We start from the raw sequence: 124,260 nt of genomic DNA on the forward strand, positions 1-124,260 counted from the left end.
TGTGAGATAGACAACCAAAGCATAATACCAGGCTAACTGGAGATAGATATTTTGTTTGACAGATTAGGAATATAATTTATAAAACAGAATCATTTTATATTTATCCAAGTGACATAAGCATTTATTTCAACTTTAATATATTATAAAATTACATAGCAAAATATTACAGTAAATACTGAGGTTAAAAAATACTTGTCCAAACAGCCTGCTTATGAGCTAATAAGACTTCCACAGAGAATTAAAATACTTAGGCAATCTAGTAATTATTTTTGGCTATTTAGTGCCTTGTAATACATTGGAGCTAAAACTGAATACAATCTCCAACAGTGTGCTGAAGTCATCAATATATGACTCAGATAAACATTTTAAATCAGGGCTTTTCCCCCACACTTCTAAATGTGACTGAATTTTAATTACTTGTAGTATATTAAACAAATTTAAATATTTGTCTCAAATACAAAATTATATTCATTTAAAATATATTTTATCTAATACATTCCAATTCATGAAAGAAACTAGTTTTTTGAGTGTACTCAGTAATATTAATATATTAATAAAAAATAAGCCAATTCCTTTTACCATTTCGTTTTTCAAAACTTTCTTTCTAGAAAAAGTGTAGTATTCTGTTGATGACTGTTGATGAAAGTCTTTTGGGCTTGGAGCCATATATTTTTTCCTTATCCATAAGATTAAATTTCCTTGAATTCTGAGATTCCTGCAAAGGTATATGTGCTCAGTGACATGTATTTTTCTCTTTGTAAGGTTATTCTGGTATTTTCTCAGTAATAGTTAAAAAAGAATAACTGGATTTCACACATTATCTAATTACTTTCAGACGTGAATAATGACATCAGGCCTCTGCGTACATTAAGAAGCTCCTCTTCTTGCTATGGTCAAAAAGCAAAATCACACTTAATTAGATTTTACATTATCACTGTAAAACCATCAAATAAAATGAAAAAAAAATTCAAGCTGTTATTAGGGATTCATTTTTAAACAACCCCTTTCATAAAGATATTAAATCAGTGCTCATCTTACTCAACTCCCCAGGTCCAGCTTAAGTACCTAGAGAATTCCATGATCATGACTGACATTTGAGATGATCAGTTGAGAGAAGACGTCCAATATTTTAAATCAAGGCAAATGAAATTTAGATTTAATATAGAAAGTCAAATAAAAATAGTCCAGAAAAACATTTCAATAATGATCAAGCCAGCTGAGTGGGGAGCTTGTTTGCTTCAAACTAAACTAGCTTAGCCACAACATACTGAACTCTACTACTGCAGTAAATTGAGATTCTATTAAAATATAATAACATTAAAACACTCAATACAAAGATCAGTGCTATGTCATACATAAAAATGCCTGCCACCTTTGAGAAAACACCAAAGACGTGTTTAAACAGACCAGAGCTTTTAGACCTTCAGGATATACATTGCCCACCCCGAAAACAGCTGCTGGTCTACAAGGCACCAAATCTAAATAAATGAGCTCTTGTTGTCCAAGTAGACAATAATTCTTCCACTGTACTACAACCTTTCAGGTAGCTCTGTTCTGACACACCTTTTCCTTTAGAAAATAGGCAGGACAGAAGCCCAATACAGTGCAAAGAACTCACTCTTGTTAATTTTAAAATTTGCAAATTCGGTAAGAATGCATTATTAAATCACCCCTATCCTTTTACTATAAATCTGTTCCCATTATTCTAATTAATAAAACTAAGGTCTCTGGGCCAAAAGTGCCTTCCCCACAACCCAAAAAGGAAAGAAGAAAACCCTTTGAAATAATTTCCTTTTTAAAGACATAAAAGTATGATCGTTGTTTGAAAAGCCCAAACTAAATAATCAATTTACCATGTCCCTAAGAAGCCTGTCTTGTAGCCTTTTCATGTTTTCTTTCATCAAGCACATCTGTAAACAAGTAAATATATTTTATCATAAAGCTTTCTTAGTGAAAAAAGAAAAATATGAAGACTGCATATAAAAATATAAAATTTATACCTCAGATGTAAAAATATTTTCTTCATCATCAGTGTTGTGCAAGACAGTTTTATCGAATGAAGTTTTCAAAATATGAAGCCTAACAAGTAAAATGATAGTTACCTTTGTATTGATCAGGAATTTGAATTCAATTGCTATAATACATTATGTATTTCATTGTAAATATACTACTTTTTCAAATAGATTATTCAAATAATTATTAATTTAAATATCTAATTTTATAGATTCTAGTTAGTAGAATATCATACTAACCTCTGCTGTTCACTTTTTTGATAAGCACTGAACTTCTGAAATATCTTTTCCCAAAAGTCCTATTTTTTATGAAAAAAAAAAAAAAACTAGTTAAACTTTAATGTGATTAAATATTAAAACCTGACAGTGGAATTTCTCCAGTTCTATTCTAAATTCCAGTAAGCAACTTGGCTACATGCTAAGAATATTTAATATGCTATATACTCTTTCAGATAAAAAAAATTGAAAGGATAAATTTCTCAGAATCTCTCCCTTATAAATCAAAGATTTTCATCCTACAATTAACGAAAATCTAAAAATGTTTATATAGAGCTGACTGAAAACCTAAGATAAAACTAAATTATTTTCTAAAGAACAAAAAGTTTTAGAGTATGCTCTAAAAACAGAGGATAAATGAGATCGAGTTTTCCTAACTACAGCTCTTTAAAAACTAGATTTTATTTTTAAAAGCACAAACCACAAATTCCTTCTCCAAATTTATTAAAGACTGTGAATCTTTTTCAAAATTCTCCAGTTCTTCTATGAGGCAGAATTGGAATTTATCAAGTTTTTTGATCCTAGTAAAGAAAAAGTAAAATTTATTTTAAAAACTATAGCATTCAGAAGTTTTCAGAAGTGCTTTCTTTAATTACAGACCTATATTCCTGAATTTGATGGTTCAGTGTTTTCATATGTTGTTGAGTTGATTTCCAATTCTCCTTAGTAAAATAATCCATTCTTTTGTGGTGGCTCTGAAAAATATTCATTCCTTAACATGGTAAAACTTTACAGAACAATAATCTAATTAATAATTTAAGAGCAAAGCTTTTTCTATAAATGTAAATGACCAAGAAGAACTTAGAAAAGTGAAAAATTAAAAACTCAGTTATTTAAAATATAATAAGCTAATGCTTATTAACCGGTATTAAGCATCCTCACTAAGGCTTCGAATAAGGTTTGGACTGCTAATTAATTCTTTTCATAAGTACACTATACACTACAGTCTTTACAGAAATTCTCAAGATTATCATAGCATTTTACACACCAGGAAAAGGCAAGCAAGAAATTGGGCTGATAACCTGCACAGAAAAATAGCTTCTATTAACAGGAGGGCTTAAAAGAACTGATTATCCTTCTAAATACTGGCATGTGAGAGAGAGATCGAGAAACCATTTATAATTTAAAATTATTTTAGGAAGTATTTTTACAGAACAAAGTGAAATAGGATTTTCTCAAAGGTTGCTCAATTTTTATATATTATCCTACCTTATTAACAGTAGCATCATGAAATTTAAAATGTCTAAAGAAAGGAGGCATAAAAAAAAAGTACTGCAGAAGAGTTAAAATGCTAAACAAATAGGAATAGGACAAAAAAAGTAGTAGAAAAAGAATATGGATAATGCACATATTTTAGAAGAGGACTCAGCTCATGGAATATTGAAGTTTTTTACCTAATAACCATCCAAATTTTCACCAGTGTATGAGAAAAGCTGGCTTCATGAATGGGTGTTTAATTGCCAACGATCAGATAGGCCCACAGTCCAGTAGAAAGTGTGACAAGTTATCATATCATTGAGTAAAAATCATAATTAAAAAAAAAACTCACCTGAATTTTCCTCTTAAATTCTTTATTAAGTTTCTCACACATCATCCCCACACCTGAACACTGAGTTTCCCAGTGCTCCCCGGGAATATAAAAGTCATTTGTTGAAAATGTAGTTATACTTTCAAACACTAAAAAAAGAAAATCATCTGAAGTTAAAATATGCATTATTACACATCTAAGTTTACTTGTCATGAGGCTGAGAACAAAATCTAATTTTCAGATTCTATGTGTAATTTAAAGATTCTTAAATCAATCATATTTTTAAATTTAAAAATGAAATCATTCTGATTTATAAAGCAACTTTTGGCAAGGCTATTATAAGGACAATTTTTTTTAATGGGAATTGTTTGGATTATTTTTAAGTAGTTCCAGGTTATTATTAACCCAAGTATTTAGTGACAAACTAATATATCAGTACACTCATACTGTCGTAAAACTTATATGCAGCTGATTAGTGATGGTCAGGGAGATCTATAAATATAAAAGACCCTTCTAAAATAGTATTCATTTAAAATAAAGCATCTTTGGTCTTGGACTTATCCAAAGTTGTCTTTTAAAATTTTTGTTTTGTGGATGGGTTCATTCATAATCCAAGAATCCACCTTCTAAATAATTGCATTTTGACATAGGCATTTGATCTACCTACTTTTGTAGGTGTGATAATCTGCATTTTCAATTTTAGATAGTTTTCTTGGAAGCAAGATGGCTCTTCTTTCTTCATCATCTTCTGTTTCTACTTCATCAGAATTACTTAAATTATCTTCTATATACATCCGTTTGCGATTAGGATGCCGAGTTGGACCTTAGGAATGGTTAAAAAAATTAATAATGCTACAGTCTTTTTTAAAAAGAAAATATTAGATCGTTTTAATCAAGTCTTTGTTCCATCTTTGAATAGGAAGTGAGATACGGTAGGTTAGCATAGGCTGCAGTGAAATAGTGACACATCCCAGAGTAATTTGGGCAGATAATAAAAAATTTATTTACAGCCTCCCCCTCCCCAGCCCCGAGGATCTGGGGGAAGGTGTGGATGTGTTGGACATCCTCACCTGGACTGGTGTTGATGCTGTCACAAACATTGGGACTGGCCGTTTGATGTGCTGAGCCCTCGATCATGGGACTTGCCCTTATGAAGCTCATTACCGCAAAGGAGAGTCTAAACTTGCATGTAATTGTGCCTAAGTCTCCCCCTGAGTACCTGTTTGTTGCTCAGATGTGGCCTCTCTCTCTCACTGAGCCATCTCGCCAGGTGAACTCACTGCCCTCCCCCCTACGTGGGACCCAACTCCCAGGGTTGTAAATCTCCCTGGCAATGCAGAATATGACTCCCGGGGATGAATGTGGACCCGGCATCGTGCGACTGAGAGTATCTTCTTGACCAAAAGGGGGATGCAAAATGAGACAAAATAGTTTCAGTGGCTGAGAGATTTTAAATGGAGTCGAGAGGTCACTCTGGTGGACATTCTTATGCACTATACAGATAACACCTCTTAGGTGTTAATGTATTGGAATAGCTAGAAGTAAATACCTGAAACTACCAAACTCCAACCCAGCAGTCTGGACTCCTGAAGACAATTATATGATAATGTAGATTACAAGGGGTGACAGTGTGATTGTGAAGACCTTGTGGATCACACCCCCTTTATCTAGTGTATGGATGAGTAGAGAAATGGGGATAAAAACTAAAGGACAAATGGGGTGGGATGGGGGGATGATTTGGGTGTTCTTTTTTTCACTTTTATTTTTTATTCTTGTTCTGGTTCTTTCTGATGTAAGGAAAATGTTCAGAGATAGATTGTGGTGATGAACGCATAACTAAGTTATCATACTGTGGACAGTGGATTGTATACCATGGATGATCGTATGGTGTGCGAATGTATTTCAATAAAACTGAATTTAATTAAAACAAAAAAGTCTTTGTTCCAATGAATTATTTGTATATTTTAGGCAACTGTATATTAAGTTCTACTTAGTTATTTTCATTTTTGATGTTAACTAAATGGAATGTGATGGTATAACATAAAATGCATAATTCCTTTGGATGAAATTTCACAGTAGCATTTCATAGTAATTTTTTTTAAAAGGACTATGACTACAAACCTGATACATGAGTTGCATCACAGGACATGTTACACCGTATTTTCTCTCTTCCTTCACTAGACATGGATAATGGAGATGCTGAATGGCTTTCCTAAAATGCGTATTAGAAATTAGAAAAAAAATACCATAGACATCTTTGACCAACTTTTTCAAACCCTAAAGCCAGTAAATTGCAAATGTGGTCAATTCCTTTATCAGACTGTCTTGTTTCTATCCCTTCCTTTTCATCTTTAACACTACCAGGTATTAATCTAGATTTCTTAAAATCAACTTGATTCCTAAGTTCTAGCAATAGTTTTGTAGTTGCCTTTTAAAAAATATCCCTGCTAGTCAATTCTTCCTTTTTAGGATTTTCATTCCTTTACTGAATCAAGAAATAACTTCTTTCAAGCCACACCTTAACAAAGCCGCATCTTTCACAGCTAGCCTTATTTTTCACTGTTTCAACACAGATTCCTTCACTCAAATTAGTTTTTTTCCTATTGCATCAAAATATATGTTCACTACTAGTTCCGTTCCTTTACTTAGGTTGCTATTCTTACTCTCCTTAGTCCATATGTACTCACCTATTTACCAAGGTGTAGCTCAAATCCCAGCCCTCTCCAAACTGTAAAATTCTGTTTTGCCCTGCATTTTACAAGTTATTACGTTTTCTTGTTGCTTTATCAGTGGATTTTTATACGGGCATGAAGCTCAACCAAACGGATTTCTATATAATCATGAAACCAAAATGTCCTAATTCTAAACACTGCATTAGTAAGCCAGTGGTTCAACAACTATATCTTCAGTATTTAAGGCCTTACTATACTATTCACTTTTAAAGTTTCAACTTTCCTGCAAAAAACATTTTTTTCCATGATCAAGCCATTCGACATACTTTAGACATGAGATTTTCAGATAATAGTAGGAAAAATATCAAAATATAATTACTATTAAAGGCAGTAATCTGATTCTTAAAAACCATCTTAGTGTAAGGTATTTTTGACAGTTATACCACCATACTTACCTCTCTTTTACTTTGTATCTGATTTTCACTGATATTTGAAGGTTCAATTTCCATAAGCTGTTTTTCTGAACTATAACTGCTTACATCTGAATAGTTGTTGCAGTTTTGTGTCTCTTGTACAAGTACTATAGAATTTATATTTTTTCTATTCTCAACAGTATTATTCTTAGTGACTGGAGTCTGCTTGGGCTATGAATGAACAAAACAAATAGAAACCCAGAGGAAGTTAGAAAATTATTTAAAGCCAAAAGAAAGAAAAATGTTGAATGAGAAACATTAAAACAAAACTACAGAAAAATTTTGACAGAATAATTTGTTCACTGCTAAAATTCAACACCCATCCATAACTAAAAGAAAAAAAAGCCCTTAATAACTAAAACATTAATTTAATAATAGCTATCTACCAAAACTATGGATAAGGATGACTGCTAGTATGGCTTTTACTTAATATTGCATTGGCGGTCACAGTCACCGTAACAAGAAAACAAACAGGAAGTATAAGGATTGGAAAGAAAAATGCAAAAACTATCATGAGTAATAGCTGATATGACTGTCTACATAAAAATCCAAGAGAATCTAGACAGGCAATTATGACAGAATTCATCAAAGTTACTGGAAATATAAAAATCAATAGTTCTATACAAAAGCAAAAAGTTAAAAAAACAATTAAATTTTTTTTTTAAATAGTAAAAAGAAAACCCATAAGATACCTATGAATTAATCAAAAAAAGGCATAATTTGCTTTGTGAAAATTCTGGCACCGCTTTGTTAATGGAGAGAGAGATGATATTTTTGGATGAGAAAGCTTAATATCAATATTGGGAAATGACAATTCTCCCTAAGCTTAGACAAGCTGATTCTAACCTTAACATGAATGAGTAAATGGTTAAGAAAATTTTGAATTAAAAGAATAAGTAGCATGGCAGAGGGAGATTGAAACACCCTATAGCATAAAACCACAGTAATTAAAGCAGTGTGGTATTAGCATCCAGTTAGGTAAACAGACCAGTAAAATAGAATAGTGCCTAATAGCTGACCCATGTGGTTGCTCAGACATGACGAAATTAGCATTACAAATGGTAAGAGAAAAGAGGATTATTCCATGCATGATGCTTCACCAATTTAGTATGTATGTATAAAAGGAAAGCCCAGATGGATTGAAAACCAGATAAGTCGAATCAAAATGACCATTTTTAGAAGAAAGGAACAAATTTTTATGACAGTAGCTTAGGAAAGGATTTCTTGAACAGTACAAAGCTTGGTAAATTTCATTACATATCTTCTGTCATGTGGAATTTTTTTATTTTACTAAGTGAAAAGAATTAATATCCAGAATATATAAAGTACTCCAAAAATGTATAAGAAAAATTCAAACAATGCAATTAAAAAATTAGAAAATGTAAGAAATAGGCAATTAACAGAATAGCCAAAATACATATGGAAGATGCTCATTGATGTTGGTCATCAGGAAAATGCATATTAAGGTGAGAGACAACTTTATACCATTGGACTGGCAAACGTGGAAACATGATCACATCCAGTGCTGGCAGGACTGTGAAGTGGGCACTATCACGCAGGGCTGTTGAGAATGTAAGTTGGTACAACTACTTTATATGAAACAAATTTCCAACACCAAGTTGAGTCAACAATAAATAGGAAAAAGTGTCATCTGTGAGTGTCCAGTGAGTGAACAGTTAAATTAAAATTCCATCTAACAAGCCTAACACATCAAAGAAGGTGGGTGGCAATTACCTAGGTTTGGAGATTTGAAAGGTGGGAAGCTGAAGGGATATAGGGTAAAGGGAAACCAAAGGTGGCAGAGCAATGTTGACAAAGGAACATGGGATAATGGTCTATTGGGAAACTGACTTTCAAATTGTGGCAAATAGAGGTGTCACAGAGGGAGGGATCCTAGGTAGGTTAGGATTTAGACCTCCCATTTCTGCTTTAAACAAAGCAGGTCCCCTGTGATTTGTTTGACATACTGGGGGTTACATATAAGATTTTATTTGAAAAACATTGTGAAGGCTGCTGGTTTAAAAGAATAGGACCAATGATGTCATCAACATGGTGACATAAGATATCCCCTGGGAGAGTCTCCCGTCAGAAACAACAAGTAAAAGGACAAATTCCAATCTCTTTGAACTCTGGAGGACAATAGAGTCTGGAGAAGGACTCCACAAATGCTGAATCGAAGAAAAAGAAAAAACATCAAGAAAGGTAAGAAATGTATGACCCAGGATCAACAAGACCGACAAGCCCTTAGCTAGAATGACAAAGTCAAAAAGAGAGAAGACCCAAATAAACAAAATGATAAATTAGAGAGGAGACATTACTGTGGATCTTGAAGAAATTAAAAAATCCTGAGGATACTATGAACAACTGTATGCCAACAAGCTAGATAATTTAGAGGAAATGGATAATTTCCTGGAAACACATGAATAACCTGGACTGACCAGAGAAGAAACAGAAGACCTCAACAAACTGATCACAAGCAAAGAGATCCAGTCAGTCATCAAAAAGCTTCCCACAAATAAATGCCCAGGGCCAGATGGCTTCACAGGGGAATTCTACCAAACTTTCCAAAAAGAACTGACACTATTCCTACTTAAACTCTTTCAAAAATTTGAAGAAAATGGAACACTACCTAACTCATTTTATGAAGCCAATATCACTTTAACACAAAAACCAGATAAAGATGCTACAAGAAAGGAAAATTACAGACCACTCTTCCTAATGAATATAAATAAAAAATTCTGAACCAAATACTTGCAAATCAAATCGAAAGACACATTAAAAAAATCATACACCATGACCAAGTGGGGTTCATTCCAGGCATGCAAGGATGGTTCAAGATACAAATATCAATCAATGTAATACAACACATTAATGAATCAAAAGGGAAAAATCATCACAACAGATGCTGAAAAAGCATTCAAAAAAATTCAGCACCCTTTTTTGATAAAAACATTTCAAAAGGTAAGAATTGAAGGAAACTTCCTCAATATGATGAAGGGCATATATGAAAAACCCACAGCCAGCATAGTACTCAATGTAAGAGACTGAAAGTCTTCCCTCTAAGATCAAGAATGAGAAAAGGATTATTTAACATTGTGCTAGCAGTTCTAGCCAAAGCAATCTGGCAAGACAAAGAAATAAAAGGCATCCAAATTGGAAAGGAAGAAGTAAAACTGTCATTATTTGCAAATGATATGGTCTCATATTTGGAACACCCTGAGAAAGTGATGACACAGCTACTTGAGCTAATAAACAAATTTAGCAACATGTCAGGATACAAGATTAATGCACAAAAGTCAGTAATGTTCTTATACACTAGAAATGACCTAACTGAAGAGTCACTCAAGAAAAAGATTCCATTCTCAATAGTAACTAAAAAAATCAAGTACCTAGGAATAAACTTAACCAAGGATGTAAAAGACCTCTGCAAAGAAAATTACATAACTTTACTGAAAGAAATAGAAGGGGACCTGAAGAAATGGAAAAATATTCCATGTTCATGGATAGGAAGGCTAAATGTCGTTTGGATGTCAATCCTACCCAAACTGATCTACAGATTCAATGCAATTCGAATCAAAATTCCAACAACCTAATTTGCAGAACTGGAAAAGCTAGTTATCAAATTTATTTGGAAGGGAAAGATGCCTTGAATTGCTAAAAACATTCTCAAAAAGAAAAACAAATTGGAAGGACTTACACTTCTTGACTTTGAAGCTTATTATAAAGCCACAGTAGTCAAAACAGCATAGTATTGGCACAAAGATAAACATATCGATCGATGGAATTGAATTGAGAATTCAGAAATAGATCCCCAGATCTACGGTTGACCAATTTTTGATAAGTCCCCCAAATCCACTGAACTGAGACGTAATAGTCTCTTCAACAAATGGGGCTGGGAGAACTGTATATCCATATACAAAAGAATGAAAGAGGATCTCTACCTCACACCCTACACAAAAATTAAATAAGTGTTAGCATGATATAAGGTATGACACTGCTGCAGAGGGTTAACAACAGAGTGGTGCGGAAAAACTCATTATGTATTTATGTCTATATTTAATAGGAATATCTTACCAACTCTACACTAATACTAGGGATGAATAATTAGCTGCTGATAAGAGCTCTGGGATGTATTATGATAATTGTTTAAAGTTGAGAGCGATGATGACTGTACAAGTGAAGATAATATAAGAAACTGGCCATTTATCTTGGGATAGGATACATATTAAGACAAGTTAGGAACCCACTACTTACTAAATCAAGTCCTTGTCTTGAGACTTGCTCTTGTGAAATTTAGGGTTGTAAAAAGGAGGCTAAGCCCTTCTATAATTATGCTTAAGAGGCACTTCCAGGCAACTTCTTTATTGCTCAGATGTGGCCTTTCTCTAAGCCCAACTCGGCAAATACATTCATTAACACCCCCCACCCCCCCCCAAGGGACATGACTCCCAGGGGAATGAATCTCCCTGGTGACGTGGGAAATGATTCACAGGAATGAGCCTGGCTCTGGCACTGAGGGACTGAAAATGCCTACTTGACCAAAAAGGAGAAAAAGAAAGGTAAAAAGCTGAGGCACAGTGGCTCAGAGATCCCAAATAGAGTCAAGAGGCTATCATGGAGGTTTTTCTTACGCAAGTTCCAGCTAGACATCCCAAACGGCCATGGTAAGCCATGCCCTTACCAAAAGTAGTCCCCAAATACCAAGGTCCCTACCTGATACTCTATAAAAGATGCACTCACTAAGTTTTATCTTTCAGAAACTTAAATCCAGTAGAGTGTTCCTATACCAGACAAGTCCTAAAACCCAGAGAAAACAGCCTCTTTAAGATCAACTATCAGATCGAGCCCCCTTCCCCATACTGTCAACCTCTTTTAATATGAACAAGTTAGAGTAATCACTGCCTAGACACCCCTGAAGATGGAGAAAGAGATTAAGTGAGAAGAAGGGGTAGTAACAAATAAGATTTAACAAAGGTCTATACTGAAACTATATATATATTTAGATGTTGGGGTGTTGGAATAGCTGGAAGGAGGTAAACGACATGGTGGAGCTGTAGCCTATAGCATCCTTCGAGATTTGCTCTATAGCTGCTCGTTGAATTGTGCCTTGAAGGTAAGGTCTTTACCTTTTTGTATATACCTTGTATTGCATAATAAGGAAAGAATTAAAATTGTGGAAATGTAATCCATAAAAAGTTTTGAAATTACCTATATGACTGCTTGTTGAGCTGTATATCAAGAGATGAAACTTTCTGTATGTATGTTATATTTTACAATAATGGAAATGGCTGAAGTTGTGGAACTGTGACCCATGACGTTCTTTGAGATTTGCTCTCTAACTACTTGTGAAATCGTACATTGAAAGTAATCACTGTTTTGTATATATGTTAAAATTCAAAATGAAAAAACAGTCAATTGAAAAATCATTTCAGGGAGGCAGATCTGGGAAAGTTTCCCCTGCCCTCCCGCTGGCATAAATAAACCTTTCTTTTCCTCCTCAGCCAATTCAGTGTGTCTCACATTAAGCTGTGCAGGGCAACAACCCTAGATTTGGGGGAAACCACATCTACATAAGCCAAAAGAAGAACTAGAAAGTTTAAAAAGAAACATAACATAAATTACAGGTATGAAAAGCACAATAATGGAGATTAAAAATAAACTAGTGGCATACAATAGCAAATTTGAACAGGCAGAAGAATTGGGGAACTAGAAGACAGGACAATCAGAATCACACAGTCAGAAGTAGAGATGGAAAAAAAGAATGGAAAAAATTGAGCAGTTTATGGGACTTGAGTGATAGTATGAAGTGTACCAAAATATGCATCATGGGACTCCCAGAAGGAAAAGAGAAAGGAAAAGGGGCAGAAAGAATATTTAAGGAAATAAAATCCAAAAATTTTCTAACTCTTATGAAAGACATAAACATACATGTTCAAGAAGTACAACGTACTCCAAGCAGAATAAACTCTGATAGACCTGCTCTGAGACACATACTAATCAGATGTCACATGCCAAAGATAAAGAGAGGATTCTGAGAGCAGCAAGGGAAAAACGATTCATCACATACAAGGGATCCTCAATAAGACTAGGTGCCGATTTCTCATCAAAAACCAAGCAGTGTATGACATATTTAGTCACTGAAAGAGGAAAAGTCTCAATTGATACAGAAAAGGCATTGACAAACTCCAGCAGCCCTTCTTGATAAAAAAAACATTTAGAAAAACAGGAATAGAAGGAAACTTCATCAACATGATAAAAGGCAGATATGAGAAAACCACCACTAACATCATACTAAATGGTGAAATACTGAAAGCTTTCCCTCTAAGATGAGGAAGAACATGAGGAAGAACACAGCACTGTACTGGAAGTTCTAGCCAAAGCAAACAGGCAAGAGAAAGAAATAAAAGGCACCCAAATTGGACAGGAAGAAGTACAACTTTCCCTATTTGTAGAAGACATGGATATTATATATAGAAAGTCTTTAAAAATCTACAATAAAGCTACTAGAGCTAATACATTCAGTAAAGTGGCAGAATACAAGATAACATGCAAAAATCAGTATTTCTATATACTAGTAATGAGGAATCTGATTAGGAAATGTAAAAAAATCCGTTTACAAAAGCAACTAAAACAATGAAATATCTAGGAATAAATTTAACCAGTGACGTAAAGCACTTACACACAGAAAACTACAAAACTTTGCTAAAAGGAGTCAAATAACTTCTAAATAAATGGAAGGACATTCCATGCTCATAGATTAGGGGACTAAATATTAAGATGTCATGTCAGTTCTACCCAAAGTGATTTACAGACTGCAATCCAATCAGAATTCCAAAAGCCTTCTTTGCAGAAATGGAAAAGCCAATCATCAAATTTATTTAGAAGAGAAAGGGGTCCCACATAGCCAAAAACGTCTTGAAAAAGAAGAACAAAGTGGGAGGATTTACAGTTCCTGACTTTAAAACATATTACAAAGCTACAGTGGTCAAAACAACATTGTAAGTTAGTCCTCTGGAAAAAGTAGCATTTAGCCAAGAACAACTAGTATATAGTTGGGAACAACTGTTGGGGCACATCTGTGGCTAGAAAAACATCATACACCAGCAGTCTGGAATAGGTGGAATGTTTTTGAGATCGCAGCATAAGAACTGTTAAGTAAAGCTCCCTAAACTGCGGAGCTGGTGCCCCTTCCCCCACTGGCATGACAGACTGAGCTGGAAGACTTCCCTGTAGGAAAAAGAAATAGTCTACTAGGAGGAAAGGAAGGTAGCCCAACCAAGCTCCAACTGCAGTTTTCATTAACGAATCTGGACTACTGAATATAAGCTACGAACACAAATAAACCCGGAACAAATAGAAAAGTAACCTGGGGTTTCCTCCCAGCAGAGAGGACATGGGGCTGACTGATGAAAAGTAAATAAACATAGAGCTTTTGGAGATGGCTGAGCTCAGAATACTGGAAAAGGCCTATGTCCCAAGAAAAGAGGCACACAGAGCTAGGCACCAATTCTGGTTCTTGATTGGTAACTGGAAGGCTAGGGACTGGCTATGAAAATGGAATCCTCCCCCCCACCCCGTCAGACTAAGTAGCTCATTAGAGAAAGCCTCAGGCATTTTCAGTAGTCGGTGCTGACCCACGCAAGGGTCGAGTTAAGATAGTCAGAGATTCAAAGGAAGAAAGCAAATGTAGGAAATAAATCCCTAAAGGGCTTATTTATCTTCCCTAAGAAAAGGGGGAGGCAGGGCCCAGTTCAAGTGGTTGCCCTCCTCATAGAACTCAGACCCTAGGGCTTAGGTAAAAAAAACAACAGAAACAGCTTAAGCTTGGCTTCTGACACTCTCAGCCCCTGGCAGGGACAGGGTCTACTGAAAATTAAAGGCAATGGACCTCTTTACACAGGTGGGGAGCTGTGGACTGGCAAGCGCAACCTGTGGGCAGGATAGGAAAAGCACAGAGTCTAGAGGCCTCACAGGAAAGTCTGACAGCCTTCTGGGTCTCATCCTCTGGGAAACCTGATACTGATTACACCCTTCTCATGAGACTTGGGCCCCTCTGGTCTGGGAAAATCTGACTGGGTAATCAAGGAAACCACATGCCTAGACAACAAAAACTTATGAATCATACTAGAAAAAATGAAGATATGGCCCAGTTAAAGGAACAAACTTATGCTTCAAATGATACACAGGAGTTCAGACAACTAATTAATGATCTTCAAAGAAATATCAAATCAATGAGTTGAGGGAAGATATGGCAAAAGACATGAAGGATATAAAGAAGACATTGGGTGAACATAAGGAAGAACTTGAAAGTTTGAAAAAACAATTGGCAGAACTTATGGGAATGAAAGGTACAATAGGAAGGATGAAAAACACATTGGAAACATACAACAGCAGATTTGAAGAGGCAAAAGAAAGATTTATGTACATGAGGAAAGAACAGCTGAAATCCTACACAAAAAAAGAACAGGGAAAAAAATGGAAAAATATGAACAGGGTCTCAGGGAATTGAATGACAACATGAAGTGCCTGAATATACATGTCATGGGTGTTCCAGAAGTAGAAGAGATGGGAAAGCAGGCAGAAAGAATAACAGAGGAAATAATCACTGAAAATTTTCCATCTTTTATGAAAGACATAAAATTGCAGACTCAAGAAGTGCAGCATACTCCAAACAGAACAGATCTGAATAGACCTACTCCAAGACACACAATAATCAGATTATCAAATGTGAAAGACAAAGAGAGAATTCTGAAAGCAGTATGAGAAAAGTGATCCATCACATACAAAGGAAGCTCAATAAGACTATGTGCGGATTTCTCAGTAGAAACACGGAAGTAAGAAGGCAGTGACATAATATATTTAAGATACTGAAAGAGAAAAACTGCCAACCAAGAATTCTATATCTAGCAAAATTGTCCTTCAAAAATGAGGGAGAGTTTTAAGTATTTTCAGACAAACAGACACTGAGTGTTTGTGAATAAGAAATCTGATCTACAAGAAAGACTAAAGGGAGCACTACAGGCAGATAGGAAAAGACAGGAGAGAGAGGTTTGGAGAACAGAGTAGAACTGAAGACTATAAGTAAGAGCAAAAAGAGAGCAAGAGAAAAAAATAAGATATGACATATAAAACCCAAAAGACGAAATGGTAGACAGTAGACATTACATTGAGTGAAATTAGCCAGAAACAAAAGGATGGATACTCTAGGGCCTCACTAATATGAACTAATATTGATGATCGAAATCTGAGAGTTAAAGTTGAGAATACAAGTTGTCAGGAGAAAGAAAAAGTTAGAAAATGGGCATTTGATGCTGAAGGAGTACGTAAGGTTCAACAGGATTGACTGTATAGATCCAGGAATGCATAGCATTAATACTGTGTGATGGTAGCACAATACTGTTGGTACTCTGAACAAAGATGAGTGTGATATGGTTGAAAGTGGAAGGCTAGGGGAATGTATGACACCAGAAGGAAAGAAAGAAGAAAAAGATTTGGATTGTATAACTTAGCAAAACCTAGAGTGGTCAATGATGGTGATTAAATGTACAAATAAAAGAATGCTTTTAAAAGAAGGAGAACAAATGAATGTCAGTATTACAAGGTGTTGAAAATTGGATGGTATAGAGGAAAAATACAATCAATGCAAACTAGACTCTATAGTTAACGGTAACATTGAAGATGCTTCCATTAATTGTAACAAAGGCAATATACGAAAGCCAAATGTCTATAAGGGGGATACAAGGGAGTGATATGGGATTCTTTTTTTTTTTATTATTAAATTCAGTTTTATTGAAATACATTCACACACCATACAATCATCCATGGTATACAATCCACTGTCCACAGTATGATAACATAGTTATACGTTCATCACCACAATCTATCTCTGAACATTTTCCTTACATCAGAAAGAACCAGAACAAGAATAAAAAAATAAAAGTGAAAAAAGAACACCCAAATCATCCCCCCCACCCCACCCCATTTGTCCTTTAGTTTTTATCCCCATTTTTCTACTCACCCATACATTAGATAAAGGGGGTGTGATCCACAAGGTCTTCACAATCACACTGTCACCCCTTGTAATCTACATTATTATATAATTGTCTTCAGGAGTCCAGACTGCTGGGTTGGAGTTTGGTAGTTTCAGGTATTTACTTCTAGCTATTCCAATACATTAACACCTAAGAGGTGTTATCTATATAGTGCATAAGAATGTCCACCAGAGTGACCTCTCGACTCCATTTGAAATCTCTCAGCCACTGAAACTATTTTGTCTCATTTTGCATCCCCCTTTTGGTCAAGAAGATACTCTCAGTCCCACGATGCCGGGTCCACATTCATCCCCGGGAGTCATATCCTGCATTGCCAGGGAGATTTGCAACCCTGGGAGTCAGGTCCCACGTAGGGGGGAGGGCAGCGAGTTCACCTGTCGAGATGGCTCATTTAGAGAGAGAGAGGGCCACATCTGAGCAACAAGGAGGTACTCAGGGGGAGACTCTTAGGCACCGTTACATGCAAGTTTAGACACTCCTCTGTGGTAATGAGCTTCATAAGGGCAAGTCCCATGCTGGAGGGCTCAGCACATCAAACCGCCAGTCCCAATGTTTGTGACAACATCAACACCAGTCCAGGTGAGGCTGTCCAACACATGTGATATGGGATTCTTGATGGTAGTGTTGTTGTCTGATCTTTTCATTTTACTTTATTTTAATTTTTCTTCTATCTTTTATATTTGTATTCATTTTCTTCTCCTTTTCCTCTTTCTTTGAGGAAGAAATGGAAATGTCCTCATATAGGTTGTGTTGGTGAATGAATAATTATGTGATTATACCAGGAATCATTGATTGTTTTCTTAGAATGGATTGTATGGTGTGTGAATAGAACTGATTAAAAATATAGGGATACAATGTAGTGCTGGAGAAAATGTGGAGAGAGGGATGTACCTGTTCACTGTTGTTAGGGAAGTAGAATGGGGAAGCCCATCTGGAGGGAAGTGTGGTGGTTCCACAGGAAGCTAACTATGGGGTTGCCATATGGTCCTGCAACCCAGTTATTGGGTATATACTTGGAAGAATTGAGAACATGGACATGAATGGACATTGCACACTGGTGTTTATGACATCAGTATTCATGGTCTGCAATCACATCTATTCATGAGTTGTAATGGTTACTTCTAAATTCTGGGATGATTAGCTGTTTGTGTATAACCTGGTTGGTCCCTGGAACTTTGGGTATCTTTGTGACACCTGAGACTCAGAGCCAAGAGTTCGATAGCTATGAATGTCAGCATTACCCCATACAGCAGATGTTAAAGAGTCTGAAAAAAGAGATCAGACTTCAGTTAGAGATATTACTGAAATGGACTTGGTTCGGACTAAGGTAAACCAGACTTAAGGGAAAAAGATGATATTGACTGTGTTTTAAAATTTTGACTTCTGCGTGAGACCAAAGGAAGGGATGTTTACTTGGTGGAAAATCCATATTTTCTGTAGCATACTATGTAATGTAACTTGTATGGTCAGTTTACACAAATACCATAATTACATGGAACCTTGAATAGGGGGTGAGATCTGGTTGGTTTGTACAGGTTAGCATGAAGCCCCAACATATTCCAGAGTAATTTGGGCAGAGAATGAAAAGTATTTGCAAAGCCCCCTTGAGGGACTGGGGTAAAATTCGAAATATTAAACTTCCCCATCTGGGGAATTCCTGATATTCTTGCAAGCATTGGGTACTACAATTGTAGTAGGCCAATCCCTGAGTCTTGGGGCTTGCCCTTATGAAGCTCGTTACTGCAAAGGAAAGGTTAAGTCTACTTATAATTGTGTGTAACAGTCACCCCCAGAAAATCTCTTTTGTTGCTCAGATATGGCCTTTCCCTTTAAGTCAACACTGCAGGTAAACCCACTGCCACCCCTGCTATGTGGGACATGACTCTCAGGGGTATAAACTCCCTTGCAACACAGGACATGACTCCTGGGGATGAGCCTGGACCCAGCATCGTGGGATTAAGAAAGGCTTCTTGACCAAAAGGGGGAAGAGAAATGAAACAAAATAAGGTTTCTGTGGCTGAGAAACTTCAAATGGGGTTGAGAGGTCATTCTGGAGGTAATTCTTATACATTTTATAGATATCCCTTTTTAGTTTTTAGTGTATTACAATAGCTAGAAGGAAATACCTGAAACTGCTGAACTGCAACCCAGTAGCCTTGATTCTTGAAGACAATCGTATAACTATATGGCTTATATGGGATTACTGTGTGATTGTGAAAACCTTGTGGCCCACACTCCCTTTATCTGGTTTATGGACAAATGAGTAGGAAAATGGGAGACAAAAAGTAAATGAATAATGGGGGGGGGGTATGAGATATTTTGGGTGTTCCTTTTTATTTTTGTTTTTATTCTTATTTTTATTCCTTGGAGTAATGAAAATGTTCAAAAACTGAGGTGATCAATGCACAACTATATGATGATACTATGAATAACTGATTGTACACTGTGGATGATTTTATGGTATGTGAATGTATCTCAATAAAACTGCATTAAAAAAAAGCATGGTACTGGCATAAGGACAGATATATAGACCAATGGAATTGAATTGAGAATTCAAAAATAGACCCTCGCATCTATGGACAACTGATTTTTGACAACTGATGCCAAGTCCATACAACTGGAAAGAAAAGTCTCTTCAACAAATGATGCCAGGAGAACTGGATATCCATATACAGAAGAATGGAGGGGGACCCCTATTTCACACCATATATAAAAATTAACTCAAAATGGATCCAAGACCTAAATATAAGAACCAGGAGTATAAAACTCTTAGAAGAAAACATAGGGAAGCTGCGGGTAGCTGAGCTTGTGCCTCGACTTACCAGGCCTGGGCCAGGGGACCTGATATCACCCCCTGGGGAGGGTAGTAGGTATGGGCGTGAGTGCCCTCTGCAGCCCCCCCGAGCCTGGGGAGCGAGGTCAAGGTAGCTCCCTTTTCCTCACCCAAAATGTCACGGGCAGGGGAGGCTCGCCGAAGGGAACCGCCTTTCTCCCAACCGCCCTTTCCTCACTTCCTTATCTTACCCACTCACTCCCTGGTGCCAAGGCCACTCCTGCCACCGCCAGCGCGCATGCACCGTGGCCAGAACAACCCCCGCCCGCTGCAATGGCTCCTGCGTCCTCTCAGAACCAATCCTAGCCCCTCTTCCTTCAGTATTGCCATTTAAGGCTGCTTCACCTCCTTTCCAGCCCTGCCCTTCTTACCAGCCTATATAACCTGTGATCACCCCTGAATAAAGCCTCTTTGGCGCATACTCCTACTGGATGAAGAGTGTTTTGTCCTTATCGCCGCCCTCCACACCTTGCACGCCTCTCGCCGAGGACCCGGCCAAGTCCTCCGCCTCGCCCTCGCCTCCGGGAAAGAGCCCCCGCCGCCGGTACCCTTTAAGCAGCCCCGAGAGCTGAGGGCTCAGCTACCGGCCGCCACTCCCCCCAGAAGCAGTAACCCCGACCGCAACTGGTGCCCCGTGTGAGGAGCGTCTCCACACAACAGTTCGGCAGGTCGCCCGCTCGCCCGGACGCCTCTCCAGCTTCCCGTTTCCTCGCCTGCAAGGTAAGGGCCGCCCCTCCTTCGCCGCTTCCGGAGCCGTGGGAGGTTCACCGCTCCGAAGCCGCTCCTCCCTTCCCCCACGCTCTCTTCATCCAGTAGGAACTCCTCCCTTCCCCCACGCTCTCTTCGTCCTCTTGTATGCGCACTTCTATGACCCCCGTTTCTCCTAACGCTCTCCCTCTTCCCCTCCATTACTTTGCTGTGGTTCTTTGTATCTTTCTTTCCTCATTTGGCACCGTGTGCCTCTTTGCAACCGCCCCCCCCCAACTGCTCCCGTTGCCAAAGGGCACTGCTTTCTGCTCTCGCCGTCTCCTTCGGCCTCAAGGCCACAGTTTATCTCATTCTCTCTGCTCGGTAAACAACTCCCCCTCCTCTCCCCTCAGCAATGGGTAATCGTATATCTACATGCCAGGCACCTCAAGTTCGTGCTCTAGCGGGTCTCCTAGACACGCATCGCTGTAAAGTGTCTGTCCGGCAGCTGCAGATATACTGGGATCTCCTGCTGCCCTTTAACCCATGGCTCACCACTTGCCATCTTTGAGACCCTGTTACTTATGATCGTCTTATTGATCGAGTCACCAACGCCATGGAACATGAGAGCAAGCGCTTCCCTCCCGGCTTGCTCCCCACCTTGATAACCATCCGCTCCTGCCTTCAGGGCTCCCTCCCCCCTGATCGAGGCCCCGTTAAATCCAAGGAGGCCCTATCAACCCAGCCAACAGATTCAGATAGCGATACTAATTCAAATCATGACTCGGACACGGAGTCCTTAGTCGAGCAGATTAACAACGCGCTCGAGGTGACTCCCAAAAAGCAAAATAACACTGCGCCACGCCAAGATGGCAAACTTCCTCCTTCTTCTTCCATCGAGGGGAGGAAATGCTCCGGCGATGACGTCAGCCCTAAGCTGGGCCGGAAACCGCATACGCTTTACCCCGCCCTTTCACAGGGCGGAGCTAGTCCGCCATCTTATGCCTTGGGCCCCACCCTTTCACAGGGCGGGGCTGATCCACCATCTTGTGTCTTAGCCACGCCCACCGCGCCGCCATCTTGCGACGCTTGGGGCCTCCCACTTTCGCTTCCCCCTTCGGCGGGCTCCCCCTCGGAGCCGCTACCGGCAGCTCCTCCCACCCTGCCGACTAACAACCCCTGGCTGCCTTCTGCACCTCAAGGCAATCCTTGGGGCAACGCTCCCCCTACCCCCACTCCCACGCCAGGCCCTCTGCAAGCGCGTCCTCCTTTCTCTCGTGCTTTTCGCTGTTTTCCTCTTAACCTTGCCCCCACCCCACAGAGGCCGCATGACTGGTATCCCATGGACTCAGATACTATCAAGCAGCTTCGCAGGGCCGTCAGAGAGGACGGGTTAGGTAGCCCATAAGCTTCCCAAATACTGCAGGATCTCGGCATGGACTATTGCATCCCCCAAGACTGGGCCTCGCTTGCCCGTTCCATTCTTAACCCTGGTCAGTTTGTTGACTGGCGTGCTCACTTCTAGGCAGAAGCAGCTAAGCAAGGTGAGCAAGACGCAGCCATTGGAGTCTATCATCCCCCCCGAAGCCTATTTGGGCACTGGAGCATTTCTAAATGCGTCTGCTTATATTAATGTCCCTGCCACCTTCTGGACTGTCCTCAGAGGCATCGCCTTACGCGCGTTTGCCAATTGCTCTGCCTGTCGGCCTAATAAATTCACCAAGCTCTTCCAGGAGCCGAGTAAGCCTTTCGCCACCTTTGTCTCCAGAGTCGAAGAAACCTGCGCTCAAAAGGTAAGTAATCCCCAGGCCCAATATTACATGTGCCCATCCTCAAATCCTAAAAAATCGTACTGTAATTCCCCCAACGAGTACTACTGTGCATACTGGGGGTGTGAAACATTAGCCACTAATTGGAAGCCTCCTGTTCCTGATCATTACCTTACCCTAAAGTGGGCCCCTACAGGGTGCAAACTCCCTACTGTTAACTGGCTCAGCCAAGAAAGTGAGGGATCCTGCACACATCTTAATCTTACAGTGCAGCTCCCCACTAATCCCTCCTGGTTACTCGGTCAAACTTGGGGCTTCAGAATCTATGAGAAAGGAGCCGACCGAGGATCACTTATTCTAATAAAAAAGGAGGCTGTAAGCCAACCATACCAAAATACTGCTTTAAAAACACCCTCTGGCATAGGTCCCAATAAAGTCATTAACCCCCTTTTTCCACAGCTCTCCAGCCGCACCTTAGTTCCAACTAAACGTACTTCAACTACATCTCAAACACCACCACCCCAGCTTCCTCTGCCCCCTTCTCGCTATTCCTCTCCCCTCCTCAGCCTCATCCAAGCAGCCTTTACCTCAGTAAACTCCTCCAACCCCAATTTTACCTCATCCTGCTGGCTCTGCCTCTCCACCTCTTCCTCACTGTACGAGCCCGTTGCCTCCAACCTCTCCTTTTCAGAAAGCACAGAAGACAGCCCCTTGGAATGCAATTGGAATACCTCTGCCGTCCCCCTGACCTTTCATTCAGTCTCCTATACGGGAAAGTGCGTCCGCCCTCGCTCCAGTAACTCTCCCGACCTCACTGCCTGTGCCAGCTACTCATTTCCCAGCAGCTCGGCAAAATTTCTCATTCCTCATAATTCCTCCCAATGGCTCTGCTCCTCTACAGGACTTACCCCCTGTCTCAGCATGAATATCATCAGTGAATATAAAGAAACTTGCCTCCTAATTGTCCTTATCCCTAGGGTCTTATACCACAGCGAAGAAGACTTCTTCCTCCGTCTGGAAAGAACTGCAGCTCCTGCCCTTCTGCAAAAGCGAGAGCCCATCACCGTCCTCACAATTGCCTCCCTCCTAGGTCTTGCCGGCGCTGGCACCGGAATCGCTGCACTAGCCAGTCAAGACTCCGCCCTAACTCACCTCAGGGCGGCTGTTGACGAGGACATTCGTCACTTACAAAACGCTATTTACCATCTTAAAAATTCTGTCAATTCCCTCTCTGAGGTAGTGCTCCAAAACCGCCGAGGTCTTGACCTTCTCCTCCTCAAAGAAGGAGGCCTCTGCGCCGCCCTAGGAGAAGAGTGCTGTGTATATGCCAATTCCACAGGTCTCGTCGAGGACAGCCTGAAAAGGGTCCGAGAGGGACTGGAAAAGCGTAAAAGAGATCGTGAAGCCACCAATTATTGGTCCAGTTTTTTCACTCCCATCTTCCCATACATCCTTCCTTTTCTTGGCCCCCTATTAATAATTATTCTAGCTCTCATCTTAGGACCCTGCCTCATCCGCAAAATTGTCCAGCTTGTAAGAAAACAAACGGATGCCATTTTTTCCTCGTTCGTGCAAATCCAGTATCAGCGACTCGCCACCTCTGACGCCCCCCACTCCAAGATGACAGCCAACCCTCCGCGACCTCAACGCCACCGGTCAACCCGCCGACCGCGAGGCCCTTCCCAATCACCTGAACATCGCTCTCGCCTCGAGTTCCAGCTTCTCTGAACCCCTGAACTTTAAACCCCTCACCTTCGCCCAACCCGCTGCAGCGAAGCCCTTGTCAAGCGCCCGGGCACCACACCAACACTGAGCTCCAGCCTCGCTGAGCCACCGTCAACCCCTTTTTCCCTTCCCTGACCTCCCCCTCCCTTCACCCTTAGCGGGCCTCTCCGGTAAAGCCTCTTCCTCTAATTAGAAAAGAAAGGGGAATTGCGGGTAGCTGAGCTTGTGCCTCGACTTACCAGGCCTGGGCCAGGAGACCTGATATCACCCCCTGGGGAGGGTAGTAGGTACGGGCGTGAGTGCCCTCTGCAGCCCCCCCGAGCCTGGGGAGCGAGGTCAAGGTAGCTCCCTTTTCCTCACCCAAAATGTCACGGGCAGGGGAGGCTCGCCGAAGGGAACCGCCTTTCTCCCAACCGCCCTTTCCTCACTTCCTTATCTTACCCACTCACTCCCTGGTGCCAAGGCCACTCCTGCCACCGCCAGCGCGCATGCACCGTGGCCAGAACAACCCCTGCCCGCTGCAATGGCTCCTGCGTCCTCTCAGAACCAATCCTAGCCCCTCTTCCTTCAGTATTGCCATTTAAGGCTGCTTCACCTCCTTTCCAGCCCTGCCCTTCTTACCAGCCTATATAACCTGTGATCACCCCTGAATAAAGCCTCTTTGGCGCATACTCCTACTGGATGAAGAGTGTTTTGTCCTTATCGCCGCCCTCCACACCTTGCACGCCTCTCGCCGAGGACCCGGCCAAGTCCTCCGCCTCGCCCTCGCCTCCGGGAAAGAGCCCCCGCCGCCGGTACCCTTTAAGCAGCCCCGAGAGCTGAGGGCTCAGCTACCGGCCGCCACTCCCCCCAGAAGCAGTAACCCCGACCGCAGGAAGCATCTTCAGGATTTGTGTTAGGCCATGGTTTCTTAGACTTTACACCCAAAGCACAATGAAAAAATATATAAATAGGACCACATCAAAATTAAAAATTTTTTTGCAAAGTACTTGATCATGAAGTAAAATGACAACCTACTCAATGGAAGAAAATATTTGGAAACTGCACATCTGATAAAGATTTAATATCCAGAATACAGAAAGAAATCCTACAATTCAACAATAAAAAGACAACCCAACTTAAAAATGGGCAAAAGACTTGAATAGACATTTCTCCAAAGAGGATATACAAATGACTAAAGAGCACATGAAAAGATGCTCAATATCATTAGCTATTAGGGAAATGCAAATCAAAACCACAATGAGATGCCATTTCACAACCACTAGAATGAATGACTATTATTTAAAAAAAAAAAACAAAATTACAAGTATGCAAGAGGATGTGGAAAAATAGGAACACTCATTCACTGCTGCTGGGAATGTAAAATGGTACAGCCACTATGGAAGACAGTTTGATGTTTCCTCAGAAAGTTAAGTATAGAATTACCATATGACCTAGCAATCCCACTTCTAGGTATATACCTCTAAGAATTGAAAGCAGGGACTTGAACAGGTATTTGTACACCAATGTCCATGGCAGCATTATTCACAATAGCCAAAAGATGGAATAACCCAAATGTCCATCAATTGATGAATGGATAAATAAAATGTGGTATATTCATACAATGGAGTATTATTCAACCATAAAAGGGAATGCAACAACATCGATGAACCTTGAAAACAACACATTGAATGAAATAAGCCAGACACAGAAGGACAAATATTGTATGCTCTCACTGACATGTAATAATTGGAATAAACAAACTCATACAGTCAGAATCTAGAGTAAGGTGCCAGGGGCCAGGCTGGGGGTAGGGAATGGGGAATTAATTTTGTGAGTTGTACAGAGTTTCTATTTGGGTTTGTAAAGTTTTAGTAATGAATGGTGGTGATGGTAGCACAACACTTGTGAATATAATTAACAGCACTGAATTATCTATGTAAATGTGGTTAAAAGGGGAAATTTTAGATTGTATATATGCTACCAAAATAAAAATTTTACAGAAAACAACACAGGACTATACAACATAAATAGTGAACCCTATTGTAAATGATGGGCTATAGTTAATAGCACAATTATATAAATGTTCTTTCATGAATTGTAACAAATATACCACACTAATACAACATGATAACAATAGAGGGTTATATGGGAACTCTGTATTCTATGTATTTTATGCATGACTCTTCTGTATATCTCCAACTTCTCTAAAAAAATGAAAAGAAAGACTTTAAAACCTTCTAGAGATATAAAGCAGGCTCAGTTCAAGGTAGTAGAATAGAGGCTGGTTGTATCAGGTTTTAGGTTTCCTGCTCTAGGTGTGTTTAATAGTCATTAATTCCATCTTTGTATATAGAGAATAGTGCATATCTTACAGAAAAGAATATTTGAGTATTTACTGTGTATCGGGTACTATGTTTGCAAAATTAGCTTAATTTTCACAGTTTCATTTTAAAGGTAAGAAAACTGAGGTGCAGAAAGATTAGTTAACTTGTAATATGCTACATGGCTAGAAGATAATGGAACTAGAAAATTATGGAACCAGGATTTAAACCTAATTCTGACTCAAAAATTTTTTTCACCATAGTCAGTAATAGTGAACTATATAAATACCTTGACAATCAGTTCTGGAACTTTATCAGTACTTCAAAATTCTCCAAATTAAGTGATAGATACAATCCAAGCAAAAAACAAGGTGGGGAGGGCTTTGTAAACTGGAACCAAAGCATCCACAACTTAAAAAAAAAAAAAAAAGTGTGCTTGTTTGAATCTATTAGGTACCCCAGAAAAGCCATGTTACTTTAACCCAATGTTGTGGGTACAGACTTATTGTGGGTAGGACCTTTGGACTGGATTGTATCCATGGAGTTGTGACCCCGCCCATTCAAAGTGGATCTTAATTGGTTTACTGGAGTCCTTAAGAGATCTCAGAGCTGACAGAGACCCAGACATTTGGAGATGCTAAGCTAAGAGATGAAGCCCAGAGTTTGCCCTGGAAAGCTAAGTGAGAACACACAGACGCTTAAGGAGAAAGCCACTGGAATCAGAAGCCGAAAGCAATGCAACCCAGGAGCAGTGGACCATCAGATGCCCGCCATATGCCTTCCCAGCTGACAGAGGTGTTCTGGACGCCATCGGCCTTTTCCTTGGAGAAGGTATGTACTTCTTGATGCCTTAATTTGGACATTTTCATGGTCTTAGAACTGTAAATTTGTGGACTAATAAACCCCATTGTAAAAGCCAATCCATTTCTGGTATACTGCATTTCTGGCAGCTTTAGCAAAAAGGAACAAAAAGTAAAACTTCTCAAAATACAAAATTACTCCTCAGAGACATCAAATGTTTTAGCTAACTCCCTCATTTGAACCATAATTCAGCCCTGTGTCTACTGTCTTTCTTTAAAACTTTTTAGCTTAACGATACATTTTATTTAGAAGAAATAGTACCTATAACTTGACACGTGAAAGAGAAAGAATAAAGAATTTCTTTTCAATATATTGTTAATTTGTTAATATTTCTATTCATTACATTTACTAATAGTTTTAAACTTCCTTATAAACATCTAAAGCAAATGTTATAGTCATACTGTTTTTAAATACATTCTTGCCAATTTACTTTGTCAAGTTGTGATTTAAAAACCATAAGCTTATAGACTGAATTATGGCAAATAGGAAAGAAGTCCCTGTGTTGTGGGAATAAGCCTTTCTAAATCTAGAGAAAAAGGATGTAGTTTTGATGTGTATACAAATCTGTACCTCTTTGGAAGTGATCATTCCTATCACAGAACTCTTAGCAGTACTCTATATCCCTCATGTCATGACTTTTGGCTTCCCAAATAGCTACACAATAGTCTGTTAAATTCATTGAGGCTGGGAACTGTATCTTATTTGCCATTCTAACCCACCTCCAAATGAAACCCTAATTTTCAATTAAGTAGCCAAGCAGTGCATATTAGATTATGATTAGAGACAACTGATTTCCCCATCAGATATGTCTGATAAAGGAGAAAAAGAATATATATTCTTACCAAAAACAATGGATGTGGAATCGGTGAGCAACTTTCTCTTGCAAAGACTAAATTTTTCTCACTGGTTTTAGGTGACTGTACTGGGCCTCCACCTCCATATTTACTATTTAAGGATTCGAATGATGAATTTTTTGGATCAGGTGATATGGATTTTGTTATACAGTCATAATCTGGAGTAAAATCCCTTTCTGTTATTTTCTCTATACCTATATCGCCACACAGAACACATAAACAAAAAACAGATGGCACATATTACTGAAGTATTGTTATCTGTTTTAGAAATTACAGGGTTAATTTAAATTCTAAGATTATAATAATTTTTCAAATCCTCAAATCTCATTGGCATTTAAAATGGATAAACTTCCAATAAATCAAGACCAAAATTCAGTTTAAAATATTTTATAATTATTTGAACATATTTAATGGCTAAATGTAAAAATATAACTATAAAAACTTTCAAAACCTTTTCAAACAAAAACACTTATACTATGAACTGGAATATAATGATCAACCTAGGTATTGTCTTGAATTTGTTGACGTCATAGGCAGTACTGTTATATATTAAAGTCAGAATTTTATAGTTGGAAAAGACTTGGTAAATCAATTAGTCTAAATCCCTTGTATATAAATAAGGAAGTCCATTGCTGAAATAAGTCTTAGTATAAATGAATTCTCAGACAGTTTTGAAATCAAATCACGCATGTACATCTGTCCTCTCATTATGTGCTTATCTGAAATGACAGTGTTCCTAAGCACTATGAAAGTAGAGTAGCTTTCTCTAAAGAGCTACTTTAGAGGAAGTATGTGATAAGCCTTTTAAGTATTCAATTTTAACTGAAATGATTAACATTCAGAAATGCTTTAAAATATCCTTAAAAAGAACTGAAAAAGATATAAAAAGTACATACTTATTCTTAAAGTTTCTATACTAAAGAAGTGTATCTAAGCTGGTACTCCAAAACTAATATTTTTTCTTTGCCAATTATTTTTAAATAAAAGCAAAACCTCAATTGTTTATGAAGATAACCCAGGATTGGTCCACAGAATGCATCATGATATTCCTTAAAGACATTTGTCAATAAAATGTCAAGAAGAAAAAAATAGAAATCCTCATGATTATTTTCATGTTATTAAATACATTTTGAGCTGAAAACACATTAAAATTATACATTTATTTGGGCTTTAACATTATAATTTGTGAATATAAATTAAATATTTTCTATATTGAAGCATTTGGTCCTTAACTTTCTAACTGAAAAATTTCAGTGTCCCTGTAAAGTAAGAAGTGACAGTAACATCATTCCCAAGTCTAATTAGCAAAAACTAAGTACTAGCACCAACTAGTCTAAACATGAAATTTTGACTTCCTAGAATTTTAAATACACCTCCTCAAAACTAGTCTGAAATTATATTTTTACACAAAGTTATAGTAGAAATAACTGAATATTCAACTAAAGGAAAAATAAAATGATACTGACATCTCATTACTTCTATAGATGATGGACTCCCAGATAAAGATATAGGGAATAAGTCAAGGTTATTGTCTCTTATACTATCTTTTAGTAGAGATGAGTTTTTCCATTCTTTTGGTATTTCCTTTTGTGTTTCAGCAGGGAAGGCATCCTGTTGTTTCTTTGGCAGCGTCATGGTTTTACTTCTGGAATGGATACTTTCCTCCTAAATGTATTGATAACTTTCTAATTATACTCAAATATAAATATTTATACATGGACACAAAAATTTAATTACACTGAAATATCTATTAAATGTCTTCTGTACAAAACACTGTATTATATTACTACATTCAGGCATAACAAGGGCCTAGACATGAGAAGGGAAAGGCTTCATACTATACAAGAATGTATAAGCCTAATTCACAGGAAAATATAATACATAACAGACAGTGATAAGAATTATGAGATACACAAATAAAATGCTGCAAGGTTCAAAGAAGAAAGCGTATATCCAGTTTAGGGAATCCAGAAAGGGTTCCTAGAATTCTTGGTATCTGAGATGCCCAAGAGTTTGTGAAAGGAGAAGACGGTGAGGGAAGACATCCTGGGGACAAAGAGGGAGTGCTGACAAAGGCAAACGGAGCAGAAAAGCACAGGTCTTGGGAGAATCATTGGTCATTCTATTCGACTATCACAACTCTGAGTATATACTGGGGAAGAGTGGAAATAAGCTAGAAAAGGTATTTTGCTGCTATGAATGTCTGACAAAAGGGAGATTTTTAGGGGTTTCTTTGAAGAGGGATAGGATGAGAGGTGGCTCGGGAAGTCTCTATGTGTAGGGGTAAACTAAAGTAAGAAGTGACAGAAAATATGGGGATAAGTCATGACATCCTTCAAGTCGTCCATGTTTCTAAACAAGGGGAGATGGAGGTTTGATGATTTAAGATCAGCATAGTGTAAGTAGTCAGACATGCCTTTACAGCCAAACCCCCTAGGTTCAATCCTAGTTCTACCACTTCCTGGCTGTGAGAACTTGGGCAAGTTCCTTAATCTCTCTGAACCTCAATTTTCTAATTTGTAAAATGGGGATGATGATACTACTACTGTGATCACCTATAGTACTTATGAGAATTTAAAAAGTTAAATCTATTCATTTTTTTTACTTTGTTAAAAAAGCTTTCAGGCATAGGTGGCTGGAACATGTCAGTAATATTGAGATATAAGGAAGAAGTCAGGGACTGGCACAGATTAGGCAGTATACATGAAGAACTTCAGAACCAATACTTCTGCTTTCGTTCAAGAGAGAGTCACAGCTTCCAAACAGGCTGCACTTACTTGAACCATATTTTTGGAAATACTAAGTACTTCTCTAATTAGAAAGATCCTATACTAAAGTTACAATTTTTTTCAGAGACAGATATCCAATTTGTAATACTAATGGTAACTTATTACAAGATTTAGCTTTATATTACCTAAGCACCAAATTTTAGAATTATTTTATGAGTTTTCTCATATAGAAGTTAAATCTTAGAAAGGCACAAATTTGACATTTTTACAAAAATACATTCTATATTTAGTATTTTAAGAGGGTTTTAGAAATCATTAATGTGAATTGTATTTATTTACCTTTACTAGCAATTTCTCTTTAAATGAATGTGAAAATTCTTGTTCACTCTCTGATTCGGAATTTGAGAGATCTTTGTAATTTTTTTTGGTTATTGCCACTCTTCGTGGAAGTCTGGTTCTCCCATCTGGAACTGTCTCATCTACCTTTTTGGTGATGTTTTTGTTGGGTATCTATAACAGAAAAATCCCTGAATATCTTAGACCACTACTTGAGATACAAAAATGCCAGCTATGTGCCATACAACTGGCACTGACAAGTCATATATAAAATAATAGTAATAATAAAAGTATTCCTGATTAATACCAAAAACATGACTGGATTTTATCTTTTCTATTTCCTTTTTATTCCTACCATTATATTCTCTATCTTAAGTTAAAAAAAGATCAAAATTATCTATCAGAACAGAATAAAACAGACTCAAAAGATCTATAACCAGAGAATAAAGAACTGTTTATTTTTATTCTGAACTGAAATGAAAGCAGATTCCTTTAAAAATAAAAATAAATTTAATTCAATATAAATTTAAAAAGACAGAAGGTAGGAGTAAGTGTGCAAAAGCAAGAACAATTATGGAAAACAAGTAACTGCTAAGGGTAATATACTGAGATGACACGAATTATTCTTATACGATAATAAAAAATAATTTTTAAAGAGATGTTTGAATACAAGCTTCTTGGTTTTACCATTTTAGATCTTGGTTGCTCCCTTTCCAAGGATATTCCTGCAATTCAGGAAAATAAGATTAAAATTTTCAAATAGATAAGAATTGGCATTAAACTTTTTTAGACTATGTCTGCATATATAAATTAAAAAATGATAAAAAAAAAACAAGACTACATCTTTATCAAAAATTTAACTGTCAAGATTTGAGGCTAATCTGACACTGATAACTTTTACTGTATGGTGTTCAGTATGGTATGAATGACTAATCTTCCTTCTCCTTAATTTTATATTATAACTTTTAAAACCTACAAGGAAATATGCATTGTAAGTTATAAAGTTAATATCCATGAATTTACCACTCAATTTAAGAAGCAGATTATGAACAATGTTGAATCAACTTATGTTTACTCAATTATATTGTAAAAATTCACTCATTTAAATGAATTAATTCACTGTGTTCTATGTTCTAACTGCCCCAAATTACTGCATTCCCTGAATACACTACGCTATTTCATACTTCTGTCCTTTTTATTTATAACGATGGTCCTGCTACTTCTTGTCCTCATGCATATGGTAGGCCTTTAATGTGTTTTCAAGATTCATTCTCATTCTTAAACACATGCCAATTCCTAGCTTTCTACTATTTTTACTTCTTTTTAAATCATCACACACACACACACACACACACCCCACTGCATATAAGTCACTATTGGTTATTTTTATCCTGATCTTAAATTCCCTTAAAATAAACATAAATTTAATTAAAAACTCAGTTATCTTAAATCTTCTTTTAAAAATGGAATATATAAAATCTCTGTGCTTTAGCAAACCTGGAAATAGATATTAAGTTATAAAAATAGTAATTACCTCTAGCCAAAGCCCAGGCCTCAAACACTTACCCAACTACTTCAAGAGGTATACTATCATAGGGAAAGTAGAAGCCATATACTGGGAAAACATTCTGTGGAAGACTTAGGCCAAAAAAATTCTGCAAGAAAATTGTTTTCCTTCTGATATATTTTTATTGCATTTATATGAATTCCTAAAAAGTATGTGTGTATTGTTCAAGTATGTTATATGTATATAAATACATATTTTTAAACTTATGTTGGGCTTGACAAGGAGATGGGATGTACATAGCTAGATACAGGTTAGGCCAAGGTCTGAGCTTTGGTTTAGTTTTGGTTAAGGGTCATGGATTCACAAATACTTAATACGTTATTCAAAATAACCATTTAGATAACTAAGTAACAGTGTGCCATGAGTGAACAAGTGATGAGAGTATATCATGAACCAAAAATTTTTGGCCCCTAAGGTCCAGTTAAAAAGAGAGAAAATTTATTGCTTTCATTATAAAAGAAATATAACCAAGTTACCCAAAATAAGAAAACAAAATAACATGACCACAATAGTGTTTTGGTGTATTTGCGTTCACACTTTTGCTTTATGCATGAGGATATATCATTATAAACACTGTCTACAGACAAAAATATACCTTCCAACCAACAAAGCAGATTAAATAGGTGAGGTAAAATAACTTGCAACAGTTCTGTAAAAAGTAATTGCTTACTTGATTTCCCACTTTTTTGTTTCCTCGCATTTTTATTTCTGCTATAGTCTATTAGCTGTGGCTTTGATTTTGGTTCTCTTAACCAGCTAATATCAGTCTTGCTGTCATCACATCTGTATTCTGTGTCAGTATCACTAAATAGATGCTTCTTTTTATTATCTGTTATAATCTATTTTAAAAAAAAGGCAGTTGTAATAGATGAAGAAATATATCTTCTTATATGTCACACAAGGTAAGTTAAGACAAAAACAAAAAACAAAAAACAAAAGAGAGAACTAACTTCTAATTTTCTAACATGCTAATAATCTACATAGTGTTAAGGAGCTATTCAAGAAAGTCACTTGCAATTTCAGATCATAGATTGAGATTTGTATTTTTTGTTGTTAATTAAAAGTGAAATCAAAACCACTTTCATAAGAAACATAACCTATTACCATCAAAGAAAATAACAAAAGTTGTCATGTCTTCTATTACTAGACAATTACAAACAGCTCAAAGACTATAAGAAAAGCCGTAATGTGAACATGGATAACTTCACAGAGGAAAAGAATGATCCAGTTATTTTTGTTTTCCAGGTCCATGATACTTGGCTTTAAAAAAATTATTGAAAGAAATAATCTTTAATAGATGTATTAGGATATTATGACTTACTCTTTTATCTTTTGTTTTGAGAGATGGTTCAAGGTCATCATGATTCCTTAAGCCTACCCTTAAACAAAAATATGTATTAATTTTAAAATGCCCTTTATACTTACTTGAGGTACCATGCACTGGACAATCAGACCCGGATTTTCAGCCTTACTCTTTCACTAATTAGCTATGTAGTTCTTGCCAAGTCATTTATCCTCCTTGACCTCAATTAATTATGAAATTAATCATAGATTAAGGGATGACTAAATCTTTTCAGCTTTAAGATGAAGAACTAATAATTAAATTGCACAGAATCTGCATATTTAGTAATCTTAGCAATGAATGCTAAAGTAACAGACTCATAATGAAATAATCATAAAAGCAGCATTTTTTAGTCACTCTTCTCATAAGTTACAAGCTCTCAGAAAGATATTTCAGGAGGAGATATTTATGAACAAAAGGAACTGTTAAGAGTATTTTATTCTGACCTGATTATAATAAAAACACCTACAATTTTATAGAATTATCCACACAGGCTTCAGTAGATGAGGCTTGAAATTCTTGGACCTATATTGTGAAAAAACATTAAAAAAGGAGTTTTTACTGTCAAAAATAAGATAAACAAAATTTTAAAAGAAACACATAAGTTTCTATGACTTCATAGAATCATAAGATTTCACAATAAAATTAAGCTTGCCAAAATATGCGATAATATTTTCATATTTAAGTAAAAGCTAACAATATGAAATATACTAGAAACAAAGTAAATAAGGGTAATTGTTTTACATTTGTCATATCAACAAGGAAATTATCTTGATATTCTAAGTAAAGAATATTGTAGTCTAAGTAAAGTGTTCCCCCCCAACCCCAATTATTCATTTTTCTCTACCTAATCCCAAGGATTTGAAAGGCAACAAAATGTACCTAGGTGAGTTATCCAAATAAATTATTACACATGAAATTTTAAAGAATATCTAGAATGGATACAAATTTTAAAAATACACACTATTAACTGACCAGTAATTACAAAATAATTGTGAATAACTAAATACAAAATAAATATTGATTTCTAGCTTACTCCAAGTTTTATAATAGGTTCATCAGCTCCATTCAAATTAAAGTTGTAAACATCATTCCTGGGAAAATGAGGAGAAACATTAACTCCATTATGCAATAAATAAATTTAGTTACTTTAAGTATACAGATATCTAAAAGAATTATGAAAAATGACTTACAATGGGCCTTCAGAGGTAACATTAACAAAAGTAGTCTTCAGTTGTCTAAAACTTTTTTTCTGAACCTTTTCCTAAATACAAAATAGGTTTACATAAAACCAAACTTTTGTATTACTACATTTAGCAAACAAACAACATGTGCAATTAAAATTTCATATATTTCCCAGTTGTGCTTCCATTAATACATATGTGGCATTTAAACATTTTCCTTAATGTAAATTTAAAAGTATTAACCAGCCATTTGGAATCTCTCAGCCACTGAAACTATTTCATCTCATTCTGCATCCCCCCCTTCTGGTCAAGAAGATACTCTCAGTCCCACGATGCCGGGTCTACATTCCTCCCCGGGAGTCATATTCCACGTTGCCAGGGAGATTCACTCCCCTGGGTGTCTGATCCCACGTAGTGGGGAGGGCAGCGAGTTCACCTGTCGAGATGGCTCAGTTAGAGAGAGAGAGGACCACATTTGAGCAACAAAGAGGTACTAAGGGGAGACTCTTAGGCACAATTACATGCAAGTTTAGATTCTCCTTTGCGGTAACGAGCTTCATAAGGGCAAGTCCCATGATCGAGGGCTCAGTACATCAAACTGCCAGTCCCAATGTTTGTGACAACATCAACACCAGTCCAGGTGAGGATGTCCAACACATCCGCACCTTCCCCCAGATCCTCGGGGCTGGGGAGGGGGAGTTGTAAATACATTTTTTATTATCTGCCGAAATTACTCTGGGATGTCACTATTTCACTCCAGCCTACACTAACCTACCGTATCTCATTTCCTATTCAAAGTTCCATGCAATTGTAGTGTTTGAACAAATCAACTGTAGAGTTGTACCGTTTAGAAAATTTAGATCATGTACCAAATAGGTATCTCTTCCCTTGGTCTCATATGGAAGTTGAAGTTTTAAAACACAATCAGGTTTTTTTTTTTTTACTCTTTAAGCTGCAGCTGAGTGGCAGCAATGCACAAAACCACCTTTTGGGTATGTTTTAGTTACTCCTCCAGGAAAGTAGGTAGAAAGCCAGGAACTGCGTGGACTGGACACCACAGAGCAATCTGACTTTGGGCATACTTCATACAACACTCATGAAAATGTGGAACTGCTGAGATCAGCGAAATCCGTAAGTTTTTGCGGCCAGGGGACCCGCGCCCCTCCCTGCCAGGCTCAGTCCCGTGGGAGGAGGGGCTGTCAGCTCCGGGAAGGAGAAGGGAGAACTGCAGTGGCAGCCCTTATCGGAAACTCATTCTACTGATCCAAACTCCAACCACAGATAGACTGAGACCAGACACCAGAGAATCTGAGAGCAGCCAGCCCAGCAGACAGGAGACAGACATAGAAAAAAACAGCACGAAAAACTCCAAAATAAAAGCGGAGGATTTTTGGAGTTCTGGTGAACATAGAAAGGGGAAGGGCAGAGCTCAGGCCCTCAGGCTCATATACAAATCCCGAAGAAAAGCTGATCTCTCTGCCTTGTGGACCTTTCCTTAATGGCCCTAATTGCTTTGTCTCTTAGCATTTCAATAACCCATTAGATCTGTGAGGAGGGCCCTTTTTTTTCTTTTTTTTTTAATCCCTTTTTTCTTTTTATAAAACAATTACTCTAAGAAGCCCAATACAGAAAGCTTCAGAGACTTGCAATTTGGGCAGGTCAAGACAAGAGCAGAACTAAGAGAGCTCTGAGACAAAAGGCAATAATCCAGTGGCTGGGAAAATTCACTAAACACCACAACTTCCCAAGAAAAGGGGGGTGTCTGCTCACAGCAATCATCCTGGTGGACAGGAAACACTCCTACCCATCGCCAGCCCCATAGCCCAGAGCTGCCCCAGACAACCCAGTGTGACGGAAGTGCTTCAAATAACAGGCACACTCCACAAAACTGGGCGTGGACATTAGCCTTCCCTGCAACCTCAGCTGATTGTCCCAGAGTTGGGAAGGTGGAGCAGTGTGAATTAACAAAGCCCCATTCAGCCATCATTTCAGCAGACTGGGAGCCTCCCTACACAGCCCAGCAGCCCAGACCGCCCTGGGGGGATGGCACTCACCTGTGAAATAGCACAGTCATCCCTCAACAGAGGACCAGGGGGTGCACGGCCAGGAAAGGGACCCACTTGCAAGTCTCAGGAGCCATACGCCAATACCAAGGACTTGTGGGTCAGTGGCAGAGACAAACTGTGGCAGGACTGAACTGAAGGATTAGACTATTGCAGCAGCTTTAAAACTCCAGGATCACCAGGGAGATTTGATTGTTAGAGCCACCCCCCCTCCCTGACTGCCCAGAAACACGCCCCATATACAGGGCAGGCAACACCAACTACACACGCAAGCTTGGTACACCAATTGGACCCCACAAGACTCACTCCCCCACTCACCAAAAAGGCACAGCAGGGGAGAACTGGCTTGTGGAGAACAGGTGGCTCGTGGACGCCACCTGCTGGTTAGTTAGAGAAAGTGTACTCCACGAAGCTGTAGATCTGATAAATTAGAGATAAGGACTTCAATTGGTCTACACATCCTAAAAGAACCCTATCAAGTTCAGCAAATGCCAAGAGGCCAAAAACAACAGAAAATTATAAAGCATATGAAAAAACCAGACGATATGGATAACCCAAGCCCAAGCACCCAAATCAAAAGATCAGAAGAGACACAGCACCTAGAACACCTACTCAAAGAACTAAAGATGAACAATGAGACCATAGTACAGAATACAAAGGATATCAAGAAGACCCTAGAAGAGCATAAAGAAGACATTGCAAGACTAAATAAAAAAATAGACGATCTTATGGAAATTAAAGAAACTGGTGACCAAATTAAAAAGATTCTGGACACTGATAGTACAAGACTAGAGGAAGTTGAACAATGAATCAGTGACCTGGAAGATGACAGAATGGAAAATGAAAGCATAAAAGAAAGAATGGGGAAAAAAATTGAAAAAATCAAAACGGACCTCAGGGATATGATAGATAATATAAAACATCCTAATATAAGACTCATTGGTGTTCCAGAAGGGGAAGAAAAGGGTAAAGGTCTAGGAAGAGTATTCAAAGAAATTGTTGTGGAAAACTTCCCAAATCTTCTAAACAACATAAATACACAAATCATAAATGCTCAGAGAACTTCAAATAGAATAAATCCAAATAAACCCACTCCGAGACATATTCTGATCATACTGTCAAACATGGAAGAGAAGGAGCAAGTTCTGAAAGCAGCAAGAGAAAAGCAATTCACCACATACAAAAGAAACAGCATAAGACTAAGTAGTGACTACTCAGCAGCCACCATGGAGGCGAGAAGGCAGTGGCACGATATATTTAAAATTCTGAGTGAGAAAAATTTCCAACCAAGAATACTTTATCCAGCAAAGCTCTCCTTCAAATTTGAGGGAGAGCTTAAATTTTTCACAGACAAACAAATGCTGAGAGAATTTTCTAACAAGAGACCTGCCCTACTGGAGATACTAAAGGGAGCCCTACAGACAGAGAAACAAAGAAAGGACAGAGAGACTTGGAGAAAGGTTCAGTACTAAAGAGATTCGGTATGGGTATAATAAAGGATATTAATAGAGAGGGGGGAAAAATATATATGACAAACACAAACCAAAGGATAAGATGGCTGATTCAAGAAATGCCTTCACGGTTATAATGTTGAATGTAAATGGATTAAACTCCCCAATTAAAAGATACAGATTCGCAGAATGGATCAAAAAAAATGAACCATCAATATGTTGCATACAAGAGACTCATCTTAGACACAGGGACACAAAGAAACTGAAAGTGAAAGGATGGAAAAAAATATTTCATGCAAGCTACAGCCAAAAGAAAGCAGGTGTAGCAATATTAATCTCAGATAAAATAGACTTTAAATGCAGGGATGTTTTGAGAGACAAAGAAGGCCACTACATACTAAGAAAAGGGGCAATTCAACAAGAAGAAATAACAATCATAAATGTCTATGCACCCAATCAAGGTGCCACAAAATACATGAGAGAAACACTGGCAAAACTAAAGGAAGCAACTGATGTTTCCACAATAATTGTGGGAGACTTCAACACATCACTCTCTCCTATAGATAGATCAACCAGACAGAAGACCAATAAGGAAATTGAAAACCTAAACAATCTGATAAATGAATTAGATTTAACAGACACATACAGAACATTACATCCCAAATCACCAGGATACACATACTTTTCTAGTGCTCATGGAACTTTCTCCAGAATAGATCATATGCTGGGACATAAAACAAGCCTCAATAAATTTAAAAAGATTGAAATTATTCAAAGCACATTCTCTGACCACAATGGATTACAATTAGAAGTCAATAACCATCAGAGACTTAGAAAATTCACAAATACCTGGAGGTTAAACAACACACTCCTAAACAATCAGTGGGTTAAAGAAGAAATAGCAAGAGAAATTGCTAAATATGTAGAGGCAAATGAAAATGAGAACACAACATACCAAAACCTATGGGATGCAGCAAAAGCAGTGCTGAGGGGGAAATTTATAGCACTAAACGCATATATTAAAAAGGAAGAAAGAGCCAAAATCAAAGAACTAATGGATCAACTGAAGAAGCCAGAAAATGAACAGCAAACCAATCCTAAACCAAGTACAAGAAAAGAAATAACAAGGATTAAAGCAGAAATAAATGACATAGAGAACAAAAAAACAATAGAGAGGATAAATATCACCAAAAGTTGGTTCTTTGAGAAGATCAACAAGATTGACAAGCCCCTAGCTAGACTGACAAAATCAAAAAGAGAGAAGACCCATATAAACAAAATAATGAATGAAAAAGGTGACATAACTGCAGATCCTGAAGAAATTAAAAAAATTATAAGACGATACTATGAACAACTGTATGGCAACAAACTGGATAATATAGAGGAAATGGACAATTTCCTGGAAACATATGAACAACCTAGACTGACCAGAGAAGAAATAGAAGACCTCAATCAACCCATCACAAACAAAGAGATCCAATCAGTCATCAAAAATCTTCCCACAAATAAATGCCCAGGGCCAGATGGCTTCACAGGGGAATTCTACCAAACTTTCCAGAAAGAACTGACACCAATCTTACTCAAACTCTTTCAAAACATTGAAGAAAATGGAACACTACCTAACTCATTTTATGAAGCTAACATCAATTTAATACCAAACCAGGCAAAGATGCTACAAAAAAGGAAAACTACCAGCCAATCTCCCTAATCAATATAGATGCAAAAATCCTCAACAAAATACTTGCAAATCGAATCCAAAGACACATTAAAAAAATCATACACTATGACCAAGTGGGGTTCATTCCAGGCATGCAAGGATGGTTCAACATAAGAAAATCAATCAATGTATTACAACACATTAACAAGTCAAAAGGGAAAAATCAATTGATCATCTCAATAGATGCTGAAAAAGCATTTGACAAAATCCAACATCCCTTTTTGATAAAAACACTTCAAAAGGTAGGAATTGAAGGAAACTTCCTCAACATGATAAAGAGCATATATGAAAAACCCACAGCCAGCATAGTACTCAACAGTGAGAGACTGAAAGCCTTCCCTCTAAGACCAGGAACAAGACAAGGATGCCCGCTGTCACCACAGTTATTCAACATTGTGCTGGAAGTGCTAGCCAGGGCAATCTGGCAAGACAAAGAAATAAAAGGCATCCAAATTGGAAAAGAAGAAGTAAAACTGTCATTGTTTGCAGATGATATGATCTTATATCTAGAAAACCCTGAGAAATCGACGATACAGCTACTAGAGCTAATAAACAAATTTAGCAAAGTAGCGGGATACAAGATTAATGCACGTAAGTCAGTAATGTTTCTATATGCTAGAAATGAACAAACTGAAGAGACACTCAAGAAAAAGATACCGTTTTCAATAGCAACTAAAAAAATCAAGTACCTAGGAATAAACTTAACCAAAGATGTAAAAGACCTATACAAAGAAAACTACATAACTCTACTAAAAGAAATAGAAGGGGACCTTAAAAGATGGAAAAATATTCCATGTTCATGGATAGGAAGGCTAAATGTCATTAAGATGTCAATTCTACCCAAACTCATCTACAGATTCAATGCAATCCCAATCAAAATTCCAACAACCTACTTTGCAGACTTGGAAAAGCTAGTTATCAAATTTATTTGGAAAGGGAAGATGCCTCGAATTGCTAAAGACACTCTAAAAAAGAAAAACGAAGTGGGAGGACTTACACTCCCTGACTTTGAAGCTTATTATAAAGCCACAGTTGTCAAAACAGCATGGTGCTGGCACAAAGATAGACATATAGATCAATGGAATCAAACTGAGAATTCAGAGATAGACCCTCAGATCTATGGCCGACTGATCTTTGATAAGGCCCCCAAAGTCACTGAACTGAGTCATAATGGTCTATTCAACAAATGGGGCTGGGAGAGTTGGATATCCATATCCAAAGGAATGAAAGAGGACCCCTACCTCACACCCTACACAAAAATTAACTCAAAATGGACCAAAGATCTCAATATAAAAGAAAGTACCATAAAACTCCTAGAAGATAATGTAGGAAAACTTCTTCAAGACCTTGTATTAGGCGGCCACTTCCTAGACTTTACACCCAAAGCACAAGCAACAAAAGAAAAAATAGATAAATGGGAACTCCTCAAGCTTAGAAGTTTCTGCACCTCAAAGGAATTTCTCAAAAAGGTAAAGAGGCAGCCAACTCAATGGGAAAAAGTTTTTGGAAACCATGTATCTGACAAAAGACTGATATCTTGCATATATAAAGAAATCCTACAACTCAATGACAATAGTACAGACAGCCCAATTATAAAATGGGCAAAGGATATGAAAAGACAGTTCTCTGAAGAGGAAATACAGATGGCCAAGAAACACATGAAAAAATGTTCAGCTTCACTAGCAATTAGAGAGATGCAAATTAAGACCACAATGAGATACCATCTAACACCAATCAGAGTGGCTGCCATTAAACAAACAGGAAACTACAAATGCTGGAGGGGATGTGGAGAAACTGGAACTCTTATTCATTGTTGGTGGGACTGTATAATGGTTCAGCACTCTGGAAGTCAGTCTGGCAGTTCCTTAGAAAACTAGAAACAGAGTTACCATTCAATCCAGCGACTGCACCTCTTGGTATATACCCGGAAGGTCGGAAAGCAGTGACACGAACAGATATCTGCACGCCAATGTTCATAGCAGCATGATTCACAATTGCCAAGAGATGGAAACAACCCAAATGTCCTTCAACAGATGAGTGGATAAATAAAATGTGGTATATACACATGATGGAATACTACACGGCAGTAAGAAGGAACGACCTCGTGAAACATATGACAACATGGATGAACCTTGAAGACATAATGCTGAGCGAAATAAGCCAGGCACAGAAAGAGAAATATTATATGCTACCACTAATGTGAACTTTGAAAAATGTAAAACGAATGGTTTATAATGTCAAATGTAGGGGACCTAGCAATAGAGAGCAATTGAGGAAGGGGGAACAGTAATCCAAGAAGAACAGATATGCTATTTAACGTTCTGGGGATGCCCAGGAATGACTATGGTCTGTTAATTTCTGATGGATATACTAGGAGCAAGTTCACAGAAATGTTGCTATATTATGTAACTTTCTTGGGGTAAAGTAGGAACAGGCTGGAAGTAAAGCAGTTATCTTAGGTTAGTTGTCTTTTTCTTACTCCCTTGTTACGGTCTCTTTGAAATGTTCTTTTATTGTATGTTTTTTTTTTTTAATTTTTTTTCCATACAGTTGATTTAAAAAAGAAGGGAAAGTTAAAAAAAAAAAAAAAAAAGAAAAAAAGAAAAACAAGGAAAAAAAAAAGATGTAGTGCCCCCTTGAGGAGCCTGTGGAGAATGCAGGGGTATTCGCCTACCCCACCTCCATGGTTGCTAACATGACCTCAGACATAGGGGACTGGTGGTTTGATGGGTTGAGCCCTCTACCACAGGTTTTACCCTTGGGGAGACGGTTGCTGCAAAGGAGAGGCTAGACCTCCCTATGGTTGTGCCTAAGAGCCTCCTCCCGAATGCCTCTTTGTTGCTCAGATGTGGCCCTGTCTCTCTAGCTAAGCCAACTTGAAAGGTGAAATCACTGCCCTCCCCCCTACGTGGGATCAGACACCAGGGGAGTGAATCTCCCTGGCAACGTGGAATATGACTCCCGGGGAGGAATGTAGACCTGGCATCGTGGGATGGAGAACATCTTCTTGACCAAAAGGGGGATGTGAAAGGAAATGAAATAAGCTTCAGTGGCAGAGAGATTCCAAAAGGAGCCGAGAGGTCACTCTGGTGGGCACTCTTATGCACACTTTAGACAACCCTTTTTAGGTTCTAAAGAATTGGGGTAGCTGGTGGTGGATACCCGAAACTATCAAACTACAACCCAGAACCCATGAATCTCGAAGACAGTTGTATAAAAATGTAGCTTATGAGGGGTGACAATGGGATTGGGAAAGCCATAAGGACCACACTCCACTTTATCTAGTTTAGGGATGGATGAGTAGAAAAATAGGGGAAGGAAACAAACAAACAGACAAAGGCACCCAGTGTTCTTTTTTACTTCAATTGCTCTTTTTCACTCTAATTATTATTCTTGTTATTTTTGTGTGTGTGCTAATGAAGGTGTCAGGGATTGATTTGGGTGATGAATGTACCACTATGTAATGGTACTGTAAACAATCGAAAGTACGATTTGTTTTGTATGACTGCGTGGTACGTGAATATATCTCAATAAAATGAAGATTAAAAAAAAAAAAAAAAAAAAGGAAGGGAAGGTTAAAAAAAAAGGAAAAAACAAGGAAAAAAATATGTAGTGCCCCCTTGAGGAGCCTGTGGAGAATGCAGGGGTATTGGCCTACCCCAGCTCAATGGTTGCTAACATGACCACAGACATAGGGAACTGGTGGTTTGATGGGTTGAGCCCTCTACCACAGGTTTTACCCTTGGGAAGACGGTTGCTGCAAAGGAGAGGCTAGGCCTCCCTATGGTTGTGCCTAAGAGCCTCCTCCCGAATGCCTCTTTGTTGCTCAGATGTGGCCCTCTCTCTCTACCTAAGCCAACTTGAAAGGTGAAATCACTGCCCTCCCCCCTACGTGGGATCAGACACCCAGGGGAGTGAATCTCCCTGGCAACGTGGAGTATGACTCCCAGGGAGGAATGTAGACCCGGCATCGTGGGATGGAGAACATCTTCTTGACCAAAAGGGGGATGTGAAAGGAAATGAAATAAGCTTCAGTGGCAGAGAGATTCCAAAAGGAGCCGAGAGGTCACTCTGGTGGGCACTCTTACGCGCAATTTAGACAACCCTTTTTAGGTTCTAAAGAATTGGGGTAGCTGGTGGTAGATACCTGAAACTATCAAACTACAACCCAGAACCCATGAATCTCGAAGACAATTGTATAAAAATGTAGCTTATGAGGGGTGACAATGGGATTGGGAAAGCCATAAGGTCCACACTCCACTTTGTCTAGTTTATGGATGGATGAGTAGAAAAATAGGGGAAGGAAACAAACAAACAGACAAAGGCACCCAGTGTTCTTTTTTACTTTAATTGCTCTTTTTCACTTTAATTATTATTCTTGTTATTTTTGTGTGTGTGCTAATGAAGGTGTCAGGGATTGATTTAGGTGATGAATGTACAACTATGTAATGGTACTATGAACAATCGAATGTACGATTTGTTTTGTATGACTGCGTGGTATGTGAATATATCTCAATAAAAAGAAGATTTAAAAAAACATATTGGAAAGTATTGTAGAATGCTAATATAAAATATAAGATGGCCCTTTATCCTTATAATTTACTGACATTATTATATATTGAAAAATGACCTTCTCACTGGTATTCTACAGGCTGAATTTTAGTGATTCTATAAGCACAAAACAAGCATGCTTCTATTTTTACTTGTTTTTTTTTTTTTTAACTCTCATTTGCTTTAAACTTTCAAATAGAAAAACTTTGTGAGAGGCTAAGGTTTATGTAAAATCTCATGTGAAAGAGCTAAAAAGCTATCAACTAACTTGTAAGGCTAGGAAAAAATATATATATATAAGATTATTCATACAACCTACGACTCAAAATGTATTCAACCAGATCAAAAAATAGGGAGGGCAGATGTGAGTAAAGCTGAAACAGTGGGCTAGGGGCATGAATGACACCTGAGGTAAAGATAGAAGATAAAGACTGGGACTGTTTAACTTAGCAAAAACTGGAGTGGTCAATGATTGTGACTAAATGTACAAATATAAAACTGTTCTTGCATGTGGAAGAACAAATGAATGTCAACCATGCAGAGTGCTGTAAAGGGGATGGTATTGGGGAAAAAATATAATCATAGCAAACTGGAGTCTATGGTCAACAGTAACACTGTAATATGCTTCCATTAAATGTAACAAAGGCAATATACCAAAGCTAAATGTGTATGAGAGGGGGTATAAGGGAGGGATATGGGGTTCTTGGTAGTGGTGGTGTTGTCTGACCCTACTATTATATTGTATTGTACAATATTTTATTCTTCTTTTTATTATCTTTATTTGCTAAAAAACTTTTTTTTCATAGTAATCAATATGTTCAATACGTAATCAATATGTTCAATCAATACGTTCAAGTGCTGACTGTGGTGATAATGTGGTATGATGATACTGTGAACTGATTGTACACTGTGGATAACTATGATATGTGAATACAGCTCTATAAAATTGTATGGAAAAATATAAACAGGGATAAAAGTACTGGAGAAAACATGGAGAGAAGGATGTATGTATTTACTATTGGTTAGGAGGGAGAATGGTGTAACCTTTCTGGAGGACACTGGGGTGGTTCCACATGAAGCTAAGTATGTGGGTGCCATAAGGTCCTACAACCTCATCAGGGGGCATATATACTTGGAGGATCTGAGAGCAGGGAAATGAATGCACATTTGCACACTGGTGTTTAATGGAGACAGTATGCATGATTTACAATAGGTGGAAGTGGCCTAAGGGTACATCGACTGAGGAACAGAATGGTGAACTGTTGTATGTGCATACAGTGGAATACTGAGCAACTGCGAAAGGAAGTGAATCTGTGAGACATGCAACGAGGTGCATGGACCCTGTAGACAGCATTTTGAGTGAACTATGCCTGAAACAAAGGCAAACACTATAATGCCTCACCAATATGGACTAACTTCAATGTGTAAACTCAGAATTGAACCTTGGAGCACAGCTTATCAGTGGAACGCTTATTGTAATGGTCCCTAGATTGTAAGCTCTTACAGTAGCACATCTATTCCTCAATGGTAGAACTGTAATAGCTATCTCCAGATTCCGAGATGCTGATCCCTTTGTGTGTAACTTGACTGATTCCTGAAACTTTGGGTATCTGTGTGACAACTGAAACTCAGAGGTAGAACTCGGCAGATATGAATGCCAGGATTAGCACATATAGCAACTGTTAAAAAAGCTGAAAGAGTCCAGACTTCAACTAGAGATATGAATGAAGCAGATGTGGTTAGGACTAGGGCAAATCGGGTCAAAGGGTAAAGGACATTATTGACTGCACTTTAAAACTTCAAATTCCATGTGAGACCAAGGGAAGAGATGTTTACCTGGTGTAAGATCTGTATTTCCTAAACAATTTAACATGCACAGTTTGTTCAAATACCATAATTACATAGAAGTTTTAATAGGAAGTGAGACCTGGTAGGTTTGCATAGGTTAGTATGAAACAGCAACACATCCCAAAGTAATCTGGACAGAGAATAAAAATATATATGTAGGGCCCCCCTGAGCAGCTGGGGGGAAATGCAGAGGTGATGGGCTTCCTCATGTGGATTGTTGCTGATGTTCTCACAAACATTGAGGACAGGTGGTTTGATGTGCTGAGCCCTCTATCACAGGACTTGCCATTATGAAGCTCGTTACTGCAAAGGAGAGGCTAAACCTGCTTATAATTGTGCCTAAGAGTCTCCCCCTGAGTACCTCTTTGTTGCTCAGATGTGGCCCTCTCTCTAGATAAGCCAACTCCGCAGGTGAACTTGCTGCCCTCCCCCCTACATGGGATCTGACTCTCAGGGGTGTAAATCTCCCTGGCAACATGGGATATGATTCCTGGAGATGAATCCGGACCCAACATCATGGGATTGAGAACATCTTCTTGACCAAAAAGGGGAAGCAAAATGAAACAAAAGAAAGCTTCAGTGGCTGAGAGACTCCAAATGGAGTCGAGAGGTCACGCTGGTGGGCATTTTTATGTACTATATTGATAATGCTTTTTAGGTTTTAATGCATTGGAATAGCTAGATGTAAATACCTGAAACTATCAAACTGCAACCCAGTAGCCTTGACTCTTGAAGACGACTGTATAGTAATGTAGCTTATAAGGGGTGACGGTGTGATTTTGAAACCTTGTGGATTGCACTCCCTTTATCCAGTGTATGGATGGATGAGTAGAAAAATGGGGACAAAAAAAAAATGAAAAATAGGGGGGGTGATTTGGGTGTTCTTTTTTACTTTTATTTTTTATTCTTATTTTTACTTTTTCTGGTACAAGGAAAATGTTCAAAAATTGTGGTGATTAATGCACAACTATTTGATGGTACTGTGAACAACTGATTGTACACTTTGGATGACTGTATGGTATGTGAATATATCTCAATAAAATTGAATTAAAAAAAGTAGGGAGGGCAGAAAAGAAGTTAAATAAAATAAATTAAAATCAATAATTATGTTTTATGAAAGTATTTAATTATATTACATATACTAATAATATCACAAAATGATTACTGATGAAAAATAATCAGAAGATCAATATAAATTAAGTTGAAAATATTTAAACCTAAAATATTTCAGTTTGTGATTAGCCTTCAACTTGATTATTTCTTTTGGCTATTTTATACAGAATTATTTGAATTATTCCAAAAAGTTCATTCCTCAATATATTACTCCTCTGATCACTTATCTGACTTACATTTTACAATATGATTTTTAGCAATGTTTGGACACATGTTCAATTTGTCATGTGTAAGCCAGCACGTGCCAGGTTTTACTGAAGATATAAAGACGAGCAAAGATGTTATAGAGGATGCAAAAATGATTCAAAACAGTTATATTCTAGTAAAAGAAGGGGGAGAGAAAAACTGTAATCAATAAAATATCAAAAAAGACAAGGAAATTGTGCATATTCAGAATTCCTGGTCATTTGAATTTTGGGTCAGGGTACTACCAAAAATTTTCATAAAGAAAGTAGAATCTGAAGCAGGGCTTGCAAGGAGGAATAAGGCTTTGACAACCAGAAAAGAGGGAGAGAGTGACTACTAATTCCACTGTTCTTTCCAGAGGGGGAAGAAAAAGAGATTAAACAACAACAAAATAAGTTAGGAGAGACACTTCAGAGAACCTCCAGTTATTAAGTTCAGCTAAACAAGACACGTCTAGGGATCTAATATTAGGAAACAAGGTGATATTTTAAAGGGACTAGTGGGCCCAACCTATGTCTCTACTTAATTCAGTAAGCACCAAGAACCTTCTGAACAAGGGAATAATGTGATTGAAACCGTGCTTTCGGCGGGGGGGGGGGGGGGATATGATATTGAATGTAGTCAATAGATTGGCAGGTAGAAATACTAGAGGCAAAAGAATTATGTAAGGGTTATTGTAATACTCCAGGGATTAGAAATTAGAACTTAAACTAAGATGAGAGAAGTTGACATAGACAGCAGGGAGAAGATTTGAGAGGAACTTGGAGAGAATGAACCTCTAAAACTTGATAAATTAAGCACAGATGGTAAGTAACCGCAAGGAGTAAATTTTACATTTTTAAAATGCATGCAGAAAAGAGAAGCTAAGCCTACTAACAATTATGCCTTAGAGTCACCCCCAGATAACCTCTTTTGTTGCTCAGATGTGGCTTCTTTCTCTCAGCCAACTTTGTAGATAAACTCACTACACTCCACCCTATGTGGGACATGACTCCCAGGGATGAGTTTGGCCCTGCCATCATGGGATTGAGAATGCCATCTTGACCAAAAGGGGGAAAAGAAATGAAACAAAAAGTTTCAGTGGCTGAGAGATCTCAAAGAGAGTTGACGGTCAATCTGGAGGTTATTCTTAACATATTATATAGATACTCCTTTTCATTTTCTAGTGTATTACAAGAGCTAGAAGGAAATAACTGAATCTGTTGAATAGTAACCATGAAGACTTGATTCTTGATAACTTTACAACTCTATAGCATATATCGTGTAACCATGTGATAGTAAAAACCTGGTGACACTCCCTTTAACCAGTATATGGGCAGATGAGTAATAAAACAATGACAAAAAATATATAAATAATAGGGGGACTAAGGGGTATGGGATGGTTTGGGTGTTATTTTTTATTTCTTTTTCTTTATTTTTGGAGTGATGAAAATGTTTGAAAATTGTGGCAATGAATGCACAACTATACAATGATACTATGCGCCATTGCTTGTATACTTTGGATATGGAATGTGAGTAAACAATGCCTGCAGAGTAAATGTTTTTAACAAAAATAGGGATTTCGGGGGACTATGATTCTCAGGAGAGATGGGCTCAGCTAGAAAATCAGTATGACGAACATTCTGAATCATGCACTTGAAAAGTATAACAATTGTGCTTATATATGCAAAAGAAGCATTTTTCTTTGAAAAGCAGAACAGAAGGTTAGGGGGCTGTTTTGAGTACTTGCCACTAAACTTATCAGTTGTTCTAATCCACTTAGCAATATTCTGAAAACATTAAATCTAGTTCCATCTTACTACTATTCTATTTTAGTATTTACAGTCAAATATCATTGCGTCTGATTATGGATTGGTGTAGTTAAACAAATGAAACCTACCTTACTGAGACGTAGATCAGATGTGTTTGAAAAACCACTATAAAAAAGGTTTTGTCAAAATTTAAAAAAGCAATTAAATATCAGAATATTCTTTATAAAAGCCATTTTATATAAGGCAAAACATACTGGGGTCACTAAATCTATATTCACTATCCTATCAATAACCAAAATGTGACAGTACTAGTTTGATATTTTTGCAACTTCACTCAGAGTAAGTAGCACCTATAATAGTTCATTCTAAGCTCAATCATTCATGCGGCAGGAAGTGCCAAAATTTAAAATAAATAGTTCTGCCACTAGGATCATTTTTTTCATGCCATAAAATAAGGTTAGAATAAGAACCTGGAAGCTTATAAACAGACATTTTGTGATAAGAAAATAATTAACCTTCAGAAAGACTGCAATCAAGAAATATATATTTCTCATATAAAAAAACAACTCATTTCAGTTCATTTGAGCAATGTATTTAAATATATTTAGTTTTACTAAATTTAGTTTAATTTACAAATATAAATTAAATATAATTTTTAAAGTCTGTATCTTAAAGATTTATTTCTGAAATGGTATGCTGTATCAATATCATGTTTTCTGATACTTTACAAAATGTGATCAGATACTAGAATGGTAATTTCAAATTTAGTTCCCTCTTGTATAATTTAAACAGCTACTATTTTAATCAAAGTAACACATAATCATGTATTTTCTACTGGAAAGCTGTGTTATCTGAACATATGTTTAAAACTAACCTTTTCCTGTCAGAAAAATGTTTCTAAAATTTAAGAACATACCTGTCAATCAAAGATTCCTTTAACTTTCTTGTAGACTTCATGTCATCCTTTGGTTTATATCTCTTATTAATTTGGCTTATCAAGGCATCTGCTGCATCAGTAAATCCTTTCCCTTTTGACTTTTCTCTCTGAAACAATTTAAACAGTTACTTTAAAACTCTACCAGTTAACCTTCAAGGGAAAATAAATGCCAAAAAGAAAATGTAAGAAAAATCATGTTCTATTTATACTAAAAAGGGAAATAAATCGGATCAGAAATTAATAAGTTTGGGCTTTATTAGGCATTAAAACTACTCAGAAAACATCTTTTAAAACTGTGCAGAATGCTATGTAGATACGTTTTTAAATGTTTCTAGCTGTACTAAAAAAAAAAATTATGTAAAAACTGAAGGACTACAAAGTAATAACCATTATCAGCAAAATTTTAAATGATTTTGTTAAAAAAAATCCAAAGATACTCTTAAAGATATGAAGTCTCCTGATTTTAGCTTTATTTTTTTCTGGGAATCAGCCACATGTTTTGATATATAATAGGTAGTAAGTTATTACTTCCTGTTCCTTCTTTAGATTATTACCAGAATGAAGATAGTGTTTACTTAGCTTGATAAAAATTATAGCAAAAATGAACCTCCCCTAAAACAGCATATGATTTAAGAACTTCCAATTTATCTGGAGCCAGCTTAGGAAATCAGTAAGTACCATTGAACCACAGAAGCTGTATTTCTCTGGGCTGATCAAATGAGTAGAAAGACAAGATCACATACATTCCTAGAGGAGAGTGATCCATAGGAAAAGCAGTAAATCCTGCATAATGATACTGGAAGTGAAGCTGTGAAGACTGAAGAGAACATCTGAAAATAGGAAGCTGATTTTTCAAAAAACAGAGCACAGCTTAGAAAAGATTATCAGGTTTCTATACACCAAAAAAAAAAAAAAAAAAAAGGGATGAGGAGCTAAGGGAAATTCTGTGGAATGATACTAAACCCCAAAGAAAATAGTTTAAAATTGAAGGACAGATCTGGATTTGGACAGAAATGGTCTTATTTTCTTCCCCTGGGATTGAGGGAATAAACAGCTAAAACGAGAAATAGAAAAGAAGAGCATATTAGGAACCAAGAAAAATGTGACCCAAAAGGATTTGGCTAAAGAAGAAAGCAAATTAGGCACAAAAAGTGAGCTGCATATTGTAAAAAATAAAAATAGCAGGTTGTCAAGACAAAATAATGTGAAATGCAACCATTGCTAATTACCTATTACATGTTTCATTTGCACCATGAGATACTTCAATGTACGAGGAATTCACACTGACTCTAGAAATTTGGCTACCCACATATTAACACAACTGTGGCAGATAAATGAAAATGAAAGCCTATAGAACTTGGATCCTCTAGGGAATAGCCAAAAGCTGACTGTGTTATTGGTGGTGGAAAGGTATTCTAATTACATTTTTAAAAATCAGTATCTTGTCAGAAATGACAAAAAAGATCCATGGTAACTGCTACAAAAATAAAAATTTAAGTCTCAAATTATGGCGCAAACTAATAAAAAAATGTCCTGGAGATAGTCTACAGAGATGATTCGTCTGAAGAAGGAAGTAAGTGTTCCAAAGGAGGTAAACAGTTACAATGGAAGACAGTCTTTCTATTCTACTTACATCCTTTCTCAAGAAACCTTGTCTATTTCCCTTACATCCTTTCTTGAAAAACCTTTCTCAAAAAACCAACTCATCCAAGAAATGTTTGAGACGCTACTGTATATAAAACTGTGCTAGGCCATGCAGGGAAACAAAAGTTGAGTGAGAAATAGTCCTTACTTTCAAATAGGTTACTAGTCAGAGAAAAAACCACACCAAAATAGCCATTTATAAAAAAGAAAGGTAAGTACCATAAAAGAGGTATACAGACAATTCTATATGCATGTTTAAAAGAATCTCAGAGGAATTCCCAAAAAAGGAGATAAAGAACTTCAGGGTTCATTCACACGATACACATTTAAATGCTCACTATGTGCCAAGTCCTGTCTGATCGTGCCTGGGACTAGGGACAGGAATCTGAGGAGTTAAGGAGGTATTCACTTTCAGAATCCAGGCAATGAATTAAAACACAAGGTATTGCAAATGTTAAATCTGCAGCAGTCAATCAAGTTTCTTTAGCTTTCATGTTATTAAATGGGCATATTATGCAGAAACGCAAAACACACCGAAAACTTACCATTTTTTTGGGCTTCAAATCCCAGGAGTTAAGTTCAGAAGTCAATCCTTTCACTGATTTTCTATTATTTTTTACATGTTTTCCAGGAGAAGGGCTTTTATCACAAACAGCAGTATTCACATCCTTTGACAATATGTATTTCTTCCCATAGATCAGAGATTCTTCAACTGTCTTATTTAGGAGAACTGATTTAAAAGTAGTCTCAGATGCAATATGCCAATCACTCTGGTTGTTATTTTCAATATTTTTCTGCTCCAGATGTTTAGGATGATTTAGTTGTTGTCGATTGTTTCTTTTGCAAGCTTCTGCTTCTGCTTTATCTACTTTATGCTCCATTATATCTTTTTTATATTGCATCTTTCCTGGTTCTTCAGAATTATCATCAGATATTGAAGAGGATGACTTTTGTTTTTTGTTGATAACAACATCTAGCAGTGAAAGAAACAAGTTCTTATTAAATTAATAAATAGATAATATGTAAAATTTGTTAAGGCTAAAATGTTTGATAGACAGACATTTAAGGAAATAAATATTTTCCTGAATTACTATTACACAAAGAGGAAACTAGATTTCACCTTGATTAAATGTGTCTCCTGATGAAGGACTTGATCTTTCATTATTACAAAGTTTAATATTTGTTACAGGTGTCCAACATGCCCATTTGGAGTGCATTTTAGTTTCACAGATGTTGTCTAAAATACCAGGTAATCTAGAAAATAATTTCATTTGTTTAATATATTACAAAAAATGGCCCATGACTGACTCTGACATAAGACTAATTTTTATTTAGTCAATGTTTACAGCAAGCAATTTGTTAATGGTCAGGTATGGAAATATTTTCATAAATCATGATGAAAGTTATAATTTATATATAATTGGTCTGATTAAAGAATATTAGATAAAATCACCATTAATGCCACTACTTTGATATCTATCTATCTTACATATCTTACATGTTCTACTATGCATTGTATTTGAACTAAGTTAAATTTCTTCACATTCAAACTTTATTAAAAAATCTCATACATGTTAAGTCTGTCAATTTGAAAAGAGTTATGCTGGTTAATTTAGAAAAACCAGATAGACTATTCCTCACTGTCTTATTAAAATAATACTTGAGGGATGATTAAAATGCTATAACCATTACCATCTGCAAAACTAAAATAACATCAATATATGCTAAATGGTTTGATGGGTTTTCTTATACTTACAGAGGTTTACTTGTTTTTCCCACTGCCTGTGAATCAGGAACAATACTGTGGAGCTCTTCTAAATAAACAAAATTATAGTACTTTCATTTTTTCATGTAGTTAGCAGGGTGAAATGGGGATTGGTATAGAATTGTATAAAGATTTACACATTGGGATGGACTGATTAACTGATCTTATCTCCTCCCTCTCATTCCCAAACTTCTTGGGAACAGAGACTGTGTTACATTTTCTTGTAACCTCAAAATACCTTGCCCAATGTTGAACATTTTCACTATATATATGTATATATATATTTTTCTTCAAATCAATGAAAGCCAGTGGGGTTAAAGGGAAGTATAGAGAGAAGAATGTACTTTTTAAAAGAATTACTGAAATCAAACCAAAAGTACTTACTAAAATTTTGGTTTGGGAAGTCAGTGTTCTTATTTTCTGTCTTTTCTGCAACTGTAGCAGCTGTGGTATGCTAAAAACATAGGAAACATGTTAATACAATCTTCAGTTAAGGCATTATATGAAAACTTTTAAAAGTCAGAATATTAAGGTTTAAAATCTTTTAAAATAAACTTGCTTTTTATTAAGCATTTACATCTATTTCATAAATGTTATGCCCATTCTATAATATTTCCTATCCTAAAACACAAGCAAATAACTTTCATCACAGATAAGGAAGCATAAAAGTTTTACAATTTTTTCATCTCATCCATAACTAGTATAATAATTCAGTTTTCATCTGTTGCTGATATTTTCTAGAACCTTGAACATTTCCTGCTGTTAGTTTATCAGACTAAATGTTCTCATAACCATTATTTAGTCTGACTGTCTTTTCTACTCAAGTACACAGAAGACTGAATATTACTATGCCATTACTAAGGAAAAATATACCTGCTAGTCTAAGATGATTGCCCCGTCCTGAATGAATTCTCTATTTGATCTAGCCAATGGTTCTCTACAGTAGGAGGGGAGCAGTATGGACGTAAGTGGGAATGTTTGGGTTGTCACAATGACAGAAGGCTTTCTTGGCAATTAGTAAGCACAGGCCTAGGATGTTCATCATCATACAATATTCAGGACCATGCCACACAATCAAAAAACAGCACTCCTATTAAAAAGCACTCACCTAGACTTTTTAACCATTACTTTGACTAAAGTTTTTTTTTTTAATAACTTCAATTCTTACATCATCTTCTGCCACATACCCATTTAAATTTTAAAACAAAAATTCACCATCTGCCCCTTTTTTTTTTCTGTAGCACCAAAGGCTGCTAAGCTTTGAGAAAAGTACACATATTTATAATCTCATAGTCTTATGTTTAAACTTGGCCCTCAACATTGCCTAACACTTGTACTTATCTGTTACCTCTTAGGAGCTATTCCAAATCTTTACTAGTCCCTGAGTCCTCTATTTCAACATATCCCCATCAGAAACTCACTATCCTCACACTCCAGAGAAAACGAAAGCTATTAGGTGTGCCTCGTTTAACACTTTTCTGTACTTATAAATTTATCTTTATCTGTGATCCCCTCCTGTTTCCCAAAGGAACCTTTTTCTCTTACTCATTCCCAGATTTGCCCGTTTGACTTCCTGGAATGAATGCTGTTCTCCCCAATATCCATTTGACTAATCATTATTGATCCTTCAAAACTCAACTCACTCTCCTTAAAGAACATTTTGTGATTTTCACTTTCCCCTCCAGCTACAGGATTAGACACTTACACCTCCACTGGGCTCCTACTACACCTATACGTAAATCTAAGAGCACTTACTCTATATTGTAATTATCTTATTAATTTTGTAATTATCAAGCTAGACTTTGAGATACTTGAGGACAGAGTCCATCTGTATCTTATTTTTCTATACCAGAGTCTTCCCCATAGAAGGCATTAATTTGTATGCTGAACTAATGAACGATGGCCAAGTTCGTTTCTCCTACCAAACACGTAAATCAGAGTTATAGTGAATAAGTTTTATTGTCAGCACAGTAAATTATTCATATGCCAGAAACACCCTTTCTCTATTTTTAAGAATAAATGACATTTAGAAAAGAAAAAAGGCAGTACTTTAAACAAAGTGACATTCGCTGCTTGCAAACTAAGTTAGCTCAATGTATATTTCTATAATGGATTGATAAAAATTTATTTTAAAAAACGCTTTAGATGTAAAGTTACTTCATCTGTATTATCTCCTTTATTTCTTGCTTCAGCTGGTCTAGATTTAAGTGATACAGCATTCACTCCATTTTCTGATGTTTTAGAAACACAAGGTTGTTCTGTAGAGCTCATCACTTGCAGTGGTGGTTTAATTTTTCCTCTTCGTGGTGCTGCTAAAAAGGATGACAAAGGACTGCTAGATTTGTTTTTGTTTTTTTGTTACCTATTGCTATTAATGAGGTACTTTTCAGATGAGGAATGTAAGGAAGGGAGGTTCTAGGATGGTTCCCAAGTTAATAGCTTACTGAATAAGTAGACAGAGATGCCAATAATCAAGGTAGGAAACGGAGGGAAAATTGGTGGGGAAGGTAGAAACATAAATTCATTTTTGGAACTTTAAGTTTGAGGAGCCTATAGGACATTAGACAATTTGCTGTATTTTTGAAATGGAAGGTCAATATTAAATTGTCATAAAGATTAAATAAGATATTATTTTAAATGACTAGTACACATATAAGAAGCTAATAATTACTTAGCATTTAGTATATGTTAAGCACTGTCTAAATGCTTCACGAGATTCCTTGTTGAATGAGTGAATCTTATTTAATCCTCCAAACAACTTTATGAGATAGACAATTTAGTCCCACTTTGTAGAGAAAACTGATTGTAAACTTAGCTAGAGGATAATCTGTATAAAATACAGAGAGGGAACGAGGCTCAAATGGCCTGAGTGATTTGTTTTAATCACTATGTTATACTCCCTCCCATTTTTTACAATAAATTATTAATGCTGGATGCTAATATTTTGAACAATGTTTATATATCAACAGTCATTACACCTTTCTTCTAATTAGAAGATACTTGTGGTCCATATTTCATTAATTTTTATATCACCAACTTATCCTCTAGGTAAATCATGTCCAGAATTTCCCTGAATTAAATGTGTCTGTTTAAAAGATCTCTAACAAGGATTATTATAGTTTAAAACTATAAAACTTACATGTGTTGATTAATAGTATTGGGCTTCTCACAGTGTATCTATCTGCACCAGGAACAATCATTGATGCTTCAGACATTTTTCTTTTGCTAGGAGTAATTATCTTAAACCATGAGAAACAACCACAGTAAATGCACATTCTCTTTTGAGATTAAATGTCATACAATCTTACTCATAATATTTTGCTTTGACTACAGGCAAAAGATACACGGTTTTTTATAAACTACATGATATCTAGAAATTTCTGTGCTTTCAGCTGACTTGAAAGATTTTGTCTGAACATTTGGTCTTGTATAGGCAGCCAAAACAATTAAGGAATATTTTTTTAAAGAACATTTATAGAATATCCAGACTTATGATATGTAGTACTTTCATACACTAGCTGAAAATGTTTTATTGATGAAGATAAAAGTTGAGTTTACCTAGGTAATCAATGGCTTGCCAAATTCCTGTTCAATTTCATGAGGATGATGCTTGGAGGCATATTTATGTAAAATTATTTTTGCATGCTTTCATAATGTTAAGGGATGTTTAAAACTTTCACACATTTTTGTAAATTGTATTAACAGTCTGTGAAGACTAAGCTGTCTTCAGAGTAAAAAGTAGCTGCAGGAATTGAGAGACTCAGTTGGATACAAGCTAGTGGTTCCAATAAGGATTTGTATTCTCCAACATATCCCAGAGTAATTTATATAAGAGAACAGAAGTAGATAAGCAGAGGCAGAAGATCCAAGGGGCAAAAGTTTCAAAGAGTGGCATATAAAAGGATAGATGATAACATAATTGTATAGGGGCATAGGAGGACTGCTTTAAATAAGGCATCTGCCCCTAAGGGAAAGAAAAATATTGATGGAGTTGTGAATAGGTAAAAGTATGTGGGGTGTGGGGAAAAGGTGGGGAGGACAGGAGGAAAGGGAATTATAAGATTATTCAGTAGATTCCTCTTAAAGAAACTACAGTTCCTGTTCCTGCTGGTATAGTGAATGGGACCTGAAAAGATACTTATTCATATAAATGCCTCAAATAGGTAATCATTATTTAACATAGTGATATTTAACAGTAGGGTAGCGTTTCTCAAACTTCAGTGTGCTTAAGACCTTTCCAAGATTTTTTATGACTCAATAGATTTAAGGTAGGGTGTGGGATGGGAGGTCTAAGAATCTGCAATTTTATTAAGCCCCCATCAGGATTCTAATACAATGAATGAAGAAAGTGAAAATGAACTGAGACCTGCAAATTTAAGTATGCTTTAGATGGGTAAAGTTAAAGAGAACAAACAGTGTGAATGAGGGTCCGGCAGCACGGATGAACACAATATACAGAGAGGCAGTAAAACATATGCACTTACTAAAGGAGAGGATACATACTCAGATTTTGAGTAAAATTAAATTATAGAAGGTCTCAGAATTGAGTCAAAATTTAGAATCAGTGTGATAAGCACAAATCCTGAACCTTTTGGGCAGAAGAATGTTATCATGATAACGATATTTAAAGAAAACTCAGTTGTATATAAAATGGAGTACTCAAGGGATGAAGCAGTGTTGTCAAAGAACAAGTTTAGGAGGTTACTATAACGATCTAGGTATGCTGAGCTTAGCCAATGACAGAGAGAACAGGGAGGAAAGTATGTGAAAGAGACTGTGAAAGGGCAATCATTACTACCTTGGTCCTGGATATGGGAGGAAAGGAGGCTGGAATAAAATTACTGCCAGAAAAGACAATGGTAGCATTACTGAAGTATGAAGGCAGATGCAGATTTGAGGCAAAAGATAAAGAGTTTAAGTTAGATTTTAGTAAAGGATTTGAAAACATACAAGAGGAAATATTAGAAGAGTGAATGGAAATGTAACTATAGAACTCTGCAGAGAAGTCTGGCAATAGGTGTACATTTGTGGTAAACCATAAAGATATGAGCTGACATTATGTACATGAAAAAAGCTCTCTAAGGGAGGACCTACGTGGGACCCAACTCCCAGGGTTGTAAATCTCCCTGGCAATGCAGAATATGACTCCCGGGGATGAATGTGGACCCGGCATCGTGGGACTGAGAGTATCTTCTTGCCCAAAAGGGGGTTGCAAAATGAGACGAAATAGTTTCAGTGGCTGAGAGATTTCAAATGGAGTCGAGAGGTCACTCTGGTGGACATTCTTATGCACTATATAGATAACACCTCTTAGGTGTTAATGTATTGGAATAGCTAGAAGTAAATACCTGAAACTACCAAACTCCAACCCAGCAGTCTGGACTCCTGAAGACAATTATATAATAATGCAGATTACAAGGGGTGACAGTGTGATTGTGAAGACCTTGTGGCTCACACCCCCTTTATCTAGTGTATGCATGAGTAGAAAAATGGGGATAAAAACTAAAGGACAAATGAGGTGGGATGGGGGGATGATCTGAGTGTTCTTTTTTCACTTTTATTTTTTTATTCTTGTTCTGGTTCTTTCTGATGTAAGGAAAATGTTCAGAGATAGATTGTGGTGATGAAAGCATAACTAAGTTATCATACTGTGGACAGTGGATTGTATACCGTGGATGATGGTATGGTGTGTGAATGTATTTCAATAAAACTGAATTTAATAAAAAACAAAACAAAACAGAATAAAGTACTATTGCGTGCTAAAAAAAAAAAAAGCTCTCTAAGGGAGGAGACATAGAGATAGTGATGGTCAGAAGATTGGGGATCAACCTTTTAGGGCAAATCTACATTTAGGAAGTGGAGATAGAATATATATTCTGATGCAGTAACAGAAGTAGGAGCAAATTAAGATGCTAAAATAGAAGTCCAAGAAGGAAAGGGCCTTAAGAAAGAGAGGACTTGTCATCAATGCCAAATATCATAGCAAGGTATGGAGAAGGCAGCCAAAAAATGGTTCTATTGGATGTGGTCTACAGAATGGATGAGGAGGAGGAAAAAGAACCTAACACTCTATTTTCTTCCTCATGTAAATAAACAGAACATTAAATTTACATTATAAATTTGTTTTCTATATTATAGCCAAATGAAAAGACATAACAGAAAGGATACATTTTAAAAGTGGTAGTTACTCTCCTACATATCTCTAATTTGGAATTTTTGAGTGTTAAAGTATACTATACCTTGTCCTCCCCGCTCCCCCCACCCCAAACCCTTATACATATACACAATTTGCTAAAATACATTATCTTTTGTTTGTATTTGTAAAAGTCAGTGGGGGAAAAACTCTGAAACTTGATTGATCAAGGTCATTAATACACAAATTCTAGATGCTCTTTACTTTTATATAGGAATAATTTGATCTATGATTGTTTCATAAGACTATCTGAATACTGCATTTACCTGGAGCTGACTATTTTTTCCATCCCCTTGATTGCTGTTTTTGATACATTTTAGAGGTTTAGCAAATTCCTTTGGGGAGTTAGGTTTTTCTTTTAAACTAACAAGTTCTTCTTTGACTGGCGAGATTTGGCTCTCTGGCACTAAAATCTATTGGAGAATGCAGATTAAAATAAACCAAAACAGCAAACTACTGAAAGTTTACCAAAAAAAAAATCACTGAATGTCTTAATAAAGCTCTACTCATCTCACATTTACCAAGTTCAACTTTTTCTATTATCATAAACTGTTATCATTTCTTAGCCTAACAATGATATATAAATGCCTATGAAGCAACCCAACAAAAAATATCCACTTTTCCAAATGTTAATAGACACAAAAGAAACCGTGGCATTAGTGGTGGAAAATATACGTCTAATTTTTAAGGTTACCAAAACTGGTATTAATTAACAGCTGTCTACTCTCTGTACTAAAATTAATTATCATTAGACATGTTAAAATCTTATAGACAATTTATTGGGGCATGATAGATACTAGGACAATTTACCTTGTAGATAGACATTCATCACAAACATTAACTTTAGTACTATCTTATTATTTAGGATTAATTTAGCACAATAACAAAAAATCAAGTGAGTCAGAGACATACATACCTGTGATCCACTTGCATCAAAAAGTATATGCACAGATGTTTTGGCAACTGAAATACTTTGTTTTCTGGTAAATTCCTAAAATTAAATTAATTCAAAGCTGTATCATTTTATCTCAATATTTTCCATTTTAATAGCAATTATTTTCTGTTTCCTTCCAAAGTTGCCAAGTTATTCCAAATCACTGCTTTGCATATACCCTTCTCAGAATAATTCAATGACTCAACCATTAACCACAGTCTCCTTAGCTTGCCATTTTTGTACCTCTAAAATGATTCCTAACCAAACTTATCTCCCACTATTCTTCAAAACAAATCATGTGCACTGTCCAAACCTGTCAACAGAATTTCTCCCCAAACATCACATGAATTGCCACTTCCAGTTCCCAATTAAACAATATTTGGCTCATAATGTCTTCCACAATCCTGGAAAGCATCTTATCTAAATTCCATCCTTTTATCAACTTCAAAGGCCATTTCAAGCCTCATCGCCACAATAATGCCTCTCCTTCAGACCTGATTCATAATGAGCATTTTCTTCTCTCAACCTATGTAATTCATTTTCTCTATACTAATTAGACACTTCTTCTGAGGTATCATTTTGTAACTCTCACAATGTTTAGTATCTTGAGAACAGGGCACTGCCTCATCACTTTTCAACACCTGGCAGGAATTCATTAAATGGTTTGAGCAGCTACTGCTAATTTTGTCATCTGACATTCCTCCTAAAAAGTATCTCAAAGGGTATGGTTAACAAGCTGATGGCTATACTACAATACAAATTTTAAAAACTAAAATTTACATCTAGTTTTAAGAACTTAAAAAAAAAAAAAACTGCAATGAAATTTAGTGTCCCAAACTGCAAGTCCAGGATTGTGAAAATAGTAAATACTTATGAAAAATTTTAAAAACTTACCCTATACTTATTTGCACCAAAAATTTTTTGAGCCACTTTAGTGATTTCTAACGATGCATCAAAATACAAAAGCAATTCTTTCCCTTCTTTTTTGCTAATTTTCATTATCTTTTTCAGAATTATGGTCAACAGTTTCTTCGACTCTTTCACTGTATACAAATGAATCATACAGATTATTTCATATTCATTTCTATGATACCATTCTATAGGTAAACTATAAATAAGAAAAGTACACAGCATATTAATTAAAATTAACTGAATCAAAGTTCGAACATTTAGAATTTAAGTAGTTTTTTTTTAAATTAATCAATTTTGGTACTAAGAAAGCAAATCAAACCAGTTTAGCTTTCAGTGTCTCAGTTTCCTGATCTATGAATTACAAGGCAATGCAATAAACTAATGAGATAAAGCCCCAAACTGGCTCTAGAACCTCACAGATTCTTAATAAATATTCCTTGAACACATATGTGGAAACATTTTTCTTAATTTAAAAAAAGGCAATAAAAGAAAACTTTAATTACATACAATAGCTATTTTTCTAGGCACAAGCATCTATATAAATTTTTCTATGAAATCCACAATTGCTATGTGTTAACAGTAAACAATGACATTTAATAAACACTGAGTGCCAGGAAATTGGGAGGTAAGAAGCAGACAGTGCTTCTCCTCAATGAATTTATCAATTCATTGAAATGAAATTGCTTTTGTCAGTTTATAAGAGATATTCTACCCCCTTTCCCCCAAAAATAAGTAACCAAAAATTACCTAGTACCCAATTAGTTTGACTGTATTATGGACTAAATGCCCAGCACCAGGAACCACCAAGCTCCTGTCCTCCTCTTGGTGGCATGCCTGTTGTTGGCTGAGAAGTCTCCATAACTGCCCCAAGTGTGTATTTTTGGGGCAGGAGGAAAACATCCTATGGGAGAAGGCCTACTCCAAGTAGGGAAATTTTTCTGTAAATCTGAAAAGACTCTGCAGGGCCATTCATTCAATGACCTGCGCTAAGGAACAACTGTCCCTATTGGTTATAAACTTCTCTGATTCTTTTAAGACTTGCCTAAGCAGAAAAAGTCTTTGTTTTTACAAGTACATGGTCATGACACTTCCACAGGAATGACATTTGATGGTATTAGGAATTATTGTTTGAAGTTAGTGATGATATAGATTCTAACTCAAAGGGTGCCAGTGGTTTAAAAAAAAAAAAAAAGCCTGAATTTCAACAATAACAAGTTTTCAGGCTTCAGAAATGGAGATTTAGTTGGTTTTGAAGATGATAATATTTCAGGTTTTGATGATGAAAACTAGAATGTTTATAATTCTTATGGATATATTTATTGTTATATCCCTCTGATACGCATTAAAATTTCATATTTTCTGTAGCTTACTGTAAATTTATATTAAATGCAATATTGACTTTCACTGTTTGCATGAATACGGTAATAGGAATCCTTCAAATTTATTATTTTGCTGAATGCTTTGTACCTGTTTTTACTGAAAGATTTATCCACATATATTGTGACTATCTACATATGGCATGATTGACATGTTATATTTTATTGTTTGCATTGTTGAAATTTCTGATATTTTCTCTATTATGGCTTACATTTTAGCTAGTTAGCAATATTAATGAAATATCAGAAAATTACCTGTTTTGCTGCTTGCTATAAAACACAAGTATTTATGGCTGTCAATATATCTGTATTTTATAGCCTACCTAGATATTTCTATGGGATTTCAGTATACTATACTTACATGAATATACTTTGCTCTGCAAAGCCATTTTTTTAAAAAAACCTTTTAAGCCATATATAAAGAACTTCATTTTATGAAAGTATCTTTTAAAATTAGGATGTCATATATTTGCAAATAAATCATTTTAAAAATCAAGCTTTTTAAGTTATGTCATTCGATAAATGAAAATAACTTTTTACCCAATTATGTGCATTCTTATTTGGTTAGCAGCAAAAGAGAACTTCTCAGGAAGTAATGGCAATGATTCATATAAGAAATTATTTGAAACAGGGAGAGAGACAAGATTCAAAAGATGTTAAGGAAACAGAAATGAACATGGAAAATGATTAATTACAAGAGGCGAAAAAGTCAAGACTGGGAATCCTGGCAGGTTATATAGCATTTATCGATAGGAAATAAAGGAGTTTTGGGGGAGATGATTATGAGTTTAGTTGCAAACATAGGTTTTAGGTATTTGTGAAAATCTTCAAGTGAAGGTTTATTACTCACATCTGCATCTAGAGCTCAGTTGAAAAACTGGGAAAAAAGATTAAAAAGTGAAGTTGTCAATACTGTGAGATGTGTGGGAAAAGTCAGAATGAGGACTAAAGTATGTTTAATGAGCATAATAATAAAAGTTCAGTATTATCTTCAGTGGAGTGGTGATGTACACCAGAATGTAGCAAGAACAGGAATGAAAAGGAGGATGGAGACACAGAGAGTGTTAGCAAAAATTACTCTCTCAAAAATGGCTATGAATGGAAAAACAGAGTGAGATAGCAAGAAGAAGACATAGGATCCAAGTAAGGCTTTTGTCTTAAGACGTAGACATCTGAGCCCATTTATATGTCAAGAGAAGAGTACCTCTGATAAATAAAGGAAGATACAAGAGATATGAGTTGATGGAGCAAAAACCTGAAGAATGTGGATGGAGAACTCAAGAGATACTAGCCTTCAATAAGAGTAGATGCATCTCTTCTTAGAGGAGAGAGAGAAGAATATAGATGCAAATAATTTGGGAGATGTAGACTCTGATGGTCAAAAATTTATAGGTACTCTTACCTGACAAATTCATTTTTTTTCTAAATTATCATATCACAGTGAAAGAGAGAAAGGCAAGGAACTTAAGGATGGTTACAACAATTTAAATAGCTGCTGTTCAAGAACTGGGGAGAGGAGTTTACTATGAATCTGGAAGAATGTTAAGAAACAATGAGAATGAGTGTCCACTCTCAGAGATCCACTTCTGGGTAGAATGTAGTAAACTTGGCAGGCCAATAGTCCTCCTGGAAAAACCAGAAGAATTAAAATCATCATATGTTTAAAGGGGCCTGAAAGCTGTGGCTGCAACAATATCTCCAGCCTTTTTTGCTGTAGGGACATCTGCCTATTTGGGGTGTAGGCTTAGGAAGAGAGTTTCTGATCAAGCAAAGAGAAATAAGCAAGCATCTCGTGATCAGAAAGCCCTGGATTAATAAATAATAAATGTAGGTTATTTCAAGGCATGACTGATTTTCTCTAAGGGGATATTTGCTGAGTTCTGAGGCAGCACAGGTCTCTGGACTGAAAGCTGCTAAAAGTGGAGTTAACTCTTCAACAGTCCAACAGGACTTCAAGCAATGTCCTGCCTGAAAAAAGGTCCATCTCAAAAACATGATCAGTTTATCCCTCAAGACATTTGCCAGATTTTGAACTGAGTGGATTGAGAAGTTGCAAAGCTAGGATGGAATTCTCTAAAAAATACAGAGCTGTATCTCCCAAAATCTGAAGGTTTAAAAGACAGAAACATACCAAGCTCATAATCTACAAATGAGAATAGCCGTATCTGGGGAATGGAGGCAAATAAGACAGAGAATAAATCTTATTAAAATTAGAACCAAGCATAGACCAGCATTCATGATTGGATTGAAATGATAAGCCCCTCACTTTCTCTGATTAATAAAAATAAAGACGAAACCCCCTCTGGTGGAAGAACCATCTGGAGAATCTGTAGTAATTTTAATACAATGTCTATCATAAAAGTTACTAGACATGCAAAGAGGCAAAAGACCTTAGAAGCAGACCTACAGATGATTGAGCTATTACAGTTGTTAGATTTGGACTATAAAAATAACTACAGGAGACAGATATTTGGGCCCATAGGCCACCTGATCTTCTGCTTCACATGTAACAATAAACTTTCTGTCTTTGAAACCCTGATGTCATGGATTGGCTGTCATGCACATCAGGCAAAGAACCCCATATTTGTCTGGTGTCAATTTGGCGACTTGGGCAGGACCAAGTCCCTAAGAAGTAAGGGGTACAAATGCCCAAAGTTCTGGAACCCCAAGAGGACAGGTCCTCAGTGCTTTAAAAACTTTGAAGAGAGAAACAGTTTCTAATTTCAAGTTCAGACATCTGACTGGGTGAGTGGGTCACCAAGGAAAAAGTGGATCAGGAAGTTAGTACAGAGGTTCAAGTTCCCTGGACCTAGATTTTGAGGCCTGGGTCTGCTTCCAGAATGAACCCCCTTTGCTCTGACCTCTACACCTTTCTGTTTTCTGAGTATCATTCTGTACCAGGTTTGAAGCCCTGACTTGTGAAAACAAGTAATCCAACAATTAATTGGTATTTAATGAAATTAAGTAAGCATTTGATGCCTGTTTAACTATTAACTGGCATGTTACTTAGATACAGTAAGTGTTTAATGCCTTTTGATTGTTAACTGGCATGTTCAGTTTAGTTATTAATTGGTGTTACTTATACAGATAAGTGTTAAGTGTCTGCTTAAATTGTTAGTTGGTGTATGTAATGCTTAGATTCATGTGTCAACTTGGCCAGGTGATGGTACCCAGTTGTCTGATCAAGCAAACACTGGCCTAACCATTACTGAAACGACATTTGTGGCTGGTTAATAAACCAGAAAGCTGGTTTATTAAATCATCAGTCAACTGATTACTTATGTGGCTGATTACATCAATGAAGGGAGTATCTTCTACAATGAGAGAATTTAATCAGCTGGATTTAATTCAATCAGTTGAAGACTTTTAAGGGAGACAAAAGAGAACCTTCACTTATTCTTCAGTCAGCCTCTCCTAGAGAGTTCATCAAAGACCTTCGTCGGAGTTGCTAGCTCGCTGCCTGCCCTATGGAATTTGAACTTGTTCATCCTGCCCTACAGAATTTGGATTCATACATTCCAACAGTTGCATGACACACTTTTCTAAAATCTCATATTTACAGATATCTGTTGGTTCTAACTAATAGAACCCTAACTAATATAGTGTGTTATTGTATTTGTATTGTTCAAGTGTTCCTAATTGGTTACTGATGACTGAAATTTATTAAAATGGTAAGTTCTAATTCTAATTGCATTCCTGAATATAGCCCTTTAGGCTGTATTTTGAAAAATTGGAAACATTTTAGTTATAAGCCTAAGAAAGAAACAAAAAATAGTTTATTTCTGTAACAGAGTATGGCCTCAATATAATTTAGAATTAGGAGAAAAATGGCCTCCTCTGTATCCCCTTTACTGAAGGTAAAAGAGCCTGAGATAGAAATAGTCTCTCCCTCCCATACCCACCAGGGTACTCAGTTTGGCCAGGGTTGCTCTCTAAAACCAGCATCAGAACAATGAGCAAAACTTCTAACCCTGTGGCAAATGCCTATAGGAGCAGACAAACAGGGAGGCCCAAAAGGATTCGTATATGTGCATACCCCATTCTCCCCATCAGATTTATATAATTGGAAAAATACTACATTCTATAGGGAAGGCTCAAAGAAAATAGAAAACCTAATTATTTCAATATTAGCAACCTATAACCAAATTGGGCTAGTATTCAAGCATTACCAGAAAAAGATGAAAAAGTAGGATGCAAATTAGTGAGTTTTCTATTTCTATGTTTCTGTTTTCTGTGTGTCTAACTTTCTATTTTTGTCTGTTTGTGCAATGTATATTTTCCTACCTCTGGATGGTAATACCAAATTGGCAAACAAAAATTCTTAATGGAGCTCTATTTGAATGCTAAAAATAAATAAGCGAGCGCGCACACACACACACAGACACAAATTAGTATTAGTATTCCTGGAGTTCCAAAAAGAAAAAAACCCTCTAGGCATCAGGGTTCAAAGTCTTAGTTTTTGTAATTATTGTAAGCAAACCCGGACAATGGAAAGAAACCACCCTCTGAAATTTCCCAAAGAGAGTAGAGGGCTGCCTTGGGAAATGGCAAAGACTTTTCCCAATTGTGTAGGTCACAGCTTTAGATGAAATGGATTTAATAATTGCAAACAATTAAAAGGGCCAAGGAACTCTCAACAACACTCTGGCCACCTTAGGGGTCTTAAATCCCACCACTTCCATTTAAAACTTTTAAAACCAAGTTCAACAGACCAGGCCTCATTTTTTCTGTCTTGCCTATCCCTGCTCCCAGGGCCTTTTAAACCTTGGCCAAATATGAATGAACCAGCTAAGACCAAATATGAATGAACCAGCTATGAGGAAAGGGTTGGGTACAGAAATATGGGGGTAGGGGAGGGGCTGGGAGCTGTAGGCTTCATTTAGAATTCTTTCTACTGGCCGGAGATAAGAAACGGTAGACACAGAAGAAATGTGGAATAGGCCATGTTTGTTCTGAGAGAATTCTCCAATTTTAAAACCATACTTTTGCTTTTTTTTTTATTGTGAACTTCAACGTATATACATGACAGTGATAACTTTCAAAGTACGATTTCACAAGTAGTTAGCAGATTTCAAAGTATGTCACGGGTCACAGTTCCACAATTTGTCACTTCCATTATTGTAAAATAACATACATATAGAAAGGTATAATGTCTCGATGTACAGCTCAACAAGCAGTCATACAGGTAATTTCAAAAACTGATATGGGTTACAGTTCTACAGTTTCAGTTCTTTCCTTATGTGATATAAGGTACATACAGAAAGGTGAAGACCTTCAAGGCACCAAGGCACCAGTCAATGAGCAGCCACAGAGCAAATCCCAAAGGATGCCATAGGCTATAGTTCTACCATGTCATTTACCTCCCTCCAGCCATTTCAACACCCCAGCATCCAAAAAAAAGAAAAAAAAAAAAAATCTATAATTATATAAAGTTTCAATATTCACAGACCTTTGTTAAATCTTCTCTTGTTTGTTGCTACCCCTTCCTCTCAATCTTTCTCCAACTTTAGGGTTGTCTAGACAGTGAGCACCCTAACTTGTTCATATTGAAAGGGGGTGTCAACAATATGGGGAAGGGGGCTGCATCTGATAGTTGATCTTATAGAGGTTGTTGCCTCTGGGTTTTAGGAATTATCTGGTATAGGAACACTCAGATGGATTTAAGTTTCTAAAAGATAAAAGTTAGTGAGTGCATCTTTCATAGAATCTCAGGTAGGAGCCCAGGGATTTGGGGACTACTTTTGGTAAGGGCATGGCATACTGTGGCCATTTGGGATGTCTAGCTGGAGCTTACATAAAAGAAACCTCCAGGATAACTTCTCGACAGTATTTGGGACCTCTCAGCCACTGTGACCTCAGCTTGTTGCCCTTCTTTTATTTTCCCTCTTTTGGTCAAGTAGGCATTTTCAATCCCTCATTGCCAGGGCCAGGCTCGTTCCTTAGGAATCACGTCCCATGTCCCCAGGGAGAGTCATTCCCCTGGGAATCATGTCCCTGGGGGGGGGAAAGTTAAGGAATTTTATACCTTTGCAAACATAACCGCAATAAACAAATCATTATTATAAATGCCCTCGGGATAGGGGTAATTGAATAAAGTCTTAATTGCTAAATTTCAGTAAGCTAAGGAAAATGTCCTTGAGAGCTATGGGAAAGTTTTCCTGGATTTATTCTTGAGACAAATTAAACAACTGTAGTATATTTTCCAGTGTTTGATACTTTTTAGGTTGTTCATAATTTTAGGATATTATGAAAACAGATTTTAACCTCCAATAAAACCAAAGAGGCAAACACAGCTGCAAAATGCAACGACAAAGTCTAGTCCTATTCCTGTTTTTATGATGACTTTTGAAACAAACAAATACAATTTTATTCTACTTGGGTAAATTTTGTTCTCCCTAAATTTATACTAGTTTACTAATAAAATAAGTTATTATATCTATTAGATTTTTAAGATGGCAAAAAATGTAAGTTTGTGTTTAATGAAATTAAATTATTATTTTGACAAACTATTTTAAAAGCAATTATGTTTTGTAGGCTGTTTAATAAAGACAATATCAAAGATCTCCTGGGTAACTTAAGATATGCAGGTATGTGAAGTATACAGGATATGCTTTGTTAAAGAAAGGTAGGAGATTTCATCCTTGCGAATGTGTAGGACAATGCCTGGGTGAATATGGAAAGTTGTGGACGTTTTTGTAATTACTGTAAGCAAATCTGGACACTGGAAAGAAATCGCCCTCGGAAATTTCCCAAAGGCAGCAGAGGGATGCCTCAGGACATGGCAAAGACTGTTCCAATTGTCTGAGTCACAGATTTAGGTGAAGTAGATTTAATATTTTTGCTGTTGTAGACAATGCCGACTAAAATTTGATAAGCTTGTTGTGCTGGATTATGTCCCCCAGAAAAAGCCACATTCTTTAATGCAATCTTGTGGGGAAAGACGTATTACTGTGGATTAGGTTGGAACCTATTGGTTCATTATTTCCATGGAGGTGTGGCCATGCCCATTCAGCGTGGGCCTTGGTTAGTTTACTAGAGCCTTATATAAGCTCAGACATAAGGAGCTCACTGCTGTAGCTGAGACAGACATTTTGAAGATGGCCGTTGGAAGCTGATGCAGACATTTTGGAGAACACCATTCTGAAATGCAACCTGGGAGCAAGCAGACGCCAGCCACTTACCTTCCCAGCTAACAGAGGTTTTCCGGATGCCAATGGCTTTTCTCCAGTGAAGGTACTCTTTGTTGATGGACACTTTATGGCCTTAAGACTGTAACTGTGTAACCAAATAAACCCCTTTTATAAAAGCCGATCCATGCGTGGTATTCTGCATCCCGACAGCATTAGCAAACCGGAACACTTGTCTATGGGAGTGTGGTTTTGTCCTAAAGTAAAGTGCATTGTCCTACACATTTGCAAGGATGAACTCTCCTACCTTTCTTTAACAAAGCATATCCTGTATACTCCACATACCTAGGTTTTATGGAATAAGGGCAGGAATATGTAAGACAAGACCAGAATGGATATGGAAAGTTGTAGAGGCTTTGTGAAAGTGAATTTTGGTTGTCATAGTCATTGAGGACCAAAAACTTGATAGGCTTGTTTATAATATTTTTAAGAGTATTTTGTGTCAAACTGTGTATTCATACAAAACTAGAGTTTAGTATTCTCTCTGTTAAAATAAAGCAGATTGTTAGTCTGTTATTAATGAAAGGTTATAAAAATTTTTCTTAATCATCTGAGCAGTCTATCTAGAAGATAAAAATTCAATGCTGTATAAGAATAATATCCTTGTTGATGTTTATGTTGACCTTATCATCCTTTATTTTAGAATTAGAAGACGAGTCTTCTCACCTTTAAAGGAACTAAGTCTTTTTCTTAAAATCATATTAACTACTACCTATTTTACTTTTTATTGTCATTTTGGTGAAATAATAAATCAAATATTGTTCCACAGTAGCCCATTTTCTTGTTTAACATAATGTTCAAACCTAAGAACTTCTGACATTTTGTCCTCCCCAAAAAATAGAACCCTAAAGGATAACTTTTATTTCAACCTGTTGCAAAGGATTTCTTCTTCCACCTTGTAAAGTGAGGTGCTAAAAATAGTTTAAAATATTGCACAAGAAGTGTTTGGCAAGTGTTATAGGATTAAGGGGACTTTTTAGCCTTCTGTTGGTTGAATTTGTATGGGTGATATGTTGTTCATATGTTTAGAGATTATATAAAATTCCTAGAGACTTGACAAATGTTCTCACTGTCCATATTATGTACTAATACTGATCTGCATGTTAGACAACAGTATGATGTTGTTAGTCATGGTTTTAGTTATTCTTAGAAGAATGTTACATATTATGGAAGTGACCAAATTTCCTTGTCAGTTACATTACTTTGCTCTAATGCTTCTTTAAAAGCACATGCGGGGAGGCGGGGCAAGATGGTGGACTGGTGAGCTGTATGTTTTAGTTACTCCTCCAGGAAAGTAGGTAGAAAGCCAGGAACTGCGTGGACTGGACACCACAGAGCAATCTGACTTTGGGCATAATTCATACAACACTCATGAAAATGTGGAACTGCTGAGATCAGCGAAATCTGTAAGTTTTTGCGGCCAGGGGACCCGCGCCCCTCCCTGCCAGGCTCAGTACCGTGGGAGGAGGGGCTGTCAGCTCCGGGAAGGAGAAGGGAGAACTGCAGTGGCAGCCCTTATCGGAAACTCATTCTACTGATCCAAACTCCAACCATAGATAGACTGAGACCAGACACCAGAGAATCTGAGAGCAGCCAGCCCAGCAGAGAGGAGAAAGGCATAGAAAAAAAACAACACGAAAAACTCCAAAATAAAAGCGGAGGATTTTTGGAGTTCTGGTGAACATAGAAAGGGGAAGGGCAGAGCTCAGGCCCTGAGGCGCATATGCAAATCCCGAAGAAAAGCTGATCTCTCTGCCCTGTGGACCTTTCCTTAATGGCCCTGGTTGCTTTGTCTCTTAGCATTTCAATAACCCATTAGATCTCTGAGGAGGGCCCTTTTTTTTTTTTTTTTTTTTAATCCTTTTTTTCTTTTTCTAAAACAATTACTCTAAGAAGCCCAATACAGAAAGCTTCAAAGACTTGCAATTTGGGCAGGTCAAGTCAAGAGCAGAACTAAGAGAGCTCTGAGACAAAAGGCAATAATCCAGTGACTGAGAAAATTCACTAAACACCACAACTTCCAAAGAAAAGGGGGGTGTCCGCTCACAGCCATCATCCTGGTGGACAGGAAACACTCCTGCCCATCACCAGCCCCATAGCCCAGAGCTGCCCCAGACAACCCAGTGTGACGGAAGTGCTTCAAATAACAGGCACACACCACAAAACTGGGCGTGAACATTAGCCTTCCCTGCAACCTCAGCTGATTGTCCCAGAGTTGGGAAGGTGGAGCAGTGTGAATTAACAAAGCCCCATTCAACCATCATTTCAGCAGACTGGGAGCCTCCCTACACAGCCCAGCAGCCCAGAACTGCCCTGGGGGGATGGCACTCACCTGTGACATAGCACAGTCATCCCTCAACAGAGGACCCGGGGTGCACAGCCTGGAAGAGGGGCCCACTTGCAAGTCTCAGAAGCCATACGCCAATACCAAGGACTTGTGGGTCAGTGGCAGAGACAAACTGTAGCAGGACTGAACTGAAGGATTAGACTATTGCAGCAGCTTTAAAACTCTAGGATCACCAGGGAGATTTGATTGTTAGGGCCCCCCCCCCCCCGACTGCCCAGAAACACGCCCCATATACTGGGCAGGCAACACCAACTACACACGCAAGCTTGGTACACCAATTGGACCCCACAAGACTCACTCCCCCACTCACCAAAAAGGCTAAGCAGGGGAGAACTGGCTTGTGGAGAACAGGTGGCTCGTGGACGCCACCTGCTGGTTAGTTAGAGAAAGTGTACTCCACGAAGCTGTAGATCTGATAAATTAGAGATAAGGACTTCAATTGGTCTACAAATCCTAAAAGAACCCTATCAAGTTCAGCAAATGCCACGAGGCCAAAAACAACAGAAAATTATAAAGTATATGAAAAAACCAGACGATATGGATAACCCAAGCCCAAGCACCCAAATCAAAAGATCAGAAGAGACACAGCACCTAGAGCAGCTACTCAAAGAACTAAAGATGAACAATGAGACCATAGTACGGGATACAAAGGGAATCAAGAAGACCCTAGAAGAGCATAAAGAAGACATTGCAAGACTAAATAAAAAAATGGATGACTTTATGGAAATTAAAGAAACTGTTGACTAAATTAAAAAGATTCTGGACACTAATAGTACAAGACTAGAGGAAGTTGAACAACGAATCAGTGACCTGGAAGATGCTAGAATGGAAAATGAAAGGATAAAAGAAAGAATGGGGAAAAAAATTGAAAAAATCGAAACGGACCTCAAGGATATGATAGATAATATGAAACGTCCGAATATAAGACTCATTGGTGTCCCAGAAGGGGAAGAAAAGGGTAAAGGTCTAAGAAGAGTATTCAAAGAAATTGTTGGGGAAAACTTCCCAAATCTTCTAAACAACATAAATACACAAATCATAAATGCTCAGCGAACTCCAAATAGAATAAATCCAAAAAAAAACCCACTCCAAGACATATACTGATCACACTGTCAAACACAGAAGAGAAGGAGCAAGTTCTGAAAGCAGCAAGAGAAAAGCAATTCACCACATACAAAGGAAACAGCATAAGACTAAGTAGTGACTACTCAGCAGCCACCATGGAGGCGAGAAGGCAGTGGCACGATATATTTAAAATTCTGAGTGAGAAAAATTTCCAACCAAGAATACTTTATCCAGCAAAGCTCTCCTTCAAATTTGAGGGAGAGCTTAAATTTTTCACAGACAAACAAATGCTGAGAGAATTTGCTAACAAGAGACCTGCCCTACTGGAGATACTCAAGGGAGCCCTACAGACAGAGAAACAAAGAAAGGACAGAGAGACTTGGAGAAAGGTTCAGTACTAAAGAGATTCGGTATGGGTACAATAAAGGATATTAATAGACAGAGGGGAAAAATATGACAAACATAAACCAAAGGATAAGATGGCAGATTCAAGAAATGCCTTCACGGTTTTAACGTTGAATGTAAATGGATTAAAATCCCCAATTAAAAGATATAGATTCGCAGAATGGATCAAAAAAAATGAACCATTAATATGTTGCATACAAGAGACTCATCTTAGACACAGGGACACAAAGAAACTGAAAGTGAAAGGATGGAAAAAAATATTTCATGCAAGCTGCAGCCAAAAGAAAGCAGGTGTAGCAATATTAATCTCAGATAAAATAGACTTCAAATGCAGGGATGTTTTGAGAGACAAAGAAGGCCACTACATACTAATAAAAGGGGCAATTCAACAAGAAGAAATAACAATCATAAATGTCTATGCACCCAATCAAGGTGCCACAAAATACATGAGAGAAACACTGGCAAAACTAAAGGAAGCAATTGATGTTTCCACAATAATTGTGGGAGACTTCAACACATCACTCTCTCCTTTAGATAGATCAACCAGACAGAAGACCAATAAGGAAATTGAAAACCTAAACAATCTGATAAATGAATTAGATTTAACAGACATATACAGGACATTACATCCCAAATCACCAGGATACACATACTTTTCTAGTGCTCACGGAGCTTTCTCCAGAATAGATCATATGCTGGGACATAAAACAAGCCTCAATAAATTTAAAAAGATTGAAAGTATTCAAAGCACATTCTCTGACCACAATGGAATACAATTAGAAGTCAATAACCATCAGAGACTTAGAAAATTCACAAATACCTGGAGGTTAAACAACACACTCCTAAACAATCAGTGGGTTAAAGAAGAAATAGCAAGAGAAATTGCTAAATATATAGAGACGAATGAAAATGAGAACACAACATACCAAAACCTATGGGATGCAGCAAAAGCAGTGCTGAGGGGGAAATTTATAGCACTAAACGCATATATTAAAAAGGAAGAAAGAGCCAAAATCAAAGAACTAATGGATCAACTGAAGAAGCTAGAAAATGAACAGCAAACCAATCCTAAACCAAGTACAAGAAAAGAAATAACAAGGATTAAAGCAGAAATAAATGACATCGAGAACAAAAAAACAATAGAGAGGATAAATATCACCAAAAGTTGGTTCTTTGAGAAGATCAACAAGATTGACAAGCCCCTAGCTAGACTGACAAAATCAAAAAGAGAGAAGACCCACATAAACAAAATAATGAATGAAAAAGGTGACATAACTGCAGATCCTGAAGAAATTAAAAAAATTATAAGAGGATATTATGAACAACAGTACGGCAACAAACTGGATAATGTAGAAGAAATGGACAATTTCCTGGAAACATATGAACAACCTAGACTGACCAGAGAGGAAATAGAAGACCTCAACCAACCCATCACAAGCAAAGAGATCCAATCAGTCATGAAAAATCTTCCCACAAATAAATGCCCAGGGCCAGATGGCTTCACAGGGGAATTCTACCAAACTTTCCAGAAAGAACTGACACCAATCTTACTCAAACTCTTTCAAAACATTGAAGAAAATGGAACACTACCTAACTCATTTTATGAAGCTAACATCAATCTAATACCAAAACCAGGCAAAGATGCTACAAAAAAGGAAAACTACTGGCCAATCTCCCTAATGAATACAGATGCAAAAAACCTCAACAAAATACTTGCAAATCGAATCCAAAGACACATTAAAAAAATCATACACCATGACCAAGTGGGGTTCATTCCAGGCATGCAAGGATGGTTCCACATAAGAAAATCAATCAATGTATTACAACACATTAACAAGTCAAAAGGGAAAAATCAATTGATCATCTCAATAGATGCTGAAAAAGCATTTGACAAAATCCAACATCCCTTTTTGATAAAAACACTTCAAAAGGTAGGAATTGAAGGAAACTTCCTCAACATGATAAAGAGCATATATGAAAAACCCACAGCCAGCATAGTACTCAACGGTGAGAGACTGAAAGCCTTCCCTCTAAGATCAGGAACAAGACAAGGATGCCCGCTGTCACCACGGTTATTCAACATTGTGCTGGAAGTGCTAGCCAGGGCAATCCGGCAAGACAAAGAAATAAAAGGCATCCAAATTGGAAAAGAAGAAGTAAAACTGTCATTGTTTGCAGATGATATGATCTTATATCTAGAAAACCCTGAGAAATCGACGATACAGCTACTAGAGCTAATAAACAAATTTAGCAAAGTAGCGGGATACAAGGTTAATGCACATAAGTCAGTAATGTTTCTATATGCTAGAAATGAACAAACTGAAGGGACACTCAAGAAAAAGATACCATTTTCAATAGCAACTAAAAAAATCAAGTACCTAGGAATAAACTTAACCAAAGGTGTAAAAGACCTATACAAAGAAAACTACATAACTCTACTAAAAGAAATAGAAGGGGACCTTAAAAGATGGAAAAATATTCCATGTTCATGGATAGGAAGACTAAATGTCATTAAGATGCCAAATCTACCCGAACTCATCTACAGATTCAATGCAATCCCAATCAAATGTCCAACAACCTACTTTGCAGACTTGGAAAAGCTAGTTATCAAATTTATTTGGAAAGGGAAGATGCCTCGAATTGCTAAAGACACTCCAAAAAAGAAAAACGAAGTGGGAGGACTTACACTCCCTGACTTTGAAGCTTATTATAAAGCCACAGTTGCCAAAACAGCATGGTACTGGCACAAAGATAGACATATAGATCAATGGAATCGAATTGAGAATTCAGAGATAGACCCTCAGATCTATGGCTGACTGATCTTTGATAAGGCCCCCAAAGTCACTGAACTGAGTCATAATGTTCTTTTCAACAAATGGGGCTGGGAGAGTTGGATATCCATATCCAAAAGAATGAAAGAGGACCCCTACCTCACCCCCTACACAAAAATTAACTCAAAATGGACCAAAGATCTCAATATAAAAGAAAGTACCATAAAACTCCTAGAAGATAATGTAGGAAAACATCTTCAAGACCTTGTATTAGGCGGCCACTTCCTAGACTTTACACCCAAAGCACAAGCAACAAAAGAGAAAATAGATAAATGGGAACTCCTCAAGCTTAGAAGTTTCTGCATCTGAAAGGAATTTCTCAAAAAGGTAAAGAGGCAGCTAACTCAATGGGAAAAAATTTTTGGAAACCATGTATCTGACAAAAGACTGATATCTTGCATATATAAAGAAATCCTACAACTCAATGACAATAGTACAGACAGCCCAATTATAAAATGAGCAAAAGATATGAAAAGACAGTTCTCTGAAGAGGAAATACAAATGGCCAAGAAACACATGAAAAAATGTTCAACTTCACTAGCTATTAGAGAGATGCAAATTAAGACCACAATGAGATACCATCTAACACCGGTTAGAATGGCTGCCATTAAACAAACAGGAAACTACAAATGCTGGAGGGGATGTGGAGAAATTGGAACTCTTATTCATTGTTGGTGGGACTGTATAATGGTTCAGCCACTCTGGAAGTCAGTCTGGCAGTTCCTTAGGAAACTAGAAATAGAGGTACCATTCGATCCAGCGATTGCACTTATCGGTATATACCCGGAAGGTCGGAAAGCAGTGACACGAACAGATATCTGCACGCCAATGTTCATAGCAGCATTATTCACAATTGCCAAGAGATGGAAACAACCCAAATGTCCTTCAACAGATGAGTGGATAAATAAAATGTGGTATATACACACGATGGAATACTACGCGGCAGTAAGAAGGAACGATCTCGTGAAACATATGACAACATGGATGAACCTTGAAGACATAATGCTGAGCGAAATAAGCCAGGCACAAAAAGAGAAATATTATATGCTATCACTAATGTGAACTTTGAAAAATATAAAACAAATGGTTTATAATGTAGAATGTAGGGGAACTAGCAATAGAGAGCAATTAAGGAAGGGGGAACAATAATCCAAGAAGAACAGATAAGCTATTTAATGTTCTGGGGATGCCCAGGAATGACTATGGTCTGTTAATTTCTGATGGATATAGTAGGAACAAGTTCACAGAAATGTTGCTATATTATGTAACTTTCTTGGGGTAAAGTAGGAACATGTTGGAAGTTAAGCAGTTATCTTAGGTTAGTTGTCTTTTTCTTACTCCCTTGTTATGGTCTCTTTGAAATGTTCTTTTATTGTATGTTTGTTTTCTTTTTAACTTTTTTTTCATACAGTTGATTTAAAAAAGAAGGGAAAGTTAAAAAAAAAAAAAGAAAAAGATGAAATGAAAAACATACTCATTTGTAAACTGGCAAATGGGTCCTTCCCACATATAAAGAAGAACTTGTTTCAGAGTTTAAAAAATAATATGATTAACTTTTAAATCGAGTTGAAAAAAGAATATGTTACAAATAAATTGAGTTACTAGGAAAAAAAAAAAAGCACATGTGGTTAATTTAAGTCAGAATTTCATCTTCAACAAAAGTGACTTTAAAAGAGAAGCAAGGCAAATATGTAAATTATGTTCTACCTGTTAATTAAGATAACCCTGTTAAATGTGTAAAGGTGAGACAAGACAAAACTTCTGCTATGGTTTGTGGTTGATGATCCGAATTTAAATGGTCAAATGCTTTTATTTCTGGAAAGAGCTTCATTTAGAAAAAGCATATAAGAAAATTAGGGCAGTCACATTTATTCCTGAGCTTTAACTCTTATTTCTAAATTCTGAGCTGCTTTGCTATTTGTGTGTGACCTGGTAACTCCCTGAAACTTTGGGTATCTGTGTGTCAACTAAGACTCAGACTCTGAGTTCTCCAGCTCTGGAATTACCAAAGAAGCAACATTATCCCATATAGCAACTGCTAAATAAACTTAAAAAAGATCAGACGTCAATTAGAATGAGGCTTATCTGGTTAGGATTAAGGTAAATCAGAATACAGGATAAAAGATGATATTATTTTTGTGTTTTAAGACTTTAATTTCTGTGTGAGACCAAAGTAGGAGAGATTTTGTCCAAAATTTAAATTTTCTGTGGGACCCTATCTGATTTAACCTGTCCAGTTTATTTAAACAACCTAATTCAGCTATATTTGACATGGAAACTGGAATAGGGAATGAGATATTGGTATTCTGTACAAGTTTTTGTAATACCCTGATGCATTTCAGAGTGTTTTGGGCATAATATGAAAAAGTTTTTACAAGGTCCTTTAGAGACTGGGGAAAGCAAGCATGGAACTATTAAACTTCCCCATATGGGGAAATCCTACTATTCTCTCGAGCAATAGAGGCTCTTAATTTACTCTAAAATCTATGATCTCCACCTAATAAAAAGAATACTTATTTCTGTAATGATGTAATGCCTAAGAGTCAGCCCCTGTCCCCCTCTCCCCCACCACCCCTTCTCTCTCTGTCTCTCTCAGCCAAACTCTGCAAATAAACTCACTCCCTTCCCCCCATGTGGGACATGATTTCCAGGGGTAATTCTCCCTGACACCATGGGACATGCTTTCCAGGGTGTAACCTCGCTGATACCATATGATTAGCAAGGGATTCGTGATCTAAAAGGATAAAAGAAAAAATGTTTCAATGGCGAGGATATTTCAAATAGAATTGGGAGATCAGTCCGGAGGTTACTTTTATGCAGGTCTGGGCCAGACATTGCCAACACTATTTCTGAAAACCCTGAGGAACATCCCAGGTTCTATCTAAAAATTTTCCAATGTAACATAGTTATAAATCACCTCCTTCTACTCCTTTTATTAAACCCATAATTTTCAATTTAATTATTAAGTTTGTTTTTCAGAGACTCAAAGCCTCTGGATTGTTCCTATGTCTGTTAAGCAATGAAACCCAGAGGTACCATTCTCTCCAAGAACAACCAGTTCATTCCTCTACCCTGTAATGCTGAAGCCCCATTCATCATAAAGAAATCAGAATGGTCATTGTTCAGATATCCCTCAAGATTAAAGAATGAACAAAAACAAAAGAGAATTATAACTGAGAAGTTAAGAATTAGCAAATGATTATGATTACTGAATAATTACAAATTTTTTTCCTTCTATATTTTAGAATAGCTGAAATTAATGAGACTCAACTAGCCTCAGCCCTGTGTATAGTTACTATTGTTATGTTTATTCTAGCCTCGTCTCAGCCATGTTTATATTTGATATTGTAATGGTAACTCCATCTCCCCTTGTTTGAATCCATAAAAACCCTCAACTCCTTAGACTCAGGGAGACAGATGTTCGGGCTGATAGGCCATCTGATCTCCTGCTTTGCATGTAACAATAAACTCTCTCTTTGGAAAATAAAACCAAAACAATCCCAACAAAACTACAATATGTTAGAGAAAAAAGAAAAATAGACAACATAGGGAAAAATGAATGATTTCCATACATAAGTCTATAAAACTTATTACAAAACAAACAGAAGGAAAAATAAATTAAATATTATTAAAAGAAGGCAAGAAAAGTAAAAAAGGGACAGACAGAACAATAGATATAAATGCATCCAATAAAAGACTAATATTTTCAGAATGGTTTAGACAACAAAACAAAAACCTATGCTTCCTCAAGAAACACATTTTATTTAAAACACAAGGATTGAAAGTAAAAGATGGAAAAAACATACCATGTGAAAATTAATCCAAAGAAAGGTGGTTTAACTAAACTAATACCAGACAAATTAGACTTTAATACAAGAAGCATGGACTTCGGGAGATGGCAGTTAGGAGAGACAGTGCAAAAAAACACTTCTGTGAAAAATACTAGATAAAAGCCAGAAAGTGACCCAGAACACCAGTTCCAGTGATGCACCAGCTGGACAAGCTCTGCTAAATCCACAGGGACTCTGCCCTTGGTGAAACCAGGAGTCTGCGTTCTGAAATGAGTGAGTAAGCCTGCTGAATACCCAGCAGCCACACTGTAGTGTGGAGACACTGTATGTCAGCATTTGGAGTCGGACTAGTTCTTTTTTTAAAACCCAAAAGCAGCTGTGGATACAGCAGCAAGAACCACACAGGGAAGTGCGGCAGGAACAGTGTCTCTACAACCTGCAAGTACGCCTCAATATCTGGTGTGGATGATAGCTTTTCGTGCACCCGCTGCTAATTGTCTCAGAGCTAGGAAGGCAGAGGTTAGCCAAAAGGGGAAAAAAACCACGCCCCTTATAGCCATCTTCCCAGCAAGCTGGGAACGCTCCTGCCTGGTGCCAGTGCCACAGCCCAGAGCTGCGCCAAAAAACCCAATGCAACGGGAAGTGTTTCCAGCAACGCACACACACGCCACAATATCTGGCATGGACAATAGCCTTTTGCGCACCCATAGCAAATTATCCCAGAGCTATGAAGGCAAAGCGGTGTGAAAAGGGGGAAATTAACATGCCCTATTCAGCCATCTTTTCAGTAGGCTGGGAACGCCCTTACATGGCCTGGCATCCCAGAACTTCCCTTGAGGGTAAGCATGCACTTACGACGTAGCACAGCCTTCCCTCAGCAGAGGCCCTAGAAGGACACAGCCTGGAAGAGGGACCCACTTGGAAATCCCAGGGACCATACGCCAATATCAAGGACTTGTGGGTCAGCGGCAGAGACAATCTGTGGTGAGACCAAACTGAAGGTTTAGACTCTTGGAACAACCTTAAATCTCCAGGAACACCTAGGAGGTTTGATTGTTAAAGCCACCCTTGCTCCCTAACTGCTCAGACACACACCCCACATTCAGGGTGGACAGCACCAAAAACATACCCGAACTTGATGCACCAATTGGACCCCCACAAGAATCAGACCCCCACACACCACAAAGACAAAGTTGGAGAAACTGGCTTGAGGGGAGTAGGTGGCTTGCAGATGACACCTGCTGGTTAGAGAAAGTGTATGCCACCAAGTTACAGATCTGACAAATTACTGAGAGTCTTTGAATTAGCATACATATCCTAAAAGAACCCTATCAAGTTAAGCAAATGCCAAGAGGCCAAAAACAACAGAAAATTTTAAAGCATATGAAAAAAACAGACAATATGGATAACCCAAACCCAAACACCCAAATCAAAAGATCAGAGGAGATGCAGTACTTGGCACAATTAATCAAAGAACTAAAGACAAACAATAAGACCATGGCACAGGATATAAAGGACATAAAGAAGAGCATGGCACAGGATATAAAAGACATGAAGAAGAGCCTAGAAGAGCATAAAGAAGAAATTTAAGAGTAAATAAAAAAATAGATGATCTTATGGAAATAAAAGAAACTGTAGACCAAATTAAAAAGATTCTGGATACTCATAGTACAAGACTAGGGGAAGCTGAACAACGAATCAGTGACCTGGACAAAATGGAAAATGACAGAACAAAAGAAAGAATGGGGAAAAAAATCTAAAAAATCTAAATGGACCTCAGGGATATGATAGATAAAATAAAACATCCAAATATAAGACTCATTGGTGTCCCAAAAAGAAAAGAGAAGGGTAAAGGTATAGAAAGAGTATTCAAAGAAATTGTTGGGGAAAATTTCCCAAACCTTCTACACAACATAAATACACAAAGCATAAATGCCCAGTAAACTCCAAATAGAATAAATCCAAATAAACCCACTCCAAGACATATTCTGATCAGACTGTCAAATACTGAAGAGAAGGAGCAAGTTCTGAAAGCAGCAAGAGAAAAAGCAATTCCCCACATACAAAGGAAAAAACATAATACTAAAGTAGTGACTACTCAGCAGCCACCACGGAGGCAAGAAGGCAGTGGCATGGCATATTTAAAATTCTGAGAGAGAAAAATAGCCAACCAAGAATTCTTTATCCAGCAAAGCTCTCCTTCAAATTTGAGGGAGAGCTTAAATTTTTCAGACAAACAAATACTGAGAGATTTTGCTAATAAAAGACCTGCCCTACTTGAGATACTAAAGGGAGCCCTACCGACAGAGAAACAAAGAAAGGAGAGATATGGAGAAAGGTTCCGTAATATTAAAAAATGAAGATGCATTTTTAAAGCCATATAATGACTACTGAATATAAGTTTGGCTTTATTATCATAGTCATCATAAGACACAACCCTATATTAAATTATTTTTAATTCCATATTTCAGAGAGGAATAAACAGACATTGCAGAATGGTGACATTATGAAGGAGAAAATATACTTCATATCATATCCTATTCCATGCCACCATTTCTTTCACTCTATTTCAAATGGATTACTCAGGTTTATGGTATGGCATTCTTTCTGAAACACTAGAAGTCAGGAGATGACTTGCCTCACTTTTCTGACTTACTGATTGTAAATGTGGTCATTTCACTTAACTTGTAAGATGACTCTTAGTTTCCTAATTGATAAAACAGGAATTAGACTAAGAATAATAAAAAACTATTAAATTTAAGTCTGAAAATATAGACTTTTGAAAATCCAGAGGAATACTCTTATACTTTTTGAGAGCATTGAAAAATGTGTATTCTCAATTATGTTTTATTGGTTGGTGTAGATTAGATGTCACTGTCTGAAGACAGACATGAGATATATAGAGCAAAGGCATATAGGCAGCAGTGTTGGTGAAAATGTCTATTTATATACGGAGAGACATCTGTTATTGTTAGTCATTGAACCACTAAATTTAAGTGGCAATTATTAACTTCTATTTCATACACTGAAACAAACGAACATTAATTGTGGACCCAAGATTTGCTATTTATTGCATAGTTAATGGAAAATACTGAACCATTTTAGCTTCTGAGTTCAGACAGAGGGTTTGGCAAAAAAAAAAATCTACTTACTCTCTGATCCCTAAGCTTGTATAGTTTACAGTGAGAATACCTATGAACAAAACAAAATTATCTCAATGCATTTAGTTCCTTGGTTCAGATAAAAATAATCTGAATAGCAAGGTTTATGTGTAGGCATGTTTGTAAATATACAAAGGAGGAAGTACTGATCTGTATTCAGATTTATTCTGCAACCTAGGTATTGTGAGAATAGTGCAACAATATCCTCATCTGTAAAATTTATAACACAGCCACTATTTTGTGATATAAAATAAGATGACTATAAATATATGAAAATTAAACACTATTCTGAAACTTTAAAAAAATAATAGATGGGCATATAGGGAAAAAATATACCTATTGCAAACTAACTACAGTTAGTAGTATTTTAACATTCTTTCATCAATAGTAACAAATGTACTATACCAATACTATGAGTCAACAATGGAGGGGGGGTAGTTAGAGGTATGGAAGGATTTGAGTTTTCTCTTTTTGGTCTGTATTTCTTTTTTGGAGTAATGAAAAATGTTCTAAAAATTGAAAAAAAATTAATTGTGATGGATGCACAGCTGTATGATGGTAGTGCGGGCAACTGATTGTACACTTTGGATCTTTGGGTAATTGTATGGTATGTGAACAATCTCAATAAATAAAAACATTAAAAAAAGACAAGAAGCATGATTACAGTTAAGGAGGAATGTTTCTTGATTACACAAAGGCCAATCCAACAGGAAGATATAATTATAAAAATTTATGCACTAATGTTTCAAAATAATAAAAGCAATATTGACAAAAAACTAAAAGGAGAAAGACAAATCCACTCTCATGATAGGAGATTTTAATGTACTTTTCTCAATACTTGGTAAGTACAAATAGATAAAACAAGCGAACAAAAAAACATCAAGGATTTACTAAACAACAGAATTAACAAATTTGAACTGACTTATTAGGACACCATTCCACACTTCTGCAGATTTTTACTCCATGAAAACATCAGGTTCTCAAGGAGAATTTTACAGATAATCCAGAGAATGTTCTCCACATGATGCTGGCTGGTTGGCGAAGGGAAAGAACAATCACTGTGAAATCCAACCAAACATTTCTCCCTCATAGAACAGAAGAGAAGGGATGTTGCCAGAGGGCACTGGTGAAATTCCAACACTTGAGGAAAGGAATCTGCCTGGCCCAAGTGCCACTGCCTCACTAAAAACAAACAAACAAACAAACAAAAACCCCACAAAGCCCTAATCTACACAGGTGAGCAACTCCAGGACCTAGAATGGGAATAATGGAGCCAGGAAAGGGATTAGGTGACAGGGGTTAAACCCATGAGGCACAAGCCTACTATGTACTTCAAAGATTTTGACTTAACCAGAGATTACAGAAGAACCCCCTAACCCCATCATGCTAATAATCTTGCAACCAAACTAACAAGTTTCATTAATAATAACAGTGAATTACAGCTGGGAGAGCTGTAAGACACAGATGATCTCTGAGTAACAGCACAAAAGAAAGCCCCTAGGTGAAAAGGGTAGACAAAACAAGGTCACTAAAAGCATCCGACATAATGGCAAATGCCCATAAAGACAACAAACTTCATATATATTCCAATACTTGGCTAGATTAACATAATCCCTACACTAAAGGTCTATTTACTTCAGTGTCCTGCCACTCTTTACAATGTATCCAACTTAAAAAAAAAAAATTTACAAGGCAAGCAAGAAAGCAATTAAAAACACAACTTTAGGAGACCAAACACTCTCCAGAAACAGAAACAGATGGCACAATTATTGGACTTAAAAGAGAATTTAAAATAACTATGACTAATATGTTAAAGGACTTAATGGAAATAGTAAACAACATGCAAGAACAGATGGGTAACATTAGGAGAGGGATGAAAACTATAAGAGTGAATCAACTGGAAATGCTAGAAATAATAAACATAGTAGCAGAAATGAAGAATGCTTTCAAAAGGCTCATTAGTAGACTCAACACAGCTGAGGAAAGAGTTAGTGAACTTGAAGATAAACCAATGGAGATTATACAAACTGAAATGAAAAGAAGATAGGGAAAAAGATACAAGAATGAGGAGACAATATCATGTGATGTAGCACACATATAATTGGAATACCAGAAGTAAAATAACAGGACAGAAGAAATATTTGAAGAAATAATGGTCAAGAATTTTCCAAAAGTAGAGACAAAGAACAAATAAAATATCCAAGGAACTCAGAGAACCCCAAGCAGTATAAATACCAAAAAATCTACACCTAGTCATATCATATTTAAGCTGCAGAAAACTAAGACAAAAGAGAAAATCTTGAAGGCAGTTAGAGGAGGAAAAAAATATTACCTACAGAGGAACAAGGATGAGAATAACAGCAGATACTGGGGGAAAATGAGTGAAATCCAAGTGAATTGTAGAATTGAGTGGATAATGTTTCAATGTAGCTTTCTAAGTTGTGACAAAGGTACCATATAATGTAAAGTATTGAAAATAGAAGAAAGTAAGTAAGACATATACAGGACCTCTGTACCATCTTGGTGATTTTCCTGTAATCTAAAACTATTCTATTATTAAAAGTTTACTCTTTCAAAAAGCCCAAATCAAACATTTAGAGATGAAAAATTAAATGCTGGAAATAAAAAATAAAGGCTAGGATTAAATAGATTAGGCACTGCAAAAGAAATATGAAATGCAAAACACAACATGGTGGTTTGGAACTGTAAGTACCCCAGAAAATCATGTTCTTAGAGTTAATCCATTCCTATGAGTGTAAACCTATTATAAGTAGGACCATTTGATTAGGTTACTTCAGTTAAGGCATGGCCCAGGGTGGGTCTTAATCCTCCTGCTGGAATCCTTTATAAACAGGATGAATAAGAGAGACAGAGACAGAGAGACAGAGAGACTGAGAGAGAGAGAGAGAGAGAGAGAGAGAGAGAGAGAGAGAGAGAGAGAGACCAGCAGATGCTGCCATGTGCTTTGCCATGTACTAGAGGAGTCCAGGACTGCTGGTAGCTGGTCTTCAGGAAGAAAGCATCATCCTGATGATACCTTTAACTGGATTTTTTCACAGCCTCAAAACTGTAAGCTTGTAAGCTACTAAATTCCCATTGTCAAAAGCCAACCCATTTCATGGTATCTGCTTTGAGCAGCTTAACAAACTAAAATAAATTTTTGGTACCAGAAGAGTGGGGTGCTACTACCACAAATACCAAAAAAGTATTTTTTATACTTTGTAACTGGATAATGAACAAGAGGTGGGAAGAATTGTGAGGTGCTTGATAGAAAACACCTAGATTGCTTTGAAGAGACTGTTGGTAGAAGGAAGAACATGAACAGTACTTCAGATGAGGACTTAGACAGAAATGTTGAATGTGTCATTGCAAACTGGAAAAAAGGTACACTTGTTTAAGGTAGCAGAGAACTTGGTAAAATTGAGTACTGATAATTGGATGGAAGGCAGAATTTGAAAGTGACGAGCATGGATAGCTGAGGAGATTTCCAAACTCAATGTAGAAGGAGTGGCCTGGTTTCCCCTTGCAGCTTACAGTAAAATGTGAAAGGAAAAGGATAGAGCCAAGAACTGAACTCCTAGACATAGAGAAACCAGAAATGGATAGTTTTGAAAATTCTGAGCTTCCAGAAAACAAGTCCCCAGAGAATAACACTCCATATGAGGGTTTAACTGAACATGGAACCAGTCAGCCATCTTAGTGCAAGTCAGGATTGGAAATGTAGTCATCCAGAAAGGATGTGTGGAAATTTCTATTGTCTGATGGTTTGGACCCCTGCGGACTACATGTGAAACTGACAAGTTTTCTGAGAGATCTATATGAATGGAACTACCGCCAGCCTGGACTAAAAGGGACAGATTAAAGAGAAAATGACTTCAAAGAAAACATCTTCTTGGGCCAAGAAAGCAAGCCTATCCATATATATGGAAAGGGTGAGTATGCCCTGGAGCTTGGAGAGAGAAGGCCTTCTACCCCATTGTTCAGGAAGATTGTTACCACCCCAGTGTCCTCAGATGCCTGGGGTATTGTGACCAATCTGGCCACCACCCCGATGCTTGACAAAGGTGGAGCCTTCATCCCAGTATTTGGGAAGAGCATGGTTGCTACACAAGCACTTGTAAAGGGAGGGGATGCTGCTACATCAGGCACAGAGGGCAAAACATCATTCTATAGATGACTCTCAGACCTTGAAATCTAACAGATTCTGCCTTGCAGGGATTAAGAATTGTTTGGGACTCGTGAGCCCTGTTTTCCTTCCAGTTTCTCCTTATGGGAATGAAAATGTTTATCCTATAACTGTCCCTCTCTTTTGTATACTGGAAGCAGATAACTTTTTCCCTAGGTTTCACAGGTTCACAGACTGAGGGAAATTGTGCCCCAAGACAGACCACACCTATAACCGATTTTGAAGAGACTTTGTACTTTGTATTGTTACTGAAATGGGATATTGTGATGGAATTAATATATTTTGCATATGGAAAGAACATTTTGTGGGGGGGGGGTTCAATGGGTGAAGTGTAGTGGTTTGGAACTATATGTTCTTAGAGATAATCCATTCATGTAGGTGTAAACCTATTGTAGGTAGAACCTTTTGATTAGGTTACTTCAGTTAAAGTATGGCCCAGGGTGGGTCTTACTTCTCTTGCTGGAGTCCTTTATAAACAGGGTGAATACAGAGGAAGAAAAAGCCATGGAAGCAAGAAGCTGAAAGCAACAAAACCCAGAGGAGGAAGGGAGAGACCAGCAGAAGCTGCCCTGTGCCTTGCCATGTGACAAAGGAGTCCAGGATTGCTGGTACCCAGTCCTCCGGAAGAAAGCATTGTCTTGATGATGCCTTGATCTGAACATTTTCATGACCTCAAAACTGTAAGTTTGTAAGCTTCTAAATTATCATTGTCAGAGGCCAACCAATTTTATGGTACCTGTCTTGAGCAGCTTAGCAAACTTAAACACATAGTGAACATGAACACAAAGCAATATAACGCTATCCAAAATGAAAAGAGGGGAGAAAAAAAAAAGCCAGGAGGGGCAAGTGTAACCCAGAGCATCATTGTGCTCTGGGAAAACCTAAGGTAGCTTAGTTAATGTATAATAAGTCTCTAGAGGAGAGGAGAATAAAAGGAAGGAAAAAAATTATTTCAAAAATAATGGATTTCAAATTTTGATGAGTCAAAGAAGTTCAATGAACCCCAAGCACAAACAATACGAAGAAAATCACAGTAAAGCACATTATAATCAAATTGTCTAAAATTATTGAAGAGAAACTCTTAAAATCAGCAAGGATTAAAAAAGAACAAATATGAGAATGACAGTAGACTTCTCGTCAGAAACAATTCAAGACAGCAGAGAGTACAATAACATCCTTTAGGTAACTAAAGAAAAAAATTCAACCTAGAATTCTATATCTAGCAATAATATTTTTCAAAAATAAAAGCAAAATAAAGATTTACAGACATATAAAGCTTGAAAGAATTCATCATCAGATCTATGTTATAAGAAATGTCAGAGGAAGTCACTCAGGCACAAGGAAAATAATGCCAGATGGAAATCTGGGTCTATATAAAGGAATGGTGAACACTGGAAGGGGAAAAGATGTAGGTAGACATAAAATACTTTTTAATTCACTTTTTGAATTTCTTGAAAATCTAACTGATTAAATATAAAAGAAATAAATACAATGTATTGCAAGATTTCTGACACATGCAGAAGCAACTATTTTTGTATTATGACAGGAAAGTGAAAATGGAAGTATACTGTTAGACAGTTCTCATACTATACATAAAGGGATATAATATTACTTGCATGTGTACAGTAATAAGTTAAAGATATATAGAAAATCCTAAATCAACTACTAAAAAAGATATAAAGCCAACAATGGAGCTACAAATGAAGTCATAAAAACCAGTTAATCCAAAAAAAGAAGAAAAAGAGAAAAAAGAAAACAAACAAGTAGGAGAAACAATAGCCACATGGCAAATTTAATCCATATCAACAACATTAAACACAAGAATTAAAAGGCAGAGATTTTCAAATTATATATATAAAAAAAGACCCAATACATGGTACCTATATTTAAAGTTTTAAGAAACCCACTTTAAATATAAAGACATTTATAGGTTAAAAATAAAGGAAATAAAAATCTATACCATGCTAAAAGTAACCCAAAAAATGTGGAAAGTGTATATTAATATAACACAAAGTATATTTCAGAGCAAAGAATACTACCAGGGGAAAAATAGGGTCATTTCCTAATTATAAAAGGGTTGGTTTATCAAGAAAAGATCATCCTAAATGTTTATATAATTCATAACAGAAATTCAAAAGCAAAAACTATAGAATTGAGTGAAGAAATAGAAAACTTCACAATTTTAGTGGGTGATTCCAATATTTCTCTCTCAATAATTGATAGCACAAATAGAAAGTCAACAGGAATACAGAAGACTCAAACAACACTATCAAGCAACTAGACCTAATTTACATTTATAGAATACTCCACCCAACAATAGCAGAATACATATTATTTTCAAGTGCACGCAAAACACTTGCCAAGAGAGAACATATTTTGAGCTATAAAATAAGCAATATATTTAAAAGCATACTCAAATCATACTCAAAATGTGTTCTCTGATCACAATGAAATTTAGAAACAAATAAAACAGAAAGATATCTCTGAAATTCCAAAATATATGGAAACTAAATAAAATACTTTTAAATAAACCCATGGATCCAGGAAGTAATCAAAAGAGAAATTAAAAAGAACCAACTTAATGGAAAATAGAAACACAACACATCAATACTTGTGGGATGCTACTAATGTGCTTCAGGGGGAACTTCCAGCATTAAATGGCTAGATTATAAAAGAAAGATCTAAAATTGATGACCTCAGCTTCTAACCTAAACTAGAAGGAAATAGCACATTAAAACCAAAGTAAGCAGGAAAAAAGAATACATATAACAGCAGAGATTAATTAAATTGAAATTAGACAACCAATAGAGAAAAATCAATCAATGCAAAGGCTAGTTCTTTGAGAATATTAATAAAATTGATAGACCTCCAGTCAGACTGATCAGGATAAAAAGATAAAAGATACAAATTACCATTGTTAGCAATTAAAGAGAACTCATCATTACATAATTTACGGACAGTAAAAAGATAATAGGGAAACATTATACATCACTTTATACCAATAAATTTAGCAACACAGTTGAAATGGACAGATTCCTTGAAAAAGGAAAAATTACCAAAGCCCACTCAAGAAGAAATAGATAAACTGATGTACTATTTGTATATATTATGTCCCGCAGAAAAAGCCATATTCTTTGACGTATTAGTGTTGATTAGGTTGGAAACTACTGGTTCAGTGTTTCCATGGAGATGTGACTCAGTCTTGTGCGCAAGACCTTTCATTGGATTACTTCCTTGGAGGTGGTGTCCCACCCATTCAGGGTGGGTCTTTATTGGATCACTGGAGTACTTTTACAAGAGTCACCCAGGCCCAGACACTGCTGCAGCTTACAGACACATTTTGACCACAGCCGTTCAAAGCTGACACTGACATTTTGGAGACTGCCATTTTGAAACGCAACCTAGGAACAAGCAGACGCCAGCTATGTGCCTTCCCAGCTAACAGAGGTTTTCAGATGCCACAGGCCTTTCTCCAGTGAAGGTACCCTATTGTTGATGCTTTACTTGGACACTTTATGGCCTTAAGACTGTAACTTTGTAACCAAATAAACTCCCTTTATAAAAGCCAATCCATTTCTGGTATTTTGCTTAAGGGCAGCATTAGCAAACCGAACACCTGAAAAACCCTATTTCTACTAAATAAATTGAATTCATAGTTAAAAGCCTTTAACAAAACTGCTGGCCCAGATTTGCTTCATTGGTGAGTATTACCAAGCATTTAGAGAATATATAAGATCAATTCTACAAAAGCTGTTCTAGAAAATTGAAGATATGGAATACTTGCCAACTCATTCTATGAGGTAACATTCCCCCCCTAAGCCCTAAACAAAGACATTACAGAAAAAGAAAACTGCAGACCAATACCTATCCAGAACTTAGAATATAAAATTCTTAACAAATTTTTTTGCAAATCAATTCCAAAGATATATAAAAAGATAACGCATCACAACCAAGTGGGGTTTATCCAAAGAATGCATGGTTGTTCTAACATTCGAATGTTAGACCAAATGTATTTCACCAAATTCAGGGACTAAACAAGAAAAACCATGCATCAGATCAATGGATGAAGGAACATCATTTGCAAAAACCTAGCATCTATTCATGATTAAACTCTCAGCAAATTAGAATGAGAAGCAAAGTTCAGTCTGTTAGAGGCACATACGAAAAACTTAAGAGCTAGACATCAGATTCTTGGTGAAAAACATGTTTTCCCCCAATCATCAGAACCTATGCAAAGAAGTCTGCTCTCATTAGTTCTATTCAACAATTCTAGCTAGTAAAATAAGGAAAGAAGGTAAGATTGGCCCTTTGAAATGCTGGCAAGGATGTGAAACAATTGGAACTCTTCCACACCGGAGGTGAGAATGTAATAATTGCACTCCTAATTATCTACCCAAGAGAAACAAAAGCATATATCTAAACAGTGACTTAAACATGAATGTTCACAGCAGCTTTTTTATAGCAGTTAAAAACTGGGAAAATTCCTGTGCCAGTTTGAATGTATTGTGTCCCCCAAAGGCCATTATCTTTGATGTAGTCTTGTGGGGCCCAGAGGTTTTGGTGCTGATTAGATTTGCTTGGAATGTGTCCCACCCAGATGTGGGTGATGACTCTGATGAGATATTCCCATGGAGGCATGGCCCCACCCATTCAGGGTGGGCCTTGATCAGTGGAGCCATATAAATGAGCTGACTCAAAAAGAAGGAACTGAGTGCACCTGTGAGTGATGTTTTGAAGACGAACAAGCTTGCTAGAGAGGAACATCCTGGGAGGAAGCCATTTTGAAACCAGAACTCTGGAGCAGACGCCAGCCACATGCCTTCCCAGCTAACAGAGGTTTTCCGGATGCCATTGGCCATCCTCCAGTGAAGGTACCTGATTGCTGATGTGTTACCTTGGACACTTTATGGCCTTAAGACTGTAACTGTGTAGCCAAATAAACCCCCTTTTTATGAAAGCCAATCCATTTCTGGTGTTTTGCATTCTGCAGCATTAGCAAACTAGAACAATTCCAAATGTCCATCAACAGGTAAATGGATAAGCAAACTGAAGTATATCCATACAATGGAATACCACTTAGAAATAAAAAGGAATAAACAACTGAAATGTGCAACATGTCTGAATCTAAAAAAAATTATGCTAAAAGGAAGTAGCTTGACAAAAATTGCTACATATTGAATGAGTCTATTTTTATAAAATCCTAAAAATGTAAACTTATCCATAGTAAAGGAAACCTCTAAGTGACTGACTACAAATGGGGTCGATGGATAAATGGATTTAAAAGATTTAAAGGAGCACAAGGAACTTTCGAGGATGATAGATAGGCTTATTAACTTGATTGCAGTGATTATACAAAAAAATAGAAGAACAGCCTTGTGACTTGGGGATAGGCATATATTTCTTCACTCACAGAAGGCAATAATCATAAAAGAGAAAAACAAATATATTGGATTTTATCAAATTTTAAAACTTCTCCTCATCAAACTTGTCATTTATAAAATGCATAGGCAAGACACAAACTGGGAGAACATAGATCTGTCAAGTGATTGGTATCCAATTTACGTAAGAACTCCTAAAACTCAATAATAAAAAAAAGACAGCCCAATAAAAATGGATAAAATATTTGATCAGAACCCTCACAAAAGAAGATATATGAATGGCCAATAAGCATGTGAAAAAGTGTTTAACATCAATAGGGAAATACAAATAAAATCATAATTTGATACCATCAAAATGACTAAAATAGGTCTTGATATCTGAATTTCTAGTGGTACCTAAATGCCAAGTTGTATAATTTTGCCCAGTGGTAGTAGGCAATTCCAGCTACAGGAGTACAGAAAACAGACGTTTTAATGAAATTAAACAAATGGGATGAAACTGTAAGAGCCTTGAATATACTGGCAAGAGAGTAGTCAAAGTGATCATGGGTTCTAGACTAGTTATAAGGAAGGAAATAAGTAGGAGAGAGCTGGAAGATGAGGGGAAGAATGTAGGTTCTGGGAACTTGATATCAAATTATCGGATTTATGAATGTGAATACAGTAGAATGTTAATTTTTAAATTATTTTGTTAGTATTATGTTTTTACAGACAGCAATCAATTTCAACTGTATGTGGTAAGAAAAACATAAAAAAAAATTCAGTACCTTCAATGCTGTATATTTGTACTTTTTCCTCAGGCACAGTGACTGCTTCCCACTGATGATCCTTAAATTTAAAAATAAATTTTTACCATAAATAATTTACTTCTGATTTACAACTTTTAAGACACCAATTTTTAAGTTATAAAACTACTAAAGGTTTATTTTTTTACTAAATGTCACTAAGTAGACAATTGATAAAACATTTATTGCTTGTCAGTACCATCAATTAGCTACATAATATATTATGCATACCACATTTAATCTATTTGTACATTTTCAAAAGGGAAAGATGATACGGATTAATTTTAGAGTTTCCTATGCTTGACCAAAAAATAATGATTATCTGTAATATTTATTAAGGGATTCCTTTTTAAAACGTTACCAATCTTGTCGTATCTTCCTTTCAAATGTTCTGTGAAATTACACTCATTCCTCTATTCTCACTCGATTACCCATTCCAGGTCCCGTAGCCACAATACCTGTTAATTGGCCTTAGATTCAAACAATGAATGCACATGAACAGTAATCTAAAATGTATGCCCCTTTCAAGTATTTTCACTGAAAATCTATATAAATGAATTAAATCAAACTGAATTCACAAAGTCATAGTAAAAATCAGATAAAATTTTTCACAAAATTCATAAAAGACGGCACCCCTAAAACCTTCCAGTTATCTTGTGAGGAAAATAGATCCAATTCTTCTGTTTTTAAGGACAATTAAATTCTACAGAAATTCTCCCAAATCCTCAATCTCTTTATTAACTCCCTCTACTTCTTTACCTTAACTGAAACCAGTCTATTCTCTGAAGGCATTACTACCTTTTTAGCCCTCTCCAGTTAAGATGTAATTCTCCCATATCCCAAACCTCAGGGTCAGGAGGACAGGGTGGTATCCTCCTCTCCCCCAAAAGCTTTCAGCAGTTCATATATCTCCATCTGTGTGTAAAAAACTTGCTCCTTTGAGACACATAACATTTGGCACACTCTACACCTACTGGTTGTTATCATCTACCAACCACAAAGTGATGCTTTCACATATTACTGTACCTAGTTCACTGCCTTCCTTTAAAAAACTTTAAAACTTTTTAAATGTAGAAATCACAGTGTAAAGAATCCAAAATATGCCCTTACCCAGCTTCAACAATTATTAATATATTGTGCCAATTTTGTTTCATTTATATCTCCCACCCCTTCCATTATACTCTTTTTCTTAGTCTAATTTTTTCTTCAGTATCTCCTTCTCTGTTGTCCCTCACCATCAATTTTAAAGTGCTCTTACATTTAAAATAAAACATCTAAAAAATGACCCTCCCTTAAATGTACATCTCTCTCTAGCTACACTGCTCTCTTTCCCTTAACTTGATGTCCTTGCTTTTTCAACAATATTTCAACTTGCCAGGAATGTCTAAACCTACATCACTTAAGTGAAACTGTTCTTCCATGAGTCACAAGTTTTCATTTTATTTACCCCTCCAAGAGTATTTGACAAGATTGATCATTTCCTTTTATTAAAAAAAAAACCCTTCCCTTGTCCATAACTCTTTTGGCCAAATCTTCAAGCCTACAAGTATCTTTTTAAGTAGAGTACCTTCTACCTATCATGTAGAAATTTGTGTTTTTCAGGTCAGTAACCTATGCATTCATGAATTCTCATGGTTTTATTCATCACATGTCTATGTGTTCGTATGTACGTGTGTATGAACATACACACACAGCTTCTAAACTCTTTACTTGTGGTTGGCTCAGTTTTCTCACTAGAGCCTCAGACCAATACACACACTTGCTTATCAGATACCTTCAGCTTAAGTATCCCACAAACATCTCCAATCAGTCAAAGCTTAACTCATCATCTTTCCCCCACAAAACAAACAAATAGCTAAGACCTCTCAATTCTACCTACCCCTCCAGGTAATTCTGGAATCCATCCATTTCCATCCATTCTTGCTGTCACTTCCCATGATATCTCACCTGGATTACTGCAAAAGCCTCCTAACTGCCTCTGGTCTTATCTTTTTTCAATCCATTCTTCCTACCATCTCCAGGAGGATCTTTAAATTTTATACAGTGATCAATGTATCCCTAGTGCCGCACATAATATCTGGCACAAATTAAGTTCTTAATAAGTATTTGTTGAATTGGTATTACCCTCTTCATCGACTCCACACTGCCTTATTTCTTAACAATCCTCTTTGCACTCTTACGTACTAAAAATACTATATATCTTTCAGTTCTCTGAATAGTCCATTTACTCATTCTTGCAACAAATAAGAGGACTTGAATAACAAAAAACAACAAGACAGGTTCCTTATCTTATGACTCAGACATTCTATGGGTGAAAACAGTCATCAAAAAACAAAATTATTTTAAATAGCAATAACTGCTCTAAAGTAAATAAAAAAGAACAATGTGATAGAATGTAGGAGAGTATTTCAGATTGAGTGACCAGAGAACACCTTTATAAAGAGATGGCATTTGTGCTGAAACCTAAGTGGGAAGGGGGAAGGAATTAAGAGGCAAAGATCTGGAGGAAGAGTTCAAAGCAGAAGATCCAGCAAGTAGAAAGACCTGAAATGGGCAGAAGCAGTGTTAGGGCAATAGGAAAAAAATGCATGTGGCTGGAACACAGAGAGCAAAGAGAGTGGTATGAGATTTCAGAGAAACAGTCAGAGGCCGGATCATAAAGAGCACTGTACACCAAGTTAAAGAGGCAAAAGAGGGTTTTAAGCAGCCAATGAATAGAGAAAGGCTTTTAGGAGAAGCAAAGAGGAATACAGGGAGACCATACTACTGCTATATAAAACCAAAGGAGAGAGGATTCCAAATATATTTTGGGGAAGAAGAGTCTCCCAGAATCTAAATTGGTGTCTGAAACATAGCAGACATTTAATACTTATAAATCCTCTTCCCCCCAAATGAAAATTAAGTTCCTGAAAGATCAACCCAGTTAAAAATACTCCTATAAACCATGTAATAAGAAAAAGAGTTAGTTATTGCTATTAAAAAGTGTCAGTGAGGCCAAGGAGCAAACATAGTCATTGGAACTAGATTTTAATGAATCATTCTAAAAAGGTACTCTAAAATAAAAAGGAATAAAGGTTTATGAAAGTTTTAAGAGGCATTTGGTTAATGTTCAGCTATAAAGAGCTAACCTGGGATAAAAAGTAGTATTCTACAAGAGACAGGCTAAAAAGACTAAGGTCTTACTAGCATATAACCACCTACAATCAGTTTAGTAAATGCTAAAATTCACTTCTAAATATTACCATAAGAATCAATCCTTCACTATTTTTAAACAGGTTTTATGAGTAAGTTAAGACCACCAGTCATTATCTGCTAACATTATTTTTAACTGAGTGCTTTTATATATAAGTAACTGAAGTCTTTTCTAAATTTGATTTACTTTGTTCATGTGAATATAAATTACATGCTATTAGCATGTAATTTATTTCTGAAAATCTTATGCATGTTAAAAAATTTAGTATTATATGTAGCATTAATCTTTCTGTCATGATAAAACATAAGGAATAATTTCCATTTCTAATTAGCTTGGTAGGTTACCACACTACTGAAAATTGCTAGAGATAACATTAAAATCTATTAAAAGAATGGCTATAGAAAATAAATATACAAAGAAATCAACAAGATTAAGTTGAATTAAGATGCTTTACATATGCATATACATATAAAACAGTATGTAGGAAATAAAGCTTACATCATTTTCTCCAGCAATGTAGAATGATAGAGTCTGGCTACCAAGATTAAAATCAATCCAAAATTCCTCAAGTTTTTCGTCTGATGGTATTTGTAGCTAATAAAATAAAGCATACAAAACTAGTATTTATTCTGCTTTTACAAATGACAACAGAAAATCATGAACATGCTGTGCTTGTGGCTGAATTTAAAAAGAAAAAGTACAAGGGAGAGAAGAAAAGGGCAGACAAGTATAACATTTAGATTAATCTGCAAACAATCAAAAGAAAGAACAAGCAATTAGCTAGCTCTGAGAAATCAAAAACTGAATTCAAAGTGTTAACAGAATACATATACTAGTTTGAATATATGCATGAATCCCTAATGGATTTGATTAAGTAAAAAGAACATTTGGAAAAGTACAGCATTTTTAAGTTAGATTTGGCAACAGATATGTTGGTAAATAAAATGTCTCTTGCTGTCACTATCAGATAAAGAACACTAGACTGGTTGTATTTGTGATCTAATTATAACTATTTTTAATGTACTTGTCAATTTGTAATCTATAATTCAGTTTACCCTCGCATAAAAATTCATCTATTAACTAAAAAAATGTCCTAAGTTTAAAACCTACCTCATATTTATCAAGAAATGCTGATAAACAAGGAAATGTAAAGACCCTGAAATAAAAAGTAGTTGGAATTAATAAAAAAATTAATAAACCTTCAGAGCACAATCTTGTCTAGCCATGGAAGTCATGCCCAGAATCAAAAGGAAATCAGACAGTGGTCATAATTTAAATAAAATCATATCTTATTTATTACTTTCAAAAATAATATTTTACTGGAAATTTTATTTTGTAGAGAAAACTATATTACTTTGTGGATACTACACAATCTACCATTTTTACTAATGTAATTTTACTAATTTATTTTTCTGCTATCAGCTATGATCAGAGATTCCCAATTTAGCCTGTACTAACACAACAGAAGTTCCCAAAGCACTTAGATGGGAAAAGAAGAGAAGAAGTGAATAATACTGCTAATAAAAATAGCTGAGTTTATTAATTTCTTTCTTGGTCAGACACTATTTTGAGCACTTAACTTATAATTATCTCTTTCAATCTTCACAACAAACATGTGGTAAATAGTATTAGTACTCTTATTTTCCAGCTGAGGAAAAAGAGGCAAGTAAGGTTAAGTAACTTGCCCAATGTTAAAACAGAAAGAGGGGAACCAATGATTTAAATACAGGCAATATTATGTCTTGCACTTAGCTTTCTCACTGTATCCTTTGTTTCTTTAGTAAGTAAATATGAACTCATTCATCCAATGTGTTGTGAGCATCTATAAGGTGCCAGGCACTGTACTGCAAATACTCTGTTCTTCTGTCATTATCAAAAATGATAAAATTTACATTATGTTTTCTTTCCTGCCCATTCTTAACTTCAAGTAACTTCAGATACTCCTTACAGTATAAGGAGTTAATCATAAAAGAAGATCTGTGTGCTATACATTTTCATGACAGTATGTGAATGGAGGCAGCTTAAGTAATATTTATGTCTAGACTTTTATTATTTCTCAAACAGTAATATGGTATATTCAATTCTGAAATATAGTAAATTAATTTTCAACATTCAAAGCTTACTATTATACTGAAATGCCTTGTTTCCTCTGAAACGTACAAAGCAAAACAAGGCCTGTGAAGGATTATTTCAGCCTACAACTGTGAAAATCTACTAAATGATATTATGGTATGATATTGTTTTAAATATTCATGTAAATTTTACACTTTAACAAAATAGAACAAATAATGTTAAATTTTATAGAGGTTCAATATTATGAGCTCCCTCTTGACAGGTATTTCTTTATAGAAATGGTTGTGTATTGCATATTTACCTTCTCTTATCTCCAAGCATGCCATTTACAAGGTTGAGAAATATCCTGCAATCCTAATTTTAAAAAAAATGAGAGTTTTTAAAAGCATAGAAATTAAAAATCTTTCTTCAGCTAATTTGTTATTTTTATATTACTTACTGTTTCAAATTCAGAGTCTTTAATTCCTTTAAAGGCATTAGCGATAAAATCCATTGAAAACCACTGACACGCCAGTTCTTGCCTTTGTTTTTCTGTGGTCATTCTACATAAAGCCTCTATGATGCCTACTTGTAAGTCATAATCTATAAAAAAAATTGTTAATATATAACGTGAAATTATGAAAATTAAGAGTTTATAAAAGATCACATATTTGATGAAGTAGTAGAACAAGCAAGAGAAATAAGGAAAATATTAGTTTAATTTACTAATTTTTTGCTATTTTCTTCATATGGATTAAGAAATGTCTCATTACATAATTACAGTCCAAATTATGAAACAAGTTTACTAACAGAAAGGGTGAAATTTAAAAAAAAGAATATTTAAAATAAACTTAAAAATTCAAAGACTCTGCCATTCCATTATTATTAGAGTTGTAAATTGCAAAATAACATACAATAGTTCATAAATCACAGAATCTTCCTATTCCTTTTATGAAACACTTTAAACCAACTGGTTTATTCTATATGTAAATCACTACATAACATTTTCTCATATGAAACTTAGGAAAGAAACTTCGAGTTCTTTTATTAAACATGTTGTTTAAAAACACATCTATAAACCTAAGAATATTAGACTTCTTAATTTCATAAAATACCATTTGAGGAATTTATTATTCCTAAATATATCAATAGGAAAAATAATATTATGATGTAAAGTTATTATTTTAGTAGCAGATACATATTTATTAACTAAGTAATTAAACAATTACTAACTGTAGGTAAACAGTTTATAGTTCCCTCACATAATCACATAACATTAAAATGCTAAAGTTTTTATAAAAGAGATATTCTATTCATAAATTTGGAATAATTTCAAATATGAACATTTTGAAAAGACATACTTACCTCCAGCATCTAAAATCCTTTCCCCCATACTACTCCTGTGAATTAAAATAATAGATTATTCTCTGAACTAATATCAGCTAAATAAAAAGCTCATTATGTTTGGGGGAAAAAAACCCACTAAAATTTACAATTAGAAACAGTCTATGAATTTCAATTATTAATGCAAAATCATGTTGCGTTACTGCCTTACTAAACATTCTTTAAATTCTTGACTTGAACCACTACCAAAAGCAATATAGTATGCATTATTACATGAGAATTAACATTTCTTGATTAGACAGGATCTTCTTGGCATCTTGAGGCATTTTGTCAAGCATAGCATTCATTTTTTTTAGAGTCTAGGAAAGAAAAAAAAAAAAGATAACACATTAACTTTATAGATTCAGTGAAATGTAACAAATATTTAGAAAAATATACTAGTTACACATCACCTTAGAAGACTAATTTTTCTCAATGACTGCATTTTATAAAGGGGATGGATAAGACGGAGGAAAGAATATGAATTATAGTGACTACAAGGAAACACAAAACATGGGCTATCAAAAGTAGAACACGGCATGAGTCACATATTTAGAGCCAAGTAACACATGCTAATTATTATTCTATTCTAAGAAGGAAGCCAAATAATGTTATCTTATTAATTTTTGTTCTTATGGTTATACATGTGTACATATATACAGTATATACACACACACATATACACATACATATACACACACTTATATTGGTTATACTTAGCATTTAGATACTTCTAATATCTTGATGGTATAATTTATTTTCATAATGAACTATGTACATAAAGCCATATTATGAATTTTCAAAAAGTATTTAGGAAATATATTCAGTATATCAGCTTTAAAGGCAATGAATTATCAAAACAATAGAAATATATTACAAGATAGTTAATTTAGTGCCAAAAGAAAATAATTATTCAATCAGATTAATTCCTATTATATTTTCTTCACTTTCTCATTTTTTGGTTTAAAAAAAGAAAATCAAACAAATGACCTTACCTCCTGCTGAATACAAATATTCACTCTTGAGTCAATAACCAGGGCACAAATTCGAGGTATGAAACTTTCCACTACTTGCCTTTTACCTGAATAAAAGTGTTAAATTACTGATAATTATGCATTTTAAACCCTTATAAATGGCAATCTTTTATTATATGAGTTGATGGAGAGAATTTACCCGTGCAGTTCAGAAGGCGGCCACTGGTCTGGGCATGAAGAAATCTGAATTTATTTATTTATTTATTTATTTTTTTTAATCATCATTTTATTGAGATATATTCACATACCATGCAGTCATACAAAACAAATCGTACTTTCGATTGTTTACAGTACCATTACATAGTTGTACATTCATCACCTAAATCAATCCCTGACACCTTCATTAGCACACACACAAAAATAACAAGAATAATAATTAGAGTGAAAAAGAGCAATTGAAGTAAAAAAGAACACTGGGTACCTTTGTCTGTTTGTTTCCTTCCCCTATTTTTCTACTCATCCATCCATAAACTAGACAAAGTGGAGTGTGGTCCTTATGGCTTTCCCAATCCCATTGACACCCCTCATAAGCTACATTTTTATACAACTGTCTTCGAGATTCATGGGTTCTGGGTTGTAGTTTGATAGTTTCAGGTATCCACCACCAGCTACCCCAATTCTTTAGAACCTAAAAAGGGTTGTCTAAAGTGTGCGAAACAGTGCCCACCAGAGTGACCTCTCGGCTCGTTTTGGAATCTCTCTGCCACTGAAGCTTATTTCATTTCCGTTCACATCCCCCTTTTGGTCAAGAAGATGTTCTCCGTCCCACGATGCCGGGTCTACATTCCTCCCCGGGAGTCATATTTCACGTTGCCAGGGAGATTCACTGCCCTGGGTGTCTGATCCCACATAGGGGGGAGGGCAGTGAGAAGAAATCTGAATTTAAGCCCTGGTTCTGCCACTAACTAGTGATGTGGCCTTGAAAAAATGCCACTCAACAGATATGACTGATTTTAATATTGGCAAGAGAATAACACCAGATCCACCTTCTAATTTCAGGCACAAAAGAAAATATTTTTAAAGATGAATTAAATATGGTTCCAAAGGGGAAATTCTATCTTGAAAACTGGCCTCCTTAATTGATAGTCATACCACAAAAATTCTTACACCCATACTGACCATCAACATTCCTTGACCTCATGCAGTTCTAAATGACTTAAGCTATGTCTAAAAGTTAAATCTATTCTCCCAAGATGAGGCTTCATCATCACTCAAGATATTCAGAGGAACTTGCTAATGCTATTTCATAATGCAAATTTTAAAATTAAGTTTAAATAACAGCAATACTGAAATGGCCAAATGGACAGCTTTCCGAAATGAGTAGACTGAAAAAAAAATCAGTTGGATCACTTTACTTAGTACTTTAGGACTATTTTCTCCCCTAAAAACTTAAGAATTTAGACTGGACAATTGTTACATTAATTGCAGAGAAACTAAGGAAAAGGTATAATTAGGTACTTTTCAGATAAATATCAACTGGTCTTTTTAAACTTTTTGGCTTTGAAGGCAGCAAATAGCTGTTCCTTTTTTTATGAACAACTCACCAGCTTCAAAGAAAAAAAAATTCTCACTTTCTCAATACTAGGTAATTCTTCCTTAACCAACATAGAGATAAAATAACTTGGATATGATTGCTTGGCACAAGACAATAGCTAGCCACAAGTGAAAGGATGAGTTGTAATGTGCTGCATTGTCAGTTTTATTTACTATTGCAAATTTTATTCCATTAGCTCAAAGGTCAGCAAACTATGGCCCATGGGCCAACTCAAACCCAATGCCTGTTTTTGTACAGCTGTATCAGCAGGTACTCTGTGGAAAATATTTGATTTTAACATGTTTTATTGAACCAGTACTATCAAGCTAAACTTCATTCACTCTTACGAACATAGCCAATTGTCAGTTCTGTGAATTTCTGTCAGAAATAGAAGCTGAGTTTCCCAACATGCTCTATACCACAGTGGCTGATGGCTTAGCAATGGTAAAGGTTTATTGTAATTTTTTCAACTCAGGGCCAAGACTGAAATTTTTTTGAACAGGAAGAACAACCCTCTACCACTATTATCAAATAGTGAATAGCTTTGGAAGTTAGTTTTGCTACAGAATTGATAAAGTTTCTTAACGAATTCACCCTAAAATTACAAGGCAAAATAGTGCTTACATGAGAAATTTATACTGCAGTAAAACCATTTCAGTGACAACTCAGGTTATTTGAACCCCAATTAATGCAGGGCATATATTTTCCAACCTCAAATGACATGTCTAGCAATGTTTTTGACCCTTAATGAAAGTGCAAAGGAAATTTTCATGTTTCAAAATCCATTTAACTGTGCAATTGAGGAAATGTCCACCTAACCCTTCAACTGAAGGTGATTAATGTGCAATGTAGTGACATTCTGAAAGGCAAATATTAAAAAAAGAATCTAACAATTCTATTAATGCCTTCAAAGTGATGAATATGCTGAATTAAAATCACTTGATACTGATATCAGGAATTGGCAGTATCTGTATGAAAACACATTTTCAAAGGAGATATATAAAATCTCATTTCAGACAAGCATTAACAAATGAATATCTGCAATCAATTTTGATAATAGGAACACTAACTTTGGACCCCAATTAAGCAAAATGCTATCCCCCCTCAAAAGAATGCTAAGCTTCTCATTAGTAGACCTGTGTTACAAAAAATTTTACTCAATTATTATATTTTGAATTGCTGATAAAACATTTGAAAGAATGTTTGAAAGAAAGAAATTTGTTTTCTTTCTTGCTATGTAAGTATTTATATAACGAGTTCATATTTTTTCTCCTGGCCCACAAAGCCTAAAATATTTAATATCTGGTCCTTTACTGAAAAAGTTTGCCAGTCCCTGAATTATACAACCAGATCCTAATATTAGGACAATACTATTACACTAAATTATACTAAAACAAATTATTTTTCCAATAGAAATAAAATATTTAATTATACCTTCATCACTGACATCATGTACGACCTGTTTTAAAAAAAAAAGGTAATGTTTAATTCATAACTATCTTATATTATAAACCATTACAAATTGTATTAAAATAAGTTTAAATTTGAACTCATCACATAATTATTTAACTTTTATTAATTAACCATTTGATCATATCAATAAGGATAAATGCTTTATACAGTCTGAAAAACTAATCCAATCAAGTCACTAACCAATCTATTAGTGACTTTCAAGTTCAAGGCATAAAGAATACAAATTATTTTTTAAATAAACACATGCTTTATAATATTACTTAATCAATGTGCATTTTTACCATCAAAACATCAAAGAAGTCTTCTATCATATTTATGACAGCTTCATCTTTTGAATTTCCTTGATTTAGAATAATCTCCTTGGATTTCTCAAACCAGACAACCATGTGAGGAAAGAAATACAAATGTTAGTTACTTTGAATTCAATTTTAATAATTTTAAGAAAGCATCTATCTTTGAATAAACAGTAAACCTATGAATAAAGGGACATCAAATATTAAAATTCCAATATACTGTATCAGAAAAGGCTGTGCTTTTAAATCACTTCCTTGTTTTTGTTTACTTGTTAACTCACTATATTTTGCCATTTATTGGATGGGAGTAGTGAAATTGATCTTAATTCCAGGTAGAATAACTTCTTTCCCTCTTCAATTCCTAGTTTAAGGGCACTTTTCATAATAGACGGAGACAAAAGATCTTCACAATGAAGAGTATTTTGGTATCTTTACTGCTTGAAAAGTTTTGGTATTATTTTATCTTAATTAACTAATTCAGATATTGAGTGTCTGCTATGACCCTCACTCTTCCAGGTGGTGAGGAAACAGCAGTGAACAAAAACAGACCAAAATGAATGCCATATACTCCACCACGGGAGACAGGCAATAAATAAAAAAAGTAAAGTAAATAATGTTAGATAGTGATTAAGAGGAAAAGCAAGTAAAGGCATTACAGATTCTTGTGACCTTAAATTCACATGGTTATCAAGAGTCTGTGTGGAGAGTTTTCTTAGGATCTTTATCTTTGCAAAATATACCACAAATTATAAAAATATTCATTTTAATCTCAAAGTTTCATATATAACTCCCAAATTTATTTTCAATAGTTTGAATCATTTCTTATTTTATGACTAAACATACCTTCTATTGTATTTCCCTCACTGAATATGTTACATATTCTATACTTATCTTTTGGACTAGTCCTTGTTTTAACATAGTTAGAAATCCAGCTTGCCCCAATATACGGATATTTTTGCCACATCTTCCAACAGAAATCAAAATGGTTGAAACACTTTGCATATCCTTTTTATTAAGTTCCTGAAATAAAAGTATATATTTAAACTTTTGCAACATAAAATAGTATGGAAAACAATAATAGCACTTATTGTTTATTCAGTCAGGCATTGTGCTAGGAGCTTTGTACACATATTTCTAATCCCTGGAAGTCCTGAAAGGTAGCCATTATCATCACCCCCATATTGCAAATAAAGAAAAAATGGTTCAAAAAAGCAAGTTTCCCAAAGCCACTAGCCAATGAATGACAAACTCAGAACAAAAATGCAGATCTGTGTAATTTTAAGAAACTATAGATTATGATATAAAGAATCATTTACCTTCCATTTTCCATTCCAAAAGAATCCATGTATTTAACGAAAGGATTCTAAAAACTTGTACTCAACAGTTTTTGACTCATTACCAGTATCAGAAAAAAGGCATATGAAAATGCCTTAGATATGAAAAATCAAGATTTTGGGTGATTTTTTGTTTTAGTTTTTTTGCTGTTGCTGTGTATTTTGTTTTATAAGCACCAAGCATTCACTATATAACATCAAGAATATATTGAAAGTTTTTTTTTTTTTTTTTTTAAATAGATGAAGTTGTTTAAACTTCAAACAGGTAAACTATTTTTTCCCCAGTTCAAGTAATAGTTAATAATGGTAACCCTATGTAAATACAGCATTTTGTATATTTTATTTGGGGAACTACGTGCCATTATGTTATTTGGGACTCCTCAAATTAAAAAAAAAATATGCTTATTGGTGAAATAAGCACTTGCTTATATAATTATAAGCAAGCTTGCCCAAGCCTTTCTATTTGTCTTCTAATGGAGTACTTCTTCCCCAAATTAGAGGGCTAGCAAAGAATTTTACCAACTATTCAGCAAAAATGAATATTTACCCTGCACATAAGGTTGTCCAACTTGTTGAAAAACTGTTTGCTGCATTTAATCTTCACATCTTCACAAATATCAATTTGTAGAAGTGATATTAAGGGTTTGAAATCATTTTTTCTTAAAGCATCATCGATGCATTTTTCCAACTGCTAGAGAAATAAGTTAATGGCACATATATTGTATCAAAACCAAAATTAGTCACATTATACAGTCTAGTAATCTGAGAATTGTTTTCACATGAAAACTCTCAAAAGACCATATAAATATTAATCCATTCATTTTAAAAAATGCTGCTCATTATTAAAGTGAGTTAGAAATTAAGTTTAAGACTCCAAATAGGAAAAATACATTTTATTAATTTTCAATTCATACTTTTTATTGCTAAAGTCATCATTATATTGAACTCACCGAAAATCTGTTGATGAAAGAAGTGGAAACAACTTTATAGCAAATTATACTTAATACCATAGAGAAAAGTCCAGCATATCTGACTACCAACTTCTTCATGGGGTTTAAATGGTTAAAAAAACAAAAAAGTGCATAAAGACAGAAACATCCTTTTTGAAGCTATACCGACTGATATAACTTAAGCGTTACTTTAAAACCTTTATAAAATCTGCCATTCCTGCTATTAAAGTAAGATTTTAGTAATAAGGAATTTTCATACTACAATCTGATCACAAAACAGACTTGGTGTTGAACTGCTTACATGTTCAATATATATAAATGCAAGTATCTTACAATTTTCAAAACCTGATATACAAATATCAAGGTATAAGTTACACATGAATCAGTGCATATTTCTTTGCATTAAAAGATACATATAAAAAGACAATATCTTTAATACTTCATAAATATTCTAAATGTAGCTTTCTGAAAACATATATATTGAATAAATGAAAGGACATTTTTATTTAAATTACGATAAAAATATATACGCTTTGTCACTGCTAAAATATAACTATGAAAACCTATAAATAAACAAAAGTTATTTTAGGAATAAAAATAAAATACTTTTGCTAGGTCTAGGACTACATACCTGGAGATCTGGTCTTACTGGCATTTTGACTTCATTTAAAATAGCAGAACAAAACAAACACCTACAAAAGAAAACATATTTTGTGTATCTTACAATCTGTCCCATGTGTTTACAGCTAAAAAATCTTAACACATATAAATATTATATTGCTTCTTATACCAAAGGCAATAAAAATTATTTCTTCAAGTTTTTTACTGGACATTTTCCATATGTGTTTAGCAAATTTGTTCATTTGATTCTTGTTAAAGAAGTTTCTAGAGAAAACCTTAAAATTCATTTATTCAAGCCCACTTTTTTTAATAAATTACCTAAGCTAATATCAAAGTCCTGCCAAATGGTTACAAACCTAGCCAATGAAGGAATACAAAACTAGATCAGCTCTCCTCCCTCACCAATGTTCCTGCTTTACTTGTTCCTACTTTGGGAACAAGAAAAAATCTTGAATCCATGCCTAAATGACATTCAGTTTAGGTAATACAATATAGAAAAAGGGGAGAATATGCAAATAAATTATCAAGAACAGGATTAATAAGAGCATACAGATAGGCACTGAAAGGAGTGAATAATAACCTACACATATTTGCTCCCTTCAAAGAAGAAAGGAAACAGGAAACAATAGGGTTACATTAAGTTACCTGCCATCTTAACAAAAGCATCTAATATTTATAAAAAGAACCTATGCCATGAAAAGCTTTGTAATAGAGTCGCCCAGCAAATCCAACACAGAGAGGCAATTAATTAATCCAAGAATAATATAGGGCTGTGCAAGGGGCCTAAGTCACAATTTACTTGCTTGCAGCCGTGCCATGAAAGAAATTTAAGCACCAATGAGAACATACATACAGGGGATACAAAAGGGGTGAGTAAAAACAAAAATCTCTTGCATTTCCAGATATAATTTAAGATTAACTCTAGGAAAAAAATGTGATCCTAAGAAAAACATGTCCTCCATGTGCATAAGGATTCAAGTCTGAAGAATTTTTGCAGCATTGTTTTGAATGGCAAAAATTCGAAAGCATCTAGATGGGTATTGAAAATGGGAGGAAGGGCAAGGAATGAATAAAATGTGGCATACGATAATCAATTGTTTAAATATAACAGTTAAATAAAGAGAAACAGAACTATAGATATCTGCAGTCAAACAATGTTAAGAGGTAAAAACATGTTGCCAAATGATACATACAATGTGATGCCATTTATGTAAAGAAAGAAATGTGCTATTTATGGTTATATATACATTTATGGCTATTGCTACAGTTTGTACTATTTATGTGTGTGTGTTTGTGTATGTGTGTAGAGAGAGAGAGAGAGACATTCATACCATACACACACTCACACACACACCACTCAAGACAGTAGCGGCCCAGGTTGGAATGATTGTGATTGTCAGCCCACTGGGAAGGACAGTAGGAAGTTGCACTGAACTGGGCTGTTTGTCAAAGGGAGACCTTAGTTCTATTTGTAAACTTTACTTTTATACACAACTATTTTAAAGTACAGCAAATTCTTGCCAAAATGCAGATAAGTGGAATCCAAATAATGCCACCAGTCAAATATGGGTATGGGTTATTGTGAGGGTAATGAAATGACCAAGGCCAGTTAAGTAGCTAAGAGTAATTTTAGCCTTACCTGATTGTGTTTGTCTGCTCTGGCGTAAAGACGGAAAGGCCAATTCTGGATCTGTGGCTAACTGGGACTTCTAGTACAGCAACAACAATTCCAGGATCTCTAAATAGCCCAACTCAGGGAGTGTTGGCCATCAGACTATCAGAAACGCAGGAACTCCTTCCTTGCCTCCCCAATTCCCAAGAAAGCTGGTCTGCTATTTTCCACTTGGCCTCACCTTTCTTCCCTTCTCCCCAGGCTCTCAAAGAAAATAAGAAAATTAGCCTGGCCCTGCTTGAGAATGTTATTGTATCACATGTTATTATGAGATTTTAACTTATATGACAACTTGCTCTTGCTTAATAGAAAATAGTTAGATAAATGTATAGGAAAAATATGTCAAATATGGGAGGAAAGAAATGAATATTAATATCTACAGGGGAATTAGTGAGAAATCACAATAAGTGCAATGTAGCCCAGAGAACTCTGAGCATTCAGTCCTGCCACTACCATCACAGGCCTGGAAGCTTTGTGGGTGGCCATTTTTAGGAAAGTATTCCTTGGAATAGGTTGAGGAAATGATCCAGAATATCATAAAGGAATGAAATGATAAAAAGTATAAAAGAAAAAGTTGAGACATGCAGGAGAGATGCAGATATCTGAATATCTATCTAATATTGATTTCAGAAATTAAAAAAATAGTGGGTTGGCAATACCTGAATAATAACCAAGAATCTTTCCAAAATAAATATAAAGATCCACAAATTGACAGAGTCCACTGAGTCCCAAGGAAGATTTTTTTAAAAAGCCTATCTAGATACATTGTGACATTTCTGAATGAGTCACCAGAGAGAAAATGTAAACAAAAACAAAAACATACAAAAGAATCAACATAATGCTTTGTTCGCTGATCACATGCAGTGAATTTAGAAATCTATTACAAAGATAGCTTTGAAATTACTACGTATTTGGAAGCTAAAATATGTACATTTGAATAATCCATAGGCTGTAAAAAGAAATTACAAAATATTTAAGTGAATATGAAAAAGTGAACATATAAAAATCTATGAGAGTGGAGAGGCTATCCTTGGTTACTCTTATGCAAGCTCCAGCTAGATATCCCAAATGGCCACAGTATGCCAAGCCCTCATTAAGAGTAGTCCTGGAATACCTAGGTCCTTATCTGAGACTCTTATAAAAGTTTCACCCACTAAGTACATTTTTCAGAAACTTAAATCCACCAGAGTGTTCCTATGAGAGATAAGTCCTAAAACCCAGAGGCAAGAGCCTCTTTAAGAACATCAACCAGATGCAGCCCCCTTCCCCATAATGTCGACACCCCTTTTCAATATGAACAAGTTAGGGTGGTCACTGTCTAGATACCCCTGAAGACTGAGCAAGTGATTAAACAAGAGGAAGGGGTAGCAACAAAATAGGATTTAACAAAGGATTACGAATACTGAATCTTTACATAATTTTTTTAGATGCTTGCAAATTAGAATAGCTAGAAGGAAATAACTGAAATGGTTGAACTGTAACCCCTAACATTCTTTGAAATTTGCTCTAGAGCTACTCATTAAATTGTACTTTGAAAGTTATCACTGTGAGAATGAGATTAAGTTTAGCTTTCACACAGGACATGTGTGCCTAGCAGGGTTGGGCAGTTAAGGAATTGGTAGAAGGTTAAAAAGAAACTGTAATCCACAGTCAGTCCCCCTGCTTATCCGCCCACTATCCACAGTCAGTCCCCCTGCTTATCCACCCACTATCTACTATCCTTGCAGGGTGGAGCCTCTGAATAAAGGTTCTCAAAATAGCCTCATAACTTGTTACCAAACTAGCCCAGACTGGCTCTAAAGAGGCCTGGACATAACCATTATAGTCAGGGGTGGGGATTTGTTCCAAGGGTTCCTAATGTTGCAAATTTGCATGGAAAACATATTTCAAATGTTTCCAATTTGGGCAGGCTGCATGTTTCAAATTTGCACTGGCTAGTTAGGCTTGTCAAATAGAATGTAACCTCTGGAGTATCCAGCCAATGGAGAAACAGGGGAGGGACTTGCGGTTAGGTTCAGGGAATAAATACTGCTGAATCTCTTGTTCTGCACGCCAACCCCCACATTTTGGTTGGGCACCAGTTCTTGCAAGATCATGAATAAATTCTTTTCTTCTCCACAATCGGGTGAGCGTTTATTCCTTTTAGGAATAGTGCTTGTTTCTCACATCACCTTTCTGTATATATGTTATATATCACAATAAGGAAATAAATGAAATTGTGGAACTGTAACTCATTACATTCTTTGAAATTTCCTAACTACCCGTTAAATTGTACTTTGAAAGTTATCACTGTTCTTTGTTTTGTTAAATATTTGTTAAATTTCACAATCAAAATGTATTAAAAAAATCTATAAGATACAACCAAAGCAGCACTAAAAGTGCAATTCGTAGACTTGAATGGATTTATTAGAAGGTGAGAAACAGCAGAAGTAGGCAATAGAAACATACCCACAAGAACTCCAGACAATGGAATTATTAGACAGACACTTTAAAATAACTATGATTAATATGTGCTAAATATCACAAAACAGAACTGAGAATTTTGGCAGAGAACTGGAAACTTGGAGAAGGAAGCAAAGAAAATTGTGAAATTTAGTGAAACAAAAGCTATTTCAGGAAAAAAATATTCAGAATGAAAACAAAGAGACAAAAAATAAAGGGGGGGAAATGTAAGAGAAAGCAAGAAGAGAGAGGAAATATTTGGAAACACAATATATATTTGTAACTGGAATCCCAGGATGGGAGATAAAGAAAGGGGCAGAAGCAATATCTGAAGAGACAATATGTGAAAATTTCCCGAAACCAATAAAGGACATCGAGCTGTAGACTCAAAAAGCCATAAGGAAAAAGAAAAACAAAACCACACACAGGCATGCCACAGAAAACTGCAAGAAATCAGAGACAAACATATTAAAAGCAATCAGAGGGTAAAAAAAAAAAAAGACATTATACTTTAAGGTAGCATCAATAAGCTGACTTGAACAGAAACCAAGAAAGCCAGAAAACTTGGGAATAATCTTTTCTTCGAAGTAGTGAAAGAAAAAAACTGAGAACTAGAACTAAATACCCAACAAAAATACTCTTCAAAAATAAAGGAAAAATTTTTCAGAGAAAATAAAAGAGAAAGACAAAAGAAAATCTAATTTAGACAATGTTTCACCAACAGACTCTAATAAAAATACTAAAATGTCCTCAGTCAAAAAGAAATAATGCTATATGGAAGATGGAATTGTGAAGGAAAGAGTGAAGAGTAACAAAAATATAAATGTATATTAGCTTTATAAAATAATCTTTTATGTATTGTGTGTACATATTTACAAAACATAGCATAATACATCAGGGGATGGTGTAAGTGAACTTTAAGCATTTCAAAATCTGTGCCATGAGTGTCTGGGAAAAGAATAAAAGTACCTTTTGATAGACTTCAATAAGGTAAGAATGTGTGCTATAATTTCTAAGGCAACCAGTAAATGACCTGTGAAAGAAATAATGTTTTTATTCTAACCAATTCAAAAAAAAAATAAATAACAGGAAAAAAAGAACCCAGAACAGGTGGAACAGAGAACAAAGTAAGGTGGCAGACTTAAAGTTAAATATCAGTAATTAAATTAAATGTAAATACACTAAATACTCCAATTAAAAATCAGATTGTCACTGTGCCGGTTTGAATGTATTATATCCCCCAGAAAAAGCCATGTTCTTTGATGCAATCTTGTGGGGCAGACATAATAGTGGGAATTAAGTTGGAATGTTTGGATTGGGTTGTTTGCATGGAGATGCACCCCACCCAACTGTAGATGATAACTGATGGGATATTTCCATGGAGGCATGGTCCCACCCATTCAGGGTGGGCCTTGATCAGTGGAGCCATATAAAACATGCTGACTCAAAGAGACTGAACGGAGTGCAGCTGTGAGTGACGTTTTAAGAGGAGCAAGCTTGCTAGAGAGGAACGTCCTGGGAGAAAGCCATTTTGAAACCAGAACTTTGGAGCAGACGCCAGCCACATGCCTTCCTAGCTAACAGAGGTTTTCCGGACGCTATTGGCCATCCTCCAGTGAAGGTACCCGATTACTGATGTGTTACCTTGGACACTTTATGGCCTTAAGACTGTAACTGTGTAGCCAAATAAACCCCCTTTTTACAAAAGCCAATCCATCTCTGGTGTTTTGCATTCTGCAGCATTAGCAAACTAGAACAGTCACATAGGTTAATAAAAAAACCAACTATACACCATTAAGGAAAAGAAAAATCCTTTATGCTTTTAAGAGACACAACTTAAAGAACATCAAGAATTGGAAATAATAAGGATGGCAAAGATATTTTCCATGCAAACATTAGCCAAAAGAAAGCCAGAATAACTATATTAATGTTAGACTTACTAAAAAAGCCAGTGTGGTATTAGCCTAAGAAAGAAAAATTAACCCATGGAACAGAATGGAGTCCACAAACAGATCCACAGGTATAAGGACTCTTGATTTAATAAAAAGGAAGAACACAAAACAGTAAGGTAAGGCGAGTCATTTTGATTAACGGTACCAGTCAATGGGATGTCCAAGAAAAACAATGAAATCTGGCCCTTCATACCAACTACTTCATATCATATGCAAAAATCATTTCTAGATGGATTGAAAACCAAAAAGTTAAAGGTAAAACAATTAAGCTTCCAAAACATAATAGAACATCTTCATGACCTTGCCATAAGAAAAAGATTTCTTAAACCGATTACAAAAAAAGCACTAATCATAAAGGAAAAAAATGGTACATTGGACATTAAAATTAAGAACTCTTATTCAGAAGGCATCTCAAGAGAGTGACAAGGAAAGCCACAGAGCAGAAGATACCTGCACCTTTTAGAACGAACAAAAGTCTTCCAGACTATATGAAGAATCCTTAGAAAAATCAGTTAAAAAAAAAAAAAGATAATGCAGTACAAAAATGGGCAAGAGAATCAAATTGGTCCATATATGTGCTAAAATTAAAAAGACTTGATAATATATATATGTAAAATTTATCTATATATTCATCCTATCAACACTTGGTATTATCAGTCATCTTGATTTTAGCTATTCTAAAATGTGTGTAGTGGTCTCTTATTATGGTTTTAATTTGTATTTCCCTAATAACTAATGATACTGAGCATTTTTTCATGTGCTTATTTGCAAATATATCTTCTTTCATGAAATTTCTGTTCAAATTTTTTGCCCATATTTAATTGGATTTTTTGTGCTATTATTGGGTTTTGAGAATTCTTTATATATTCTGAATCTGAGTTCTTTTTCAGATACACTATTGGCAAATATTTTCTCCCAGTGTATTTTTATTCTCTTCACAATGTCTTTTGAGGAGCGAAAGTTTTTAATTATGATGCAGTCCAATTTATTAATTTGTTATTTATAGCTCATGCTTTTGGTATTGTTATCTAAGAAATATTTGCCCATCCCAGGCCACAAATGTTCTCTCCTGTTTTCTACATAGCTTTAGGTTTTACATTAAGGTCTACAGTCCCTTTAAAACAATTTTTATAATGAGAAGTTACAGGTTTAAAGAAAAATCATGTTAAAATACAGCGTTACCATATTAACCCTCCCCTATTATTAACACTTTGATTAGCATGGAACCTTTGTTACAACTGATGAAAGAAAAAAATACTATAATTTTACTATTAACTATAGTACATAGTTCACATTAGGGTGTGTTTTTTTTGTTACAATTGAAAGAAAAAAATATTATAATTGTACTATTAACTATAGTACATAGTTCACATTAGGGTGTTGTTAGACTCACAATGCTGTGTTACCATTACCACCATACATTTCCAAAACTTTACAATCATTCCAAACAGAAATTCTGTACAAATTAACACTAACTCCCCATTTTCTATCCCCAACTCAACCCCCGGTAACCTATATTCCATATATGAATTCTATGAGTTTGCTTATTCTAATTATTCCATATCAGTGAGATCATAAAATAAGTGTTCTTTTGTGTCTGCTTTATTTCACTCAACATAAAGTCTTCAAGGTTCATCCACATTGCCACGTGTGTTAGAACTTCATTCCTTTTTGTGCTGAGTAATATTCCATTGTATGTATAGGCCACATTTTGTTTATCCATTCATCAGCTGATGAACACTTAGGTTGCTTCCATCTTTTGGCAATTGTAAATAATGCTGCTATGAATATCAGTGTGCAAATATCTGTTCGTGCCCCTGCTTTCAATTCCTTGGGGTATGTACCTAGCAGAGGGATTTCTGGGTCATATGGTAATTCTATACTTAGTTTTCTGAGGAACTGCCAAATTGTCTTCCACAGCAGCTGCACCATTTAACATTCCCACCAGCAATGAATGAGAGTTCCTGTTCCTCCACATCCTCTCCAACACTTGTAAATTTTTTTTTTTAAACAGTAGCCATTCTAGTGGGTGTGAAATGGTGTCTCACTGTAGTTGTGATTTGCATTTCTCTAATAGCTAATGACCTTGATCATCTTTTCATGTGCTTTTTGGCCTTTTGTATATCCTCTCTGAAGAAATGTATATTCAAATCTTTTGCCCTTTTAATTAGATTGTTTGTCTTTTTACTGTTGAGTTATAGGATTTGTTTATATTTTCAGGTCTATGACCCATTTTGAATTAACTTTTTTATATGGCAGGCAGTATGCAAAGCTATTTTTCTTTTTTTTATATAATATGGATATCCAATCGTTTTAACACCTTTTGTTGAAAACACAATCCTTTCTCTATTGAATTGCCTTTGTACCTGTCAAAAATCCATTATCCATCTATGTGTGGGTCAATTTTTGGAATCCATTCTGTTCCAAAATATTCCTCTATTATCTGTTTAACATCTGTACAAACAGATGTAGGTATCACCTCTCTCATTCTTGATAGACCTATAGTGAAATTTCCTATTGAATTGCAAATTCAAACCAGCAGCTTCGGTTTTGAAGCTAAGACCTAAGCTTCTGAAATCCAGCGTGTATTTTACATTGACAGCACAACACCTTTAAACTAGACATATTTCAAATGTTATGTTAGCTAGTGGCTAATATATTGGACAGTACAGCTCTTAAATAATCCTCTGGTAGAGTTAGGTTATTTTCCTGACTTTGTTACCAAGCCTGGTTTTCTGGTTCATCCAGAAATTCTGTGAGTGACCCAACATTCTTTAATAATTGTATTTGCAAACAAGAAACCTAATGTAGGGGGTTGAATTGTGATCCCAAAAAGATACGTCCAAGACCCAAGTCCTGGTGCCTGTGAATGAGACCTTTGGAAACTGGTTCTTTGCAGATGTGATTAAGTTAAAGAATTTGAGATAAGATCTTCCTGGATGTAGGGTCCTAAATCTAATGCCTGGTTTCCTTCTAAGAGAAAAAAAAGGGAGATTTGAGATGCAGAGACACAGTGTGGAGAAGACTATGTGATGATGGAGGCAAAGACTGGAGTAATGCATCTAAAAGCCAACAAATGCCAAGGATTTCCAGGCAGCCACTAGAAGCTAGGAGAGGGGCATGGAATTGGTACTCCCTCAAAGCTTCCAAAAGGAATCAGCCCTACCAAAATCTTGAATTTTGGACTTCTGGCCTCCGGAAGTGTGGAAAAATATATTTCTATAGTTTTAAGCCAACAGGTTTGTGGTGATTCATTATGGCAGCCCTAGGAAACTGATACACATTTAAGGTCACATTCTGTAATTGCACCTTCAAGCTTCAAATGAAGTCTATAATTCTGATCCGTTTCCTCACTTGTTAATTTATTGCTCTGGTAATTAGGTTATAGAAACATGATTCATAATATTTTAAATACATCTACAATTTCTTCATCAAATAGAGGATTATAAGTTATAACTGCTTATATAGTTGGTAAATTGGGGAAGGATAATGTAATGGGCCAGGCTCAGCTAAGTTCCACTCTTCTTCCAGTTAGAATTCCAAGAAAAGATACAAATTGTAAATCTGCTCTTTCTGGCCATTCTGCCTCTGTGAGAAACCCAGCCTCTTGCTCCATCCCTCCAGGATGGGAGGGAGGACTGAGATGTAGGGAGCAAAAGGTCCATCTCAATTAGCATGCTGTGCTTCAGTAAGCAAATTTGCTTAATTCTGGGACTCAAGTCCACTAGGCCAATAACCTAAATCCACACCCACAAATTCAGCCAATATAAACTTAATAAAGGTTATATTTCTACCACTTTTTTTCCTTCTTGGCCGGAACCCAAGAACAAAGAAGGATACTGTCTAATAGAGACTCCTTGAGAGACTCCAGCAAGGCTCAACATAATTAAATATCGATCATGTTCCTTTATATACCAGTAGTCAATGGAATTTTTTAAAAATACAAAAATGAAATGAACAAATCTAACAAAAAACACATTATAACACTATCAATTCTCCCCTAAAATTCATACCTTAATTTCAAAGCAATTCCAAGAAAAACCAAAAAGGATATTTTGAGCAACTTCACTAACTTTAAAAATTTATAGAGGAGTAATACTGTTTCAGTAACTAAAATAACTTAGAAAAAATAGTAGAGAGGAAGAATCACTATTAAATATTAAGACATACTACCAAATCACAATTGCTAAAATCAGTGGAGTATTAGGAATGGAAATAGATAATTGGATCAATAAAATAGAAAAACAAAGCATACAAAGCATATACTGGAAGTCTATACATGAATAAGATGGTTTTGCAAATCAGTGGGAAAGAATAATCTGGTCCAAAAATGGAAAACTGACTCACCATATTAAAAAAATAACATTGGAGACTTATTTCCTACCATTCACAAAAATAAATTCTAGGTGGATTAACTACCTAAATGTTAAAAGTAAATGTTGACAGAGGATCTAAGATGGTGGCACAGAAAGGAGTGGAAGCTAAGTAGTCCCCCGGAACAACTAAAAAAAGTCAGAAACAACTAGTAAATAATCCAGAATAACTGCAGGGGGACAAACATGACTGTCCACTCATCATACACCAACCTGAATTGGGAGGAATGCCTGAGATCACAACATAAAATCCATAAGTAAAAACTGCAGATCCAAATTGGGAGATCCCTCCCCCACAGCCCAAGCTACAAAGCCTCGTGGTGCCAGAGAGAAGCTTTCTCCCAGCAAGTGAATATAGCTCAGCTGAGCTCCAGCTGGGGTTTTAATTAGTGAGTGTGAACTGCTCACTACAAGGTACAAATCCCCAACAAGTAGACAGAGGCTTTGGGTGACGACGGACCTTGGAGAGCTGGAGGGTCGCCTTGGACTAGCTCTGTTCCTTTTTTGACTCAGTGGAGAAAGCCTTAGCCATTTTCAGTTCCCGGTTCTATGACCCAGACAAGGGTATAGCACAGGCAGAGAGAGAACACTGAAATGCTAATGACACCCCCCCCCAGGGCATCTATCTTCTTTAAGAGGAAAGGGGTGGGGCCCAGCTCTACTACCTGCCTTTCATTCAGAACCAGACCCCAGAGACTGGGGGAAAACAGCCACCAGCCACACCTCCTTACACCAGTCTGGAGCTACAGGTTGACAGATGCTACCTGCTGGGCAGAAAAGCACATGACCGGAGGCATCAGAGGGTGTACCAATTTTCTAAGACACACCCTCAGGGAAACTGCATACTAAGTACTTCTTCCTTCTGGGACCTTAGCCGATTCTGGTCTGGGGAGGCCTGATTGGGGTAACCAAGGAAACTATGCCTAGACAACAGAAAACTACAACCTACACCAAGAAAAAAGAGGTTATGGCCCAGTCAGGGGAACAAACTTGCACTTCAACTGTGATGCAGGAATTGAAACAACTAATAACTGAATTCAAAAAGTTTAGGGAAGACATGGCAAAAGAGATGAACCGTATAATGAAAACACAGGCCGTACATAAGGTAGAAATTGAAAGTTCAAAAAACCAACTGGCAGAATCTATAGAAATGAAAGGCACAACAGAAGAGATGAAAGACACACTGGAAACATACAACAGCAGATCTCAAGAGGCAGAAGAAAACACTCAGGAACTGGAGAACAAGGCACCTGAAAGCCTACACACAAAAGAACAGATAGAGAAAAGAATGGAAAAATATGAGCATCGTCTCCGGGAACTTAAAGACAAAACGAAAAGCAAGAATTTACATGTCATTGGTGTCCCAGAAGGAGAAGAGAAGGGAAAAGGGGCAGAAGCAATAAAAGAGGAAATAATCAATGAAAATTTCCCATCTCTTATGAAAGACATAAAATTATGGATCCAAGAAGCACAGCATACCCCAAACAGAATAGATCTGAATAGGCCTATGCCAAGACACTTAATAATCAGATTATCAAACATCAAAGATAAAGAGAGAATCCTGAAAGCAGCAAGACAGAAATGATCTATCACATACAAAGGAAGCAAGGAAGCTTGATAAGACTATGTGTGGATTTCTCAATAGACACCATGGAGGCAAGAAGGCCGTGGGGTGATATATTTAAGATACTGAAAGAGAAAAACCACCAACCAAGAATCCTATATCTGGCAAAACTATCCATCAGATATGAGGGAAAGCTTAAAATGTTCTCTGACAAACAGACGATGACCGAGTTTGTGAACAGGAAACCTGTTCTACAGGAAACACTAAAGGAAGCACTGCAAACAGAAAGCAAAAGACAGGAGTGAGAGGTTTGGAAAACAATTTTGGGAGATAGGAGCACAGCAATGTAAGTACACTGAACAAAGATGACTATGAATATGGTTGAAAGAGGAAGGCTGGGATCATGTGGGACACCAGAACAAAAGACAAATGATAAAGACTGGGGCTGTGTAACTCAGGGAAACCTAGGATGATCAATGATTATAATAAAAGGTACAAATATGTTTTTACATGAAGTAGAACTAATGAATGTCAACATTGCAAGGTGTTAAAAATAGGGTGGGATTGGGTGGGAAATACAATCAATATAAACTAGAGGCTAGAATTAACAGAAACATTGTATTATGTTTCCTTTAATGTAACAAAAGCAATATACCAAAGCTAAATGCATACAGGGCGGTGGGGAATAGGGGAACGGTATGGGACTTCAGGCACTGGTGATGTCTCACTCTTTATTCTACTTTAGGTTAATGCTATCTTTCTTTTGTCACCTTCTAGCTATCAAGTTTGTTTGTTTGTTTGTTTTTCTCTCTTTCTCTAGCCTTTTCCTTTTGCCTCTCTGCCTTCTTTGACTCTTCCTCTGTCTTTGTAGAAGAAATGTCCTTACATAGAGAGTGGCAATGGTGCTCAATACATAAATACGTGACTATAGAGGGAACCAACAATTGTTTACTTAGGACAGAATGTATAGTGTTTGAACAAAACCATCTTAAAAGAAATGGGATGGATATAGTAGGAACAAGTTCACAGAAATGTTGCTATATTAGGTAACTTTCTTGAGGTAAAGTAGGAACACGTTGGAAGTAAAGCAGTTATCTTAGGTTAGTTGTCTTTTTCTTACTGGTTATGTTATGGTCTCTTTGAAATGTTCTTTTATTGTATGTTTTTTTTTTTAATTTTTTTTCATACAGTTGATTTAAAAAAGAAAGGAAAGTTCAAAAAAAAAAAAAGAAAAACAAGGAAAAAAATATGTAGTGCCCCCTTGAGGAGCCTGTGGAGAATGCAGGGGTATTGGCCTACCCCACCTCAATGGTTGCTAACATGACCACAGACATAGGGGACTGGTGGTTTGATGGGTTGAGCCCTCTACCATAGGTTTTACCCTTGGGAAGACGGTTGCTGCAAAGGAGAGGCTAGGCCTCCCTATAATTGTGCCTAAGAGCCTCCTCCCGAATGCCTCTTTGTTGCTCAGATGTGGCCCTCTCTCTCTAGCTAAGCCAACTTGAAAGGTGAAATCACTGCCCTCCCCCCTACGTGGGATCAGACACCCAGGGGAGTGAATCTCCCTGGCAACGTGGAATATGACTCCCAGGGAGGAATGTAGACCCGGCATCGTGGGATGGAGAACATCTTCTTGACCAAAAGGGGGATGTGAAAGGAAATGAAATAAGCTTCAGTGGCAGAGAGATTCCAAAAGGAGCCGAGAGGTCACTCTGGTGGGCACTCTTACGCACACTTTAGACAACCCTTTTTAGGTTCTAAAGAATTGGGGTAGCTGGTGGTGGATACCTGAAACTATCAAACTACAACCCAGAACCCATGAATCTCGAAGACAATTGTATAAAAATGTAGCTTATGAGGGGTGACAATGGGATTGGGAAAGCCATAAGGTCCACACTCCACTTTGTCTGGTTTATGGATGGATGAGTAGAAAAATAGGGGAAGGAAACAAACAAACAAACAGACAAAGGTACCCAGTGTTCTTTTTTACTTTAATTGCTCTTTTTCACTTTAATTATTATTCTTTTTATTTTTGTGTGTGTGCTAATGAAGGTGTCAGGGATTGATTTAGGCGATGAATGTACAACTATGTAATGGTACTGTGAACAATCAAATGTACGATTTGTTTTGTATGACTGCATGGTATGTGAATATATCTCAATAAAATGAAGATTAAAAAAAAAAAAGAAATGGGGTGATGAAGAAACCTTGAGGGCACTATATTGAGTGAAATAAGACAGACACATAAAGGCAAATATTGCAGGGTCTCACTCATAGGAACTACTTACAATATGCAAACTCATATGTTGGGGACAATTAAGGTAGCATATATAATATTCACCTTCAGCGATACCGGTAACATGCAACATGGCCGCCAGGGCTGATGCAAGAACAGCCTAAGCTATAATTAGCCTTCTTCTAGGAAGTAACAGTAGTTCCCGCCCAAGCAGTAGCTAGTTCGCGCCTAAACAGTAGCCGCCCATTGGCCATCCACCCCAGCAACAGCTACCACCAATCCCAGACCCCCAGCAACAGTAATCGCCAATCCCCCTACGTTTGCCTTCCACCCTAGCAACAGCAGCAGCCAATCCTAGATCGTCACCCGTCCTTACTAGCCACTCCCTCCACCCTTAGAGTATATATACCCTGCCTCTTCAATAAAATTTTGCAGCTTGATCAGAAACCTGTCTTGCTGTTATTCCTCATGTCTCTTGTCCCATACCATTCCTCCCTCACAGGACTCGGAGCCTCCGCTGAACGTCCCGTGGGCCGGGACACTCATAGACATGAAATATAAGTTACCAGGATATAGAGGCTAAAGAATGGGAAGCGGTTGCTTATTATGAGCAGAATGTTCAACTAGGGTGAACTTAAATATTTGGAAATGGACAGGGGTGATGGTAGCATGTAATGAGAATAACTAACAGTGCTAAAAGGTGTGTGAAGGTGGTGGAAAGGGTAAGCTCAGAGCCACGCGTGTCACCAGAAGGGAAGTTGGAGGTTTAAAGATGGGAATGTATAAAACAGTGACTCTTGTGGTGGACAATGTCTGTGATTAAATATACAAATATTAGAAATCTCTCTCACGAACTAGAACAAATGTATGTCACTATAACTAGAGGTTAATAATAGAGAGGCATACAGGGAAAAAATATATACCTATTGCAAACTATATACTACAGAGTTAGTAGTATTTTAACATTCTTTCATCAACAGTAACAAATATACTATACCAAAACTATGAATCAATAATGGAGGGGGGCAGCATGGTTAGGGGTATGGGAGGATGTGAGTTTCCTTTTTTTTTGTCTTTGTTTCTTTTCTGGAGTAGTGAAAACGTTCTAAAACTTGAACAAGAAATTATTGTGTTGATGGATGCACAGCTGTATGGTGGTGCTGTGGGCAATTAACTGATTATACACTTTGGATCTTTGGATAGTTGTATGGTATCTGAACAATCTCAATTTAAAAAAAAAAAGGAAATGTTATAAAACTGTGGGGAAAAAAATACAGGAGGTTATTTCTATGACCTTACAATAGAGGATGTACG

The 124,260-nt window shown here is 36.3% G+C and overlaps 1 protein-coding gene across 1 annotated transcript; it reads right to left on the minus strand.

Annotated features, from left to right (window-relative positions):
• Window positions 1–452: 452 nt before the first annotated feature.
• SYCP2 (synaptonemal complex protein 2) lies at window positions 453–110,576 on the minus strand. Its single transcript, XM_037811663.1, has 44 exons — window positions 110,347–110,576; window positions 108,718–108,778; window positions 107,684–107,827; window positions 106,694–106,822; window positions 105,791–105,895; window positions 105,471–105,495; window positions 102,464–102,549; window positions 101,703–101,788; window positions 101,451–101,485; window positions 100,546–100,688; window positions 100,408–100,460; window positions 99,144–99,189; window positions 98,532–98,627; window positions 94,823–94,883; window positions 62,311–62,459; window positions 61,399–61,473; window positions 60,749–60,895; window positions 57,429–57,528; window positions 56,447–56,601; window positions 54,674–54,743; window positions 54,281–54,338; window positions 53,645–53,778; window positions 53,070–53,497; window positions 50,860–50,987; window positions 50,072–50,108; window positions 35,213–35,283; window positions 35,056–35,113; window positions 34,489–34,544; window positions 33,999–34,056; window positions 33,348–33,516; window positions 31,798–31,835; window positions 31,114–31,284; window positions 29,512–29,710; window positions 28,034–28,239; window positions 6,944–7,132; window positions 5,938–6,028; window positions 4,484–4,639; window positions 3,838–3,965; window positions 2,889–2,983; window positions 2,710–2,809; window positions 2,253–2,311; window positions 2,001–2,079; window positions 1,854–1,910; window positions 453–887 (listed from the first exon to the last, which is right to left on the minus strand). Exons 2-44 carry the CDS (start codon window positions 108,739–108,741, stop codon window positions 822–824), a joined length of 4,560 nt encoding a protein of 1,519 aa, XP_037667591.1. The 5' UTR covers window positions 108,742–108,778; window positions 110,347–110,576; the 3' UTR covers window positions 453–821.
• Between the last annotated feature and the right edge of the window lie 13,684 nt (window positions 110,577–124,260).

This window comes from Choloepus didactylus, chromosome 19, assembly GCF_015220235.1.
Source record: "Choloepus didactylus isolate mChoDid1 chromosome 19, mChoDid1.pri, whole genome shotgun sequence".
In the NCBI taxonomy this organism is placed as follows: domain Eukaryota; kingdom Metazoa; phylum Chordata; class Mammalia; order Pilosa; family Megalonychidae; genus Choloepus; species Choloepus didactylus.

Bases quoted from the DNA above. Each gene is read 5' to 3' on its own strand.
- SYCP2 (XM_037811663.1), bottom strand. From the start codon at position 108,741: ATGCCAGTAAGACCAGATCTCCAG. The intron at 35,114-35,212 runs GTAAGTCATTTT...TCATTTTCCCAG, and splicing joins GTTACCTCTGAAGGCCCATT to GAATGATGTTTACAACTTTA. The intron at 2,810-2,888 runs GTCTGTAATTAA...TTTCTTTACTAG, and splicing joins CATCAAATTCAGGAATATAG to GATCAAAAAACTTGATAAAT.